Source organism: Benincasa hispida, chromosome 6 (assembly GCF_009727055.1).
Source record: "Benincasa hispida cultivar B227 chromosome 6, ASM972705v1, whole genome shotgun sequence".
NCBI lineage: Eukaryota > Viridiplantae > Streptophyta > Magnoliopsida > Cucurbitales > Cucurbitaceae > Benincasa > Benincasa hispida.
This window is the reverse complement of record NC_052354.1, coordinates 4,175,605-4,292,961: the sequence shown is the minus strand read 5'-3', so window position 1 is coordinate 4,292,961 and position 117,357 is coordinate 4,175,605. Positions and strand designations below refer to the sequence as shown.

At 35.0% G+C, this 117,357-nt stretch overlaps 2 protein-coding genes and 1 pseudogene across 2 annotated transcripts in view; 2 read left to right on the top strand and 1 right to left on the bottom strand.

Moving 5' to 3' along the window:
* Nucleotides 1–51,131: 51,131 nt before the first annotated feature.
* On the top strand, nt 51,132–92,032 carry LOC120079314 (TMV resistance protein N-like). The gene is given in 8 exon segments (XM_039033466.1): nt 51,132–51,844; nt 66,246–67,335; nt 67,887–68,162; nt 68,934–70,043; nt 87,835–88,445; nt 88,997–89,159; nt 89,679–90,403; nt 91,313–92,032. Coding segments are annotated over 7 exon segments (4,245 nt in total). The 5' UTR covers nt 51,132–51,299; the 3' UTR covers nt 90,129–90,403; nt 91,313–92,032.
* On the top strand, nt 53,825–59,025 carry LOC120079315 (annotated as a pseudogene).
* A 24,912-nt stretch (nt 92,033–116,944) lies between the features above and the next one.
* The window catches only part of LOC120079350 (TMV resistance protein N-like), a 14,486-nt gene continuing 14,073 nt past the window's right edge, over nt 116,945–117,357 (bottom strand). Inside the window, exon 8 of the mRNA XM_039033511.1 lies at nt 116,945–117,357. This exon is cut by the window's right edge and continues 390 nt beyond it. Within this exon, the coding sequence (XP_038889439.1) occupies nt 117,253–117,357 (105 nt within the window). The 3' untranslated portion in view covers nt 116,945–117,252.

Sequence of the window (117,357 nt, the reverse complement as noted above, 5' to 3'; positions counted from 1 at the left end):
ATCAATTCTTTACTTGAGTAATGATTTGTTAGTTGATTCTCATCAACTTTGGATAATTTTCGAGCCACGAGCTGTTTATCCATATAGATTAAATCAATGGAGGAATCTTCGTTTTTCGATCCTATGCAATAACTCGGACTTTAAGCCTGTTCTTTGTGGTGCACGTCTTGTTTATTATAAGCAAGATCTTGAAGGATTTGTGAATACAATTGTAAGTAATGTGTTGAGTTCTCCAGCTGAATTGTATGAATTTTATGACCAAATTTATGTTCGTGGAATGTTAAAGAATGTACATTCTCATAAATATGATCCAAAACAAAAGGAAGAGAAAAGAAGACAAGATTTGCGTATACAAGAGTGGGTAGAGGAACAAAGTTCAAATGATAATTCTCAAGCAGATTCATCAACTTCTAGTTCAGATATTGAAAGGAACCACATTTTGCAACTCAAAGAAAGCATTCCTTCTTTCCTTCAAAAGGATTTAAAGGTCCATCTCTCTCTCTCTCTCTCCTTCTTGTAACTCATTAGTTAATTCCTATTTTCTTATACATTAGTTCATTATTAGTTACTATTCTTTCTCCATCTTCTCAACTTTCAACTTTTTATACCTAAAAATTGAGAGTTTTATATCCTCTATATATATATTTTGTCCAGAAATAACATTTTGGAAGGTTACGGATTTATATTATCTACACACTTTTTAAAGCTTGGGTATTTACTGGTTAGACATAAATTTGAAAGTTTTTCGAATCCTATTTAGATATTTTTTAAAACATTATATTCCTATTTGATAATTTTTTTAGGGTGGATGTTCAAATTCATGACCTTTCACTTAAGATAGTTGTTGAACTATGCTCGTGTGGACATTATGATAGGATTGGTATGAGAGGAATATTAGGGATATATTATTCATTAGTTAAGTAGTTGGTTATAAATAGAGGGAGTAAAGAATGGAGAAGACAAGCAATATTTGGTATATGAATTAGGGCTTGAGAGTTATTTTAAGATTGGGAGGGTCCAAGTATCTCGAACACTTGATTTATTTTGTATTTTTCGTTATCGTTTTTCAATATATTTAGGTTCTATGACATTACTACTTGCTCTCTCATTCTTATACATTCAATCATTAAGATCTCATTTGCTAACGTTTCAATTAGTTTTTAGATTTAAAAAATTAAGTCTATAAACACCTTTTCCCACATCTATTTTTCTATCGATGTTTTCAAATATAGTCAAGCAAACTTTGAAAAGTAAAGAGAAAATAGTTTTAAAATTTTGTATTTTTTAGCTTCTACTTATGATAGATGAAATCCATGGTACGATTGAAATCGAGAGAAAATGTACAAGTCAACAAATGTTGATGATGTTATTATGGTGGATAATTTTATATTGTTGTTGTTCTTATGCATTATGTAATAGCAAATTAGTTATTAACATTTTCTTTACAACAGGATCGATTTGAAACTGAATTTGACTTCGTTATTCCAAGTAGAAACATTTGGCCCCAGCTGAATAATCAACTATCTCCAAAGAGTCATATAGGCATCGAATTGCCTCCAAATTTGTATATTAATAATGATTGGATGGGATTTGCAGTTTGGACACTTTTCCACATCAACAAACATCCAACAGCAATTCTCAACAATGTTGGCTCAGTTTCAAGGCATGAACTCATTTGTCAATTTGGAGTTCAGAATGGACTAATTAAACCATTCCACATTCATACTATCATTGAGGACACAGTGATTTGGCTACATGAACGCCAGTTTGTTTGGCTCTATTACAGCCCAAGAAAGAAATATGGTCAAATTTTTCGCCACAGGTCTCATGTTTGGGCTGTTATTGAAGCTGATTCCCCAGACTTGGTGGCAAAATATTGTGGACTTCAATTAGTATACAAGCAAAATGTGCAAATGATTGACAAGATATTGATGGAAGCCATTCAATCATCCTCCTCTTAAACAAACAACTGGCACCAACAAAATTAAGGACTAATTACTTTAGTTTTTCAGCTGTTAATTATTACTTTCCATTCATGGACGGTATAACTTCATGAATGTAGATCATGTTTTATATTTGTAGGAGATTTGACGATTGTCTCTATATTTTTCTAAAACAGTTTCTAGTGGATTTGCAGTTGTCACAAACGAAATTTTAACATCTGCCTTAGATGTGACTAATTCCTGCAAGATATTTTATTTTACTAATTTGGAATTTATATGGAGAATATTTTTATTTCCGAAACTAAAGTGGAAGGTGGAGGAATGAGGTCATTGGTCTCAGTGGTGGGTGGAGGAATGGGGTCCTGGAATTAGGTGGAAGGTGGAGGAATGGGGTCATGGGACTCAGTGGCTGATGGAGGGGTTGGGTCATGAGACTCGGTGAAATATGGAGGAATGAGATCAATAGTCTCAGTGGACTCCACGCTTAAACCCTATATTATTTATGAAGTATCTTAGGCCAAACACATCATGATATAGATTTACATTGGAATAAGTTTAAGATGATATTACCTACCCGACACAATGACCGTAGTAGGCTGGTGATTGTTTGTACACTAAGATGAAGGATACACAAGTCAAACTTCATATCTTTCAAGTCTGATTGTACATCGTCCAATTTATGCTCCATCATAAACACTTTTTGGTCTATGTCACGGAGTGATGTGGGAATGCCCACATCCCTCATGGGCTTAGAATGGGTTGTATCTGGCCATGGCCAACCTCGCGCCTGAGTTGGGAGCATATGCTCGTCAATAGGGAGCTCGTGAGACTCATTATGAGGTGCGTGAATCTCGCACTTATTGGTAGGGAGCTCGTAAGACTAATGCTCTTGGACTTCTGGCTCGTGAAACTGATGTTCGTGATTCTAGTATTCATTGGAGTTACTATGAGCATCCACATCACGGTGTGATCTATTTGTCTTTGAGGAGGTTGTCTCAGCATTAATGCACTCGTATATGGGTCGTTCATCAACCCTAGTGTCCCTATACAGCCTCTCCCTATCGGACATGATCAATGGTGTAGGTGTGATCCTTATTTGTACAAAACAACGAACAATTTGTTAGTTATATGTGACATTCATCTTATTGTGCTTGAACATTTTTTTGTAGTTCTCTGCCTGACCACTTAATCCTTTTTGTAGTCCAAGTAACGTCCTCTCCCATAACACATTTCCTCAATCCATTGAATTGAAGTAATCTAAATCCTCTACATCAATTAATAAGGTCTTATTGACATTGGTCCTCGTCTTCTCCCTTCCCATCATACCCAATTCAATGTAATGGACCAATTCATCTTCACAACATCCATGTTGTTCTCAAACTTCATCTCTTTGTACACTGTCTCTAAGGTATCAATATGAATGTCCCCTGCGAAATCATTCTTGAAGTACGTATGACGTAGTGATCCAGTTATTTTAACCCTCCTCACAACTAGTGGATTAGGTGACGGCCACGATCCCATCATCAATAGGAAATCTTGGTGAATGTTACAACTGAACCATTCAAACCGAATGTCATTGCATCCTTCCTAAAATATTCAACCTCCATCAATAGAATGTAATGGATCAATGGACTATTGAAGATAATGTCCATGTCCACGAATCGCCCAAATACCGTCTTTCTGAAGAGGGTGAGCTGAGTGGGAGTAAACTTATTTTTCACTATCTTGTTAGTTGTCCCAATGTAAGAGGATAGGCTGGTCGCTTGGGCTGGGAAACGATCCTAGGGAGGAATCTTGAAGTGTCTAACCATACTGCACAGAATAACAATAAATAGGGGTAAATAAGATTTTTTTTTCAATATTTGATACACGATGCACGATATTTGATGCACGATACAAGATACTCGTTCCTCACTACTTGATTGCTCAATACCAGATACATGTTACATGGTGTCCCTTCCTCGCTACATTAAAAGTGACTAGATGGTTGATTATCGAGCATTTGGTTTGATTTTCCACCTTCATGCATTATCCAACTCAAACCCTAAACTCTATACAGTCCGAAATAATAAAAATATGAAAAAAAAATGAAACAAACTCGAAATCCAGCCAAACATGCAAGATATGGAAACAGAAATGAAAACTGTGTCAGTTGAGTATCGAGTAACATGCATGTTACGAAATCGACAATTAAAGAACACAAAAAAAAAACGTAGGTTCGTTAGCTACGTCCACTAACGGTGTGTTAGCTATGTCCACAGGCAGAGAGAGAACAGTATTATTAAGGAGAATATTTTCAAAAAATTACATCAAACGGTGCCTCTATGGTCAGAGAGTTTATATAGCGCACTACTCTAAACCCTAAGGTCATAATCGTAAATAATTACAAATAAATAAATAAGCCAAATACGAATTCTGAATAGGTTTCGGGGGTGTTGCCTCTGAACCCCCACTAGGGCGCTCCGCCTCTGGACCTCGGTTCGCTGACCCCTGTACTTGGTTATTCAAATCGCCAACAAATAAATTCAAGGCATTCCAACAAATCTCTACCTTGACTTGAATTCTCTCCCAGATAATAGATGTACCAAATGCAACATAAATCAATATTGTCAGACGTACCCAAACTTCTCCTTCATGCCTCAAAGTTTCCCATAAAGGAGATCACTAACAATTCAAAATATTCAACAAGTCCAAACAATGTTGGAACTTGTCTTGTGGGACCGGTTTGGTGAACATATCAGCAGGGTTATCAGTAGTACCAATTTTCATCACTTTAACTCTCTGCTCACCTTTTCAGAAGTGATATCTTACATCTATGTGCTTAATTCTCTCATGTTGAACTTGATCCTTGGCTAGACATATTGCACTCAAACTATCACAATATACAATAGCTTGGTCATGATGCAAACCAAGATCACCAACTAACACTCTCAGCCATATTCCCTCTTTAGCAGCTTATGTCAAGACCATGCACTCTGCTTCAATTGTAGACAAAGTAACTGTAGGCTGTAAGGTTGCCTTTCAACTAACAACAGAACCACCCAGAGTGAACACATAGCCAATCATAGACCTCCTACTGTCAACATCTCTAGCATAGTTAGAATTAGAATAACCGGTCACCAAACACTCTGTGTAATTTCCATCAACGAGACCAACATCAGACGTACCTCTAAGGTAACGAAAAATCCTTTTAACAGCTTGCCAATGCTCCTTCCCAGGTTGACCCATGAACCTGCTGACAACACTAACAGCATGGGTAAGATCAAGCCTAGTACAAACCATAGCATATATCAAACTTCCTACTGCACTAGCATAAGGAACTCGAGACATGTACTCCTTCTCAGCTTCAGACTATGGTGAAAGCACAGATGACAAACGAGTATTCACAGCCTAGAAGTATCTATAGGCTTAGCTGATGACATACCAAACCTAGACAATATTTTCTAAATATATCCTTTCTACGACAAGAATAGCTTATTCTTATCTTTGTCCCTATAAATCTCCATACCAAGAATTTTCTGAGCAGCACCCAAATCCTTCATATCAAAATCAGCACTGAGAAGATTTTTCAATTTCAAAATGTCAGACTTGGACTTTGCAGCTATGAGCATATCATCTACATATAAAAGTAGATAAATCATCAAACCATCATCAGCACACAACAATCATACGGACTCCTGTTATAGCCAAGTCCAATCATATAACTGTCAAATCGTTTGTACCACTTCCTTGGAGACTGCTTTAACCCATACAAAGATTTCTTCAATTTGCAAACATAATCTTCTTTATCTGGACACTGGAACCCATCTGGTTGGGTCATATAAATCTCTTCCTCCAACACTCCATGTAAGAAAGCTGTCTTCACATCTAGTTGTTCAAGTTCCAAATTCTAATGTGCTACTATAGATAGTAATACTCTGACAGAAGTATGTCTGACTACTGGTGAGAAGATCTCATTATAATCAACTCCTTCCCTTTGTGTGAACCCTCTAGCAATAACTCGAGCATTTATATTTAATGCCCTTTGAAGGTGATATTCCCTCCTTTTTCTTGAAGACCCATTTACAAGTGACAATTTTTCTCTCCTTAGGTCGTTTAACTAATTCCCAAGTCTGATCTTTATCAAGAGATTCCATCTCATCCCCCATAGCAGTAAGCCACTGAGCAGACTCACCACATGACACAACTTCTCTATAAGTGGATGGCTCATGAGGATCCACCTCTTCAGCAACCTGTAATGCAAATGTAACCATATCTTCAAAACCAAACCTCATAGGAGGTCCAACACCAACTCTTTGAGCTCTATCACAAGCTATACTCGATTGATCTACTCGTGGTCTAGAATTCTCAAGCAAGGAAACTTCTAACGTTTTAGGCACATTAATTTCTGGTTGCACATCAGTTCCTATAGTAACGTATTTATCTTCTCCACCTTGATGTTGTAATTCATTCACAGTTGAATGAATTGCATCTCCACCTGTTTATCAGTACTACTACTTTCTTCCACATCAGTAGATGTCACAAAAGGCTTTACAATTGAGTTAAGCATGGAATTTTCATCAAATATCACAGTCCTACTAAGTATGACTCTATTTTCAAAAGGTGACCAGACTCTATATCCCTTAACTCCATCCCCAAAAACCACAAATATACCCTTTTTAGCTCTCGGTTCTAATTTACCCTTATTAACATGATAGTAGACAATACAACCAAACACTTTTAATAAAGAATAATATTTAGGCTTATCAGACCACACCTCGTAAAGTGTTATACAATCAATAGCTGTGTGAGGTCCACGATTGATCAGATAACATGATGTATTTACTGCTTCTGCCCAAAACATTCTAGTCAACCCTGCATTAGAGAGCATGCATCTTGCTCTCTCCAACAAGGTCTGATTCATACGTTCTGCAACCCCATTTTGTTGTGGAGTATCCCTAACAATGTGATGGCGAACAATCCCCTCAGCTTCACAGAACTCACTAAATTCAAATCCACAGAATTCAGGACCATTATCAATTCGCAGCCTTTTGATCTTTTTCCCAGTTTGATTTTCAATCAATATCTTCCACTGCTTGAAATTTTTGAAGGTTTCACTTTTATGTTTTATCATAGAAACCCAATTCATTCTTGAGTAATCATCAATTATAGACAAAAAATACCTACAGCCTCCAATAGATTCAACTTCGGAAGATTCCCAATAGTCTGATTGAATATAATAAGTGACTCTTTTGTATGATGAACACCTTTTGGAAACTTGCTACGATGAAGCTTCCAAAATACACAATGTTCACAGAATTTAAAATCCTACACCTTGTGCCCACAAAGAAGATCCCTTTTTGATAGAATTTGCATCCCTTTTTTACCCATATGACCAAGTCTCATATGCCATAACTTAGTCATATCATCCTTGTGAACGATCAACAATGCAACAACAACATAACCTGTTATCGTGGAACCTAATAGAAAATACAATGTTTCATGCTTTATACCTTTTAGAACTACGTCAGAACCTTTATAGACATACATTGCTCTACCTTTACCTTTAAAACTGTAACCCTTGCTATTGAGTACACTAAAGGATATCAAACTCTTCTTCATTAATGGAATATGTCTGACCTCTTTTAAAGTGTAGAAGGTACCATTGTGTGTTCGTATCTTGACTGAGTTGATTCTAATTATCTTGCACACAACACCATTAGCCATCTAACATTTCCTCCATCTATTTGCTAATAGGTTGAGACCCACTCTCTATATGGGCACATATGATAAGATGCCTCAGAATCAATAACCCACACATCATCAGAATGTGAATGTTCATTCACAACTAAAGCTAGATCTCCTTCAGAATCGATCTCTACTTCTTCATGATCAATCTCAACTTGTGCAACAGAGGCGGATGCTTCCCTTTTGTCACACTTTTCCTTCTTTTCCTTATTCCTTTTTATCTTAGGACATTCGGTTTTCCAATGCCCCTTTTCTTTACAGTACTTACAAATATCATCTGATCTAGAATCCTTTGACTTTGAAGACTTTTTATTCTGGTTCGACTTCTGCGTACCAGAATTCCTATGTCCCTTGCTCCCTGTAGCAGCTAACCCAGATGCCTGACTTTCTGTAACTGAACTTCCTGCATTCTAACGGACCTCTCTCATAAGCAACGTCGACTTTGTATCTTCTAAGGTTAGAGTTTCTTTCCCTCCGATACACGAGCCAACGAGAGTCTCATATGACGATATCCTCTACGTTACACAGTTCTAATAAAATTAGGGTAGCATCCTCATTATCAACATTAACCTTTACATTACACAAATCTAATAAAATTTTATTTAATTGATCAAGATATCTCTAGAGACGTACCTTCCTGCATACGTAGATGATATAGACGTTTCTTCATAAACAACTTCTTAGTTAAAGATTTCGTCATGTAAAGACTTTCCAACTTCAACCAAAGACCAGCGGCAGTTTCTTCATTTGCGATCTCGATGATGACGTTATCAGCCAAACATAGCATGATCGTCGAATGAGCCTTCTCCTTAATAGTCTGCCACTCTTCATCATCCACGGCATCCTTCATTGACTTACTCGTTAGTGGCGCCCACAACCCCCCCTGCTTTAGCAGGGATCGCATCTTGATCTGCCATAAATCAAAACTGTTCCTCCCAGTAAATTTGTCGATCTTTACGTTCATGCAGACATCTTCAATTGTCAAACAAATGCGAAATTTCGAAGAAACCCTAACAAGGCTCTGATACCACTTTGTTACAAAATTGACAATTAAAGAATACAAAAAGGAAAGCAGAGATAGAGAAGATCGACACACAAATATACGTGGTTCACTAATGATGTGTTAGCTACGTCCACGAGCAGAGAGAGAACAGTATTATTAGGGAGAATATTTTTAGAAAATTACATCAAACGACGCCTCTAGGGTTAGAGAGTTTATATAGCGCACTACACTAAACCCTAGGGTCATAATCGTAAATAACTACAAAGAGACCCCCGTACTTGGTTGTTCGAAGCGCCAACAAACAAATTCAAGGCATTTGAACAGATTGCAAGCGCATATCGAGGAACATGATTCAGAGATAGTTGAGTTTCAAGTGAATGATGCCAAAATACAAACAAGAAGAAGAATGTTACCTGATGAAGACATAGTCTAGTTTCGAATGTAGAGGTATCATCGTCAAAGGATATACTATCGGATGAATAGAGAGAATAGTCTGAGCTTGATAGAAGTGGTGAAATAATTGACTTCAAACACCTTCAAATGGGTTAAGAATTCAAAAAAATCGAGTATAAAGTATGGCATAGATATGATCAAGTATACATGTGTTGATTGCAGCCGTATTGAGTGACCATGAAACTGGGTATCGAGTGACCGTGCATCAAGGAATGAGTGACAAGCCATCGGATAATGAGTCATGAGCCATCGAGGATCGAGTAAATTCGTATTGGCAGGCGTGAAAAGTGCATCGTCTTAAGGGCGAATCGATAAAATCACATACTTATAACGTAAACAGAAAGCCACTTTCCATTACTTTCTCTACAGGTGGTCATTTTGCATTTATGCCTCCCAAATGAGGCCATCTTTACATTAAAAAAAATAAAATAAAATAAAAAAATAAAAAAATAAAATCCAACAAAAATTCCAAGTACATCAAATAAAAAGACTAAACCGGACCACTTCTGATCACTAGCCCCTCTTGCTTAAATCAAAATCGTTAAGATGGGGCCCTTATCCATTTATATTGGGCAATTGTTGGCTGTACCACAAACTATTTAAGTAGAATATTGAATCCAAATGGAACATAACATATAGCAGTGATAACCCTGGCTTTGTTCTTACGAGAGGACTTGACAATTAACTACTCACATAAAATCCTGGAATATAAATATCTTCAAAAAATAAGAAAAAGTTGCTAATGATATTGTAAAAGATATTGAAGAAATTGATGCTAGAGATAAACAAAACCTGACAACTGAAAGTGACATTCATCGTCGGACAACTTTAAAGATCGATCCACAAAATATTCAGCTCTTGGAAGCTAGGAAATGTAGCCATCTATGTAAATTAAAGTGTTTAACTGAAGGTGAAGAAAATACAGCTTATTTTCACAAGATTTTTATGTCATGTAGACGACTCAACTTTATTGTTGAGATATAAACTCTCAAGGGGAAAGTCAATTTACTGATGGAATCATAGTAAAGGTTTTTTAGATAACTTTACTGAGGTCTACAAAGGGGATAACAACTGCGCCTGGTTGATTGATGGTTTAAAGTGGAGAGCCATATCAAATACGCAAGCTGCTAGTCTTATTTCTCCTTTCTCTAAGGCTCAAGTATATAGTAGCATCAAGCTTATGGGTTGTGACAAAACTCTTGGCCCCAACGGTTTCACCATAGAGTTCTATAAAAAATACTAGAACATCTTCAAAGTTGATGTCATGAACTTGTTCCAAGATTTTTTCTCCAATAAAATTGTGAATAAGTCAGTGAATGCTACCCACATTGCCCTAATTCCAAAGAAGGCTCAATGCCAAAGAGTTGGTGATTATAGACCTATTAGCCTCACCACCAGTATATACAAAATCTTGGCCATCAAGGTTTTGGCTGGGCAGCTCAAACAGGTTTTACCTTCTATGATTGTAATTCAACTAGCAACTTTTGTAAAAAGCAGACAGATGATTGATTATATTCTTATTGCAGATGAAATCATTGACTATTGAAGATATAGTAAATAGAAAGGCTTTATTATCAAATTTGACATTGAAAAAGCATTTCATAAGATGAACCGGAATTTTCTTCTTTCCATGCTTAAACTAAAGGGCTTTCATAATAGATGGATTGAATGGATGACATCCTCTATTGCATATTATCTTTTCAATGGCAAACCCAAAGGCTATATACAATCAACCAGGGGATCATACAGGGGTACCCATTGTCTTCTTTCTTATTTTTTATTGATGTGGATTATCTCACCAGTCTCCTTAAAGAAGCCCAACAAAGAAAACTGATCAAAGGCTTTTGCATCAGAGGTAAACCTGTTGAAATCACACACTTGTTTTTTTGCGGATGACATTCTATTGTTTTTCATGTCAGATTTATCTTCCTTGGATAATCTCAACTACATTATCAAAGTCTTGAACAAGGTTCAGGTCTAATGTTAACCTTCATAATGAAAAAGAAAACAAAATTATTTGAGTGGTGGAGAGAATGAATAAAGTATGGACACTAATACTCAATCTTCTATTGGTTTCTTTCTCAACCTTGTCTTGACAAAGATTATAATACCACTATATATAGTCTCACAAAGTGTTTTCTAAATTCCTTCGATAAATCACTAATAAAAGTAAATGAAAGAGATTACAATAATTAAGATAGAATTTCAAAAGTTGCAGTAATTCTTGACTCTTGATTATTCAAACCACTATAACATTCAATAGAAAACACCAAACAACTTGCGACTTGAACCATCAGAAAATACACATCCAGAGCATTAAAATCCATAGGTCACACATTTAATTTGTATATTGTTTGACCTTCTAAATACTTGATAAAAACCGCCCAAAAACCTGACAATTTAAGTTTAATGCTCAACAAATTCCTCTCTTAAACTCAAATCTTTCAAGTCCTTCATTCCGATGATCTTTTTCAAAATTTCAAACAAAGCTGTTGGAAGATTGAATTCACATAGTAAGTTTCTTAGCCAAATTTTGTGACACACACACCAAGATGTTGCCACATATTCTGCCTCACATGTTAACAAAGTTATGATTGGTTGCTTTTTTGAGAGCCATATGAATGCTATATTCCCCATGTAGAACACATATCCTCCAGTGCTTTTTCTATCATCTATACTTCACACCAATCACTATTAGAGTATCCTATCAATTTGAATTTGCTCATCCTTATTTAGAGAAGCTCGAATGATTCCGTCTCTCGAATGTATCAAAGAATTTGTTTAATGGCCTTGAGGTTCGAGAGCCTTGGATCCTCCATGTATCGACTCACTACACCAACACTGTATGCAATATCCGGTCTTGTGCATGAGAGATATCGTAGGCTCCCTACCAAACTACGATGTTCATGTGCATTTACTTGATCTCCTCCCTTAAATCTAGAGAGTTTTGTGCCAAGATCCATTGGTGTTGCTATAGGCTTGCATTCTTCCATCTTATTTCTCTTCAACACGGCCTTCGTATATGCTTCCTGTGAAATAAAAATTCCAAAGTTTTCTTGTCTAATTTCAAGACCAAGAAAGTATTTCATCAATCCTAAGTCCGTCATTTGAAACTCCCGCATCATAGCATCTTTAAAATCTACGACCAAGTTCTCATTGCTCCGCATGAAAATAAGATCAACATAAAGGGCAACGATAAGTAGAATACCTTATTTTTTCATTACGCATAATGTATACTCATATGGGCGTTGTATGAACTTCTTCTTTTTGAAGTAAGTATGAATTATAGTGTTTCATGGTCGTGGTGTTTGCTTTAACCCATAGAGCGCCTTCTTTAGTTTCAATGCTTCATTTTCCTTTCCAGATTTCATGTATCCAAGGGGTTGCTCCGTATAGACTTCTTCAAGAAATCCATTTAAAAATGCTGATTTTACATCCACTTGATAGATAGCCCACTTGAATTGTGCAGCTAGAGATAAAAGGAGTCGAATTGTCTTCATTCTTGCAACTGGAGCAAAAACTTCGTCATAATTGATTCCTACTTTTTGTCTGTAACCTTTTGTAACTAGACGTGCCTTGTACCTTTCGATCTCACCTTAGGCATTCATTTTGTACTATACACTCATTTTACACCAATGGGTCTATATCCATCAGGCAATTCCACCAAATTTCAAGTTTTGTTTCTTTTGATTGCTTCTATCTCTTAATCTATTGCGGCTTTCCACTTATTATCTCTTATGGCCTCTTCAAAAGCAATGTTCTCTGAGTCTGCTAATAAGAAAACTAGGTGTACTTCATTGGTTGAGCTGTATAGATCTTGTAGACTCCTTATCCTAGGTTGACTCGACTCTTCCACTTCATCAGATATTTGAGAAGTCATTGGAGTGTTTATTGGCGCAATTCTCAATGACTCTCCTTGTAATGCCTCATTTTGATTCTTCCAGTCTCATGTGCTTTCTTTATTCACTTGAACGTTGCAACTTACAATCGCCTTCTTTTTAATTGGATCGAATAATTTATAAGCCTTCGTCTTCTCGTCATACTGAATAAACACATATTCCTTACTCTTATCAGCGAGTTTGGTTCTTCTTTGGTCTGATACTTGCGCATAGGCCACACTACCAAACACTTTAATGTGTGAGACGGTTGGTTTATGACCACTCCAAGCCTCTTATGGTGTTTGATTCGTCAATTTTCTATGTGGATATCAGTTTTGCACATACACAATGCATTGTATTGCTTTCGCCCAGAATTCTTTTGACACTTCTTTACTCTTCAACATTTATCGAACCATACAAAGGATCGTTCAATTTTTTCTTTCTACGGCGCGATTTTGCTTAAATGAATATGGTGCAGTAAAAAATTTTTTGATACCTTATTCCTTACAATAATTTGTGAAAGCGGTTGATATGTATTCCCCACCTCTATCTGACCGTAAAGTCTTGATGTAAAGATTGGTTGTCTTCTCTACCATCACCTTGAACTTTTTGAATACTTCAAATGCTTATGAATTTTCCTTCAAATAATAAACCGAAGTCTTTCTTGTATAGTCATCAATACATGTAATAAAATACCTTTTCTCACAGAAAAATTTTGGAGTGATTGAGCCACATATATCTGTGTGTATCAACTCAAGAGGTCCATTTGAATAGTATTCTGCTTTCTTTTGGAAAGTTGTCCTTGCTAGTTTACCAAGTACACAACCTTCATAAAACTTCTTGGTGTAGTCCATTTTTGGTAGCCCATGGACCATGTTCTTCTTTAATAACTCTTTTAGTTCGCTATAGTGTAAGTGTCCAAACCGTAAGTGCCATTAGAATGCTTTGTCCTCCATGTTGACTTGTAAACACATCTCTTCTACACTCTTCAGGTTCAGTTTGAACATCCAATTCTTTCCCATCTCAACGTGTGCGAGCACCCGATCATTTATGTCCTTCAAGTGCAACATTCATTGAAGACCGAATATTCTTTCTCCAATAACTGCCCCATTCTTAGAATATTACTCTTCAAGTCAGGTACATAGTAGACATCTTCCATAGTACCTTCTTTTCCATTCCTTTGGAAAAAACGTATTTTTCTTCGACCTTTGACTTGAACCTTTGATGCATCTCCAAAAGACACATGTCCATCTTCTATCTCTTGCATATCAAAAAAAGATGTTTCTGCCCACACATATGGTTGCTTGCACCGGTGTCAAGATACAACTCCATATTGCTGTCCAAAGTGATGCCTTCATGGGCCATCATGAGAACACAGTCATCTTTGGTCTCATCTTCTATGACTAAGTTCACATTTTTTCCACCTTCTTCTCGGCGTAGCAATCTTTTGTGTAGCGTCCATATTTTTTACAATTGTAACACTCGACATTTGGACAATTTGAGCGATCAACTCTTCCACGACCTCGGCCGGTCCATGCCAATTTAGTTGGCTTGTTTTTTCTTTCTCTTCATTGTTGTTTCCACGACCACGACCTCTGCTGCGACCAAAACTGCAACCACCACGACCATGTCCTCTTCCTCAGTTTTGTTGCACATACATTGCCTTGTCTTCTTTGATGGTCATCTTTGTTTGTCAAGCCTCCTCCAAGACCTCTTGTTTCTTTTTCTTCTTTCTTTGTTCATATGCTTCAAGGGAACCTGCAAGATCATCAATAGTCATTTCTTCCAAATTCTTTGATTCCTCGATAGTACATACCACATTCTAAAAATCATTTGTCAATGATCGAAGTATTTTCTCCACAACCCTGGCATCTTCAAGAGTTTCTCCATTGTGTTTAAGTTGGTTCACAACCGTTTGAACTCGGGTGATGTAGTTAGATACTCCTTCTGACTTCTTCATTGTCATGGTTTCCAATTTTCCTCGAAGAGTTCGGAGCCACACTTGTTTGTCTTTATCAACACCCTTGAAAACCTTCTCCAGTGTGTCCCACGCTTCCTTCGATGTCTTTACACCTGCAATTTTCTCGAAACCTGACTCATCAACAACTTGGAACATGAGATAGAGAGCAGTTTTGTCTTTCATTTGCTTCTCTTTTTGTGCCCTCAGTTGGTTTGTTGTCGGATTTCCAATTCAAGTCTCCTCATCAAGACCTTCTTGGACTACTTCCCATGTGTCTTGAGCACCGAGCAAGGCACGCATTTGAATACTCCAGTTGTCATAGTTTATCTTAGTGAGTCATGCTAACTACATCTATCCCAACATTGTGCTCCCATGGTTCGACATTGCTCTAATACCAAATTGAAGAAAAAAAAAATTGTTTGAGTGGTGGAGCTTTTATTGAAGAGAGAAAGAATAAAGTATGAACATCAATACAATAAAGTATGAACACTAATACTCAATCTTCTATTGATGTCTTTCTCAATCTTGTCTTGACAAAGATTACAATACCATTATACATAGTCTCACAAAGTGTCTCCCTAAATTTCTTCAATAAATCACTAATAAAAGCAAATGAAATATATTACAATAATTAAGACTAAATTTCAAAAGTTGCAGTAATTCTTGACCTTTCTTTACTCAAACTGCGTAACTTTCCATAGAAAACACTAAACGACTTGAGACGTGAACCATCAGAAAGTACACATCCCGGGCATCAAAATCAATAGGTCAAACATTTAATTTGAACAATTTTTGACGTTCTAAATTCCTGCTAAAAACCGCGCAAAAACTTGACAATTTAAGTTCAATGCTCAACACAGACTTCTATCTCGAGTGTTAATGTGGAGACACTTTCATGGCTTAAGCTACTGTTATATGGACTTGCCCGATTGCTCATCTGCCCATTACCTATCTTCGCATGCCCCTAGGAGGTAAACCCAAAATAATTCTTTTGCTCTCAACCTATTGAAACCATTGATAATAAGTTTGATTCATGGAAGCTTTCATATATAGTCAAGGGGGGTCAGCTGACTCTTGACCAGGTGGTTCTTAGCAACCTTCCCACGTACTATCTTTCTATTTTCAAGGCTCTTGTTGCTATTTGTAAATCATTGAGAAGATGATGCAAAATTTTCTTTTGGGAAGGTTAAAAAAGAAAGAGCTACTCACCTGGTCAGATGGGACTTGGTCACTCTTCCAAAAGGAAGGGTTGACATCGATAAGATTAGAATATCCAATGAAGCTCTCCTAAGCAAGTGGATTTGGAGATACTATGTTGAACTGGGCAGCCTATGGAAGAAACTTATAGATTCCAAATATGATGCGGACTATCCTGGCTCCATTCCCATACATTGCAAATACAAGACCTCTAATTCCCATTAGTTCTATATTGCCAAACTTCAGAGAAAGGTTCTGGAACACATTAACTGGAGGGTTCATAGTGGCAATAACACTCTGTTCTGGCATCACAAATGGACTCAAAATGGAGTTCTTTGCAATCAGTTTCCAAGATTTTTTGCACCGACTACCAACTTTTTGCTGACAGTGAAAGATGCATGACAAGTAGATACACAGAGCTGGTCTTCTTTTCCCAGACAGTCTCCTCCAATGTGAAATTAGCCAATGGACTAGTTGCTCAAATGAATGGTTCCATCCTGATGATAGTAGAGCCGTTGATGAGATACAATGGCAGCTTGATGCAACAGGTTTGTTCAGTGTGAAGTCTCTCAAAAGACACCTTATTGAAGCTACTCATGTCCAGCATGCGGTCAATGTTGGATGTTTGTGGGCCTCCTTATCACCGAAAAAGTGTAAATTCTTCATATGGTTCATCCTCTACAAAGGGTGAAACACTGTGGAAAAGTGTCAATCTCAGTTTCCCTCCCAAGCACCCAATCCTAACTGGTGTGTTTTATGCAGGGATCGCTCGGAGGAGACTGGACATATATTTATACAATATTGTTTTTCTGGCCTTATATCGAATCATCTCAAAGATGTGGAAAATGGGTTCTTTCCCTCTATTGTTAGATCTTCTTGTCAGCTCATCCACTTGAAAACCAGTACAAAATTTGGGGTTTTTGAAGTAACCTTATTGCAACCTCTCTTTGGTGTATATGGCTCGAAATGGAAAGGCATATATTCCAAAATATTGGAAAGCATCCCTCTCACCTATGGGAAGACATTCAATCGTTGGCGGCTTTTTGGTTTACTACATCGAACTTATTTTGTAATTACGATGTATCTTCTATCGCTTTAAATTGGAAAGTCTTCTTATAGTCTCATCATTTTTTGTATTGAGCTTATCTCTAGCTCTTTATTCTTTGTTGGCCTTCCTTGCCCTCATTCTACAAACTATCTTTTGTTTGAATATATACTTTTTTCGAGGTATGATGAGGGTGTTACAATTATATCAACCTAGTTGAGATGACAATGTACCAACCTACTGATCCCTCCCAAATTAGTACTTTGTCCAAAAAAAAAAAAGAAAAGAAATTAAAGAGGTTAACATTGGTAAATTCAAATTCTTGTGCAATTTATATAATTCTACAGACATATTTGTATAACTTGGATGATTCTCTCAACTTTTCTCCCTAACCTAATGTTCATAGTTTCAGTTTTGTCTATGGAGTTTCTGTTGGGGATGATGCCCTAAACTCTCATGTCTTGTAGTTTGTAAACACAGTTTTGAACAACTGTTTGTGATGTATAATATATGATATTTTCTTCACTTCTGTCTATGAACATTGGATGTTTTATTTGCTTTACCACAAACCAATAATTAAGATCCTTGGTTGTCGTTTGTAACTTAAGTATGTATGTGGAGACATACAGATGGATCATGTCTTAAGTGATAACCAAAAGGGTCTATAGTATATGGGTATAGGAGGGATACCTTATCTTGGTAACGCTACGGATGCGGCCCGCTTTATAGAATAGTTACAAGTGTTATGACTTGCTACAAATGGTTGATCCTGACCATTTGTGTGGAGATATGCGAACGGGGGTGTCCAATACAAAGTGTTTGTATAAGACCGGACTACGAGATGATTCGTCTCTTTATATAATGTCGTTGATACTTGAGACTTACATCTCACCTAAATGACCATAGGTGACATGATCTTAGTCCTGAGTATTTTGGGAACTCCTGCATTTAGGGGCGATCCTTTGATTAGTATGAGTGAGAGTGGCCAAATTACCAACTCAACAAACCTACCTTTTTGGGGATTTGTCATATTGGGGAGTTAGGAACTCAGTTACACAAATAAAATTCACTCCTTCCCAAAAGTAAGGGTAAGTAGATGTTGCTCTCTTAAGGGCTAATTCCGAATCTTGAACATAGTGGTCACAACCTCTCTTTGGAAGAGAGAACTCAGTCATAGTAGGACTATGATTTATGTTCATTAGAGGGATCAGTGGTACTTAAGGGGTTAGATGTAACTACAGAGGCAAAACAGTAAATTGGACCAACTGCATTTATGAGCAATCTATGAAGGTTTATTGCACTGTTGATTGGTTGATATGGACAAAAAATATATCTTTAGTAAGGAGAATGCAGTTGTCGGTCTTTAGTGAAGTGCCCGACAATTAACGGATGGTAGATCCCGTGACTAAAGAGTTTAGTCAGTTATTCACGTACCGTTGGAGCTTCAAGCTATAAGTCCATAAGGTCAATTGATTCAAGTTGAGAATCAGTTCTTGGGGTTGATTTGAAGTGTTCAAATTGACAAGAAGAAATTCAATTATATATGATGTAATTGGTGCGATGTATGAGATACATCAAGTGGAGGATTAATGTAAATATGATTTACATTAAGTACCATAAAATAGAAAAAGAACTATGGTTTATATGTTTCATGATATGAAATATTAAAACTATAGATTATAAATATAATATGGTAAGTTGGTTATCATATTTATTTATAATAATATTAATTATTTGATAATTATATATTTTTCTCTAATAACCAATTGAGTGGGAGGTTATTGGTAGTTTTATGATAACCGTAAGATAAAAGAAAAAATGTTTTCCTAAAATTGAGAGTTACTACTTTCGGAAATAACTCACGGAGAAATTATCAAGTGAAATTGTTTCACTAAGCGATAGTTAGTAGAGAGACTAAATGATCATGGACATTATCTATACGATAGTTTATCAGCTGGTCATAGCTATACGATCATGTGGCATTGTCTATATGACAGGCTGCCATCTTTTACACAATTGAGCACATCATCTATATGATAGACGCTTCGAATCTCCCACTTGCTCAATCATCTACACGATTGTTATTCCTCTAGTCTCTTCCTCTAACCAAGTCCATAAAGAGCCCACAACTCCTGGATTCACACTGAGAATACCAAGGTAACCATTGTGGTGGTGTTCTCACTCAACTCGATTGATTTCAAGGTTCTGGAGGTCGTTCGTTGGGTTCGTGATCATTAATCATTCGTTGAGTTCGTGTTGTTGTACCGGTCGTTGTGTTCGAGTGTTCGTGTATTGCTGTCTTGGATGCTTGGAGTGATTGAGGGAGTTTGAAGAATGGTTCTTCAAAGGTATGCATATCTATCCCTTGATTTCCTCCTAAAACATGCTGTAATTTCTTGTTGTGCATGATCAGTTAGTTTCCGTTTCTTGACTGTAATTGTTAGTGTTCAATTTTGAATGGAATTTGGAACATTCCTTTCGCTGCTCATGAAAATCCTCATGTCTGATTTCCTTCGAAAGAACCATGAGGGAATCCAAATGTAGCCTAGCGGACCTGTGACATAGCCTAGATGGTGCTCAAATGGCTCATAAGGGAACCTAGAAATAGACTAATGGGTCTGTACTAGCATAAAGGGAGCTTATAGGACTCCATGGGGGAGCATAGTGATAGCTCAGAGGAGGTATGGAGAAGCCTAGAGCTAGCTCAAAAGACACATGGGGAGATTAGAGGTAGCTCAAAAGACCTAATAAGGAGCCAAGTAGTAGCTTAGAGGACCCATAAGGCGAGCCTCGTAATAACTTAGAGGACCCATGAAAGAACTTGAAAACCCATGAGGGACCTTATGGAGGCTCAAAGGAGCCATGGTGGAGCTTAGCAGTATCCATGAAGGACTAAGGAGTCCCATGGAGAGCCTATGGAAGAACTCTAAATTACTCATGAAGGACTTAGGAGTCACACGGAGGACCTTGGAAGATCCATGGAAGATCTCTATATGACTCATGGATGACTTAGTAGTCACATGGGGAACTTTAGAGGACCCATGGAAGCCTTCTACATGACCTATAGAGGACCTTAGAATACCCATAGAAAATATTTGAGTGATTGGGTTTGAAACCATTCAAATTTGCTACAAACAATCCAAAAAAGAATTGTTAGGGAATTGAGTGGATGATGAATTTAAGCATCGATTATAACCTTATAAGTGGTGGTAGTGTAACCGCCCATTGATTATTAACTCAAAGGTTCAGAAAATTAAAGACTGATGAGCTCAAACATCTGTTACACCATTAATATTCTATATAAGTGACCAAAGAAATTTGGTTGAAAGTATACCTAAATTTGGTTGAAAGTATACCTAATATTTTCTCCTTATTTCTACTATTAAGTTACTCACAAACCCTGGACTAACTTGAGCATCAAAATGTGTGTGGCTTGACACCGCACTAGTGCTAAATTTCTCTTGTCTTGCTGGCACTTGGATTACTTTCTTCTGCAATACAAATTTATGGTTGATCCATTTTTTAGAACCAACAACAATTTTTATTGATCATATACGTAAGAAGTTTTATTTAATTTGAACAATATTTCACATAATAGAGATAAAATTATTATAAATTTTAAAATGAATACAATAAATTGACTGTTGGGCCTGCTTCTATGAATTAACAAGATTTAGCCTAAATGAGGAAAGTATTTGTGAGGCCTTTTTGCTTATCCAAACTGAGAGCCTAGTTCTTTTGCCCCTAAAGTTTTGGTTAGTAGAAAACTTGGCTATTATGTGCCCACAATTTTCCAGTTGATGCCTTACAATGGTCTGTACCACTGCTCTTTATCTGATGAAAAATGAAAGAATTACTTTCTTGTTGATGGATGATTAATGCAAAATTAATTTTTCTCTCTCTCTGCTCTCTGATTCTCTCGTTCTTTGCCTTCTGTGTTCTTTTACTTTCTTCTAACCCTAATGCCATATTGTTTGATCTGTGCGACTGCTTTGAGTGTACGATGGAAGAGTCATGCAATCATGTAGACGATGGTAGAAGGAAATGGTGAACGAACATGCAATCGTGTAGACGATGGAAGAAGGAGAAGTAATGCTCAGTGATATACGTGGTTCGACTATTAAAGCCTACGTCCACGGGAAGGAGAGAGTTTTATTGAAGCTAAGTCACAAATTCTTTTTTCTTTTACAAATCTTTCAAGTTCTTCTTGAAGCTATATATGTTATTGTATCTAAAACTTTGTAAATGATCAGTATTTATACTAATTTCTGATACAAGTAGTTACAATAACTAACTGTAAAAGTTAAAGAAGTGTGAAATAGTTCTTGAATGTTGAATGTATGAGCTTATAATCTTCACTGATAATGAAAACTACAAGATCCAAACCATTACAACCTAAAGTTTAATAAAATTGTTACTTCGACGAAAGTTTAGAGTTAAAAATTAGTTTCAAGTCTAGCTCAACAGTATTTGACATATGTTCTCCCTCCCATGAGGTAGGCAGTTCAATTCCCTATATTTTTAACTATTTTTGTATGCTAATTTTTTTATTTTAAATCACGCCCACTATACTTTTAGAGCAATAATTATGAGATAAGAGATCAAACCTCTAATATTAAAGAAAAAAGTGGATACTAATTACTATAAGTAAGTTCTTTTAATTGGCCACTATTCTTCAAGCAATAGTAAATGGTCTTCTTAATACACAAATGTATATCTCACCAGGAATTTCAATTGCATTTATATTCATCACTGTAGGAATTGGGTTCAAGTATTCCCCAACCCTTTCTCATAAATGGACTCCTGATGTATACGAAGAAGTGCCACTCATTCGATATATTCCTACCTCTCTATCTATCTCTGAGATGTTTGGATTTTTCAAAACTTCATGGACATGCAGAAGAGAAATACTATCCCCACAGGAACCAAGACATAACTTTTACTTATTCACATAACAATTAAGGTGAATTAGGGTCAGGAACAACGAATCTTTTTATGATAAATAGATTCTTTTTTCAAGTTCATTATTACGGGTAGTTCTTACAAAGGATCGGACTGATGACGTATACAAAACTTGAATTTTTTATGCAAATGCTTCAAAGTTGGTTCTCATCCTTCAGAGACTACAAGTGCAATAGGAGCATATGTCGACAATAAGATCACCCTAAGATGACCATCACATGGATATTGAGAGTGAATCAAATCAGATGGTTCTATTTCTTAATCTTTCTGACATGCTCCTACGAAACTAAGGTAAAAAAGATTGAGAAATATCAATCATTCACAACCACCGATGAAGGATTCCTTGAAAAGTTAAGGATTGGTAATCCTTTTTATAAATCAAATGGATTTGGTTTTATACATACACGAGGAAGGTAATCAAAAAAGGAAAGAAGATGAGTTCTTCTTTCTTTTATCACTTAGCTTAGGAGTCGTGCGAGATGAAAATCTCATGCACAGGTTTCTACATATCTCTTGTTATTTGGGACTCTATTCATCTCTTTGAGCTTCTATTAAATCGAGAAATAGGTTTGGCTGTCCATATTTTTTATATAATAGTAAGGCATCCTTCGAATAATTCACATCGAAGCAATTGGATGTCTGACTCGACCTATATGACATGATCGAGCAATAGAAATATTCTAACACTCCACCTTAGTCATATATTCCACACATCACACTAGATAGATATCATAATCATGGAATATGATTCACTTTCAAGATGTCTTGGTGGTGAAATGGTAGACACACGTGACTCAAAATCTCGTGCTAAAGAGCGTGGAGGTTTGAGTCCTTTTCAACGCATTTTTTTTTATTAAAGTCATTTTTTGGATTGAGAAGGCCATTTACTATTTCTTTCAACTCGATCTCTCCCCCAAACGAACCATATAAGCCAAGAGAAACCATAAACCAGAATAGAAGAACTTGCCCTACCTATGAGTAAATATTTTGTACTAGCCTTATTAGACCGTATATCTTTCTTGGTATATCCAGATAATAGGTAGGAGCAGAAAATGAAACAATCTAGAGCTAAACAATCCTACTAAAGCATCTGTTAATACGAATAAAAAAAACTCTGTTATAGCCATTTCTGTACATTCAATCTACTCTACAGATAGAAGAATACATAGAGTTGAACATAGTAAAATAAGAAATTTAAAGATTTCATTGAAATTGTTTGTTTGAGAAATTTCCAAAAAGCTAATCATAGGTTTTTCTCTCCATTTGAACAATAGGGTCATTATGCTCATTACTTTACTTGTTCAAGAGATAAAATATAACCAAGGTATATCTTTTTTATCAAAGGTTAAATCGATCAATGGAAGAAGAATTAAGCAAAAAATTAGGATAATCTATGGGAAAATAAAACTTCCATCGAAGAGAAGTAAATGAAGAAATTTCATAAAAATTCTTGTAGAATCGAGAATGAAGTTTTCATTTTGTACATGTTAGATCATGAATTAGTGACCGCATCCAATCTCTAAAAAAATCCCACTTGTTTCGAACTTTCTCTTTTTGTAATGGAATATTTACAGAATCCCCATGAATAGGATCAAACATTATTCCATGGTATTTTCATGAAATTCCTCTTTCTTATTCGTAAGCAAGCCTTCGAGAGGGCTTGGCTTAGTTGATCCATGATTTATGTTTTGTCTTTCATTTCGTTTCCTTTTCGTTTGTTTCTAGAAATATATCGATCAATTACGATTCTTTCTTTTTCTATTGATTCTTTTCAGATCGAGATGTATGGATCCATTAGCCTATGTGTCTATATAGATCCCGTTCATGGATTAACAAAAATGTGCAAAAGCTCTATTTCTCTCTGCCATTCAATAAGTCTCTTCATTTTTACGAATGGAATTGCCACTCCCTTTGGCAGCAACCACTAATTCGAAACATAATTTGAAAGCAATATTTCAATCCAGACGTTTTCAGAATGCCCTTAATAACCAATGAATGGCAAGTGCTTTTCCTTATATGGATCCTATTTCAATGGGAACTTGATGAGTTGATTTGCTACATGTCTTACCTTTACTGCTATATCGGGAGTTACTCCACGTATTGCTCTATGTAAAATAGATAGTGGATTTTTTTTCTGTCTTTCATTGAATCTTTTTCATGGCTCGATAGATAATTTGATAAGCCAATGATCTTTTTCCGTGTTTCATAATATGGTTAACCAACATGTTAACTAATTGATTACGACAAATTGGATTGGATTTTGCAATTTTTTCTTCTGCAGTACCTCGACGTGACATGAGCGTGAAAGGGGTTCAAGAATAAATTTTCTTTTTATAACGGCTAAAATAATTTATTTTGGCTCTTTGACCCCATATTATAGGGTGGATCTCGAACGATATGAAAGATGTCCCTCCAAGCCATACATACAACTTTCATTGAATACAACTTTCCACAGAATTCTATATGTATCTATGAGATCGAGTATGGAATTTTGTTTACTCACTTTAAATTGAGTATCCATCTCCCTCCCTTTCTTGCAGGATTAGAAATCTTCTAATTTACATATCCATACAATTGAGTCCTTGGGTTTCCGAAATAGTGTAAAAAGTGGTGCTTTGAATCATTAATATTTGACTCGGGCTTGTTCTAGAAAATTCGAGGCATTTCGAATTGTTTTGTTGAAAAAAACAAAGTCAAAGGTGAAATTATTTCAATATTGGACCTTGGACATATAATAGTTCCTAATCAAATCTCTTTAGAAAGAAGATCTTTTGTTTGTCTCATAGTAACCTGTTCCAATTCCCTTATGAAACTATCAATATTTGTTAGCCATACATTTCACATGTTTCTAGCAATTCACATGGCATAATCAAATGATACAAGACTTGGATAAGAATTTACAATGCACTAGAACATCGTTGTTGACGATCCTTCACTCTGACAGCATCAGGGTTCCTCGAACAATGTGATATCTCACACCGGGTAAATCCTTAACCCTTCCCCCTCTTACTAAGACTACATAATATTCTTGTAAATTATGGTCAATATTAGGTATCTAAGTAATGATTTCAAATCCTGACGTTAAGCGTACTCTCGGAACTTTATGTAAGGCAGAGTTTCATTTTTTGGGGGTGATAGTGGAAAAGTTGATAGATAAGTCACCCTTACTGCCACTCGACAAAACCGTGCATAAGATTTTCACCTCATATGGCTCATCGTTCAATTCTTTCGAATTCATTGAATCCTTTTCGTAATGACCTGACTTTCAAGGATATATACTAGGCCATTACTACAAGCATGCATAAATCTTAGAATGACTCTCTAGAATTTTTAACTAAATCCAATGAATTTATTAAATAAACAACTTTTGTAAAATCTAAATATTTGAAAATCTTTGATTGGGATCCCCCTCAAATATAAGTTCAAAAATACATTTCTTGATGTTTTATAAATAAAAATTTCAAAAATGGAACTTTAAGTTCAAACATCAAGACTAGAATTTTAAACACTAAAATATGAAAACATGAGCAGAAGCATCTCTCTTGTCCCAATGGTGTGATCATGGATTCCTTCTGCCAATCACCAGTACATCCTTCCGCTTATCTGAAAAACATAACATAAAAAAAAGGATGAATGTAAAATACTCAGTAAGTAACCTCACTATCAGGGTCAGGCTAAAAATTTATGTCCACTAGATGTCACTCTCTAGTGGGACATACATAAACCTATACTTTCCATGGGATTGCCATCTAGTGGATAATTGAACTCATCCTACTGTAGAAGATCACTAACCTCTAGTAAAGTCCCAAAGGAGATCATTAACTTCTGGTGAGTTTTGAAGGAAACACAAACCTCTAGTGAATCCTAAAAGAAACAAAAACCTCTGGTGAATTCCTGAAAGAGATCACCACCTCTGGTGAATCCCAAAGGAAACATAAACCTCTAGTGGGTATCTAATTACGGGTAGGGGTAACTATCACTATCATAAATAACTTACATCATAAACTTGTTAGGATTAGTGTCTTAATTCTCTCGGATTCTCATTGTTTATAATTATGCACATTGTTTTATAAATAAAATAAATGTTATTTCATTCTGGAATTTACTCATATCGAATAAACAAAGCTCCATGGTTATCTTAGGTAAACTTAAGGATATATATGTGATATACAAGTAGATCATGCCTTAAGTGATAATTTAAATAGTTCAGTAGTATAAGGATTAGGGTAGGATACCTGATCCTGGTGACAATACGAATTCGGCTCGATTTGTAGAGGTTTGCAAGTATTGTAAACTACTACAGATAGTAGATCCTAACCATTCATGTGGAGACATGCGAGCGGGAGTGTCCTATACAAAGAATTTGTATAAGACCAGACGACGAGATGACTAGACTTTGTATATAATACCGTTGATACTAGAGAGTTACATCTCACCTAAACGACCATAGGTGACACGACCTCAATCCTGAGTGTTTTGGGAACTCCTGCCTTTGAGGGCGGTCATTTGATTAGTATGGGTGAGAGTGGCCAGATTGCTAACTCAACATGCCTACCTTTTTGGGGACTTGTCTGGTTTGGGAGCTGGTAACTTAATACACAAGATGGGATTCACTTCTTTCTCGAAGCAAGGATAAGTAGATAGATTGCTCCCTTAAGGGCTGATTCCGGGGCTTGAACATAGTGCCCACAGCTTCTCTTTAGAAGAGAAGACTCAGTCATAGTAGGACTATGACTTATGTTCATTAGAGGGATTAGTGGTACTTAAGAAATTAGATGTAACTACAAGGGTATAACGGTTATTGGCTGAGCTATACTTATGAGCAATTCGTGAAGAGTTGTCGCATTATTGATTGGTTAAGATGGACAGATAATATATCTGTGTAAGAAGAGTTTAGTTATTGGTCTTTATTGGAGTGCCTGGCAGTTAACGGATGGTGAATCCCATGGCTAAAGAGTTTAGCCAGTTATTAACATACCATTGGAGCTTTGAGCTACAGGTCCATAAGGTCCCCTTGGTAGCTCAATGGATTTAGTTGAGGATCAATTTTTAGTGTTGATTTGAAATGTTCAAATTGACAAGAGGTAATTCGATTATATTTGATATGATTGGTGTGATGTATGAGATATATCAAGTAGAGGATTAATGTAAATGAGATTTACATTAAGTACCATGGAATAGAAAAAGAGCTATGGTTTGTATATTTCATGAGATGAAATATTAAAACTATAGGTTATATATATAGTATGATAAGTGGGTTATCATTTATATTTATGATAATATTAATTATTGGATAATTATCTCTTTTTCTCTAATAACCAATTGAGTGTGAGGTTATTGGTGGTTTCATGGTAATAGTGAGATAAAAGGAAAATTGTTTTCCTAATTTTAGTAATCAAGAATTTTGTTGAATTTGAGATTTCCAATCTCAGAAATATTCTCACAGGAAGTTGTCAAGTAAAATGGATTTACTAAGTGACATCTTGGAGTGAGCTAAATGATCGTGGAGTGTTAGTAGGCGACAGACACTCAGCTAAGCTATAAACTAAACAATCGTATAACTTTTGCTAGACGATCGCATAGCTTTTCCTAAATGATTGGGCATCGACCTATACGATAGGTTCTTCCATTTCCCACTTACTCTATCATTTACACGATTTTGTTTCCTCCTGCTTTCTGCCTCAAACCAAGTCCACACAGAGTCCACCCTCTGAATTCTCACACTAAAAATACCAAGGTAGCCTTTTTGGTGGTGTCATATTCAACTCGACACTATCGAGGTTCTGTGGAGGTCGTTCGTGTTGTTCGGGGTGTTTGTGACCAAGACGATCACTTAGTTCAAGTGTGTGGTGTTGTGCTATGTAACGATCATGTTGGACGAGCGTCCGTGTGTTGCTGTGTTGCTGTGATCGAGCATTTGTGATCAAGGAGCTTGCAAATGAGTCAAAAAATGTGTGTTACTCTTGTCCTTGATCATTTGTATAGCATGCTGTATTTTATGTATTTTGCATAACCATATGTTTCTGTTTGCGATTGTAATTGTAAAGTTCATATACGATTGTAATTTGGAATGATCCTTTCGCTGCTCATGGAAATCCTCGTGTTTGATTTCCTTCAAATGGTATTAGTGCCAGATTGTTCTGATATTCCAAATTTTGATTATGTTTTGAACTTCTTTTACAGTCTTGGTGGGTTTTCTGCAATTGTATTTAATTGTTAAGTGCATTTGTGGATGGAGTTGATGAATTTTACAAGTTTAATTGCCTCTGTTTAAAACTTTCTCTAATTACAAAGTGTTAATTTGTAAGGGCCCCTGTGTTTTTGGGAGTAATTAACATGTTATCGAGTCTGTAATTCAAAGAGTTTAAGTTAGTCAAGTCGTTCGTGATGAAGTTTCAAAGCATGGTGATGCAATTCTCAACAAAGAAAAAGACCAATAGTTGGTCGGATCGTGTAGCCTAAGGTAATCGATCGTTGGGATTTATCTAAGCGATCATGTAGATTTTTCTATACGATTGTGTAGTATTTACTAAACGATCGTTTAGCTAATGCTAAATGATGGGATAAATCGTTTACTCTATCGCGTAGCGTTGGTTGCCCGATCGTGTAGGCGTTGGAGGTAGATAATCGAAGTGAGAGCATTTGATGCTCATCATTTAGTAAAAGGCGCGTGCTAGATGATCGTGTAAATAGCAAGCCTCATCGTTTAGTTACTACCTACACAGTCGCGCGGCATACGAGACTAAGGCATTCACTAAGCGATTGTTTAGGCGATGGTGCTTTGCCGCATCATAATCGTTTAGACAATCATGTAAGGCGTGCGTTATGTGGAACGCGCTAGGCGATCACGTAACTTAAGCTTCATCGATTAGTAAAAGGTATATGATCGTTGCTAAAAAATCGTTTAGCTCTGGGAGCGTTGTTAAGCGATAGAGTAAAGTATTTGTTTTATCTTGTAGACGATCGCAGGGAATTTGGTACATGATGGTTGGAGACATGTTTCTTTGGCTTGGATAGTTCAAGACCCGGTTCGCCTGTTTGAACTAGAAACTCCTTGTTTGTAATAGTTAGCTTGTTTTTTTGTGGTTTTAAGGCTATTCTTCTCGGTTCATCAATTTTTTGTTTATTATACATGTGATGTATTGTGCTTATATGGCATAGTGTTTGACATATAGATTTATAACCCACCTTAGGTTGTGAAATTTTCATGCATCATGTATTATAAATGTTATGATATTGCATGACGAAATTACACGAAAACATGCACATGCATCATGACATATAAGAGTTATATTTTGCATGTAGTGAGTATTATCATGCATCATCCTTTTATAATAAGTGTAATAATCTAAGGGTGAATGGAAACATGTTGTGCTTGTTTCATTGTTGTTTTGTATAAGCATTATATAAAAGGTAGCAATGTATGAACAATGTATTGAGCATGACACTTAGGCTATTTATAATCGTTATGAATGCCTTGCATGTCTTAACTTTGCATTGTCATTTTGGTTGTTTCCGTTTATAAGTGTTATAAAGGAAACTAGAACTAAAATCGATAAGAAAGAGTTGCATGTGGACTTAGGGTGAACCCAAGTTTTTTTAAAAGAGTTTTAAAATTGGATTGAGATAGACCTAAGTTCACTAGTACTAAAGTATTTAGTAACCTAGATTAATCTTTTAAAATCGATTTAATAGGATTAAATTGATTAGCATAAAAGATTAAATTTGTTTTAGATCTATCTATAAGGGACCTTTTATCTTAGGCGGGTTTTGTCTAGGCTAGGGTTCTTAAGTTGACGGAAATGAAACACTCCTACCTTAGAACCTACCTAGAAAGGTGAATTAGATAGATTTTCGATAAGCAAGCGAAAATTTGGTCAAAGACTCTATTAAAGAGTTTAATGGATGATGATAAAAAAGTTGAGTTACTCTTGGGAAAACCTAAAAATCATTTAGTTAAAATCCTTAGTCATGTTTTTTCTGAGTAAACTAAACCCTATGTTATAAAATACTCAGTGGGAGGAGGAGATGTATCTGATATGTCTATGATTCCACTCACATTTCTCCCTGAATGTTCACACCATGAGATTCATGCTTGGCCTCGTGGTACCCTGGGAGCATCCGCCTTCGGATGGTGTTTGCATGAGTCAATATCAAGGTGAACAAAGAGAGTGTTTATAGTAAGTGGGTGAAGGGTGTGTATCAACACATCCTATGGTCTCTATCATTTGTTCACATTGTGAGATCATTTTGTACTCCCTCGTGGCGCCTTAGGAGCGTCCCCCTTCTGATGTGCAGTTAGTCAAGATCAAGGTGAACTCCATAAATGGATAGGGTCGCTTTAGGTTTTGCTCCAATCGCATTTTTTCCATTCGAATTGGCTGCTTGGGGCAGATTTTTAGGGCCTAAAATGGTGGGTCACACTTACGGGAGATTGTTAAATGAGTTAATGATCTTTTGGCCAAATCAGTGATGACTAGTCATTATAAGAGCAAACGTTGTTGAATGATGGATGTTGTTTGTTTTACAACGAATATTTTCTTAAAACATAACATAAGTCAATGTGTTTTTCTTTTCAGCAACTCCTTAGTATTTCTGTTTAGTGCTTTTAATATGATCGATTACATACAGTGAAAAGAATTGTATAAGACGTATTTCGTGGCAAACGACCTCGAATTTGTCATGGTCGAGGAGTGTCCTCAAGTACCGACCCTTGGTGCACCACGAAGTGTTCGCAATGCATATGAGTTGTGGATGAAGGCTAATTCGTTGGCCCGATTTCAAATTTTGGCTAATATACCTAATGTCTTGGCCAAAAGGGTTGATCACATGATCATTGCATGCGAGATCATGGACTCATTGCAAGATTTGTTTGAACGTCTGTTCTTACTTTTCGAGCAAAAATGGATGGATGACAAAGCAAGTAGTGTCAGTTTTTCTGACACTGATCCCACTACTCTCTAAAAAAAGGAGGAAAGACAGTAAATCTGATTCATTGGTCTTGGAAACGTGTTTGATAAAGAATGATGATTCTGCCTGGATACTTGATTCGGTGCTGTCAATCATGTCAATTCCTCTTACCAAGGATTTAGTTCCTTGCAAACGTTGCCATAGAGAGAGATGACACTTAAGTCGGCACTGACGAGGTTGTTTCAGTTGTTACTGTACAGGCTGAAGTTATTTGTTGACAAGAAACGTTATCTATTACTGAATAATGTTTTCGTAGTTCCTCATATGAAGAGGAACTCAATCTCGATTTCTTGTCTCCTTTTCTGAGAATAAAGTGTTTGTTTCCAAGAATGGAACGGAAATTGATTATGGTTCAATGGAAAGTAACTTATATGTACTAAGGCCGTTAGTCATAAAACCCTTGTTTAATACTGAAATGTTCAGTACGTCCACAACAGCTAAAAGACCAAAGGTTTCTCCTAAGGAAAACGCCCATCTTTGGCATCTAAGATTAGGTCACTCAACCTCAATATGATTGAGAAGTTGGTGAAAAAGTTGACTTCTAAAGAGTTTCGAAGATCTCTTTTCCGGTATGTGAATCATACCTCGAAGGCAAGATGACCAAACAACCTTTTACTGGAAAAGGTTATATAGCCAAGGAAGCTTTGGAGCTTATACATTCAGACCTCTATGGTCCGATGAATTTTAGAGCTCGGGGTGGGTATGAATATTTCATCTCTTTCATAGATGATTATTCAAGGTACGAGTATCTTTACCTAATGCAACATAAGTTTGACGCCCTTGACAAGTTCAAAGAGTATAAGGCTGAAGTTGAAAACTTGTTAGGTAAGAAGATAAAAAAACTACGATCTGATTGTGTAGAGAGTATATAGACCTCTAATTCCATAACTATATGATAGAACATGAGATTGCATCCCTTACTCTTGGTCCCTAGTACAACTCAGCAGAATAGTGTATCGGAAAGAAGGAACAGAACCTTGTTGAACATGGTTCGGTCTATGCTGAGTTATGCTCATCTTCTAGACTTGTTTTAGGGTTTTGCAGTAGACTGCATGCTATATCTTGAAAAATGTTTGCTCGAAAAGTGTTATGGAAACACCTTTTAAGCTATGAAGAGGCTGTAAAGGTAGTTTACGCCACTTCAGGATTTGAGGTTGTCCGACACATGTGCTAGTGACTAACCTAAAGAAGTTGGAACCGCGTTCGAAGGTTTGTCTCTTTGTCGGCTACCTCAAGGAAACGAGAGGTGGGTATTCCTATGATTCGAGTGAGAACAAAGTGTTTGTTTTTACAAATGCTATCTTCTTGGAAGAAGACCAAATCCGGGATCATTAGCCATGAAGAAGCTCGTTTTCCGTGAGATTTTTAGAGACTGAGGCTACTGAGGGTTCAACAAGAGTTATTGAATAGGCTGACAGATCAACAAGAGTTGTTGAGGTTGATGTATCTAGTCAATCAGCTAAAGAGTTGAGATTGCCTTGACGTAGTGGGAGGGTTATGAACCCATCCGATCGCTACATGGATTTAAGTGAAGCCCAAAACATCATTTCGAATGATGGGGTCGAGGATCCATTGTCTTTTAAGAAAGCAATGGAGGATGTTAAGAAAGATGAATGGGTTAAAGCCATGAACCATAAAATTGAGTCTATGTACTTCAATAATGTCTGGGAGCTTATTGATCCACCTAATGGGGTAAGATCTATTTGGTGTAAGTGGATATATAAGCGAAAGAGAGGTGTAGATGGAAAGGTACAAACCTTTAAGGTTCGACTCATGGCAAAGAGTTATACCTAGGTTGAGGGTGTTGACTATGAGGAAACTTTCTCACCTGTTGTCATGCTCAAGTCTATTAGGACTCTCCTGTCCATAGCCACATTTTATGATTATGAAATATGACAAATGGACGTCAAGACTGCCTTTCTTAATGGTAATCTTGAGAAGACCATCTATATAACTCAACCAGAGGGATTCATAGTTCCAGATCAAGAGCAAAAAATTTGCAAGCTTGATAGATCCATTTATAGGCTAAAACAAGCATCTTGATCTTGGAACATAAGATTTGACACTGAGGTCAAGTCGTTTGGCTTTGATCAAAACATTGATCAGCCTTATGTTTACAAAAAGATCATTAACAACTTAATAGCTTTCCTGGTACTGTATGTGGATGATGTCCTACTCATTGGGAATGATGTAGGGTATCTGACTGACATTAAGAAATAACTAGCTGCCCAGTTCCAAATGAAAGATTTGGTTGAGGCACAGTTGTTCTAGGGATCTAGATCTTTCGGGATTGTAAGAACAAATGGTTAGTCCTATCTCAGGCATCGTACGTTGATCAAATGTTGATCAAGTACAGGACGCAGGATTCCAAGAGAGGTTTGTTACCTTCAGGCATGGAATCGTTTTGTCTAAGGATCAATGTCTTAAGACACCTTAAGATGTCGAGAAGATGAGACGGATTCCCTCTGCTTTAGCTGTAGAAAGCTTAATGTATGTAATGTTGTGTACCAAACTTGACATTTGCTATGCAGTATGGGTTGTTAGTCGGTATCAGTCTAATCTAGGATTTGATCACTGGATGGCGGTCAAGACGATCCTCAAGTATATTCGGAGAACGAGGGACTACATGCTCGTATATGTAGATAAGGATCTAACCCTTATAGGATACACAGACTCTGACTTTTAGACCGATAGAGATTCCCACAAATCGACATCGGGGTCAGTGTTCACTCTTAATGGAGAGGTTGTAGTATTGTGAAGCATCAAGCAAGGATGTATTGCGGACTCCACTATCAAAGCCGAATACATAGCAGCTTGTGAAGCAGCTAAAGAGGTTGTTTGGCTGAGGAAATTCCTTTCAGATCTGAAAATTGTTCCAAACATGGATGTGCCTATCACTCTTTATTGTGATAACAGCGGGGCTGTGGAAAATTCGAAGGAACCTCAAAGTCATCGTCGAGGTAAGCATATAGAGGGAAAATACCACTTAATTAGAGAGATTGTGAATCACGGTGATGTGATAGTCACGAAGATCGCGTCAGAGCACAACGTTGCTGATCCCTTTACAAAAGCTCTACCGGCTAAAGTGTTCGAGGATCCTAGAGAGTCTGGGTCTGCGAGACATGCAGCACCTTGTCTAGGACAAGTGGGAGATGATACTGGGGTATGCCCTAGTTTATTGTATATTATACATGTTTGATATTGTATTGTACATTAGTCTCTTGAGGCATTAGGACAAGTCGGAGATTGTTGAGATTGGTGTCCTAATTCTCCCTTAGTCTCGTTGTTTGTAATTATGTACATTTTATTATGAATAAAATAAATGTTATTTCATTTTAGCATTTACTCATATCCAATAAACAAAGTTCAATGGTAGATCCTGTCCATTCATGTGGAGACATGCGAGCGGGGGTGTCCTATACAAAGACTTTGTATAAGACTGGACCACGAAGAACTAGACTTTATATATAACATCGTTGATACTAGAGACTTACATCTCACCTAAACGATCATAGGTGACACGACCTCAATCCTGAGTGTTATGGGAACTCCTGCCTTTGAGGGTAGTCTTTTGATTAGTATGGGTGAGAATGGCTAGATTGCCAACTCAATATGCCTACCTTTTTAGGGACTTGTCTAATTTGGGAGCTGAGAACTCAATACATATGATGGAATTCACTTCTTTCCCGAAGCAGGGATAAGTAGATAGATTACTCCCTTAAGGGCTAATTTCGGGACTTGAACATAGTGGTCACAGCTTCTGTTTGGAAGAGAGGACTCAGTCATAGTAGGATTATGACTTATGTACGTTAGAGGGATCAGTGGTACTTAATGAATTAGATGTAACTACATGGGCATAATGGTTATTGGCTAATCTATACTTATGAGCGATTTACGAAGGGTTGTCATACTGTTGATTGGTTAAGATGGACATATAATATATCTTTAGTAAGGAGAGTTCAACAGTCGGTCTTTAGTGGAGTGCCTAGCAGTTAACAGATGGTGGGTTCCATGACTAAAGAGTTTAGTCAATAATTCACGTATCTTGGAGCTTCGAGCTACAAGTCCACAAGGTCCCCTTAATAGCTCAATGGATTTAGTTGAGAATCAATTTTTTGTCTTTATTTGAAATATTTAAATTGACAAGAGGTAATTCGATTATATTTGAAATGATCATTGTGGTGTATAAAATACATCAAGTGGAGGATTAATGTAAATGAGATTTACATTAAGTACCATGGAATAGAAAAAGAGCTATGGTTTGTTTGTTTGATGAGATGAAATATTAAAACTATAGGTTATAAATATAGTATGATAAGTTGGTTATCATTTATATTTTTAATAATATTAATTATTGGATAATTATCTCTTTTTATCTAATAACCAATTGAGTGGGAGGTTATTTGTGGTTTCATGATAATCGTGAGATAAAAGGAAAAATGTTTTCCTAATTTTAGTAATCAAGAATTTTGTTGAATTTAAGATTTTCAATCTCAGAAATATTCTCAGGAAAGTTGTCAAGTAAATTGGATTTACTAAGCGACAACTTGGAGTGAGCTAAACGATCATGGATGTTAGTAGGCGACAGACACTCAGCTAAGCGATCGCATAGCTTTTGCTAGACAATCGCATAGCTTTTTCTAGACGATCGCATAGCTTTTCCTAAACGATTGGACATCTACCTATATGATAGGTTCTTCCATCTCCTACTTGCTCAATCGTTTACACAATTGTGTTTCCTCATGCTTTCTACCTCAAACCAATTCCACACAGAGCTCACCCTCTGGATTCTCACACCGAGAATACCAAGGTAGCCTTCTTGGTGGCGAAATCCTCAATTCGACACTATCAAGGTTCTATGGAGGTTATTCGTGACCAAGGCGATCGCTTAGTTCAAGTGTGCGATATTTGTGCTGTGTAACGATCATGTTGGACGAGCGTTCGTGTGTTGCTATATTGCTGTGATCGACCATTCGTGATCAAGGAGCTTGCAGATGAGTCGAAAAATGTGTGTTACTCTTATCCTTAATCATTTGTATAGCATGTTGTATTTTACATAACCGTATGTTTCTGTTTGCGATTGTAATTGTAAAGTTCATATACGATTGTAATTTGGAATGATCTTTCCGCTGCTCATGGAAATCCTCGTATTTGGTTTCCTTCAAAATTAAAGTCCCACAATCATGAAAATACATATCATCATGCTCAATATTCTTCAAGCAAATCATATAAAAAATTTAATCCATGCTTGCACTCCTAACATGTTTCAAAACATAATTAAGATAAGTTTATTTTTTCATATGCATCTCGATGCAAACAGTCTTAGAATCCTCAAAATTATTCTTAAATTTATCGCCTGGCACAAAGGCGATTCCAGTAGTACCTCGAATTGAAATTCCAAAATTAATCTAAGAAACCAATCTCCAACAAAAACTTGATGAATGTCTCAAACACTTTGTTTACTCCAAATTTATTCCAAACTTTGCTCAAAGATTCAAATATATACATCAACCATAATTGAGGATTTAAAATCCAATTTTCAACATTTATAACTAATCCAGAAAGATCCATATTCTTAATACTCACCAATTATGTGCTCCAAAGCTTCGAAACTTGTTGAATAGTACACTAATGACATTAAAAAAACTTGAATCGATGCTCCAAATCAAATAAAAATCTGACGAACGGCAGTGACTGGCAGACGCACAATGGCAAACGACTAAAAAAAATATGAAAGTTACAAAGATTTTTCTCTCTAATTGACCTCCCTTTGGAATGAATTGAATGGTTTGGAATGGAGTGAATGGTTGTATTTATACAGAAAAAATACTCTTAATCCTAAATTATTTGGGATTCCATTGAAATAGTAGATAGATTAAAATTCCTTTTTGTATAAGACATTTCTCTAATTAAGAAATTTATATATATTAATTAATTAGAAAATCCATAATCTAATTAATTTGGGAATCTATATTGTAATTGAATTAGAAATTTCATAATCTAACTATATTAGAAATTCCATAAACTAATTAATTGAAATGGAATCCAAATTTCTCTTATCAACTCAATTTAAATTAATTATCTTCGTTCATTTGGATCCAAACTTCAAAGTTAGAGAGGATAAAATTTAAGACTACAATTTTCCCTTTTGCTTCTTAAACTTCAAATTCCATTTAATTTCCAAAATCCTAATTCTTTTCCTTTTCTTTATTTTCAAATCTTTATGCAAAATAATCCAAAAATTTCAAATCTCTTATCAAACTAATCTCAAACCAATTAACTTCTCAAATTAACTTAATTTGTGCTCCAAAACCAAAATTAAAGGGAAGGAACATACAATCCAATAGTTGAGATAAATTACATCATTCCAAATATTTAATCAATTTAAGAACACACTTTACCCCAAGTAAATTAATCCATTTTTCTCTTAAACTGAATAAAATTTCAAATCTTTACAAATATCATTTAAATTAATTATCTTGTCTCCCAAATAAATTTTTAGTCCCAATTTATCAAAATAACGCCCAAATATTTCAAGATAATTTAATGAAAATTACCTAAAAAATTTGGGATGTTACACTTTTCCTCGTTCGAGACTCTCCTTCATTCTTCCATTATGTCCCGAAGAGTGACCGGGACCAATTCAGTGATGTTATCATTCATTTGGAATTTGGGCTCTTCTATGTTATTTTTATTTACTGTCTCTCTTTTTTTTTTTCTTTTTTTATTCCCTTCGATTATTCCTTAAGTCCCATAGAGTTGATTCGGTAGAATTTGACCCATTTTTTAATTGAGCAAAACAGACAAAATAAATCAAATTGATAATCAAAAGTACTAATAAAATCTTCATTTTTTATTCTTTTTCTATATTCCTTTCCCATGGGTACAACGTTTGGATCAATAGAGAACATTTCATTCTATATTTGTATGAATCAATATTATTACATTCGAATTCCTTGTTGAAACCTCCCAAGGAAAATTCCGAATTGGATCCAAAACTGACAGATTAGTGTGAGCGTATCCATGTGGTTATGCACTATTCCAATAGGAATCCATTTTCTGAAAGATTTTGGCTTCCGTGCTTTGGTAGGTCTCCAGATCTAATGTATTATAAGGGATTCGCCTTTTCTATTGAATCCTCTGTCCATTCGACTATGCGGTATTATTATGTCACTAGTGCCAGATTCAAATGTCATTGAATGTATCTATTTTTTCTAATAGATTAAAAATGGATTAGATATTAAAAATAATATAAGTAAATAGAGAATAGAAAAAAAATGAGGAGAATAAAGGATTCTATAAGGAATAATTCATCTTCCTAGTATTCGATAGCAGATAAACTCCTTTTCTTCTTCTTGTGCCGAAATAATAAATAAATTAATTATTCTTAATCCCGTTCGTCAAAGTTCTCTATTCTTAGTTGCAATTTTTTTAGGTTTATCGTAACCTTCTTTTCGATTTATTACATAAGTAGTGAACAAATTCAATGAATTTAAAATTTCTATTTAATTTTTCCCGGTTATGTGTGGAAAGATAGAAATAAAAAGACTACCGTTGTAGATATTCACTTAATTTTGTTAGGTATAAATGATTTTCATCTAGTATTCAAAGCTCTTTATTTTGGCGGAGAAGGGTGGATTGTTAGTGTGGACGATTTTAGAAGATATAATTAGGATACATATATGGTTTGGATCCATTTGTATACTTGGTGGTATTTGGCATATCTTAACTAAACCCTTTGCATGGGCTCGCCACGCACTTGTATGGTCTAGAGAAGCTTACTTGTCTTATAGTTTATGTGCTTTATCTATTTTTTGTTTTATTGCTTGTTATTTTGTGTGGTTCAATAACATTTTCTTATCCAAGTGAGTTTTACGGCCGACTGGACTAGAAGCTTCTCAAGCTCAAGCATTTACTTTTCTAGTTATAGACCAACGTCTTGGAGCTAACGTTGGATCCACTCAAGGACCTATTGGCTTAGGCAAATATCTAATGCGTTCTCCGATTGGAGAAGTCATTTTGGGGGGAGAGACTATGCGTTTTTGGGATCTACGGGCTCCTTGCCAAGAATGACTAATGGTTTGGACTTAGTAGACAAAAATAAGACATCAAACCTTAGCAAGAATGACGTTCCATGGAATATATGGCCCATGCTCCTTTAGGTTCCTTAAATTTCGTGGGGGGCATACCTACCAAAATTAATGCAGTAAATTATGTCTCTCTATAAGTTGGTTAGCTACCTCTCATTTTTTTCTAGGATTCTCTCTATTCGTAGGTCATTTATGGCTGTAGAAAGGGCTCGTGCAGCTGTCGCAAGATTTGAAAAAAGAATTGATCGTGATTTTGAACATGTTCTGTTCATGTCTCCTCTTAACTAAGACAAACGATCTAATGCTTGAAGTCAAAATCAAATTGATTCCACCATACATATCAAGCTGGACGGATCGAATTATATTTTAAAAGTCTTCCTTTGTCCTTTCTTCATTTTTATCAATTTTTTTTTCTATTTTGGCTCAGTTATCACACCTAGCCAAGACATTCCCTTTTATGATACTGAGCCGGGTAAAACCAATAAATAAGGAAACAAATTTATTCGCCAGGTAAAAGGAGAGAGAAAGGGATTTGAACCCTCGATAGTTCTTTGTTTCGAACTATATTAGTTTTAAGATTGGAGTTATCAACCACTTGACTATCTCTCTTAAAAATAATTTTTGTGTGATTTATATTTCATCTCATTGAATAGAACATTCACATATAAGTTGCTACCATTACTGTCTATACTATAGACAAATATTTGGCGTGAATCTATAAGTTTATGTGAATGTATATAGATATATTTATATAATTCAGTGTACCCCTTACTATGAAGTAAAAAAAAGACTACCCTCAATCCCATGCATGCTAAAGTATTAAAAATGTAAGAAGTAATATAGAATTAATGAATTTATGGTAAAATCCCTCCCTGATACATTTTATCAAAATTTTGGTTCGCTGGTAAAGGGATCAAATGGTATATTTTGTTAGTAGATTGGAGGATCAGAAACATGATATTTTTACATTAATTGTTACTTCACTCAATTTTAGTGATTAGTGTGCCTGTTATATTTGCTTCTCCTTATGGTTGTTCAGGTAACAAAAATGTTGTATTTGCCGGTACATCATTATCGATGGCATTAGTCTTATTTTGGGGTATCCTTAATTCTATTATCTCTTAAACATCTTCATTCTCGATACAAAAATTAAGCGACCCTCCCCTAATTCTTTCGAATCGTGAGACACATTAAAATGCAATATAAGTCCTAAAAATGAAAAATTCAAATAAAGAAAAAGATTAAAAGGAGGGGTCTCTTGCTTGTATTGTCAAAATTTAATATATCTCACATAATTCACATAAAAACAATATATCTTAAAGTATATAATAATACTTAGATATTGATAATAGAGAAACTATATATTATATATGATTATATAAAAAAAATAGATAATTATCTTAACTTAGCTATAAAGATTAATTCTAAATATTAGAAAAACAAATAGGATAGTATAATCAAATAGGATAGTATAATATATCCTTTATATAAATAAATATTATATAATATATAATTGGTTAAATCTATATATAAAGTATATAAAATAGCCTAGTATACTCTAGCCTAGTATTAATAGCCTAGTATAATAAGCTAGCTTTGCATTGATATATACTATACGTTGCAGATAATAAAAATGTGGATATAGTTGAATGGTAAAATTTCTCCTTGCTAAGGAGAAGATGCAGGTTTAATTCCGGCTATCCATCAAACATGAGGATAATAGGTTAATGTTTTTCATTTAATAGGATAAATTATATAGTTGACCGTGATAGTATAGTGGTTCTATCCTCCCCCCTTCTTTTCCTCCCATCTGGAAAGAAAAAAAGCTAATATTAATAGTAATTAATTAATTAATAGTTATCAAGATCAAACATCAATTTTTTAAACATAAAAGTTTTGTGAAGACAGGATTTGAACCCATGACTTCAAGGTTATGAGCCTTGCGAGCTACCCAGCTGCTCTACCTCGTAATAAACAGAAAAACAATGAACTAATAGAAAAACAAAGATTGAATGCTCCCATATACCACATCTGTATAAATATAATTATCCATTTATACATAATAATAAAGAGGTCCCTCTATAATCATAGAAATTAATAGAAAGGGACATTTGAATCCTTACCAACTTGATCTTCTTGTCCTAGGCAACAAGCATGCATGAACAATTTCACGAAGCATGTGTCAAAGAACCCAAAGTCTCGATAGTTGGCTTTCGATCTTCTGGTTAAAAAACAACGTTGATGAAGATGTGTAGATGCACTATTACACGGTAGGGATTGTAACTTTCCATGAATTTTTCATTTCTCACTCAATGATGGAACTTTGCTTATTTATTTTTTAAAGATCGACAAATCAAATGATATTTTTGTTCCAATTTTTACCTCTTCTTCTCTATCTGAATTAAACTTTTTCCTTGCCATAATGGCTCAGTTCCTAGTAGTATCAATGATACAAGCCGGATCCTAGATGTTGAAATATAAGAAGGAAGATCCCCTTCTCCATCGAAAGAAATGATATTTTCGTGGATACAACACATGCAAAATTAACTAAATTTTCCTTATGTAGAGGCAATCAAGAAAGTCGCATAAGTAAATGTGGGCTAAATCGAACTAATCTTGCTTGCACAGTGGAAAAAGCAACTTATTTATCTCTCAATCGAATCAAATTAGCCAAAGGTGTGTGTTCATGAGCCCATGCTAAAGTTTCAATCAATTCTTGCCAATATCCGCACCAGGAAATTAAGAACATAAATCTAGTAGCCCAAACAAGATGTTCAAATAAAAACATCCACGCCCAGACTGATAAACTATTTATACAAAAAGAATTATATCCATTGATAAGTTCTGAAGAGTTTAATCATAGATAATCGCTTAACCATCCCATCAAATAAGTGAAAGATTTATTAAACTGTGAAATGTTACCCTATCATAATGTGATGTGCTTCTAGTGCCAATAAAAAGTTACTCATCCAATCGCATTTAACATCAAGAAAACTACCAAATAAAAGGCGTTCCAAGCCGAAATATCATAAATATCACCTCATCCCGGACCATCGCAAGGAAAACTATAACCAAAATCTTTTTTATCTGGCATTAATTTAGAACCACACGCATCTAAAGTAGCTTTTACTAAGATCAATGTAGTTGTATGTAAACCTAAAGCAATAGCATGATCAACCAAGAAGTCTCCAAGTCCTATTGTTAAGAATACTGAATTACTATTCTCATTAACAACATTTAACCAACCTGACAACCATATGCTTCAACTCGCATTGAATGTCAGGCTACTTGTTGAAGATAAAAGTACATCAAAGCCATATGAAGTTTTATCATGAGCGTATTGAATTCATTGGGCAAACATGGATTCAATTAAGATTTGTTTTTCCAAAGTACGAAAAGTAAACATGATATCATTATGAACATAAAGCCCCAAAGTATGGAACCTTATAAAAAGGTTGGCCCAACTTATATGGGATATGATAGCTTCTTTATGGTCTAACATTCTTGCCAATACATTATCCTCATTCTGTTCTGGATTGTAATCTCGAATATAAAATATAGTTCCATGAGCAAAAGCTCCTGTCATAATGTATCATGCTATGTATTGGTGATGGGTATATAACAAAGCTTGAGTGGTAAGGTCTTGTTCTATGAACGCATAAGTAGGTAAAACGTACATATGCTGAGCTACTAAGAAAGTAATAACTCCTAAAAAGACTAAAACAAGACCTAATTTAAAATGAATTGACTTATTGATTGTGTCATAAAGACCTTTATGTCCACGCCCCAATCGTTCCCCCGGCGGAGTATGTGCTTCTAAAAGAACTTTTATAATGTGTCCAATCCCAACGTTAGTTCTATACATATGACCAACAAAAAAAAAAAATGCAATAGCTAAATTGTGCTAGCTATATCAGTTAGCCATTTACAGATGGAATCCCCTTGAGAAGGGTTAGAATGGCACTTCCTTCTCATTCAGAAGCACCAAATAAATGATTATTTGAATCGGGGTTTTGAACATAAAGATTTCACCGACCTATAAAAAGTAGTCCTAATCCTTGGGATATGGCAATACATCTAAGAAAGTATTCCATCGAACATATTCTCCATTGGACAATGTATTAGAGATTATATTATTTTATACTTTTGGTACATTTACAACTAGGACACACCTAATGAAACCATAAAGATTAATTTAGATGCTAGTATTTAGTTTCAATTACAATTCTTTTGCTATTTAGATACATGTTTAGGAGTTATTTTGAATTATTGTTTACAATATTTTTTTTCTTATTTAAAACACATCTTTAATTACTTGAAATTAATTGAATGTTTAATTTTTTTACACTTTTAAAAATAATTTTTATAGTATAACTAAAATTGATTTGGCATGATTAAAAATATATTTTTAGTAAATATAAAAATAACAAAATAATTTTAGTCATTTGAAAATAAGTTGTCACATGAAAAAAAATGGGAATTTTTATCACAAACTAGGATGAAATTGTATCAAAGGAAACAAATAAAGCTTTTTTCACCTTTTCTTTTATATATATATATATATATAGGCTTGGCAAGAAATAATTAAATAAAGAGTGTACATTAATTTTTCGAAACCATAAAGATAAGATGTCAGAGTTTTGAGATTTATAGAACAAGGACCAAGTATAAAAGTAAAACATTAAAAAAAAAAAGCCTTAAACTTTGTAGGGTTGTCGCTATCATGACAATTTGAAATAATAAAATAAGACAAACATGATAACTTGTTTACAGTATTTTCCTTCTCCTTTTCGAAAAATAAAAAAAAAAATATTTTCCTTGTACCTACCTCATCATCATCTTTAGAGAGGAAAAAAAGGCGAGCCAAAAGAGGAGGCATTGCCCACCGACAATACCTACAAATATTAATTAAAACCCATATGCTCCTAAACCTATGTTAATTCTCAATAATATATCTAATTAAGATTTTACATTCTCTTTTATTTTCTTTAGACATTTTTAATTTTAAAATTCAAAAAATTGTAACTAATACACATATATGTAAGATTAACTGTCTATGGTCAAATCCATGAAAATTGTCTATGGTCAAATCCATGAACATTTGAGGTCCTGTTTCATAATTATTTGATTTTTTCGTTTTTATTTTTTAAAAACTATGTCTATTTCATCCAAATTTTTATAATGATTTGCATGTTTTTAAGTATAATGGTTGAATTCTTAGCCAAATTCTAAAAACAAAAACAACTTTTTGAATGCTACTTTTTTTAGTTCTCAAAATTTTACTTGATTTCTTAAACAAATGGTGTAGATTAGATAACAAGAAATTTGGAGATGGAAGTAATGTCCATAAGACTTAATTTTCAAAAAAAAAAAAAAAAAAAAAAATAGTTATCAAATGACGTTTGAATATTTCGTTTTTAATTTTTTCAAAACTAAATTCATAAACATTCCTTCTACCTTTAACATCTTGTTTTGTCATCTACCTTTTACCAATATATTTTAAAAATCAAGCTAAATAATGAAAACTAAAAAAAAATAGTTTTTAAAACTTATTATTGTTTTTGAATTTTGGTTAAAAATTCAATTTTCGTACTTAAGAAAGTTGCAAACTCTTATAAGAAAATGTGATAAAATGTGATTAATTTTTAAAAATAAAAACGAAAAGTAAAAGTCTCGTTTAGTAACCATTTCATTATTTATTTTTTATTTTTGAAAATTAAGCCTATTTCTTACAAATGATTTGTATCTTTCTTAAGTACAATGATTCAATTCTTAGACAATTTCCAAAAACAAAAGAAAATTTTTAAAAGCTACTTTTTTAGTTTTTAAAAGTTGGTGAGGTTTTTTAAACCTCTGGTAGAAAGTAGATAAAAAATGAAGAAATTTGGATGTAGAAGTAATATCTATAGGTTTAATTTTCAAAAACAAAAGTAAAAAACCAATTGATTACCAAACGGGACGAAAATAATTATCAAAGAGAACCTTAATAATTATGATACGTATGTTTATTCTTATTCAAATAGTAATTTAACAACCTACATTACAAGAAATTCGACTTTTTCCGATAGATGAAACCGTCGGAAAAAGTCAAAAAATCATCAGGGAAAACCTTTTCCGACAGAATTTTGACCATTGGCATTATTGCCAGGAAAACCTTTCCCGTCCCAAAAAGCCTTATCGCCAGGAAAAAAAGATTTCACGACGAAAAAAAGATGGAGGATTTATGTCAACGCTAAAAAGAACCGTCAGCAGAAGGTAATGTTAAAAATCAAAAGATAAAGGATGGTTGTAACCAAATTTAGAACAATCTTGCTTCTAATCAGAGTTAGACGTTCAATGCAATTCTAAGCAAGATTAGATGTTCAATGCAATTCCTATCATTGAATTCTACAAATTTAATTCACAATCGGATTAAGCTCGTAACTACTTACTTAAATATATTAAATTAGTCTCTACAAAGGCGAGAAACTAGCATAACCAAGTCAAGAAAGCGTCCTAATCAACAATTAAGGTAGGATAGCCCTAAGCATAATCAATCTATATAGTTCTACACCTATTGGGTTCGATAGCGGCCATATAGAAGAGAAAACACATGCATTAAGTTCTAGGATTCAATTGCGTCGATTAATTGTTAAGATAGCTTACTCAATTAACTGAATTTTCTTCAAATCTAGTAATTAATGCATCCTAGGATAGCGATTCAACATATAATTACTATTGCCTCTTGAAGATCTTGGCTAGACATTCTATCGAATACATTAAAATGAACGTATTTAATCATGAGTGAATGTGACAAAATCAAGCATCTAGGCTAATCATGTTCAAGATATAGATAATTCAACATAGTTCAAGAATTAAAACGGATTAAAAAAAGCTCAAATCGTATTGCTAATGATAATAACAAGTAAAAAACTCAAAAGAATTTGCAAGAACTTTTGAATTAGAAATAAGATTCAATTACTTCACAAATCCATAGACAAATTTATGAAGAATTACAAGTTATTGATTACAATCCAAAAAGAAATCAAAATCTACACTAAGTAGGAAACAAAATTACCATAGGAGACTAATTGATATAGAGATAAATTCCAGCCTCCATTGAAATCGTGCTCCCTCTTTCAGCAAAAATGAAAGAAAAATTATTTATACTTGCAGTGTAGTGTCGTGATGCTAAGGCTAGCGTTGGAACGATAAATTACAAAAAGGCCAAGAAGCATTGTGCTTGAGACGTAACGTTGGTGATTGACGCTGCATTGCGTGAAGCACGCGTGTAGGATGAATCGCATCAAAATTCGGAGCGTTGCAATGCTGTGGGGAACGTTGCAATGCTATGAGGAGCATTGCAACACGGCTCTGTTTTGCAGTAGAAGTGAGCATTTTATCTTCAAGCGTTGGTCGATGCTTTTCCTAAGGTCATGATGCTGAAATTCGATGGCATTACTCGTTACTCGATGGAATTTGGTAACTTTTCTGATTCTCTTCTATTTAGTTGATTTTCTTGGTCATTTTTTTATCCTTTAGGCCCAATTTTCTCTTAATAATTCCTAATCATCTCGGGGACCGTTTTACCTACAAAATTAGCATTAAAAGAAAACAATCAACACGATTTTGAGGGAGTTAACATACAAAATATATATCCTTTAAAAACCTTACAACATGCCCTCACAAATTCTATGAGCCAAGACTCTAATTTCTACTTCAACACTACTTCTGGCCACCAAATTTTGTTTTTTACTTCTCCAAGGAACCAAATTTCCTCCAATGAATGAAAAGTAACTAGAGATAGATCTTCTATCTATTGTACTTCCTACCTAATCTGCATCAGTGCAAACTTCTATTTGGAAGTGATTATTCCTTTTGAATCAAATACCTTTTTCAAGAGATCCTTTCAAAGAAACTGACTAAACATGCTCACAACATATGCAATATCAGCACGTGTATGAGACAAATAAATTAATCTAAGAAAAAGTCTCTAATATCGTTCCTTGTCCTTTACTTCTTATACTTTTGCTAATAGACGCTTTAGGTTAAGTTCAATAGGAATTTTTGCAACCTTGTAATCAAGTAAGCCTGTTTCTTTAAGTAAGTCAAGAACATACTTTCTTTGGTTAACAAAGATCCTCTTCATTGATCTTACAAGGAAATATTTCAACGTTTCTAAGTCCTTAATTTGAAATTTACATGCAGTTTTTTCTTGAGATCAACTAAGCCTTCTTGATCATCACCTATGAGAATAATATCATCTACATAATCAATCAAAATTGAGATCTTATTATTCTCTGAGTGTTTATAAAATAATGTATGATCTGTTTGACTCGAAAGAAATCCATAACTGGACACAACTTTTTCAAAATGCTTGGAGACCGTTTAAGGCCATAGAGAGTTTTTTTTTTCTAAAAAAAAAATTGTAAATTTTACTACAGCCAAGCTCCTTCTCAAAACCTAATGGTAAGCTCATAAAGACCTCTTCCTCCAGATTACCATTCAGAAAAGCATTTTTTACTTCAATTTGGTAAAGGGACCAATCTAAATTAACTGCAAGAGACAAAAGAACTCTAATAAAGTTAATTTTTACAACAGAGGAAAATGTTTCGTGATAATCGATTCCATATGTCTGGTGAATCATTAGCTACTAGTCTGGCTTTGTATCTTTCAACACTACCATCAGCATGACACTTTATGGCAAATAGCCATTTACACCCCACTGATTTCTTATTCTTAGGTAATTCTACTATTTCCCAAGTGTCATTTGGTTTTAGAGCATTCATCTACTCCATAAGTGCTAATTTTCAATTTGGATCATCTAAAGTCTCATGTATAATCTTTGGAACAAACAAGTCATTAATCTTGGATGTGAAAGATCTATGACTATTTGATAATTTTTTATATGACATAAAGTTTGCAATAGGATATTTGGTACAACTTTGAATACCTTTTTTAAGAGCAATGAAAACATCGAGATCAGATAGTACTAGAAAAGTACTTTGAATAGTTGAAGGAGTAGGAATAGAAGAAGAATTACTAGTTTCAATCGTCGGAGTCTCTGATTGGTTTTCTGAAGGACCAACTATCTTGTCTTGGTTCCCTTGAATGATCTTCTACTATAAAACTTAAACTCAGGCACTTGATCAACATGATCATTTCGTAGTATTTCTTGCCCTGATTGAGAAGTTTTTATACTTGATATTATAGAACTAGTAACATCTGAACAATAGGAATGAGAAAAGGAATACAAACATCCCAAAAATTTTCTTTCAGATTTGATTTCTCCCTCTGAAGAATATTTTGGGGGAAAATAGAGTTTATTTTCTAAAAAAGACACATCCATACTCACAAACAGTTTTTTCGTCAGAAGATCAAAATATTTATTACCTTTTCTATTTGAAGAGTAACCCACAAAAATGCATTTATCAGCCATATGATCAAGTTTGGACAAGAATTGATCGAGTATGTGAACACAAGTAGCACACACAAAAACTTTGAGGGGTAATTCAGAATATATGCGGGATGTTAATAAATCTTTTTTAAGGCAGTCGATGAAAGTTTTAAAATTCAAGATCTTACTAGGCATTCTATTTATTAGGTAGGTAGCTGTGTGAATTGCTTCCCCCATAGATATTTTGAAACATGTATAGAAAACACTATAGCACGTGTCACTTCAAGTAAAGGCCTATTTTTTCCTTTTAACAATCTCGTTTTATTGAGGAGTATTGACATATAGATTGATGAATTCCTTTGTCTTTAAAAAATTCACCAAAAAGCTCATTGAAGTACTCAGTTCCATTATCCTAGTGCAAAATGCAAATTTTGGTTTGAAATTGGGTTTTAATCATATTGTAAAAATGTTTTAAAATGTCTTTCACCACAAATCTTTTTTTGCATTAAATAAACACAAGATAAACAAGTATGATCATCAATAAAACTAAAAAACAATATTTTTCCACTATGAGTCGTAATCTTAGAAGGATCCCAAACATCGACATGAATTAAATAAAGAGGTTTTGAAGCCTTATAAGGTTTTGGAAAATATGTGCCTGATGAATTTGTTTGCAAGAAAATGTAACTTTCACCATCAAAAGATGAACAATCAACTCCCTTAAATAAAATTAGAAGTAAATATTTGAGATAAGAAAAAAATGGGATGTCCTTGTATATGATATCAAAGTATAATTCGTTCTTAAACAGAAAGAGAACTGATACTACTAAGACTATGAGTTATTTTATTGCTTAAAGAATCTTCATCAAAGTAGTAGAGACCGTCAAGCATCCTAGCACTCCCAATCATACTCCCCGAATCCTGATCCTAGAAAATGCAATGAGATTCAAAGAATGTAACACGACAATTAGAATCTTTGGAAAGTTTAGAAATAGATAAAATATTATGGGCTAATTTTAGAAAATGTAAGACAGATTCGAGAGAAATATTTTCAGTCAATTTAATAGTTTCTTTTCTTGCAATAGAAGAAAAACAACCATCAACGACTCTAATTTTCTCATTGCAATATGATGGAGAGCACGAATTAAGAAAGAGGAAGAAATAGTCATGTGATATGAAGCTTCGAAGTAAATAACTGACGGAGATGAATTACTATATGAGAATGTCTTCGGACCTGTATGAGTCAAAGATACACATGAATTATTAGATGGAATATTGGTGGGTGGCAGTTCTAGGATTTAATGAATTTTCTCTCGTAAGATTGTAGAAAATTTAACAAATAGTAGAATTCAACCAAAAAAAGAAAGAGTTTTTATACCAGATCCAATAGAAGCAACCCAAACCAGTTTTAAACCAACCAAAATAAAAAATTGAACCATACCACACGTGAACCAAACCAAATGAACTAGATTTTAAATAAAAAACCAATAGACCAAGCAAAACTAAATGTTGGACCAAATCAGATGTCGAACCCAATTTTTTGATTGGACCGATTCAAATAAAGAGTGAACCAAACTGGAAAGGTGAACTGGACCATAACAAAAGAAAAAAAAAACTAAAGACACGATCATGAGCAGCTAATTTGACGGAAGACAACAACGAGCAACGATGGACAACATGAGCATGAACTCGACAATATAGAGAAAGGCACCGACAATGATGGCATAAGACACGGACGACGACGTCAATGATGGAGGATCACACGAGCACAAAACTCACATCAAACACTTCTTCTTCCACTAGCAGTGACGCTTCAACACAATTAAGGATGGTGGCTATTTTAAGGCAAATCGGCAGCGACGACGGTTGTTGTAAGATTGACCAGCAATGGTAGTGGTACCCAAGGACTACAATGACAAGACCCTAGTAAAGTTAACCCGAGATTGTTGGAAGTTGAGTGTGCCATTTCATTTGGCAGCTAGGGTTCTAGCAATGGTGATAATTAGGTGACGACTAGGATTTTTTAGGGGCCACTAGGATTTTATTACAGAGGAAGAAAAGGTGCGGCGGGTTTTGTGGTGGTTGTGGTCGTCGTTTGACATCGGCGACTCGAATTCCGGAGCAGCAACTAGGGTTTTTTTGTGGTGGTGGTAGCGGCTAGGGTTTTGTTTAAAAGCCAAAATTATATACAAAATTGGAGGAATAGGAATATTAATCTCGTTTTCATATTGAATATGTGCACATTAGATCTCGATATATAGAAGAAAGACCTTTTGCAAATATGGAATGAATAAAGATAATAAAAGGTAAAATAAATATTCATATAGAAATATAGATATATGAACACCAACAATAAAAAATATATGTTGAAAAACCATTTGAACTCCATGGACCTTGATGTCATATTAGTCAAACATGGATTCCATAAATTTCCAAAGAAAAAATGGGGCCATCAAAACTGTTTATTTAAAAAAGTATAAAGCCTCAAAAGATGAAACGAATATAAAATTTAAACATAATAATAGATTTGAAAACCATTGAGGCCACCTAATGAAATTCCAAATGAGAGAAAGAGAGAGAATCATTTGGCCACCCACTTGGAGAGTTGATTATTAGAAGAAAAATCACTTTAGTTTTCTTCTCTAAACCATTAGTATCCATTTTTTTGTATCACAGAAGCTCTAACCAGTTTTCAATGGCGTCTCCAGCAATAATGGAGAGAAGAGCTTCAATAACATCCTTATCTTCTCCTTCTCCTCCTTATTCTATATCTCTTCCTCTTCCTCCCTTACGAAACTACGACGTTTTCCTCAGGCACAGGGCGAAGGACACCGGACGTAGTTTTGCAGCCGATCTCCATGAAGCTCTGACAACTCAAGGAATTGTAGTTTTCAGAGACGACGAGGACGAAGAAGACGGAGGGAAACCGTTAGTGGAGAAGATGAAAGCGGTGGAAGAATCGAGGTCATCGATCGTGGTTTTTTCAGAGAACTATGGGAATTTGGTTTGCATGAAGGAAATAGAAAAGATTGTAATGTGTAAGGAGTTGAGGGATCAATTGGTTCTTCCAATATTTTACCAAATAGATCCAGCGAATGCGAGGAAGCAAAAGGGGAACTTTGAGAAGCACTTTAATGAACATGAAGCAAATCCTGAAATTGATATTGAAGAAGTTGAAAGCTGGAGATATTCAATGAACCAAGTTGGGCATCTCTCTGGATGGCATATCCAAGATTTCCAGTTAAGTAATTATTCACTCTCTTCAACTTTTTCTTTTCTTCTGTTCTTTGGTGTGAATTTGTAGTTCAATAATGTTTATATAATATTATGTTTTGTAGAGTTCATAATTATAAGATCTATGAAGGATATCAAAAATATTTACTAAAAGTGGTCACAAATCTTATAGTTTTTCTTTTAGAATAAAAAAAAACATATTTGGTAACCATTTGTATGTTTTCTATTCTTTTAAGTTGATTATATATATTTTGTAAAATAGATAGAAAAGGGAATGATGGGCAAAGAGGTAGTGAATTCAATTTATGATAGTCACCTACCTAGGATTTAATATCTTACGAGTTTTCTTGATATCCAAATTTTATAGGATCTAGCAGTCGATTATCCTGTGAATTTAGTCGAGGTGTACGTAAGCGGATATGATGGAGAATTTTTCATTGTAATCTCTTTTGGAGGGAAAGGGAGAAATTTTTTCTTTTTTCTTTTTTCTTTTTTTCCTGAAAAGCATGGGAGAAGAGTTTGAGACCAAAAGATCTATTAAAACAAAGGTTGAAGGAAGGAAGAGATGTTTGAGTGAGAGGTGATTAAAAAAAAAAAAAGAAGTTTAGAGAGAGAAGCTAAAAGATGGAGTAAATTAATTAAGAGGGCTAGTGATATTTTAAGTTAGACAAAGAATAATAAATTAGAAAAAGGGAAAGGGAGGTAGGAGAGAGAAAATAAGAGGAATCTTCTCAGTTCTCACCTATAAAAATCCAAATGAAAATAAATAATAAAAGAATAGAAAGCAAAACTATAATAATTTTTGCTTGTAAGCAATTTTTTATTTTATTTTTTTACTTGCAAAATATGTGTAATCAATATTTTAAAAATAACTAATCTTTTTCCAAAAACATTTTTTTATTATTTCTTTTGAAAAAAGAGTTATTTTGATTGAGGATTCATATGGTTCGTGAAGTCAAAATAAAAATTAATATGAAAACAACAGTTCAATGTAAAAGAAGTTTTGGTAGTATATTTCAAATTTGAATCTCAATTTAAATAATAGTTCAAAATGAGCTTAATAATATATTTAAAAGCCATAAAATAGATATGGTTATCGACTAAATATTCAGAACATGTTTTATGTTATAAATTTATTACCATCAATATTTTACAAGATCATATATTTTATTATATATTATAATATCCAAATTTACTCTGAACAAAAAATCAATGAAATGCATTTACTTGAAATGTTATATTTATATAAAAATATATATTTTAAGCATGATTTTGCATTTTGAAATTTCAAATACTAGATATATTAAAAATAATTTTGTAACAATTGAATCTATGAACATTAATAAGTAATAATTTAAGTATTTAGATATGTCAATTTAGTTTAGATATGAGGGTACACTCACTGATCATTCTATCTCTTTGTACTTTATAAATAGTAACAATTTAGTTTTCATAATTCAAAAAAGTATCAAAGTTTAATGAAATTTATTACATGTGTAAATTAATAAATTCATTCCAGATCAAATTTGCTATATGATAAAAGGTGACACTTAATTTTAGTGTGATGATATATGCAGGAATGTAAGAGACTTAAAGTTATTACAAGTTTGAAAGTATAAGAACTAAAATTGTTCCATGCTAAATTTCAATGGCTAAATTGTTATAATTTTAAAAGTTTAGAGATTAAAAATCTTTACCATCCTTTAATTATCTAAATTTCAATGGCTAAATTGCTATTTGTAATAAAAGTTTATGGACTAGAAGTATTTTCCATCCTTTAATTATCTAAATTTTTTCATATAAATACGTTGAAAACATATGAGCAAAAGTCTGAGAACTAAAAAGAAATAGTCTGACCCTCTGTTTGGACTTTTTGCCAAGATTCAAATTAGATGAATCTTTTACAAAAAGTAAAATAGTTGTAAAGAAACAGTTAGAAAATAAGTACAATATTAAAAAAATATAATAAAAAACTAAAAACTAAAAATTAAGATTGTATTTGATAACCATTTACTTTTCTTTCCCTAAAAATGGGGCTGTTTTCTAATAATTTATTTATTGTGATTTTCATTTTTTTCTTTTTAGAGATTTAGAACAAGTAGTTTACTTTTTCTTTTGAAATTGAGATCCATTAAAACCAACAAACAAACCAACAACCAAACATCAATCCATCTTGAAGATGATGATAAAACAGAGGAAGAAAAAAGCTCTCTCCAAAAAGATGTAGGCCTAGAAGAAGAAGCTAAAATTGTTAGATTATGAGCAACTTTGTTCGTCTCTCTAAGAATTTTACAAAAATGAGAAATATTTACATAAGAAGCTAGAAAGAGAGTCTCATCATTAAAAAAAAAACTCAGGTAAGTTGGAAATCAGATGATTCAAAAGTTTTATGACTTTGATTGAATCCGACTCTACTTCTATCAGGAGGTTCTGCCCATTCCTAGAAACTAGGAGGACCTTAAACTATTGACAATGACTTTAGCTTCTAAGACTTTAGTCGACCAACTGGTAGATATTGTGATGCAACCACCCCCAATAGGTCAGCCATTTCAATCACGAATAATCAAACTAGTCTCTGACAGAATTAATCTAGACTTATATTTGAGGTACATGAATTACATGTAATTAGTTACATGAATAGTTGAGATTTAAGGAATAGTTGAATACATGAATTACAAGATGCATTGATGAATGTTTATATATTGGAGTAAAGTCACATGTATTTGCATTTATCATTGATGTGTTTTGATGTATTTTCCTACTAGTATAAATATGTGTAAGGTTTTTCATTTGTAAGCAAGCCATGAAAATAAAGTAATATTCAAGTTCGAATTTCTCCAATCTTGTGTGAGTAAGAGAACAATCTCCTTCTCTTATCTATTGAATTGTATTGTGAGGGCCTACTTTGTTTCCAACAAGTGATATTAGAGCTAAGATCAGAAATGACTTCAAGTGGTAACATGTTGCAACCCCAACTTCTAAGATTCAGTGGAAAGAATTTTAATCAGTGGATTATTCAAATGAAAGTGCTTTATGGCTCACAAGAACTGTGGGATATTGTTGAAAGAGATACACTGATGTTGAGAATCAGAACCAGCTCACTAATCAACAACTTGCTTAGTTGAGAAAAACTCGTAAGAAAGGCAAGAAGGCTGTGTTCTTCATTTATCAAGTTGTTGATGAATATTTCTTTGAAAGAATTTCAACAGTTACTTCTGCAAAGGCCGCTTGGGATATTTTATAATCCACCTATCAAGGAGAAAATAAGGTAAGGATGGTAAGATTACAAGCTCTCGGATTTGAATTTGATTGCATTAAGATGAAAGAGACCAAAACTGTTAAAGAGCTTTTCAATCGTGTTCTTGCGATTGTCAACAGTTTGAGAACAAATGGAGAAGAATTGGGTGATGAAAGAATTGTTGAAAAGATTCGAAGTATGCCAAGAAAGTTTGAGCATATTGTTGCTGCAATTGAAGAATCAAAAGATTTATGTACACTATCAGTAAATAGCTTGGTGGGTTCTCTTCAATCTCATGAGCTTAGATTGAAACAATTTGATATTAATCCCGAGAAAGAATTTCAGATGCAAATTTCATTCAGAGGCGATTCTCGTGGATGACGTGGTGGCCGTGGAAAACGAGGAGGTGGAAGAAACTATGATAATAGAAATGATATGAATTCTGAAAATCAACAAGAAAGCTCTTTTTCATCTTGAAAAGTAGGAGGTGGAATAGGAAAAGGATTTGGCAGGAATCAAGGAAGTGGTCGTGGTAATTTTTCTCACATTCAATGTTTTAATTGCAAAAAGTATGGTCATTTTCAAGTAGCTTGTTGGGCATCCAAAAATCGAGATGGAAATTCCACCATGATGCATAAAGAGGAGAAAAATGATGAAGGTGTTCTATTTCTTGCATGTAGTGCTCAAGATGATGTTATAGAATCTACATGGTATCTTGATAGTAGTTGTAGTAACCACATGACAGGAAATAGAAGTATATTTGTTACATTGGATGAATTTTTCCAAAGTGAAGTGAGAACCGGCGATAATAACATATTGCAAGTCAAAGGCCGAGGTGATATTCTTATTAAGATGAAGAAAGGCACAAAACGAGTTCTAGATATATTCTATGTTCCAGGTCTAAAGCATAATCTTTTGAGTGTTGGCCAATTGCTTCAACGAGGTCTAAAAGTTTTATTTGAAGGTGGTGCGTGTGCCATCAAAGATCAGACTGGTGTTCTTATTGCCAAGGTAAAGATGACTGCTAATAAGATGTTTCCTCTTAAATTTACATATGGTCAAATCTCTTGTTTTAGCAGCATATTGAAGGATCCATCCTGGTTTTGGCATTTTTGATATGGTCACTTGAACTTTGGATCACTATTATATTTATGCAAAAATCATATGGTGAGAGGCATTCAAAATATCAACCATGAGACAAATATTTGTGAAGTGTGTATACTTTCAAAACATGATCGAGATCCATTTCCAACTAGTAAAGCTTGGAGAAACTCCAAACCTCTTGAGTTGATTCATACAGATTTGTGTGGTCCCATGCGTACAATATCAAATGGAGGTAATCGATATTTCATAACCTTCACTTATGATTTCAGTAGAAAGTTATGGATTTATCTTTTGAAAGAAAAAAGTGAAGCATTTGAATGTTTTAAATCTTTAAAGCTTTAGCTGAGAATCAAAATGGCCATAAGATAAAAACTTTGGGATCTGACCGTGGTGGAAAATATATCGTTTTTGATAAATTTTTCGAGGAACAACGTATTCATCATCAACAGACAACTCGAATGACTCCACAAGAGTTGCAGAGAGAAAGAACGGAACAATCATAGAGATAGCAACAAGTATGGTAAAAGCAAAAAAGATGCCAATGAGTTTTGGGGAGATGTTGCATGTACTGCTTATGTTTTGAATCGAGCTCCTTCAAAAAGTGTTCCAGGTATGACTCCTTATGAAGCATGATGTGGTGAGAAACCATGTGTTCGTCACTTGAGAGTTTTTGGGAGTATAGCTTATTCTCATATACCAGATAAGCTAAGGGGCAAATTATATGATAAATCAGAAAAATGTATTATGGTAGGCGATAGTGAAAATTCTAAAGCTTATCAGTTGTATAATCCTTTGTCGAAAAAGATTATTGTCAGTCGGGATGTGATTTTCAATGAAGATGAACCTTTGAATTAGGATGTCGTTAGAGAAGCAGATAGTCCATATCATGTTAGCATGGATGGGAATGGAGATGCTCAAGACTCAGAGCAAGTAGAGATTCAGGCAGTGGTGTCATCTTCATCTGCATCGCCATCTTCCATAAGTGTGATATGTCACCAAAGAGAATGAGAAATATTCAAGAAATTTATAATGCTACCAGTAGAATTGATGATGATGTTGCTAATTTTGGATTATTTTCCGGTGTTGATCCTATAAATTTTGATGAGGCAATCCAAGATGAAAAATGGAAGATTGCAATGGATCAAGAAATTAATGCAATAAAAAGAAATGAAAACATGAGAGTTGATGGATCTTCAAGTAAACAAATAAGTTCTTTGAGTAAAATGGGTGTATAGAACAAAATTGAAGTCAATTGTCAAAGTTGAAAAATACAAAGTAAGATTTATTGTAAAAGACTACAAGTAGGAATATGGTGTGAATTATGAAGAGATCTTTCCTCCTGTGGTAAGAATTGAGACAGTTCGATTGATTTTGTCTTTAGTTGCTCAAAATGAGTGCAAAGTTTATCAAATGGATGTAAAAACCACTTTTTTTAAATGGACACTTGAAGGAAGAGATATTTGTTGAACAACCTTTGGGTTATGTAAAAAAGGGAGAAGAAGACAAAGTGTACAAGTTGAAAAAGGCCTTGTATGGATTGAAGCAAGCTCTGCGAGCTTGGTATAGTCGCATTGACAATTTCTTTATAAAGACAGGTTTTCAAATATGTCTATATGAGCATGCACTCTATGTCAAATAAGATAAGTATGGAAAATTTCTTATTGTTTCATTATATGTCGATGATTTGTTTTTTACTGGAAATGATGAACTGTTGTGTGATGATTTTAAGAATTCCATGAAAAAAGATTTGAGATGAGTGATATGGGTTTCATCCATTATTTTTTGGGGATTGAAGTCAATAAAAAATATGGAGAGATTGTCATCTCACAACAAAAGTATACTTGTGATTTGCTGAAAAAATTCATAATGCAAAATGCTTTTCCTTGTAACACGCCTATGGATGCAAATTTGAAATTGAGCAAGAATGATATTGGAGAAGATGCTGATACAAGCTTATATCGAAGCTTAGTTGGAAGCTTGATATACTTGATTGCAACAAGACCTGAGATTCGATTTGCTATAAGTATGTTAAGCAGATTCATTTCAAGCCTGAAAAAGTAGTCATTGGGAAGCAGGTAAGCGAGTGCTTCATTACATTCTTGGCACTATTAATTTTGGAATTTATCACAAGAAATTTCCAAAATAAGTGTTAGTTTGTTTTTGTTATAGTGATTGGGGTGGTAATGTTGATGATCATAAAAGCACATCTAGTTGTGTTTTTAGCATTGCTTCGAGTGTTTTTTCATGGACTTAAAAAAAAAAACCTGTTGTTGCTTTTCCTACCACTGAAGCAGAATACATCTCTTTATCTGCAGCTGGATATCTAGCTTTATGGCTTAGATGGATGTTGAAAGAATTGAAGTGTACACAAAGAAGTCAGACTACTTTATATTGTGATAATGGTTCTGCCATTGCATTATCAAAAAATCTAGTCTTCCATCGAAGAAGCAAGCATATTAGAATCAAGTATCATTTTATTAGAGACTTGGTTAAAGATGGAGAAGTGATAGTGAAGCATTGCAAGTCTCAAGATCAGGTGGCGGATATTTTTACGAAGGCATGAAGTTTAACTTATTTGTTAAGTTCAAAAAGATTGGAGTTGCTCAAGTCTAGATTAAGGGAGAATGATAGAATTAATCTAGACTTATATTCAAGGTGCATGCATTAAATTCATTTAGGTACATAAATAGTTGAGATTCAAGGAATAGTTGAATACATGAATTACAAGATACATTGGCCAATGTTCATGTATTGGTGAAAAGTCACATGTATTTGCATTTATCATTGATGTATTTTGATATATTTTCTTACTAGTATAAATATGTGTAAGATTTGTCATTTGTAAGCAAGCCAAGAAAATAAAATAATATTTAAGTTCTAGTTTCTCCAATCTTGTGTGAGTAAGAGAACAATCTTCTTCTCTTATCTATTGAGTTGTATTGTGAGGGCCTAGTGTTTCCAACAGTTTCACTGCTCTGAGTGTTCTTTGACTAGGCGGCATCAACATTCATTTTCCAACAACCCTCTCTTGGAAGCTTCCAACGACTAACAAGTGGATTGATGCTTAAACTGATTCTAGACAAGGTTGCTTCTCTTTAATGAAAGAATCTCTAAAGTCTTTTCCACAGCAAGAATGATAGCTTGAGGATCAGGAGGGGCGTTTCTAAAACGCATGGCATTGCAATAATTCCAAATACCTCAGTTTTATTTGTTGTTGGTTTTACAAAGACAGACCCAGTACTCAATCGGCTTCCAGCAACCCCTGCCCAAAGCCAACACATCAACATTAGAGGGAAAGAAAAGCATAAGCTTCTAGCCATTTTATGATCCCAAATCAAATGGTTGGTGGTTTCCAAGTGAGTCCTACAGAAAGAACAACTCAAATTAGTTGAAATTCCTTTTTTTCATTAAATTAGAAGCATTAGGAATAAAACCCTCAATAATTTTCCATTTCATGAATTTGGAATTTGGGTGGCCCTCTAAACCTTATAGAGCGTCCCACATGTTCGTGTAGTCAGCCTCATTAGACTAGCAGCCTTTGAGAGTCTTGCTTATGTGTCTCCCTAATTGTTAAGCATTCCTCATCTAAAACTTTCCTTTAGAATCCAATCTCATATAATTTCATCAGAAAACCACTACCCACTTAATAATATTTTGAGAATGTCAACCACACTGTGAGAAATAAATGCTTATTTGAAAACTCCTCATTCCAATTGCCTTCCACATAATAAAGTTTGAGACCCTTTTCAACTTAAATGAGTCGTGAATCAAACAAGGTCTAATATGTCTGCCATTAGGAATCGAAGGGTCCTCAGACACATAGATTTGTATACTCAATCCCATTCTCTACCTATATCCTTTCTTAAACAAACTCCTCCCCCACAAAATACTTCTCCTAGTGAAGGGAGGGGTTTGATCCCAAATCAACATCTAGAAACAATCCTAGCTGAGAGACCTTCTACACAAAAGTGAAAAAATTAAGGGGAGAGGAGGTCCATTGCCTTACACCTCTCGAAGGTGTAAACATCTCTCTTGAAATTTCGTTAAACAACACTTCAAAACAATTTGAATCCTAACAGCTCATAATTAGAGATATCCAATCTTATCTGAAACCTAGCTTATTCAAAACATCGCAAATGAAGGGTCATTCAACTCGATCATATGCTTTACTGATATCTATTTTCATAGCTACCTAGCCTTCCCAATCTTTTCTTCTAAAATTAATTGCATGGTAGAGTTCAAATTAGATAAGGACATTGTTGGTAATGTGACGACCTAGGACAAATGTAGATTGAAGGGGAGATATGATTTCGTCTAGAACTTGTTTAAGCCTGTTAGCCAGCGCTTTTGAAATAATCTTGTAGAATGTTAGAAAAAAAACGTGGAGGACAAATATGAAAAATGAGAGATGTATTTTCCATTCAACTAAGCATGCCTTTATATAAGCTTACAAACATAACCATAGGAATGCCAATGGTTACAAAAATCTCATAACTCACATAACTCCTATAACTTAAAAATACCATCAAATGCTCACAACTCACATAACTCCTATAACTTAAAAATAATTATTGGTTACAAAAAAATAAAAGTTACAAAACCCATAAGTCACACTAAATGCCATAAATAACGCTTAATAATAACAAACGTTTCAACACCCCCCCTTAAACTTGATTTGTTACACCAAGTAAACTCCTCATTTTGATAAAAGTCTCCAACTTGAGGGGCTTTATGAAAATGTCCGCTGTTTGGTCTTGTGACTTGATATATTTGAGTTCCACTTCTTTCTTTGTAATGCAATCCTGAATGTAGTGAAATCAGGTATCAATGTGCTTGCTCCTCTCATGAAATACCATATTTTTTTCTAAGGCAATGGCCGATTTGTTGTCCACAAAAATCTTCACTAGACCTTCCATTTGAAACATCAACTCCTTCACTAAGTTTCTTAGCCAAATTTCATGACATACACATGAAGTTGCTGCGGCATACTCTGCCTCGTATGTTGATAGTGTGACTATGAGTTTCTTTTTTGACATCCATGTGAACACCGTTTCACCAATAAAAAACACAAACCCCATAGTACTCTATCGATCATCCAAATCACTACACCAATCACTATCACAATAACCAAAAATATCAAAATTGCTAGAAGAGACATAGGAAAGACCATACCCAATCGTCCCTTTGATGTAGCGAAGAATCCTTTTTGCCATTTTACAATGTGTTGTTGTCGGTTCCTCCATAAATCGACTAATAATTCCAACCGAATAAATAATATCTAGTCTTGTACATGTCAAATATCTCAAACTTCTAACAAAGCTTTTGAAATATGTAGAATTTACTTTCTCTCCTCCATCTTGCTTGGTGATTTCGACTCCACATTCAATTGGTGTTCCAACTGAATTAGCATCATTCATATTGAACTTCTTGAGCACTTATTTAACATAACCCTCTTGGGATATAAAAATCCCATATTCACCTTGTTTGACCTCGATCCCAAGATAGTAACTCATAAGACTAATGCCCGTCATTTCAAACTCCTTTGCAATCTCTCTTTTGAACTCATCAAACATGCTAGGATTGTTTCCGGTAAATACTAAAGCATCAACATATAAACAAATGATTAGTATGTTTTCACCTTGCATTTTGATGTAGAGGATATGCTCATAAGGATACTTCATATACTTCTTCTCTTGAAAGTATTTTTCAATCTTCGATTTCCATGCTCTTGGTGCTTGCTTTAAACCATAAAGTGCCTTCTTCAATCGAAGCACTTTATCTTCTTCACCCTTGACTTCATAACCTAATGGTTGTTCTACATAGACCTCTTCCTCAAGAATTCCATTCAAGAATGCCAATTTGACATCCATTTGATGTATCTTTCAATGATTATGGGTTGCAAAAGCAATAATCAAACGAATAGTTTCAAGGCGAATAACAGGGGCAAATACCTCATCATAGTCGATGCCATGTCGTTGGCTATAACCTTTCACCACTAATCTCGCCTTGTGCCTCTCAACATCGCCATTGACTTTTCTCTTTGTCTTGTATACCCACTTCACTCTGATCGGTTTGTGCCCTTTTGAAAGCTTGGTTAACTCCCATGTGTCATTTTCTCTATCGCTCGAATTTCTTCATCCATTGCTTCATTCCATTTCTTGCTTGCAATGGCTTCTTGGAAACTAATAGGCTTACAATCACCAAAAAGACAATAGAGAATTATGTCATTTTGATTTTCATTTACCTCATTAAGTTCCTGTAGACTTCGAGTTCCTCTTGGGCCAATTTTGTTCTCCGAATCACTGGATGAATCTTCAGATGATGATCGATCGGTCGAATGAGGTGGCACTGGAATGGGCAAACCTTCACCCATTTCAACCCTGGTCGGCTCATTTTCATCGTCTTTTTCAAAATATGTAAGGAAATCATATTCCTCCTCTTGTATATTCCAATCCCAAGAGGCTTCCTCATAAAAAACAACATCACGACTAATCATTACCTTCCCACTCAAAGGATTTTAAAGACGATAACCCTTTGAACTGGCATCATAGCCGATGAATATGAGTTTCTCGCTTCGGTCATCGAGCTTGGTTCTTTTTTCTTCCGACACATGAGCATATGCAATACTCCCAAACACTTTAAAGTGACCAATCCCAGGCTTTCTTCCGTTCCATGCTTCTTGAGGCGTCTTTTCAAGTATACTTTTGTTTGGTGCTCAATTTGTCAAATAAACCGCAAAAGCTACAGCCTCCGCCCAAATTTCCCTCAACATCTTCTTTGTCTTTAGCATGCTTCTTGCCATGTTCAAGATTGTCCAATTCTTCCTCTCCACCACGCCATTTTGTTGCGGTGTCCTTGGGGCTGTTAACAGATGTCAGATGCCTTTTTCATCACAAAATTGTTTGAACTCATTTGATGTGAATTTACCACCTCGATCGGTTCTCATGGCCTTGATTGTAAGGTTGCTTTCATTCTCCACACGTGCCTTAAATCTGTTGAAGATTTCAAACACTTCTGATTTTTCCTTCAAAAAGTATACCCATGTTTTTCTAGAAAAATCATCAATAAAGAGAAGGAAATATTTACTTTACCATGAGACTCTGGTTTGATCATTCCACGTACATCGGCATGGATGAGTTCTAGAGGCTTCTTTGCTCTTGTCATAGACTCCTTCGGAAAACTACTTCGATGATGTTTGCCAAGCAAACACCCTTCACACACTTGGTTTGGCTTGTAAATGTGTGATAAACCTCGCACGATCTTCTTCTTTGACAAATCTTCTAGACTTCCAAAATTGAGGTGCCCGAACTGTAGATGCCATAGCCAAGAGAGATCTTCATAACACGTCTTCAAGCATTTTGGAATATCATTACATATATTCAAAAGAAACATTCGGTTTTTGGTTATTGAGACTTTAGCAATAAGTCTCTCATGATTATCCCTTAAATACAAACAATTATTTTTCATTTAAACTTTAAAACATTTATCTAACAATTGTCCTTCATTTAATATATTATTTTTTACATTGGGAATGTAATAAACATTTGTGATATATTGATTTTTTCCATTTTTTAATCAAATGAGAATTTTACCTATTCCTTTGATGGGGACCAAAGAATTGTCTCCAAAGGCAATATTACCTTTCTCCATCTCGTTCAACTCCACAAACATTTCGCATTTTCCACACATGTGATTCGAGGCTCCTGTGTCAAGATACCAAATACTATCTTGACTATCTTATTCTCCCTTTGAAACCATAAATAAGGTTCCATTCTCCTCTGCATAATTGGATTGCCCTTAATGGGCTTCTGATGTGCTAGCAGTTGATCGGTCCTGATGCTTTCGATCAATCGACTCTGTTTGAGATGAGTAACACTCATTCGCATAATGTCCATATTTGTTACAATTATAACATTTTACATGAGATTTGTCTCTCCCGGACCTTCCACCACGTCTTCCACGACCACGACCTCCTCTTCCTCTTGAGGATTCAGACGAGTTTTGAGAAACATCGGTGTTGGCTTCACCTCTTCCACCATGTCCTCGACCACCACGACCTCTTCTACGTCCACGACTATTCTCCTCCTTGATTTTGAGTTGGAGAAATTGTTCAGCGGTCTTTGTTTGCTCCATCCTCCTTTTCTTTTTCTCCTCATAGGATTGTAACGAGCCTATCAATTGTTCAATTGTCATGTTCTCGAGATTCTGTGTCTCCTCGATCGTCGTGGCGATAATCTCGAACTTTGTATTTAGGCTTCATAGAACCTTTTCCATGACACGAACATCGGTGATTTCTTCACCATTCCGTCTCAATTTGTTGACGACAACCATTACTTCTGTGTGATATTCCGCTATCACCTCTGTCTCCTTCATTTATAAAGATTCAAACTCACCACGTAAGGTTGCAACTGTACCTTTTTCACACGATCGGCTCCTCTATGAGTCGATTGGAGCTTTTCCCATGCCGCTTTTGACATCTCCGCATTGGTGATGGTCTCAAACATATCTTCGTCCACCAATTGATACAAAATATAAAGGGCCTTCTTGTCCTTCTTTCTTATCTTCTTTAACGCATCTCTTTGCGCTTGATTGGCTCCAGCTTCAGCCTCTTGGAAACCGTTCTCCATGATCTCTCACAAGTCTTGTGCTCCTAGTAACGCTTTTATTTTGATGCTCCAATTGTCATAGTTGTGCTTGGTAAGTATTGGTAGTTGAAGTGAACCTATCCCACCGTTGGCCATTTTTCTCAATATTTTCTATTACTCTGATACCACTATGTTAGAAAAAAAACATGGAGTTCAAATATGAAAAATGAGAGATGTATTTTCCATTCAACTAAGTATGCCTTTATATAGGTTTACAAACATAACCATAGGAATGGCAATGGTTACAAAAATCTCATAACTCACATAACTCCTATAACTTAAAAATGTCATCAAATGCTCATAACTCACATAACTCCTATAACTTAAAAATCACTATTGGTTACAAAAAACTAAAAGTTACAAAACCCAAAAGTCACACTAAATGCCACAAATAAAACTTAATAATGACAAACGTTTCAACATAGAGCACATTACGAAGGCTGATTGGACGAAAATCACTCAAACTATTTATCCCATGCCTTTAAATTTTTTAGACAACTCAAAATCTTCCATTGGAACCCTTCAATCTCTTTATTAGAATCTCTAACGCTCCATGTCTCTTCTCAATAATTCCTTGCAAGCGTTAAATCTACTCCATCTATGGTCAAACAGAATTAATTTCTGGCCAAGATCCCATCGAGCCACAATTGGTTGATGGTCTGACCTCCGAGAATTGGCATGATCCACGTTGATAGACGGGATAAGCTCAACCAATTCCTGATTAGCTAGAATTTTGTCCAACCTTTTCCAAATCAGGTGCCCATTGCTATCCTTGTTAGTCCAAGTGAAATGATCCCTTCTAAAGCCAATGCCTTTAAAGTACAATGGTTCAAAACCTCCCTAAGCTTCTCCATTTGCTTCTTCCTTAGAATAAGATCACCTTCCTCTAGAACAAATAGTTAAACTTAGTCTTTTTAGTTTTCAAAATATCGCTTTAATTTTGATAACATATCTAAAGTGTAGACTAAAAACAAAAAAGAAGAATATAAAGTTAAAAGGGAAAATTGCATTATATGAAAAATACATTTTAAAAAACAGATATGGCAATCACATAACAATCACATAGAAATCATATAGCAATCAAATTTCAGACGGATGTGCAAAAAAGTAAAACCTAGGGTCATATGCCCAATTTTCAATTTCTTTTTACTAAAGTTGCAATTGCCCCTAAAATTAATAAACTTAATTTTCAAAAATAAAAAATCCAAAAAGTTAAAAGACTTGGTTCATAATCATTGGATTTTTAATTTCTTTTTGTGAAAATTATGTTTTTTCTTCTCACAGTTCTTTCCGATCATTTTCTATCTTTCCTATTGTTACATTTAAATTTTTTGCCAAGTTCCAAAAAAAAAAAATGACGGTTTTAAAACTTTCCACCCCCATGATTTTGAGAACATTACTAAAAATGAAAATTATGTAGGTCTGAAGTGGGAGCCATCAATGAAATTGTGAAACATATATTCAACAAATTGCGTCCTGATTTGTTTCGGTATGATGATAAATTGGTTGGAATTAGCCCAAGATTACACCAAATTAATATGCTTATGGGAATAGGTTTAGATGACGTACGCTTTGTTGGAATATGGGGAATGGGTGGAAGTGGCAAAACTACCCTCGCTAGAATCATTTACAAAAGTGTTTCCTATTTATTTGAAGGATGTTACTTTTTGGACAATGTCAAAGAAGCTTTGAAGAAAGAAGGCTTAGCTTCATTACAAGAAAAACTTCTAACAGGAGCTTTAATGAAACGAAACATTGACATCCCAAATGCTGATGGAGCTACGTTGATCAAGAGAAGAATAAGTAATCTTAAGGCTCTTATAATTCTTGACGACGTCAACCATCTAATCCAACTTCAAAAATTAGCTGGAGGTTTGGATTGGTTTGGTTCGGAAAGTTGAGTCATCGTTACGACGAGAGACGAACATCTCCTTATTTCTCACGGAATCGAAAGAAGATACAATGTCGAAGGGCTAAAAATTGAAGAAGCTCTTCAGCTTTTTTCACAGAAGGCATTTGGAGAAGACCATCCAAAGAAAGGCTATTATGATCTTTCTAGCCAAGTAGTAAGCTATGCTGGTGGCCTTCCATTAGCAATTGAGGTTCTTGGATCCTCTTTACGTAACAAACCAATGAAGGATTGGACAAATGCAGTGGAAAAGTTGTGGGAAGTTCGTGATAAGGAAATTCTTGAAAAGTTGAAAATTAGTTATTATATGTTAGAGGAATCTGAACAGAAAATTTTTCTTGACATTGCATGTTTTTTCAAGAAGAAGAGTAAGAAACAAGCAATAGAAATTCTTCAAAGCTTTCAATTTCCTGCTGTTCTTGGACTTGAAATATTGGAGGAGAAATCTCTTATTACTACACCACATGATAAGCTACAGATGCATGATTTAATACAAGAAATGGGTCAAGAAATTGTTCGCCAAAACTTCCCGAATGAACCTGAAAAACGAAGCAGGTTGTGGCTTCGAGAAGATATAAATGTTGCTCTAAGTCGTGATGAGGTACGTTTCTAAATTGATACTTTTAAGCTATCTATAGTATATGTAAAGTTTGAAAGTTTGGTCAAACTTTTCAAACTGTGTTTCATAGCTTCATATAGTTTTTTTTTTTTTTTTTTTAAGAAAAAAAAAAAAAAACTATTTCCGTACCCTATAGCCTTTGAGTCTAGTTTCTATGTGGTCCCTTTGTATCAAAATAGAAATTAAAATCAAATTTCATAGGTAAAAGTGTAGCATTTTGAAACCCAAAATTTAATAGAAAAGTTTGTCCCAAAAAGTAGAGATAAAAAAAATATATATATATCAACGAATATCTAATAGGTCTATATTCACTTACAAAGGTGTCTAATACATTCCGTCTTCTTTGGAATGCATCGACTGTGGGTCTAGGGCATGAACGATCGTGTCAACCTAGTTTAGATATTCTGTTGTACCTACATGTTCCTCTTTCCTTCCTACTCCTCCATGATATTATTAATCTTGTGTCTCTCATTGAGAAACTTGACATTGGTATATGATATATATGTGTATCATGAACTAAGTATATTTGTCAGGGAACAGAAGCAATTGAAGGGATAATGATGGATATGGATGAGGAGGGAGAGTCACATTTGAATGCCAAATCTTTTTCGACAATGACAAATCTAAGAGTATTGAAAGTAAACAATGTTTATCTTTCTGAAGAACTTCAATATCTCTCTGATCAGCTAAGGTTTCTCAATTGGCATGGTTACCCTTTAAAGTGTTTACCATCAAATTTCAATCCCACTAACCTATTGGAGCTTGAGTTGCCTCGTAGCTCTATTCAACATCTCTGGACTGCTTCAAAGGTATATCAACAATAATATTAAATTCCTCATGCTTTCAATATATTTTTCAATTTTGCCTCTTTAAACACTTTAGTCCTCGTGCTTTCAATAAATTATAATATCGATCTCCATTGTTCTTTTATAGTCTTTTTAAAAATAAATTTAATCTTCATTAGCTTTCTCCCTATAAACTTTGAAAAGATATTGAGAAAATTATTAATAGAACTTTAAGAATTTTAATAAAATTCAACTTCAAATTAACAATAAGATCTAATTTTTAAGATTTATTGAAATTAGATAGAGAACTAAAATTTAGAAATTTAAAATTATAGAGATGGGAGTGCAAAACAATTATGAAAGTTTAGAATCCAAAATGAAACTTTAACCATAGGCACATAGCTAGCCATTTATGGGATGATATTGTTTCGTTGGCAGCTCTCCGAAGCACAAAAATTCGATCTTTTTTATAATTATGATGCCTCTGCATTAGCTCTTCACAAGATCTTTCTCTAGCCTTGTTTCTATCATCTTTTTGTGTTGAGATTTTCTCTAGCCCTTTGTGTACATGTTGAATTTTATACCATTTTGAATGAATGCCTCTCTATATGATCTAAGGTGCAATGAAGGTATTAATGATATATCCACCTAGTTGAGATATTTTGCTGTACCTTCTAATCCTACTTTCTTCTAGTATTTTGTCTTAAAAAGAAATGATATTTTGACGGATTTTAAATCATTGTCGAAACTAATATCCTAACAACTGCTTTTTTTTTTACTATTATTTTTTTGCAGAGCTTGAAAACATTGAAAGTGATAAACCTAAGTGATTCTCAATGCTTATCCAAGACCCCTGATTTTTCAGGTGTTCCAAATCTTGAAAGATTGGTTTTGAGTGGTTGTGTAGAATTACACGAACTTCACCACTCTTTGGGAAATCTAAAGCATCTAATTCAATTGGACCTCAAAAATTGTAAGAAATTAACAACCATTCCTTTCAATATTTGCTTAGAATCTCTCAACATTTTGGTTCTTTCAGGCTGTTCAAATCTCACCCATTTCCCAAAAATCTCAGGAAATATGAGCCATTTATTAGAGCTTCATTTAGATGAAACTTCCATAAAAATTTTGCATTCATCAATAGGACATTTAACAGCACTTGTTTTATTAAATCTCAAAAATTGCACAAATCTTCTAAAACTTCCTTCCACTATTGGCTGTTTAAGATCTTTAAAAACCCTCAATTTAAATGGCTGCTCAAAATTTGATAGCCTTCCAGAGAGTTTAGGAAATATTTCTTCCTTGGAGAAGCTTGATATTACTGGCACTTATGTAAATCAAGCTCCAATGTCACTTCAACTTTTGACCAAACTTGAAATACTAAATTGTCAAAGACTATCTCGTAAATTTCTTCATTCATTATTCCCCACTTGGAATTTCACTAGAAAATTCGCCCATTCTCAAGGGTTGAAAGTGACCAATTGGTTTAATTTTGGTTCTTCTTTGAGGGTTTTGAATTTGAGTGACTGCAATTTGTGGGATGGGGATTTACCCAATGACCTTCATAGCTTAGCTTCAATACAAATTCTTCATCTAAGCAAAAATCATTTTACCAAATTGCCTGAAAGCATTTGTCATCTTGTTAATTTGAGGGATCTATTTCTGGTGGAATGTTTTCATCTTTTAAGTTTACCAAAGCTTCCACTAAGTGTTAGAGAAGTGGAAGCAAGAGATTGTGTTTCACTAAAAGAATATTACAATCAAGAGAAACAAATTCCTTCAAGTGAGATGGGAATGACTTTTATTCGTTGTCCTATATCCACTGAACCAGCTCAAAGCTACAAAATTGATCAGCTTAGCCTTTCTGCCATTCACCGAAGGACAACGACTCAACGATACATTGAGGTAATTTCTCTAATTTTTTTTTCTCATTATAATAATAATGATAATAATAATAATAATTTTTTTACTTTTCAGGGCAAACACATAAATATATTCTAGCATCTTTTGCCTTGTGATTAATTGTTTCTCTTGTGAAAGTTCTTTCATTCAATTAAAGATGCAGCTGCAAATATAGTATCCATGCTGTAAATATTAGATCTCAATACAAAAGAATTTTCAGATATAGCATAATTTAGATCAAGTTCTTGAAGTCTACTAATGATAGACCATAGCACTGGTATGAATCTATTGACGATAGAGTCTACGGCTCATAGAAGTTTATGAGCGATATAGTCTATCACTAATACATTTTACTATATTTGTAATTTTTTTTAAGACTTAATTATTATCCCAACTAGGTTTGTAATGACCCGACTTTCTACCTGCTACCAAGACGCTATTACATGCATGCATAAGCTTGGCAATACATATTTTAAAAAAAGATAAATTTTAAATAAATGAATGAGATTTTTATTTAAAATTTAATAAAATCATAAAACACTGTTTGGGGCACTCCTGACTCTGATTTAGAACAAATTAATTTATTTTCTTTAATTTCTTTAATTTCACTTCAACTCAAAAATTTAAAATTTCAATAGAATTTTAAATCTCCACCATCTCCAATTAAAATCCAATCCAAAACCAAAATTAAATTCTATTTTCAATAATTGAATTAATTCCATATCATGACCAAGATTAATTTAAATTGATTAAAAATAAATATCTCTAAATTTCGACATCCAAAACTAAATAGTCAAGATAAATACATGCAATCTCCTTGAATTTGGCTTGTCACAATCTACCCTCCTTAAGAAAGTTTTGTCCTCGAAAGTTCTAGTCTTGAAAAAGTTATAGATACTGGACTCTCATTTTGTCTTCTCTTTCCCATGTTGCTTCCTCGAGTTGATGGTTCCGCTACAAAACCTTCATCAGTGTTACCTCCCTGTTGCGTTAAACTTTCACTTCCCTTGCAATAATATTTATAGGCTTCTCCTCATAACTTAGGTTCTCATTCAACTGCAAGGACTCACATGAGATTGATCCGTCATGTACTTCCTCAACATTGAGAGATGGAAAACATTATGTACTATAAAGAGGGACAGTGGAATTACTGATCGATAGGCCCCAGGGCCAATTCACTCCAAAACCTCAAATAGCCCCACAAAATGTGAACTGATCTTCTCCTTCCTTCTAAATCTTAGTACACCTTTCATAGGTGCTACCTTCAGAAATACTTTATCCCTCACTTCGAACTCAAGATCACTATGTCTAACATTAGTGTAACTCTTTTGTCTGCTATATTCTTAGCATTAGGGCCCTAATCTTCTGCATGGCTTCATTTGTCATCTACACCAACTCAATTCTCACCAACTTCCACTCATAAACCTCACCCCAACAAGTGGGAGACCTACAACCCTTACCATACAGGACCTCAAATGGTGACATGCCAATAGTAGCCTGATAACTGTTATTATATGCAAACTCTATCGAATGAAGGTGAGTATCCCAACTCCCTGAAAACATCAATGCAAAGGCGCGCAACATGTCTTCCAAGATCTGGTTCAAGCACTCCGTTTGCCCATTAGTCTGAGAGTGGAAGGCTGTACTAAAATTTAGCCGAGTCACCAATGCTGCCTGGATGCTCTTTGAAATGCTAGAGATAAATAGAGAGTTTCTCTCGGACACAATCGACACTGACACCCCATGCAACCTCAACACCTCTTTCATATATAGTTGCACCCACTTACTCACAAGATACGTGGGCTTCCCTGGAATGAAATGTGCCACTTTAGTGAGCCTGTCTACTAATATCCAACTTACTGTATAACTCTTCTTTGTTCTTCGTAAATACACAATGAAATCCATGGACACACTCTCCCACTTCCATTCCAGTATAATCAAAAGTTGTAACAAACCTTCTAGCTACTACCTCGCGACCTTTACCTGGTGATATACTAAACATTTACTGACATAATCAGCTATCTTTATTTTCATATCCAACCATTAATAGTCCTATTACAAGTCTTGATACATCTTGGTATTACCAAGACTTATCAAGAAGGGGCATCTATAAGCTTCTACCAACAATCCATTTTTAAGACTATTATCTGCCAGTACGCATAATCATCCCTGATAAAAAGGACCATGATCTGGGGAAACCGAAAATTCATTTTCCTGTCCTAACTCCACCTGAAAAAAATTCTATACAAGGAACAAATATCCCTACTTTGCATCTATAATTCTTTACCTCAAAGTCGCTTGTACTGTCAACTGTGTTCGTTGCAAGGTGACTTCTCTTACAGCTACTATGATATCAGCTCGTTCAAAATCCTTACATAGTTGAACCTGAGTCGTGACTAAGGTCGTTGATTGAGCCGTCTTCCTACTGAGAGTAATGACCACTACATTTTCCTTGCTAGGGTTGTACAAAATCAGACAACCATAATCCTTTACCAACTCGAGCCACCAGTGTTGCCTTATATTCAACTCCTTCTGAATGAAGAAATATTTTAAACTCTTATGATCGAAGAAAATTTATATCTATTCCTCGTACAAATAGTGTCTTCAAATCTTCAACCCAAAAACCACCACCACTAGCTCTAAGTCATGCTTAGGATAGTTCCGCTCATGGTTCTTGAACTGGTAGGAGGCATAGGCCACCATTTTATTGTGTTTCAGAAGCACACAACCTAGCCCCTTCTTAAAAGCATCATTGTATATCACAAAACTTCCGGAATCATTTAGTACTGTAAGAATCGGTGCAAAGACTAGTTTCTGCTTAAGGTTCTGGAAACTGTTCTCACAAGCCTTGTTCCAAAAAAATGATGCTCCAACTGAGTCAAGTGGGTGGCTATGTGAGAGAAATTCTCTACAAACCGATGGTAGTAACCTACCAACCAAAGATGCAGACCTCTCCAACTGTCGTGGGGAGGCGTCAAGTCATATCCACCTCAATCTTAGTTGGGTCCACAGTTACACAATCCTTCGACACCACCATGCTAAAGAAAGGACACTTTATGAAGCAAGAATTCACACATGGAGAATTTGACATACAACTTATTTTCCCTCAGCGTTCTAAACATCTTCCTAAGATGTTTCTGATGCTCTGCCTCTATCTTGGAATAGACTAAAATATAATCAATAGAAACTATCACAAAAGCGTCAAGAAAATCCTTGAATACTCTGTTCATCAGGTCCATAAACACAGCATGAGCGTTGGTCAAACCAAATGAAATTACAATGAACTCGTAATGTCCATATTTAGAACGGAACACGGTCTTAGGGATGCCACTATTCTTTATCCTCAGTTGGTGATTACCTGACAGGAGTTCAATTTTGGAGAATATTGTAGCTCTCTATAGTTGATCAAACAAATCATCAATTCTTGGGAGTAGGTACTTGGTTTTTATGGTCACCTTATTTAATACCGTGTAGTCTATGCATAGGCGTAACGAACCATCCTTTTTCTTCATGAACAACACTGGTGCACCCCAAGGTGACACAGTTGGATATATGAAACTATTGTCAAGCAGCTCTTATGACTGTGCCTTAAGCTCGTTCAGTTCTGCTGGAGCCATTCTATAAGGGGCCTTAGAGATCGGGGTAGTGCCTTGTTCCAATTGAATGGTGAAATCCTGAGAGATCCTTCGAAAAAACGTCTGGACAATCCTCACAACTAGCTCGGACAACAAGGTGACTCCAGGGTCTTTGGTATCAACTACACTGGCCAAGAGGTCTCAAGCACCCTTGCTAACGATCCTCCTAGCTCTTACAGTTGAGGCTATCCTAAGTAAGACTTCAATCTTAGCCCCTCTAAACTTGAAGCTAGCTCCCGTACACGTGCTAAAGACAACCTTTTAACAAAAACACTCTATGATACCATGGTTGATAGCTAAAAAATCCATGCCTAAAATCGCATCAAAATCTGTCATACCCATGACTAAGAAAGTCACATATAATGTATGTTCTTCTATCACAAGCTGACATGTTTTTACCCTCTATGTGACATGAATAACATCTCCAAATGGAGTATAAATTGACGATACATAACACAATGACTCTACTTCTATACTAGTATGCTTCACAAACACAGACGATATGAATGAATGCGTTGAACCAGAGTCAAATAATACAAGGGCATAATGTCCTAGAATATGGAGTATACCTGTCACCATTGAGACTGACTTTTCTGTCTCACGTTGAGTCATGTCGTAAACTCGACCCTACTAATGCTATCAGTTTGAACTCCCTTGTTGTGAATTCGGGGACTGACCCTGTCACACCCCGCCCCAGACCACCCTCCGCACCTAGGAAAAGGCGTGACTGACAGCAGTTATTAACCTTTTGGTTGACACTTACTGCCTAATAACTCTTGCGGAAATAACTCTGATACCAATGAATAAATTCAACAACCAACTGATTGAGTAGGCCTATCTTATATTACAACAATGTAACGTTTATACAACTCAAAGACTTAACAATAAAGTTTACAACAACAACTGTAAAACCCTCTGAAAGTATAATTGTGGCGTGTGGTAGACCTTGACCTTAGCAGCCTGAAACTTCTCACTTTCCGCTACCTAGGGGGGGGGGGGGGGTGTAAAACATAAAACATAGAAAACATGAGCTATAAAGCCCAGTGAGTGGTGCCTTTAGATAAACAAATAACTTTATCAACATAAATATATTTTTGGGAAAGCAATGCATAGTCAATAAGAACATTACCATAAGTTCATTATTATTTTCCAGCCCAACCGCTGGACAATCCCCAGCTCGACCGTTGGTTAAAACAACCAACCCCAGCTTGATCGCTGGTTATCACATAATATAAACATCCCCAGTACTTTCACACGTATACTAAGACAACAACAATTCTTGTGGACTTTCCATGTACCCTATTATCCCGCCAATGTGCACATCGACTATTTTGCCGCTAGCTATGCTTAGGTAACTTGACTATATTTCCCACCGGTCGTCATCGACTATAATTTTTCGTCGACCGAAGTCGACTATATTTTTCCACCAAGTACCTTTTCAAGCATGCTAACTATATATCCCAGGTACAATTCCAGTTTCCAATACAAATATACAAGCAATATCTTAACAAGCATAGTAATCAGATAAACACATATCCCTGATCATGCCAATTTAAAATTATCCCTTATATATATTTACCTATATATATAATTCATATCAACAATACAACACACAATAATCACTCACCTTGGTTGGTTAGGAACTTTCATTTCTGAAGTTCCTTATGTTTCCTTGGTTTCCCTCTTGAATCCTAAATTCCAGATTCAAATATCAGCTTAGATTACACATAGTTTCAGATCTTATTTTAAGCTACTTCCTTCTGCAAACATGTTCTAAAATGTCTCAGAAAGTTTACCATAAAACATTAGCTCATAACTCTTCGTGGTTGGTTCGGAATCATCAAAACATTAAGGCTGGCCCAGCTTACCTGACAGCTCGACCCTTCTGTCTTTTCCTCTTTCTCCAGCCCGATTCCTTGGAGATTCTTCTCTGGCAGCCCCACCATGAAAACTAGACTATTTTAGCTTTCATATGGCTCTAGAATCACATCAAACGCACGAGTATTTTCGAAGAACTCCTCATTTTAAGTTGATGCTACTTTCCAGACTTCACTGTCCAATGCGTCCTCTTTGAACTTCTATGTCCAGTGCATGGATTTTGCTCTAACGCAAGGTTTCCTCAACTTTCCCACTCTTCTTAAATGTATTTTGAGTTGTGATCTGAAGAATGAAGTCTTTGGTCCTATTTATAGGCGTCCAAGATTGCTCCATGGTCGACACCTCCTACTTGGCCGCATGACCAAGTGTCTCTTCCTTACACCATCAACGCAATCTTGCATCAGCACAACCCAATGTGTCTTCTTATCCTTTCACCAACGCATGGCCCTTAACTTTGTATGTTTTCTTATGCTGCCATCTCTTTTACTTGAGGCTTAAGAATTCTTCCTAATAAGCCACATGTCCGGATGACATCCTTCATGAGTTCATCCTTCATATGCGGTCACAAACTCTTGGATGTTCAACGCATATTAAGCTATCAATACATAGTAGGCCATCAACACAACTTCTTCCAATGCATTGGTCCCTTCCAACGCATCAACAAAACTTTTTCCAACGCATTGGTCCCTTTTAACGCATCAACACAACTTATTCCAATGCGTTGGTCCCTTCCAACGCATCAACACAACTTCTTCCAATGCATTGGTCCTTTCCAACGCATCAACACAACTTCTTCCGACGCATTGGTCCCTTTCAACGCATCAACACAACTTCTATACTTAGCCAAATTTCCAAATTTTCCCTTTGCCCAAATACTCTTTCCAAGATCTTGTGGCCAATGCATAACAATGCCTAGTCCAACACTTAGTAAATTTTCAGGGATTTAAGCTTAACTTAAAGCTACTCACATAGCAATGCCTAGTCCAACACTTAGTAAATTTNAGTAAATTTTCAGGGATTTAAGCTTAACTTAAAGCTACTCACATAGCAATGCCTAGTCCAACACTTAGTAAATTTTCAGGGATTTAAGCTTAACTCAAAGCTACTCATATAGCAATGCCTAGTCCAACACTTAGTCAATTTTCAAGGATTTAAGCTTAACTCAAAGCTACTCATATAGCAATGCCTAGTCCAACACTTAGTCAATTTTCAAGGATTTAAGCTTAACTCAAAGCTACTCACATAGCAATGCCTAATCCCACACTTAGTCAATTTTCAGGGATTTTAAGCTTAACTCAAAGCTACTCAAGGAAAATCTATTCAACACTTAGAAATTTCCTTTTCTTCAACATAGGATTTAACTTTCTCCTAGTTAATCCCTTAATCACCTGCTTAAGTAGGAAAAATGGAAATCTGGGTTTCACAGACCCCTATCTCTTCTAGAACCACTACTACGACATTGATCGGCTATATGTCCTATCTGCTACACTTGAAGCAAGTCTTTGTACCAATTAAACAACGTCCCCAATGACGCTTCCCACACGATTTGCACACAGGCCTGTCCCTCCAGACTCCTCTTGAATTAGAAGCATGTTGCTTATTGTGCCCTAGCGTTCTGTCCATGTTCTAAACCTTCTTCGTAGGCTCTGGAGCTCTTTGATCAGCTTTTCTCTTTTGACTCAAGGTGGGTTCTACTGCCAAGGACTTCAAAAACTCTAGCCCTGATGGATAGCCTACTCGCACTGCCACACAAAATGTTGCTGCATAAGTGGTAGGCTCAAATGCTTGCATAATGCCCCACAACGCATCTCGAAGCCCTTGAACAAATATTTAAGATCTTTTTGCTTTGATAGACACCAAGTCGAGGTTGAAACAAGATAACCTATCAAACTCCTCCTCGTAGTCTTCCATGTAATAGTCCTATGCTTTAGGCTCATAAACTCGGCCTGTTTATTGTACCTCACGTGGGTAGAGAAGTACTTTTCATAGAATCGTTTTTTGAATTGGTCCCACATTGCCTAGCCACCACAGGCATCTATCATCTCCGTTGAGAGCCACCATGTTTCGCATTATGAACGAGCATAAATACGACACATTGAAATTTCTAATCTTTCAGGCACCTCATGTACCAAAAGATAACTTCTATGGAAGATATCCGCAACTACGCATTAGTAGGGTCCTTTAGTGATCCATCGAATGTCAGGGGGTCATACTTCTTAAAGTCTCGCATGTGCCTAACTTCCTCTGAAATGCCTGCCATAACTTGGTTCGAAGCCTAGTCTTAATTCTACACTTACGGCAACAGAATCTGCAGGGGAGTACCACGACCTTCGTAACAACTTCTCCAATTGTCACAGCCATGGCAGTATACTCGACCAGGATCTCTACGGTTGTCTACCCTTGTAGGGGTATAGTAAGATTTTGGGGCCCGATTATTCTTCTAACCCTTTACTAGATTGACCTATAAGGGTCAAGAGGTGGCGGGTCCTATGCTTCTGGGTTTCGCACCTGAGGGTCTTGTACTTCAGGGTCCTACTTCTTACTAACATTCTTACCTTGACCGCCCATTCCTCTTGTCCATGGTGCCATCTTCTGATAACCACACATAATCAACTTTAACAAAAACCTTTATAAGAAATCTCGTCAATTACGACTATTGTTTAGGTAAAGTTTCATGCATATGATCCTAAAGGACTTTCCTTTCAGAGACATACCTAGCGATGGCGAAGAATCTGTTTATGGTTGATGGGACAAGTTAGACTCACCTAGTAAATTAGTCTACAAAACCTAATATTTAGGCTTTAATACCAACTGTAACGATCCAACTTTCTACCATACTACTATTTGAGATTCGGGATCGATGTCGTTACTCAACTCCAAAATAGAACAAAAGTAATTTGTTTTCACCGGTCTAAAACTTATACCATAAAGGTAGTAAAGTGGTAAGATCGGGGTCAAATCCACAGGGAGACTGTTGAATCAATCTAGGATAATTTATGAATTCCAAGTAAAAGGGGTTTTAATGGTTTTAGTTTTGATAAGGAAAATTAAATAAATAGAGAAAAGAAACAAGAGCAAGTGCATAAAAACAAGAGCAAGTGTATAAAAAGGGTTTGAATCAAATTAAGGAAAAATCTTGGGATTAGTTTGTATGCTTTTTATTTTCTATCTTTAGGTACTGGTTAATTTTTTTTCCAATTATGTAAACCTCTCAACCTATTAGAAATTCTAATAACCTAGTTAGCCAATTTTTGATAAAAATCTAAATAAATCCCCTAAAGGGTTCACAACAAATGAATAAAATAAACTAGTTGACCTTCAATAATCAAGACATACAAACTATCCCAAGAAAATAATTTAGCCTAAAAAAGACATATTTAGAATACAATGATCGAAAAGGGAATCGAGGCTGGCGATACCAATAATTGCTCAGCAACATGACTCAAAACATAAAAAACTGGACAGAACTCTCAAATTTCTCTATATTCGAGCTTGTTCTTGAATGAGTAGTGGTTATTCTTTAAGGCTACGACGTTCTCTAGGAAGCGTCAGGCAAGCGTTGTGACTGTGGGTGTGACGCTCGGTTGCGCCGCACACACCTCTGATTCTCCGTTAAAGTTCGTAGCGTTGCGATGCTCTGGAGGAGTGTTGTGACACTGCGCTTTTGTCTTCCAATGTCAGGGGGCGTTGCGACGATGGCGGTGTCTTAACTCTAGAGCATTGTGACGCTGAGGCAGCGTTGCGATGCTGTGCTATTCCTAATGCTACTGCCTTACAACGTCGAATGAGTGTTGGACTTAGGCTTAATATGAGCGTTGCAACACTCGCGCAGGGAAAAATTGTTCTTTTTCATCTCAACTCGATTTTGTATGTTTAGACTCAAGTTTTTCCACTCTTTTGGGTCGATTCTTTGTTTTTTCCACGTGTTTTCTCTATAGGGTTAATTCTCCTACAAAATAAGACAATAAAATCCAAGAATTACCCAAATATAGGAAGTTAAGGCCATAAATTTAGCTCTTTTTGAGAACTAACAAACACGCAGAACTTAAGACTTGATCGTCTCGAGCAAGATAAAATTCAATCATGTATTTTAATAAGAAGATGTTCACTCTATTTAATGAACCCTTTCTCCAATCTCAACAGTCTATAGAGTCGGATAATAAATCAAACCAAATAATCACTCAATTGAGACTTTTTATAAAAGGTCATTTTTCAATCAAAGCTATGTACAAATGAAACAATAAGACACAATTTTTTTTCCGTAAATTTTAAAGTGCCTAGAAAAGTTTTATCCATCTCCAATTCATCTTCCCTCTACTTTGATACGATCATCAGTTGGAGACATACTGATATTGCTAATAAAAAAGTAACATTATCAAGGAAAGCCCAAAAACTCATGCACACAAAATAAAAGGCATTTATTTTTCCTTGAAGGTTAGCTTTCACACTCAACCATCGGGAACATATCGCTCTTTTCTCGTGGGCCCTAAGTAGACACGGTAGAGGTAGCTCTTTTCACCTCTATTCATGCATATACATACACAATTGCTTTGCACGCATGTCGACTAATGCCTCAGTTTTTTTTTTTTTTTTTTTTTTTTTTTTTTTTATAGCAGAGAAAAGCAACTGGTATATTTCTCATTTATTTTTAAGATACACTAGCCTTTTTTTTTTTTCATACTATCTTGTTTTACTCTCCGACACTAAAATTTACTCCTAAGCCAATAGGGGGCATTTCGAGGTGACAAAATCTGAGATAGATAATCCGTTTTTAAGACTTTAAGGGATTTAAAACAGATTTTTTTTTTTAACTTAGGTTCATTTTACATGGATCTCATGAAAAATAATTGTTTATAAAAAGCTCAAGATTGTGAAAATTACCCTTTTTAAGAACAAGCAACCCGTTGAGTGCATCATCAATATGTCATTGAAAGGAGACAGCAAATAGAACAAACAAAAATAGGCATCCACCATGACAGAATCAATTTAATTTTCAATCACACGAAGCATGCTTTGCCCACCCCCAACTTAAAATCTATGCATTGTCCTCAATGTATATTTCATGCTAAGTACAAAAAGAAAAATGGGAAAGAGGGAATAGAAAAACTCCCCTGGACTTTTGGGTATAGGAATGATCATCTTATACCTTAAGAGTAAAAATTGCACATCTTCTATAAAGAAGGGTAAATGTAGTCAATCTACATATCTGGCAAAGACAAAGGGCCAAGAGAAGTGCCATGATACGACCGAGGAGGACGGTGCATCATCCAACACACCAAAATAAGTGGGCAAGCATGCCATGTTGAACATTAAGCAGAAAAACAAACAACTATGTCATCGGTGGTGTTAAGGATAAACTCCGTGGGGGCTAGATGGGGCCTTGGGCCGTGACCTCGGAAGATGAGGTTCCATCGTAAGTTTGGACGAGCAGCTCTAGAGTTATATGCATATTGATATGATATGCAAGCACGTCAAATTTCATGTCAACTAAAGTTCAGACGGGTGCTATACGTTGGTGAGAGACAATTTGCCACATTTAATATACATGGGTGGCAAAGACGAAAATCTTCAAAATGCACTATAGGGGGAGATATGGTGTCAACTCTCTACCACCCTTGGGCCCTGTGGCCTAAGTGAGCTACCCATGGCACATACTTGTGTCATGGCGTGGGCGAGCGTTACAAGATAAGTGTCTTGTGTGTCTTCCATCGAGAATGGGATCTCATGGACAGTGTCGGATGGCACGAGTGTACCGGTATTGCGGCCCTTCCCATGAGACAGAGGTTCGATGTAGCACTTGATATGTCATTTTGATTTGACCAGGCTCGGAAGGGCCTAAGTCTCGATTATGACGGATGGATGGATGTCCGGGAAGTCTCGAGTTGGACCTTTGCCCATGGGTCAATTGATGATGGTTCTCGATAAGTGTGCCCAAACAGAAGAGAAAGTTGATGACATTCTACATTCGGGATGGCATCCTAAAGCATTAGTGGGAGTCGATAGTTTCTGATTGGCTCGATACTTGCCCGAGTTGTCTCGATAAACATTTTAATCGCTGGGTAAAGCCCGATAGGCGATCATTAGGCCGGTAGAAGCCCATAGGCGCCCAAGTAGGCTGATAGAGCTCAGTAAGCATTGTTATGTCCCGAAAAGCCCCGCTAAATATCTGAATCACCTAGTAAGCCCCGACAAAGGTTTAACAGTTTATTTTGGCCTAAGGAAGGGTCAGAACTCATATGGTGAAGTTCAAAAGCGATGTAGAAGTATGAAGGACGTGTTGTTGGGAACCAAGATGACGAAGAGAGATGCAACATTGCATTGTGGTGACCTTAGCCTCGTATATAAGCAAGGTCGAGCCTCAGGACTTGGCCTAGAGTAAAGGCAAGTTGGCTAGATTCGCACATGAGGGAAAATACCATTTGTACTTGGTTGGCCATGTGTATGTTGCGAGTCTAAGAGGACAAGTCCTACAATGGGGCACGAGGAGGCCTGTATGTGGGATAGCTCATACGTAGTTGCACTTTCCGTACTTGGTCTGACGCACAACATTTTCGTCGAGTTCTTTATGTAGCCAACCTGAGTTTGGATCGTCATCGGGATAATGCTGAGATTAAGTGGGGGATAGTGTCGCAATCTAATGAGAATGAATGTGAATTGCACCCCCAAGTTTGTTATCGAGGACAATGATAGTTTAAGTGGGATAGGATATCAGAATATAACTTTGAGATAGTAGATTGTGGACCCACTTGTGCAGACAGTGCAATGGTAATATGTGAGTGTCGACATATCTGGCAAAGACAAAGGGCCAAGAGAAGTTCTATGATGTGATCGAGGAGGACGGTGCATCATCAAACACACCGACATAAGTGGGCCAGCATGCCATGTTGAATATTAAGTAGAAAGACAAGCAACCATGTCATCGGTGGTGTAAGTGACAAGCTTTGTGGGGGCCTGATGGGGCCTAGAGCTGTCTCTTATACACATCTAGATGTGTATAAGAGACAGGTTCTAAACCTTCTTCGTAGGCTCTGGAGCTCTTTGATCAGCTTTTCTCTTTTGACTNTGAATATTAAGTAGAAAGACAAGCAACCATGTCATCGGTGGTGTAAGTGACAAGCTTTGTGGGGGCCTGATGGGGCCCCGAGCCATGACCTAGGAAGGTGGGTTTCCGTCGCGAGTTTGGATGAGCGACTTTAAAGTTAAATGTATATTGATAAGATATGCAAGCACATTGAATTTCATATTAATCGGAGTTTAGATGGGCGCTCTACGTTTGTGAGTGACAACTTACCATATTTGATATGCATGGTGGCAAATAGGAAAATGTTCAGAATACATTATAGAGAGAGGTATGGTGTCAGCTCTCCACCATTCTTAAGCCTTTTGGCCTAAGTGAGCTACTCCATGACACATGTGTGTGTCATGGCATGGGCGAGCATTAGAAGACAAGTGTCTTGGGTGTTTTCCATCGAGAATGGGATATCATAGACAGTGTCAGACGGCACGGATGCCCGACATTGTGCCCCTTCCCATGGGCCAGAGGTTCGATGTAGCATCGATATGTCGTTTTTATTGGAAAAGTGCTTGTAAGGGCCTAAGTCTAGATTATGTCCGGATGGATAGATGTCCGAGATGTCCCGAGTTGGATTGTTGCCCATGGGTAAATTGTTGATGGTTCCCGATAAGCGTGCCCAAGTAGGTGAGAGACATCTGATGACATTCCGACAATCGGGATGGCATCCTAAAGCAACAGTGGGACTAGATAGTTCCCTGTTGGCTCGTTACTTGACTGAGTTACCCTAGTAAGCATTGTAATGGCCTGATAAAGCTCGTTAGGTGACCATTAGACTGGTAGAAGCCCAATAGGTGCCGAAGTAGGCCGGTAGAGCCCGATCAGCATTTTTATGTTTTGGAAAGCCCCGATAAGTGTCCGAAACACCTAATAAGCCTAGGTAAAGAGTTATAAGCCTGTTTTAGCCCAAGGAAGTGTTAGAACTCATATTGGTGAAGTTTCAAAGCGATGTAGAAGTATAAGGGACGTGTTGTTGGAAGCAAGATGACGAAGAGAGTTGTGATGTTGCATTGTGATGACCTTAGCCTCATATATAGGTAAGGTCGAGCCCAGAACTTGGCCTAGAGTGGAGGCAAGTTAGCTAGAGTCGCATATGAGGGAAATTACACGTACTGGCAACGTATATGGCCAAATGAAGTTCAATTCCGCATGAGTTCAGTTCGGTTAAGGATGGAATAACCTCGCCTAAAGTCTGGCGAAGCTCCAAAGAGTTTAGCAAAAGGTTAATTGGGACTTTAGCATCCTTTAAGGCTGACTATGATCACGGATGAATCATGGTGCCGCACGGTTGGAGAAGTATGTCCGTGACATACCGCAACATAGGCATAAGGTGTGAACCCGAAGGCTCACAACATACGATGTGCATAGCCCGATAAAAATGCTAATAACCACAATCAGTCTAACATAATCATAAGCGTACAAATATAGTCTTAAATGATGCTTTAGAGGTTTCAAAAAAGTCTCAAAATCCATCCATCAATCAAACATCGCCACAACACAATATAAAAATTTCCATGGTATCAACATAAGCTTCCATAATTCCACCAACAACCCAACAGACATGGCAAAACATTTTAATCTGACATTTAAAAATGCAATTTTATACTTAACTCCATCTTGGGCTCGAGGGCTAACCAGTAGTAAGTAGTTCACCTCAACAACATCTACCATAAATAATTTCATCTTCCCTCTCTGCTTTAAGAGACCTCGACACAAACACCACTACCTGGACCACAATCCATTTGAATTTTAAGGCTATATCCCATACAAAATAAATATCCAAAATTGTTCAATTCAACTACCCAATATGTAGTGACCCTTAAAAACTCTCAATTGTTCAACCATAAACTCAACCTTATGCGTGACACTTAATTCCAAGGGTTAAAATCCAAATTTTAGTTGTATCATATACAATTAATAGAAACCCTAATTGAATTTGAAAATTTCAAATTCTAAACCCTAATTTTAAATCTCAACAAGATTACTCAATTTACTAATCCAAATTATGAGCTAGTAGGGGGGCCTTATAGACGTACAGATCATGAGGTCCAAAGATTTGCAATTCATTGGTTAAACTCTTTAAATTGAATTAATCGCTTTCGTTAACTACCAAGACATTCCACTATTGCTCGATAGTTGCACTCTCCTCACTGTAGATATATTTCTGTCCATTTTAACCATAATCGATATGTCAATCCTTCACAAGTTGTTCGTATTTACATCAAGGACAAAAAATATCGTTTTATCCCACTGGTCCTTCATTGAACAATTGATTTATAGTCCAACTTATAAACCATCACCCTTTCTTTCATGAGAGGGTGGGCCCTCGTTGTTCAAGACAAGGCATCAATGCTTAAGAGAACAACCTATTTGCTAACCTTAAATTGGGTAGAAGTGAATTCCATATTGCACAACTATGTCTCCAGCTATCTATCCGGTCTTATTCCCAAAATGGGATGATTATTGAGCAGTGTTGTTGAACTACTCTCACCTATGCAGATTAAAGGATAATCCTAAATAAACAAAAGTTCATAGTTAGCTCAGGATTAAGATCGAGTTACCTTAGGTCATTAAGTTTGAGATAGTCAGTTTTAACAATAAACAGTTGTTAGAGAAAAATGACTATTTCGAGGTCCAGTCTTATGCAAACTCATTGCACAGGATGCCCCCACTCTCATGTCTTCACAAGAATGATTTTCGAATCACATCATTTGTATCAATATACAAAATGGGTCGCATCCAATAGTATCACCAGGATGAGGTACCCAATCTCATCCATATACTTATAGACCATTTTGGCTACATACTAAAACTTGATCCCCTTTTATGTTGCCAGATAAAATTAAAGTATTCATGTTATAGCCATGGATTTTCATAAAAGAATGGAATATCAATAATAATTTATTGAATAAAATAGTCATTAATTTTTATTGATAAATAGAATACGTTAACAACATTTACGAACTGCGAGTTTAGAACATTCATGATGATGAAGCCTTCAGAAATTTCTTTTGTCGTTAAACAATATTCGCTTCACTTTCTATCAATTTCATCATTGATTGATAAGTATGTAGTTCATTTAATAAAGTAGTCAAATTGTAATTAATTTTATTCATTACGACATTAGTACGGAAGGTTAGGTAGCTCTTAGGAAGAGACTCTAATATCATGCTAACTTGACTAGTTTCGTTCATGGTAGCCCTGTGAGCTTCTGCAACATTAAAATGAACCATCATTTCTAGGACATGTTCCTTGACATTGGTTCCATCTTTCATGTGCGAATTATAAACATACTTCATAGCCTCATGTCCTATAGAAGATGATTATTGCCTGAACATTTCCTGTAACGACACCATAATTCCAAGGGTAGTGGGAATGGTTTCATGTTTCTTGTTGAGCACACCAGATATGCTTGCTAAGATATAGGCCCTTGCCTTTTCATTTGCCCTTACCCACCTATCATAAGCATCCCTAACGCTTCAGTTTGCAGTCAAACTGGGAATAAGAGGACATTCCTCTATTAACACGAACCTCATATCATCAACTACTAATATTATATTTAAATTTGACTTCCAGCTGGACCAACCTTCTCCATTAATTTTGTCAGAAGCAAGAAGTTGTATTATTGAGTTTGACATTGCTGGAAAAATTTAAACAAATTCTATTATCAAATGCATCTTAATCAAGTTTTAGCAAAAACTAATAAAGTACCCATATATATTTATTTATTTGCAATGATACTAAAGTGAGTTAGAATAAGTACTACCTGAGGCAGTCAAATACTCCTTCACCAAAGCAAGACATTGTTGACTAAATACTATCTCTAGAATAACTCATATTTTGACAGTCATTCAGCTACCGTTTTTGGTCAAGAATCTATTAACACTTAGTAATTCTGTAAGTGTGATTTGCCATTTTCATATCTTATAAAATGGTATGAACATGCCCCCGAATTGGAAGACAATGTGCAAGATGGAACTATAAGGCCCTATTCATTTTTTAAGCTTGGGTTGTTCCGAATCCTATGTTACAACCCTCTGAAGGGATCGCCGCTGTTAACGACTAGCTATTTCCGCCTGAAAATGACAACAGGCTCAACATAGGAATCTCCTGATTCAAACTAATGGAGGAGACCGTAGGATACATTGACACATTTCCTTCATCTACTTACTATGAACTACTTCCCTCCTTCACCTTGTTATTGACTTATGCGAACACTATTCAAATGGAGAACTCGAGGTAAAATCGACATGAAGTTGAGCATGGATCTCACGGTGTGAACTCTTGAGGACATGAGAGCTAAAAAATGACATATCGTATATATTGTTAATCTTCAACTAAAGTGTTCTAAATGTTTTGGTACTCTTTAACTTGGGTTTATTATGGCTAATTGTAAACAATCTAAGTCTATGTGTTTATTATCCAAGTATCACGTTTATATTTGGATTTTAATCTACGATGTCTAAGTGTTAAAACTATTTTTAAACCTCACACCGCTTACGCAAACTCATAAAAATTGGTTAACAATGCTCGTTATTTCGATCATAATCCCCAGGTAGGAGGTGTTACGTAAACTGTCAACTTAAATAACTCTAGCCTTACACAGGATTGTGAACTGATTGAATTTGTAACCAAATTTTATAAGATAACGGTCTACTTTAACTAATAAAACAAGTTGTTAACCTATGTGAGCATGTTGTTTATCTTTGTTCTGTATTTTAATGTCTAGTTCAATTTTATAACAACTTACAAAAATAGACATGCAATGCATCCATAACATACATCAAAGACATTCAACATGTAACAGAACCTTTATATTAAAACATTTGAAAACCTATACATGCATACTATATATTATAACATTATAACATTTTACCATATTATTGGTAAGAGTCAATCAAAGATAGATGTCTATAGCTAATAGATTGTACTATATTTACAATTTTTTTTTAAATATTGTTATACACTGGGTTATTATCTTTAAAAATGCTACTGATTCAATTATCCTAGAAAAAATACCATACAATAGTGATCAAGATATGCATGTGGATGGTCATTGTCTATATAAGTTTAAATACAAGACCTCTAGTTCTTTGATATAAGGTTAAATTACCACAAAATCCAAAAGCACATGATAGTTAGGGATATAGTAAATATACTCTTATATTATTAGTTTAAACTCAAAAAGTAACCAGTTTTTATTTGGCAGGTACCGACATGGCAACAAGAAGAATACTTTTTTGTGATTCCCTATCCTAACTTCATAGCATGCTTTGATGAAAAAAGATATGGATTCTCAATCACAGCCCATTGTCCTCCAGATTACATAAGTGAAGAAAATCCAAGGATTGGAATTGCTTTAGGTGCTGCATTTGAAGTCCAAAAACATGAAATTAGCAATAATAAATCAAAAATTTGTTGTGAGTTCATTGTGAAAATGGAAACAGATGAATGCCCTCTAAAATCACCCCTTATAATTGATGACAACAAAGTGGAATTGGAAAGCCCAATCGGACTAACAGTTTTTTACATTCCAATGAAAAGGATATCAAGGTGGTTAAACCAATGTTGCTGCATTGATGTTTCAATAATGACTGATAACCCATTTGTGAAGGTCAAATGGTGTGGTGCTTCAATATTGTATGAACAAAATGCAGGGGGTTTTATTGGGAAGATTATCAAAGCCTTGTTTGGATCTCCTGGAAAATACCATACATCCATTGTCAATCATCTTTTGAATCGTCGGAATCGTGTAAATGTTTCTACTTTGATGGATGATGGAGCTCGTTACAAGACTTCTTGGTTTAATGCATTTCAAAGGTAATTCAATTAAACCTCTTTCTATATATTTTTTTTACGTTCTTGTCAACTTGAATATAACTCAACTAATTAAGTTATATATATTATCGACGAAAAGTCAAAAGTTTAATCTCTTTTTTTTTTGTATGTTGTTGAATCAAAGAAAAAAGAAAGAAACTTTGCTATCTCCCCTCCCTAATACTTTAGGTTACTTCATTTTTCTCAAATAAGTCAAATTGGACACAACTCTCAATTCTTTTTTTTTTAATTATAATTTGGTTTTGTTGGCTTGTTTTTCTAAATAAGGAAATGTGACATTTACAAATATAACAATTAGACCTAAAGAATTAGTAAATATAGAACAATTATCTTTATATTAATATGAAACCTTTAAAATGAAACCAAAAACAAAATGATGAGAAATTAATTCTTGAAGTGAACAATATCGTATCATTGTTGAGATGGTTAGACGTTTTGTTGTCTTTTATCATATTTTACATTGAGTAAAGGATTATTATTACTCTTTCTTCTTTTCGACTAAAAATATATACATTATTAATGCATTGTTTTAGGACAATTGGGTCATTTCCAAGACTTCGACCTAGTAAACCACCACGTGAGGTTATGGAGGATTGTTCCACCATGAATGCAACTTTTGAGGGTGAAGAAATTGAAAGTGGCTACTCAATCACGTTAAAACGAAACCTCAAGGCAACACTTATAAGGACTTTCGAGGTTTTCTTTCTTTGCTATACCTTTTATATAGTGTGTTTTGTTTAATTTTTCTAGTATTAAATTTTAAAATTAAATCATTTAGAAAAAGATTGAAGTGTTTAATAATTACTATAATTTTTTTAAAGTCTTAAAACTAAGCTTTTGAAACGATTTTAAAGTTTATTCTAAATCGTTTTTATCAAAAGAGTTTAAATAAAAATGATTTTTTTTTTATGATTGTGATTATTATTAGATAAATATAGGGATGTATATTTGTAATTCAAATATAAGATTATAATATTTGGGATTCCCCTCTGGGTTTATCATTCTTTCAATCAAACTCTTTTTTTTTTTTTAATGAATGATTGTTTTGGTTTTATGATCTCTGATATTATCTTCGATTAACACGTCTTCCATCTCAAAGCATTGTGAAGAATAATCCATGTGTCTCATAAAGATTGCTAATTAGTTGAGGGGAAAAAACCTATAAATTATTACACATATGTTCATTAAATTAACTTGCCATATAACTTCATGTAGGAACTGAAGCTGTATGGTGAGTACTACATTTTTCCTCAAAAAGAAATCTCAAGATGTTGGTTCAATTTCCAAGTAAACGAGCCTAAAATCACAATCAAGATACCTCCAAATTTGCATAAAGATAAGAAGTGGATGGGGTTGGCCTTTTTTGTAGTATTTTCAGTTGATGAAAATTCACCAAAATCTCATTCCTTCTCTTACAAAGTGGACAATGATGAATATACAATGCGAAGAGAATCAATTCTTTACTTGAATGCAGAGTTGTTGCATGATTCTCATCAACTTTGGTTGTTTTTCGAGCCTCGAGCTGTTTATCCATATAGATTAAATCAATGGAGGCATCTTCGTTTTTCGGTCATATGTAATAACTCATATTTTAAGGTTGTTGTTTGTGGTGCACGTCTTGTTTATATAAGCAAGATCTTGAAGGATTTGTGGATACAATTGTAAATAATGTATTGAGTTCTCCAGTTGAATTGTATGAATTTTATGACCAAATTTATGTTGGAGGCATGTTAAAGAATGTACATTCTCATAAGTATGATCCAAAGCAAAAGGAAGAGGAAAGAAGACAAGATTTGCGAATACAAGAGTGGGTAGAGGAACAAAGTTCAAATGCTAATTCTCAAGCAGATTCATCATCAACTTCTAGTTCAAATATTGAAAGGAACCACATTTTGCAACTCAAGGAAAGCATTTCTTCTTTCGTTCAAAAGGATTCAAAGGTCCATGTCTCTCTCTCTCCCTTCAGTAACTCACTAGTTAGTTAATATTTTCTTATGCATCAGTTCATTGTTAGTTACCATTCTCTCTCTTATGCTTAATGCATTCGATCATTGGTCAATATCTTGATGAAATATAATTTAAGTTTTTTAATTTTCATTTTGTGTTATCGAACTTTAAACCGTATTTAATGGTTAATTAGTTCGACCTTCTAAACTTTCAATTTTGCATAAGATAAAATTGAAAGTTTAAGATCCTACATATATTCTATTTTTTGTGGTCCATAAACAACATTTTGGAAGTTTACAGATTATATTATCTACACTTTTTTAAAGCTTAAAGACATAGTAGCTAGACATAAATTTAAAAGTTTCGAATCCTATTTAAATATTTTTTTCACACTTTATATTTTTATTTCATACCTTTTCGAGAGTGGATGTTCAAATTCATGACCCTCTTAAGTCAGTTGTTGAACTATGCTCGTGTGAACATTACTATTTTCTCTCTTACTTTTATACATTCAATCATTAAGGTCCGGTTTGATAACATCTCATTTGGTTTTTTATTTTTGGATTTTGAAAATTAAGCCTATAAATACCTCTTCCACCACTATATAAATTCTTGTTTTGTTATCTATTTTTCCACCAATGTTTTAAAAAATAATTAAGTCTTGAAAAGTTAAAAAAAAAAAATAGAATTTAAAACTTTGTTTTTTATTTTGGAATTTGGGTTAGGAATTCAACTCTTAGCTTTTAGTAAAAAAAAAAAAAAAATGAAAAATATTGTAGGATCGAAATGGAGATAAAATAGGCTTCGTAAAAATCAACAAATGATGATGATGTTATTATGGTGCATAATTATATATTGTTGTTATATACATTATGTAATCAAATTAGTTATCTTTACCACAGGATCGATTTGAAGCCCCATTTGACTTCGTTATTCCAAGGAGAAACGTTCGGCCTCAGCTGATTAATCAACTATCTCCAAAGAGTTATACAAGCATCCAATTGCCTCCAAATTTGTATACTAATACTGATTGGATGGGATTTGCAGTTTGGACACTTTTCCAAATCAACAAACATCCAACAGCAATTCTCAACAATGTTGGCTCAGTTTCAAGGCATGAACTCATTTGTCAATTTGGAATTGAAAATGGACTAATTAACCCATTACACATTCATACTATCATTGAGGACACAGTGATTTGGCTACACGAACGCCAGTTTGTTTGGCTCTATTACAGCCCAAGAAAGAAATATGGTGAAATTTTTCGCCACAGGTCTCATGTTTGGGCTATTATTGAAGCTGATTCCCCAGACTTGATGGCAAAATGTTGTGGACTTCAATTAGTATACAAGAAAAATGTGCAAATAATTGACAAGATATTGATGGAAGTCATTCAATCATCATCCTCTTAAACAAACAACTGACAGCAACAAAATTAAGTACTAATACTTTAGTTTGTCAGTTGAAACTTCCATTCATGGATTGTATAACTTCATGAATGTAGATTATGTTTGTATTTCTAGGAGATTTGTTGATTGTCTCTATATTTTTCTAAAGCAGTTTCTGGTGGTCTTGCAGTTGTCACAAAAGAAATCTTAACATCTACCTCAGAAATGACTAATTCCTGCAGTATATTTTATTTTACTAATCTGGAATTTATCTGCGAGAATATTTTTATTTCTGAATCTAGAAATTCTCAGCAGATGTATATTGTTCAATCTTTTCCTTATTTATGGTGCAACCTTGTTTTGACAAAAAGGGAAATATTTTCTGAAATTTTTTTCCTTAATTGGACACGGTCTTTAAAAGGAGAATAATGACTCTCATTTAGGGCTACCACGTTTGTTCATCATAGGAGAGTGTTTTTCTTCTTGTTGGTTAATTTCTACAACATGGTGTTTTGATCTTTGCTCATGTTATTCCACTGCATAACTTCTTTGGTTGAATCATTCAATAACTTCTATCATAGGGGGAGCCTAAGGCATTGTTGAATAGAATGGATTTCTAATCTTAGGGGGAGCTTAAGACTTCATACTCGATAAGGATTTCTCCATCTTAGAGAGGACCTAAGATTCTTCAGTGAAGGGAGTCCACTGAGTTACAAGGAAGAGAATCAAGTGGATAGGAGGCTCATACATTGTTAGATGCTGAAGTGTTGAACACTAGTATTATCACACTTAGGGGGAGCTTAAATACAATTGAGAGGGAGTATCACATTTAGGGGAGGCTAGATGACTTATGAATTGAGCTCTACCTGAATCATTGTAGTAGTCGGTGTATTACAGATAAATACTACGTTGTTATTATTTAACTCTTTATATTAGTGGATTATCTTTCCTGGGCACACTACCCCGCCGATGTAGGTGGTTTATCATTGAACTGAGTTATCAACTCCTGTGTACCTTTATTTGGTTTCTTGTTGTTAGTATTTTGTTCTAACAGTGTTTGTTAGTGCTTTCGATTTAACATCCATATTTCGAATGACGAGCCATCCTATCGCTTTTTCAATTTGTATTAGACCGAGTCACCTTTATCTCAAATGCTTCGATCATAGACGGAAGGTGACTCCACCACTCGTCCCCTAGTCTAGATGGAATAAACTATTCATACTGAAAAGGTTGAATGACTATCTTTCTGAAGTCAATTGATAGTAAAACATGGAAGGTTGTAGTAATTAGCTGGTCTCATCAAACCACCAAAATTGATGATGGAAAGGAAGTCTTGAAACCAGAATTATAGTGGTCTAAAGCTAAAGATGAAGCATCATTAGGGAATTCTTGAGCATTGAATGTCATATTTAATACAGTTGATTACAATATATTCAGTCCGTCTAATACGTGTGTCTCTACTAAGGTGGCATCCGTAGCTCATGAAGGAACTTCAAAGTTAAAATGTCAAGGCTACAGTTGTTAATTTCGAACTTCGAGAATCTGAAAATGCATGATGATGAATCAATTGTTGAATTCAATGTACGATTGTTGGATATTGCAAATGAATAATCTACTCTAGGAAAGAATATTTTAGAAGAATGACTTATCTGGAAGGTGCTTAGGTCTCTACCTAAGAAATTTGATGTGAAAGTTACTGCCATCGGGGAGGCTTAAGACATAATATCCTTAAAATTATATGAACTATTTGGCTCCTTGTGGATCGAAAGTTTGAGAAGAATGAGGGAATTGCTTTATAGTCCTTAGTTGATGATGAGCATGATGATCCTGACAGTGAGTCGTAGGATTCCATTGTGAATCTATTTCATTGCTCTCAAGATAATTCCATCGTTTTCTCAAACGATTTAAAATGAAGCCTTGAAATTTTAATTCTAAAAATAATAAGTTAGGTGGCTCTCATCCTCTCAAGCAAGTCAAAATTCAAAGTAGTAGGAAAGAAGCTGACAAGTTAGGGGCTTTAAATTTTCAAAAAGAAAAATCCTTCAAAAGTAGAGATTGTGAAGGCTATGGACACTTTCAATAAGAATGTCCTAATTTATTGAAGAATAAAGGTAAAAGTTATGTTTTAACTCTATCTGATGACGAGTCTGAAGACAATAGTGACATAGAAGAGGATGTCAAAGCACTTGTTAGTAACATCTCATCTGACACCTCGTCTTGTGAAATTTCTGGGTATGATGTGTATGTAGAAAATGTTCACAACACTACTAAACATGGTTCTATCGATCCCTCATATCAAGCACTTTTTATTAAATTTCAAGATGATCTGAAAGTCCTCGATGTGCAAAACGATTAAGACTTTGATGACTAACAATCACAGACTAATGTCTACTACTGCAGATCTGAAGTGAGAACTTAATCAAGTTAGAGCTGAAAAAGTCTCTGTATGAAAAAATGTCAGAATGTTGAATATTGGTACTGAGCCTCTAAATAAAATATTTACAAAGGGAAAGACAGCTAGTGAAAAATTTAGGTAGGTTTTTCAAAAGGTGAAAATCAGCATAATAAACAATCTAAACTCAAAAGGGAAGCAAAAGATTGAGTTTTTAGAGCTTAGAATCCAGTATCTTATAGTTTTCTAGGTACATCCTCCAACTATCCAACAAGGGAAGTCAACCGAATTTATAGACCAATATGGATTTTTCACTATTGTGGAAGAGTGGGCCATAAAAGACCATTTTGCTATTAATTGCTGAGTACTCTTTAGAAAGTCTTCTTGCTTCTCTCGAAAACAGCTTTCAAAGAGAATCAAAAGTAAAACGGTTTTGGAGAGTGAAGAATATTCAGAATAGGTGCAATGTTGTACTGTCGTCCCTCATATCTTTTGCCAAGAAAGATTAATACTTTGATAGTCAAAGCTCTTAACATATAACTGGTGAAAAGAACTATTTGTCAGACCTCAAGCTCGGGAAAGGTCACATTTGGAGATGGTACCTCTTGAAAGATCATTGGGAAATGCAAACTTAATTACTAGGCTCTCCATCTTTAAATGATGTTATGTTAGTTGAAGGGGTCACTGTCAACCTTATTAGAATCAGTCAATTATGTGATCAAGGTCTAAACGTGAGTTTTACCAAAAACAAGTGTATTATCACAGACGATGTTAAGGCTCTTATTATGACAGGTATGCACACATTTAATAATTGTTACCTATGAAATGTTGACAATGCTTTGCTATCTCTCTCATCAAAATGAAGCTAGCCTATGGCATAAACGCCTAAGCCATGTGAGCATGAAGACTAATCAAAAGGCATTAGCCAAAAATGCTATATCTGGACTTCCATATTTTTCTTCTTCGACTAAAATTATTTGTCGTGATTGTCAATAAAAAAAACAAACTCATATTCTACATAAATAGATATCCTAAAAGAAATCGGACTCAAGATTTTCATGAGCAGTGGAAACAAGATTATTCTAAATCACAATCATGAATGAACAACACATTTACAGTCGAACAAAAACAAGCGGTTATACAATTAATATAGAAATTACAGCATGAATAACTAAAAATGCACGAAGGGAAAACTCTACGAATATTTGAAGATGCGTCTCCATGCTCCTTCGCACATGGCCACTCAAACAACAACAACCTCGAACGCTCGATCTACACGACCACAACATAGCACGAACACTTCACGCTCGTCCTCAACGATCGCTTCGGTCACGAACTCCGCACAACACGAACGGCCTCCACAGAACCTCGACGGTGTCGAGTTGAGTTTGACACCACCAAGAAGGCTACCTTGGTATTTTCGGTGTGAGAATCCAGAGGGTGGGCTCTGTTCGGACTTGAAATGAGGCTGATGAAGGAGGAAACAAGGATCGTGTACACGACTGGGCAAGTAGGAGATGGCGGAGACCTATCATATAGGTCGATGCCCAATCATATTACTAAAGCTATATGATCGTCTAGCAAAAACTGAATGATCATTTAGCTAATTGTTTAGCTTGGTGTCTGTCGCCTACAAACCCTACACGATCGTCTTCTTTGGGCAAGCGATCGTCTAGCAAAAATTATACGATTGTTTAGGAAATACTGCACGATTGTTTAGCTCGCCACTGCACGATCGTTTAGCTCGCCCAAGCTGTCGTTTAGTAAATCTGTATTTACTTGAAAACTCGGTGAGATCATTTTTTTTCCAAGAGATAAATCTCAAAAAAAAATTTCAACAGTTACTAAAAATTAGGAAAACCATTTTTCTTTTATCTCACGATTACCATGAAAATCCAATAACCACCCACTCAATTGGCTATTAAAGAAAAAGAATTAGTTATCCAACAATCAATATTATTATAAATATAAATGATAACCAACTTATCTTATTATATTTTTAACCTATAGTTTTAATATTTCATCTTATGAAACATATAAACCATAGTTCTTTTTCTAATCCATGGTACTTAATGTAAATCTCATTTACATCAATCCTCCACTAGATGTATCTCATACATCATATCGTTATATCATATATAACCAAAATACCTCTTGTCTATTTGAACATTTCAAATCAACACAAATAACTGATCCTCAACTGAATCCGTTGAGCTACCAAGGGGACCTTATGGACCTGTATCTCGAAGCTCCAATGGTATGTGAATAACTGACTAAAATCTTTAATCACGGGATCTACCATTCGTTAACTGCCAGGAACTCCACTAAAGACTGTCAGCTGAACTCTCCTTACCACATATATATTATGTGTCCGTCTTAACTAATCAACAGTGCAACAACCCTTCACAGATTGCTCGTAAGTACAGTTGGGCCAATAACCGTTATGCCCTTGTAGTTACATCTGTTTCCTTAAGTACCACTGATCCCTCTAATGAACATAAATCATAGTCCTACTATGACTGAGTCCTCTCTTCCAAAGAGAAGTTGTTGCCACTATGTTCAAGTCCTAGAATCAGCCTTTAAGAGAGCAATCTCTCTACTTATCCCTGCTTTGGGAAATGAATAAATTTCATCTTGTGGATTCAGTTCCCAACTCCCAGATCAGACAAGTCCCTAAAAAGGTAGGCATGTTGAGTTGGCAATCTGGCCACTCTCACTCATACTAATCAAAGGACAACCCTCAAAGGCAGGAGTTCTCAAAACACTCAGGATTGAGATCGTGTCACCTATGGTCGTTTAGGTGAGATGCAAATCTCTATTAACAACAATGTTATATACAAAGTCTAGTCATCTCGTGGTCGAGGTCTTATAAAACTCTTTATATAGAACCCCCCCTCCCCGCTCGCACGTTTCAACGTGAATGGTTAAGATCTACCATCTGCAATAGTTTACAACACTTGCAAATCTCTACAAAGCGAGCCGTATCCGTAATGTCACAAGGATTAGGTATCCCACCTTAATCCTTATACTACATACCTATTTAAGTTATGATCCACTTGTATATCACATATACATGCTTAAGTTCACATAAGATAACCAAGGAGCTTTGTATATTGGATATGAGTAAATGCTAGAATTAAATAACACTTATTTTATTCATTAAACAATGTGTATCTTTACAAAACAATGAAACTCTGGGAGAATCAGGACACCAATCCCAACATATCTCACACTGCTTAACATGTATCCTCGAACTTTTGCACCTAGACCTTATGAGCCCTATGCAATCAAAGTCTGGGAGGTAAATGGTGTGTTTTAGTTATTGTTGATGACCTTTCCAAATACACCTGGGTTGGGTTTCTTCATGAAAAATTAGATGCATTTCCTACTTTTCAATCTCTTTGTCTCCAATTATAACGTGAGAAAGATCGAAATGTGATACAAATTACGAGCAATCATGGTAGGGAGTTTGAAAACTCTCAATTTATTGGTTTTTGTAATACAGGTGGGATTCATCATGAATTTTTAGCTTCTATCTCTCCCCAGCAAAACGGAGTTACATGCCAAACATTTATTCATTTTTGGGCAGAAGCTCTAAACACAACATGTCATATATACAACAGAGTTGTTCTACAACTAGGTTCCTCGAGCATTATTTATGAAATATGTAGAGGGAAAAAACCAAATGTTAAATACTTTCATATCTTCGACAACGCGTGTTACATCCTGACTGATAGAGAAGCTAGGCGAAAATGGGATTCAAAGACAGATGAAGGCATATATCTTGGATATTCATAAATAGTCGAGCATACCGTGTCTACAATAAACGAATTTATTGTGTCATGGAATTGAACAATGTTGTGATTGATGATGTTGTTGATCTATTAGTTTCTACCAATGAGGAAGAATAAGATACCAGTGTACTTCCATTTGTCAATACAGATGTCTTTGAGGTCTAATCTTACATCTCATCTGATATAATTTCTTAAATCTCTGTGGAAAGAAATCCCTGTGGAAGATAGCAAGTCAGCTTCTGAAGAGGCTGAAAGAAGTAACAAGCATCCATCTAATGGAATTCGTAAGAATCATCCCTTCGTGACATCGTTGGTAAGCTTGAAGAAGTGGTGACTACCAGAAAGAAAGATAAAGGTTGTTATCTAGAAATTATCAGTAATATTTGCTTCACCTCTCCTATTGAACCAAGAAATGTCAAAGAAGCTCTTGAGGATAAATGTTGAGTCAATGTTGTGCAAGAAGTGTTTGGCAATTTGTGAGAAATAATGTCTGGACTTTTATCCATTGGCCAGAGTCTGTTAAAGTGATTGGCATAAAATGGATATTCAAGAACAAATCTAAAGACAATGGCATTGACACTAAAAATAAAGCCAGATTAGTTGTTCAAGGGTATACCCAAACAAAAGTTGTGGATTTTAATTAAAGTTTTTCTCTAGTTGCAAGCCTAGAGTTTATCAAACTTCTTCTTTGAATATCTTGTCTTCTGAAATAAGAATTGTATCAAATTGTTGTAAAGAGTGCATTTTTGAACGGTGAATGACGAAGTGTATTTGAGCAGCCCGAAGGATTTTTGAATCCTTAACATCCTGATTATGTATACAGACTCAACAAGGCCTTTTATGGACTCAAATAGTGTTGGGTTTTATGTCCTAAAACTCGCAATTTGTAAAAAATTAAACATATTTTATTATCAATAAAGATGCTATTCAACATTTCTTCAATAAAGGTATTGGATCTATTAATTACATTCATAAAGTCTAAATTTAATAAACTAAGATCCATGGTTATTATTGAATACTTGAACTTTATGTAGAGACATAGAGATGGATCAAGTTCGAGTAAATAGCCAAAACAGTCTATAGTATATGATTAAAGTTGGGTACCTTATTCTAGTAACACTATTGGATGCGGCCTACTCTGTAACTGTTACAAGTTATTGTAAAGATAGTACAAACGAAGTGATCCAGATTCGCTCATGTATTGACATGAAGAGTAGGGGCATCCTGCAATGAGTTTACATAAGATCGGACCAAGAAATAAGTCACTCTTACTTTATAACGTTGTTTACTGTTTAAAACTGACTATTTCACTTAGATGACCTAGGTAACTCGATCTTAATCCTGAGCTAACTATTAACTCCTGTCTATTTGAGATATCCTTATATTTTCATGGGTGAGGGTTGACTTAATAGTGCCAGCTCAATAAGCCTCCCATTTCAGGGGTAAGACCGAATAGATAGCTGGAGACATATGGTGCAAGAAAGAATTCACGCCTACCCGATTTAGGGATAGGAGAAAGGTTGTTCTCTTAAGTACTGAATCCAAGTCTTGAACAAGGGGCTCTACCCTCTCTTTGGTCCGAGAGGGATCCAGTTTAGTAATTAGATCATAAGCCAATTTTTCATTAGAGGATTAGTAGAATCTTAAGGAACAAGATGTAATATCGAGGTAAAACAGCATGTTGACCCAGTCGTTATTACGAGCAACCTGTGAAGGGTCGACTTGCTAGTTGTGGTTAAATAATGTGGACACAAATATATCTATAGTAAAGAGAGTGCAACTATCGAGCTATAATGGTGTGACTTGATAGTTAACGAATATTGATTAATTTGGTCTAAAGAGTTTTAGCCAGTTAATCTTAATCGTTAAAGCTCATGATCTATAGTCCATAAGGTCCCTCTACTAGCTCATAAATCATGAACACCATTAATTAATAAATGGAGTGATTTTAGAATGATATCAATTTGAATTGTTCAAATTGAATTATGGTTTGAATTTGAATAAGTTCAAAATCAAATTATAGTTTGTTTAATTATATTTGATATAATTAACATTTAATTTATTGAAATTAAATGAAATTTGAGTGTTTATAATATTTAAATATTGATTTGAGTATTAATTGCATGAATATGATTCATATTTAAAATTAGATGTGTGATTAATTTGATATTTGATATTAAATTAATTATTAAAAATCAAATTAATTTCAATTTTAAATTTAAATTTCAGAAATCGAATATTGAAATGTTGAATTTGTTTAATTAGGAATTAATCAAATTAAATTTAATTAATTTAGAATTAATTAGATTTTTTGGAAATTAAATTTTAAATTTGAGAAAGTGGGTTTTTTCCATTTTTCTCAACCATGAGGTGCTTCTCATGCACAATCACACAATTCTCACTTGAATTGGAAAGTAGTTGTTGGCCATCAATTAGATTGAATGTGGTTGCATACTAAGATTCAATAAAAACTCTCAGATTTAAAGAAGAAAGTGTGGAACTTGAGCTGAAAATAGTTTTTTGCTACTTCATCTTCTTCCTCTTAAACTCTCTCAATTTCCTTCACCAAATTCACACAAATTTGAGTTTCACCAGTCAAATTCAAGGCTGAAAATAGTATAGAATATCTCTTGGTAGTTCACTGTCAATTTGGAGCTGATGTGGAGTGAATAGCAACTTGGATTTGGGAGATATCATCAAAGGTATGTTCATCTTGAAACCCTCTTCAATTTTCTGAAATATCATGCTTTAGAACTCAAATTAAATGTAATTAGAGTGCTTATTGATTTCGTTTGCTTCTGTTGCATGTTTATGTATTCCATCAATTAGTATCAGAGCGTGATTTAAACACTCAATTAATGTTAAATTGAGTTTTTGTGGGTGTATTTCTGATATTGCATGTTTTGGACTGATATTCATGGTTTTCTAGTTTTGGCATTAGATTCCTCTTTGATTTCCAAGTTAAATTTGTTATTGGCTCTTGTTTGATGAACTTGTATGTGTGTTCAATAATCTGTAATTTATTTCGAGTCATTAGAGTCGAAAATTAAGTTGTAATTGAAGAAAGAAGTGAAGAAGGTCAAGTCAAAGAAAATTGGATCGTGAGCTTTTGTCCAGTCAGCGTTGCAACGTTGCCCTTGAGACGCGTGAAGCTGTTCATAGTTGAGCGAGGATCAAGTATCGTCGAGGAAGTGAGGATCAAGTTTTCCTTCAACCCACTGTCGAGGAGCGAGTTTTCAAGTGGGCCAGCGAGATTTCAAGTTTCTAGCGAGATTTCGAGCGAGTTATCAAGCGAGTCAGCCAGATTTCGAGCGAGCCAGCGAGATTTCGAACAACGAGCGAGGTTTTGGTCGATTAGCAAGTTTGAATGGTTTGACTGAGCGAGGACAATCTAAGAGGGTCGATTCGACTGGTTTTCTTTAGTTCTTATCTAGTTCAGCCCCAATCTGGTTCGATTCAACCATCTTTGGACTAGTTCCACCAATTTTGATGTGTTGGAGGTCCGGTTCGAGCGGTTCAGTCATGTTTGGGTCGGTTCAAGCTATTCTACCCCATTTTGAAGTTGTTTCTGAACGAGTTATGTAATAATTTAGTTATTATGCTTGCCTAGGATGCCAAATGTTAACCATATCAGTATTATTTAAATAATTATGCATGTGATGTATGTTGTATTTAAATTTAAACATGTTTGTCCATATAGTATGCCATTTAGATTTTAAAACCCACCATAGGAAACATGTTACATGAATTATGTATATGCTATAATTTGTTATAATGTATAAAATGTATGTTTAGCGTTTTAGTTATTTAATATAACTGTTAAAATTCATGACTAAGATAAGTTGCATGCTCACGTAAATTAATCACCCATTTTAAATAGGTTAAAATAGGTCAACATCTTATAAAACGTGGTTCGAAACTCAACCAGTATATAATCCTGTCTAAGGCAGAAGGTACTTAAGTTGACGGTCTACGGAACACCTCCTACCTGGAGATTATGACCGAATAATTGAGCGTTGTTAACCGATTTTATAAGCATACGTGAGCTTTGTGAGGTAATAAAACGATTTATCACCTAGACATCGTAGGTTTAAATCCATTTATAAGTGTTTTACTTCGATAAACCACAGACTTAGGGTTGTTTAAATTAGCCGAAATAAATCTAAGTATAAATATACCCAAATTAATAGTAGAACACTTCAGTGGGAGGTCAATAACATATACCATACGTTATTCTTATCTCCCGTGTTCCTAAGAGTTCACAATCGAGATTCATGCGATATTTTGTGTTGATTATACCTCGAATATTCCATTCGAAAAGTATTTGCATAAATCAAGATTTAGGTGAATAAAGGGAAGTTGTTCAAATATAAAATCAAATATAAGATATATTGATTACAACCTTCACGTTCTTACAAAATTCACACTGTGAGAGTCATACAATGCTTCATGTCGATTCTACCTCGACTGCTCCATTCGGAAAGTGTTTATATGAGTCAATAACAAGGTGAACGAGGGAAGTAGTTCATAGTAAGTGGGTGAAGGATATATGTCAACATATCTTGCAATCTCTTCCATTAGTTTGGACCGTGAGATTCCTATGTTGAGCCTGCTGGTTTGTTTTAGGCGGCCCTCGTTAGTCGTTTAGCGATGACTATCCCCTTGGAGGGTTGTAACATAAGATCAAGACTCAAACTCCATAAATGGATAAGATTTCTTAAGTTCATTCCTAGCCTTGACTTTCCATTTTGGTAGCATAGTTGGGGCCGATCTCTGACGTCTGAAAATGAAGGGTTACACTTACAGAATTACTAAAGTGTTAGTAATTTTTTACCGAAAACGATAACTAGACGACTACAGGAATAAGAGTTATTATGGAGATAGTGTTTTGTCAAAATTGTTTTACTTTCGTGAAGGAGTATCTGAATGCCCCTCGGTAGCACATAATCTGACTCACTATAGTATCGTTGTAAATAAATAATGATTATAGGTACATTGCTACATGTTTTACTGAAACTTGACATTGGATTTAGTTGCAATTTTCTAATTAGAATTTGTTTAAATTTTTCAGTATGTTGAATTCTTCTAAAATACTTACTTTCAAATTAACTAACGGAAAAATCGAATCAACGTACAAATTACTAGCTGTTAATGGTTGTAAAAGAGTTTTAATAGTGGATTGTCCTCTATCTCACATCTCATCTAAAGTTTTGAACAATATAGATGAGAATGCAAAATTCGAACAATAAGATAAATATGATTTACTTGTTATCGAAGCATATTTAGTGGAAAATGATAAAACCTGGATAATTGATTCAGGTGCCGCTAATCATGTATGTACTTTCTCACATGAAACAAGTTCCTAGAGACAGTTGACAAAAGGCAAAACAATCTTTAAGGTAGGGATCCAGGTGGTTGTTTCAGCTAAAGTAGTGGGAGATATGAAGTTATTTATAGGAGATAAGTATATTTGTCTGAAAATTTTTTATTACATTCATTCTATGAAAATGAATCTAATATCTATCTCTTGTTTGCTAGAACAAAATTAAAAAAAAAAAAAAAATGAAAATGATGAAGTGCTCATCAAGACAAGAAGAAAACAAATTTGTTCTGCAAAATTAGAAAATAACTTGTATTTGTTAAAACCGATTGAGGTTAAGGCCGTTTGAACATAGATGTATTTAAAACAGTTTAAACTCATAATAAGAGAAGGAAAGTCTCTCTAGATGCGTATCTTTGGCTATTGAGACTGGGTCACATAATTCTCAAGAAGATTGAGAGATTGGTTAAGAAAGGTCATTTAAATGATTTAGAAGACAATTCATCTTGAGATTTATGTAACCCAGTCTCAAGAATAAGGCGAATCCTGTCTTAAGGGTAAAATGACTAAAAGATCTTTTTCTAGAAAAGTTCTTAGAGCCAAAGAACCCTTATAACTCATACATTCAGATCTTTGTGGTCCTATAAATATTAAAGCTAGAGGAGGGTATGAATATTTCATTAGCTTCGTTGATGACTATTCTAGGTATGGGCGTATTTACCTAATGCAAAAAAGTCTGAAACATTTGAAAAGTTCAAAGAATATAAGGTTGAGGTTGAAAACCAATTAGGTAAAAAGCTTAAAATACTCCTATCAGATCGAGGTTGTGAATATGTGGTCTTGGAATTCCAAAACTATTTGATAAAAATGGAATCCAGTCTCAACTCACATCCCCTGGCACACCTCAGCAAAACGGTGTGGAAGAAAGGAGAAACAGAACTTTGTTGGATATGGTTCGTTCCATGATAAGTTATACGCAATTCTTTTTGGGTTTATGTGATTCAGACAACATTGTATATTTTGAACATAGTACCATCGAAAAGTTTTTTTGGAACACCTTACGAGCTTTGGAGAGGACGTAAAGGAAGTTTACATCACTTCAGAATCTGGAGTTTTCTAGCACACGTGTTGGTGCAAAATCCTAAGATGTTGGAACGTCATTCAAAAGTATGCCTATTTGTAGGGTACCCTAAAGAAACGAAGGGTGGTTTCTTTTATGATCCTCGGGAAGACAAGGTAGTTATATCGATAAATGCAACCTTCCTGAAGGAAGACCACATCAATGATCATCAACCTCGCAGTGAGATAGCAATAGAAGAAATGTCTAGAGAAACGAAAAATGCATCAACAAGAGTTGTTGAATGTGCAGGTCCATCAATAAGAGTTGTTGATGAAACCGGTACTTCACATCCTTTTCAAGAGTTGAGAATGCCTCGTCATAGTGTGAGGGTTGTGCAACAACTTGATCAGTACATGGGTTTAATTGAAACTTAAGTCATCATACCAAATGATGGCTTAAAGGATCAATTCACTTTTAAACAAGCAATAAATGATGTGGATAAAGACCAATGGATTAAGTCATGAACCTTGAAATAGAATCTATATATTTAAATTTTTTATGGGATATTGTAGATCAACCTAGAGGGATAAGACCCATCTATTGCAAATAGATCTACAAGAGAAAACGAGACCAAGCTGGAAAGGTACAAAGCTATAAAGCTAGACTTGTGGTAAAAGGGTTTACCCAAAGAAACCTTCTCTCCGATTGCCATGATAAGGTCGATTAGAATACTCTTGTCCATATCTGCATTTTATGATTATGAAATACGGTAAATGGTTGTCAAGACAGCCTTTCTGAATGGCTATTTTGAAGAGATTATCTATATGTCTCAACCAGAAGAGTTTATTGAATAGGGTCAAGAGAAAAAGGTTTGCAAGCTTAATCGTTCCATTTATGGGTTGAAACAAGCATCTAGATCCTAGAATATGAGATTTGACACTGCGATCAAATCTTATAACTTCAAAAAAAATGTTGATGAACCTTGTGTTTACAATAAAATCGTTAACAAAACTGTCGCCTTTCTGGTGTTTTGTGTTGATGATATTCTACACATTGGAAATGAAGTAGAATTTCTAGCTAATGTTAAGAGATGACTAGCTACACAATTTAAAATGAAAGATTTAGGAGAAGCACAGTATGTTCTCGGGATCCAAATAGTTCGGAACCACAAAAAAAAAAAACTTTAGCACTATCTCAAGCATCTTATATAGAAAAAATGTTGTCTAGATATAAAATGCAAAATTCAAAGAAAGGAATGTTTTCTTTCAGACATTGAATTCTTCTGTCTAAGGAACAAAGTCTTAAGACACCTCAAGAGGTTGAGGATATGAAACATATTCCATATGCATCAGAAGTAGGGAGTTTAATGTATACAATGTTATGTACTAGTCCCGATATATGCTATGCAGTTAGAATAGTCAGTAGGTTTTAGTCCAATCCTGGATATAATCATTGGACTACCGTTAAGAATATTCTCAAACATCTTTAGAGAACAAGAGATTATATGCTCGTGTATAGTGCTGAGGATTTGTTCCTTACTAGATACATTGATTCTTACTTTCAAACCGATATTGATTCTAGGAAATCAACTTCGGGGTCAGTATTCACTCTGAATGGAGGAGCAGTTGTATGAAGAAGCATCAAGCAAAGCTGTATTGCTGACTCCACAATGGAAGCTAAGTATGTAGCTGTAAGTGAAGCAGCAAAATAAGCTATATGGCTCACAAAGTTTTTGATTGACCTAGAAGTAGTTCCTAATATGCACTTACCTATCACCCTCTATTGTGACAACAGACTATTTTGCCAAATATGTAGCCCTCTCCGCTAAAGTATTAGGAACTACTTCCAAAGGCCCATTTGTTGTTTACTGTTTTAAACAGTAAACAGTATCAAGCCGAGAGGGCCTAATATGTACTTCCGCTCGATGGGCCTTTGTAAATGGATCAGCAAAGATCGGACCAAGAAATAAGTCACTCTTACTTTATAATGTTGTTTACTGTTTAAGACTGACTATTTTGCTTAGATGACCTAGGTAACTCGATCTTAATCCTGAGCTAACTACGAACTCCTGTCTATTCAGGATTATCCTTAGATTTTCAAGGGTAAGGGTTGGCTCAACGGGGTCGGCTCAATAAGCTTCCCATTTCAGGGGTAAGACTGGGTAGATAGTTGAGGATATAGGATGCAAGACGAAATTCATGCCTACCCAATTGAAGAATAGGTGAAAGGTTGTTTTCTTAAGTACTGAATCCAGGTTTTGAACAAGGGGTCCCATCCTCTCTCTGGCCCAAGAGGGATCCGATTTAGTGATTAGATCATAAACCAAATGTTCATTAGAGAATCAATAGGAATTTAAAGAACAAGACGTAATATTGGGGGTAAAACAACATATTGACCTAGCCGTTATTACGAATAACATATGAATGGTCGATTTACTGGTTATGGTTAAATCATATGGACACAATTATATCTACAGTGAGGAGAGTGCAACTATCAAGCTATTGTAGTGTGACTTAATATTTAACGAATACTGATTAATTGGCTAAAAATCTTTAGACCAATTTGAATTGTTGGAGTTCATGATTTGTAGGTCTAAAGATTTTTACCAATTAATCTTAATCGTTGGAGTTCATGATTTGTAGGTCCATAAGGTCACTTTACTAGCTCGTAAAACATGTACACCTTGAATTAATAAATTGAGTGGTTTTAGAATGATATCAATTTGAATTGTTCAAATTGAATTAAGGTTTGAATTTGAATAAGTTCAAAATCAAATTAGGGTTTGTTTAATTATATTCGATACAATTAACGTATAATTTATTGAAATTAAACAAAATTTGAGAGTTTATAATATTTAAATATTGGTTTAAATATTAATTGTATGAATAGGATTCATGTTGAAAATTAGATGTGTGATTAATTTGATATTTGATATTAAATTATTAATTAATTAAATATAATTAAATATGTTTAATTAATTAAAAATAAAATTAATTTAAATTTTAATATTCAATTTGAGAAATAAAATATTGACATGTTGAATTTTTTCAATTAGGTATAAATCAAATTAAATTTAATTAATTTAGAATTAATTAGATTTTTTGGAAATTAAATTTTAAATTTGAGAAAGTGAGTTTTTCCCATATTTCTCAAGCATGAGGTGCTTGTGCACACAATTCCCACTTGAATTGGGAAGTAGTTGCTGGCCATCAATTAGATTGAATGTGGTTGCATGCTGAGATTCAATAAAAACTCTCAAATTTAAAGAAGAAAATGTGTAACTTGTGCTGAAAGTAGTTTTCTACTACTTCAATTTCTTCCTCACTAACTCTTTCAGTTTCCTTCACCAAATTCACCCAAACTTGAGTTTTGCCACTCAAATTCGAGGCTGGGAATAGTAGAGAAGATCTCTTAGTGTTCATTGTCAATTTGGAGCTGATTTGTAGTAAAGAGTAGCTTGGATTTGAGAGATATCATCAAATGTATGTTCATCCTGAAACCTTCTTTAATTTTCTAAAATAGCATGTTTTTGAACTCAAATTAAATGTAATTAGAGTGCTTATTGATTCTGTTTGCTTCCATTCATGCTTATGTATTCCATCAAATAGGCACATATAACCTAATATGAACATTTAACTAATTTCCTTGTGAACAATGGTTATAGTAGATGAGGCGTTGATAAGACCTTGTTTGTAAAATAAATAAATAAATAAATAAATAAAAATCCCAAGATAAGTTTGTCATTGTCCAGGTTTATGTTGATGACATTTTGGTTGGAGGAATGTCAAAAGAGATAGCAGAACTCTTTGTGAAACAAATGCAGACGAAATTCAAAATGAGCATGGTAGGAGAATTGTCCTATTTTCTAGGGGTTTCAGATTAAACAATTGAATTAAGGTAGTTTTATCCCCCAGAGTAAATATGCCAAGAATATTGTCAAGAAGTTTGGGCTCGGAACAGCTAGTATGAAACAAACTCCTGCCCCCACACATGCTAAAATCTTCAAAGACTCAGGTGAAACTAAAGTTGACAAGAATATGTATAGAAGTATCATTAGAAGTTTGCTTTATCTAACACCCAGTAGACCTGACATTGCATTATATGTTGGTGTTTGTGCCAAATATCAATCCTTCCCCAAGACCAGTCACATGCTTAGTGCTAAAAGAATAATCAAATATACCAATGGTACGAGAGATTATGGTTTATTATACAATTTTGATACAAGTGTGGATGGATACTGAGATGCATATTGGGTTGGAAGCTCTGAAGACATGAAATGTACATTTGAAGGTTGCTTCTTTCTAGGCAACAATTTTATTTCATGGTGAGTAGCTTCACTGAGAATATATGGATGAACCAGATGTTACAAAAGTATGATGTCCCACTCAGTTGTTCAGCACAGCCGCACTACAAACACTGACATAAGACATTACTTTATTTGTGACCTAGTGGGGGAATAAATAGACTATTTTGGAACATATCAGTACAAAAAAATCAAATTAAAGACATTTTTACAAAGACATTAGATGTTTTATGTCTGTGTGTTATGAAAGTATAGTAGTTATTTTTCTTTCAGGCGTTTTAAGGCCTGAGAGCTGCTTTAGGTCTGTGTGTTCTGAAAACATAACAATTAATTTTGTGGGCAAAATTGATCATGGCCCATCTCTTTTCACAGCCTGAAGGAATAATCATATTTAAAACAACCTTAATTCTTGTTATTGCGGTTTTAAGGATGTTTTATTACAATTTTATATCAAAATTCCTTTTAAATTTGAATTGTTTTCAGTTAGTGTGTGACATATTCCCTTGAAAAATCATGGGTACCCTACATTTCCAACCGTTCCAAAGTATTTTCTTGCTTGTTATTCTTGTGATCTTTCTGAAAATGGTAAGCAGTAGACAAGGAACAAACACTTCAAATAGTAAGATAGTGAACTACAAAGAGAAGGCTAAAAGAAAGTTAAATATTACAAAGGATGTTCCTCTAACCACAATCAACAAACATGGAGTTCTTGTACGAGAACATCCCATTGTGAAGAATGAAATTGGGTTCCTCCATCTATTGAAAAAGGAAAATCATCTTGTGTTGGGTTGTTTATTGAGAAGGAATGGAAAAGAAAAGGTTAATACTTCGTCCATCACAATGTCTGATTTTATGGGATCCGAAGTTGAAATTCATTCGGATAAAGTGAAATTCACTTCTAGTGATTCATCTACCTGCATGAATGAGTTTATTGCTTTGTCTAGAAACCCTAGAGATACTATTGAATCTTATGCTGATGTTCAAGGAAAAGTTAGGGTTTTTAAGGGTAGAATAGTTGTTTATGATAATCCTACTTCTGTTTTTGGTAATGTTGAGTCTAACTTACCTACACTCTTTTTGCTTATGGAAGAAAATGTTGTTGTTCCTAGTTCTACTGAGATGGAAAAAGAAAATTTGTTAGTGTCTGGTGAGGATGTTTTACATAAATTTGTTGATAAAGTTTTTTTTTAAAACAATTGCTTCCATATCCATGCTCCCTATAATTAGTACTTATGAAAATCTTGAAAGAAATGTTTCTCCTAAAACCATACAACCTAGGTTACCAACTCTTGTGTGCCTTTACTTGTTTTCTTGTTGTTGATATTTTGTTATTACAGTGTTTGTTAATACTTTCCGTTTAACATCCATATTTCGAGTGATAAATCATCTTATCGCTTTTTCAGTAATTTTGATTGTTGAGCTTCTTGATTCTTCCAACAAATTGAAGGTATTCCATTATCTTGTAGTGATGAATTTACTCCACACGTATTTGTATCCCAAACAACAAGCGTTATAGTCCAAGGACTATAGTCGATCTTCTAATACCATGGTAAGTTAAGCTAGCTTGGCTCTAATACTACTTGTGAAAGAAATTGGCACAAAAGAAAAGAGAGAGAATCACTTGGAAGAAAGATTTTTTTTTAATTAAGAATAATATAAAGATAGACATTTTTTAGAGAATACATTTTCATTCTTTCAATACACACCGATCACTCACTATATGAGACCACGCCTTCTATGAATAGATATGAAATTCTTGGAGCCCAAGTAAAAAAGATATCTCTATATTCTTTTTGGATTCAACACATATTCTATATATTTTTATCAGTCTTTTCTTTTGAAATATTTATGTGCATACTTCAATGTAGTTCAAGAAAAAACTATTTGATAATTTAATGTCATATTATAGATGCTTCAATGGACTTTCTAAATTAGATAGTGTTGTATTCTATTTTAACAAAATCCTCCAAGAATCAAAACTAGAATGAGAATGTGAATGCTTATGCTTCCTCTCTTCTTGATGAATCCACCATTAAAGCATAGTTAAATCTCTACCTTCTTCAGCATTCAACGAATCCAACGATGTTGCTCTCATTACAAGATTGTTGTTTGGAGCAATAACTATATGTTTTAGAGCAAAGATACATTCGTTAATATATACTGTTGAATAATCAACATAATCAAAATACAACCAAATAGAAAATAAATAGACACCAAGAATACAATAAATAAAAATAGCAGAAAGTGAAAAATACTTAAAAGGGAAATAAAAATTAGGAAAAATCATAAACCATAAATTTCTTTAACACCTTCCCTCAAACTTAAGGTTGTAGAGTAACAACCAACTTGAATTTGTGAAGTGACCAACTAAACCTGAATAAGAAAACCCCAAATCAAATCAGGGCATATTTGGGTTATAGACAAAATCTACGAAGAACTAAAACACAAAAAACTTTTTGGTTAGAGACAGAACCCATGAAGAACTAAAACATAGACAACTTGTAGGTTGAAGAAAGAATCCACAAATAACTAAAACATAGAGAACTTATGGACTGAAAATAAAACTCACGAAGAACTAGAATACAGAGATTCTCATAGAGAGATTTAAAACAGAACCAACAAATTGTTGATTTGAAAAAGACCCTGAAAGACATGAAAACAAAAATGGAGACAACAAGTGCAAATACATATGAATTGGATGATCTCACATATTTTAAAAGATACGACAGATCATTGAAATTAAAGCTGAGAGGAGCAAGACCATTGGACGATGTAGAAGTGGCAATAGAGGAGGAACCAGCTTGAAAAAAACTCTTCAATTTTGTAGAGTGTTCAAGTAGCCAAGGTGGTTGAGAAGGACAATTCTCCATGATATGCCCACGATTATAATAGTACCTACACTCAATTTTAAGGAAATTAGTAAACTTATGACCATGAAGCTTATAGAACATGCAAAAGAGAGATCTAGAAGCATTGTGCATATGAATGTTTGTGAGAACAACTTCATGTTGCAGAGAGCGGACTATGCCAAATCGCTTTGTTTCAAAAAAAAATTCTTCAATTGCTACATCCAATGAAGGTAAAGGATTGCGACTGAAGCAATGTTTCAAACAAAGTTCTCTGCAAGCACCGATGACATCTATTATTTGTTGAGGCCCACTGATCATCATCCAGCTCTCCCAATTGATGTCGACAGCTACCTAGTCGTCATTGATAGCACCATAAAAGTGTTTTTTTTTCTTAGCTTAATTTAGGTTCGTTTGTGAATTTTACATGTTTATTATCCTATTTTGTAGGTATTAAGAAATTAAGGGACTTTTACGAGAAGGTTTTATTGAAAACGTAAGGAAACATCGGGAAAGCAACAAGGATTTTTGGGTTTTAACCCTACGACATAGAAGAAATAGGAAAGGACCATATAAAACGATTTTAAAATTAAAACGGATCAGTCGACTTGGTCTCCGAATATATTCTAACTATCAACAAATTCCTAGAATTTTAGGCGGAATGGGCATTGTAATTCTTTCTACTTCTCGGGGTTACCTATTACTGGTATCCTTTCAACCACCAACTCTTATTTGCAGGTTCGAATAGGTACCTGACAATGAACTTGGACCCCAACAAGTAGTGCCTCCAAGTTCGTAGGCAATGCACCACCGCGGTCATCTCCTTCTCTTGAACTGTATAGCGGCGCTCGGTATCATTTAGCTTGCGGCTCTCAGGATGTCCTTCTTGCATCAACACTCCACCAAGAGAAAAAATGGGATAAAAAAGAGTTAAAAACAAGCTTTAGTTGCATTAACAAGTTGAAGATAAAAAATGACCAAAATGCTCCTAACCGAGCATAGCAACCCCTTGCAGAGCGTATGTTGCAACACCAACCTTAAGCTGAAGCCTTACGCTAGAAGGTAGTAGCCTACATTCAATTTAGGTTCGCGATGCCACAGGGTGGCGTTGCAACGGTATAGACATTGACAAAAGTGGATGGAATGAGCGCACTCCTGGTGAGTTGAGCATCCTAGTAGACAAGGCTGCTACACTATACCCTTATATTGCGATATGAAAAAGCCAATGTGACTACGTAGCATTGCATAGATTTCTTTTCGAATTAGGTAAAGGGAAGAAGAGTTTTAGGCCAATTGTGAGAGCTATTACCTCGGTTTTAGCTATCATAGGCCAAAACTCATGAGATTACTTTATATTTTGAGATTTAATTGTAAACTTTGTAATTGTGATACAGATTCGATGAATGTTTGAAGGTCAATCGTTAGTTTTGATGGTTGTTAGGCGTTTTCTTTGAATTTTATGAGATTCTGGTACATTTTCGTGAATGACTGAATAAAACAATGAACACCGCAAAGTCTAATGGACCTGCGTGTTTGATGAATTAAAAAGAAAAATAAAAATCGGTGTGCAGTGCTATGATGGGTGCATCTTGCACTAACAAGATACACTTTGCGTTCATCTTATCCAAATGCATTGCGCTAATAGGTGTGTTGCACTCGTATGTGTTTTTTGCCCATCCTTAGCAAAAACGCAGTGTTGAGGTAGTGTTGCGCCAGTAGAAATACTGTGCACCCGTCCTCCAGAAATGCGTTGAGTTGAGGGGTGTGTTACGTTGATACATGTGTTGTTGCCCGTCCTCTGCAAATATGCATTTGCGGTAACAGATGCATTACATTAATCTTTAACTTTGCACCCATCTAAGTAAAATACAAAGGATAATTTCATTCATTATTTATATGTATAGAAGCTATTACTTTATTCTTTGTACATGCTCGAATTTTGTATTGCGTTATTTGTAATTCTTTGTATACTTGGTTAATTTTTAATAAAACTAAGTAACAATTCTTTCCGTATACGTTAGCCTCTTATTTATTATCCTTTGTCAATAATTGCGATGTTCTTTACCTTTTCTTTTGCGTTATTCAATGCGCTGCCATGATGAGTTATATGCATACCCTTCGCAACATTTCTCACACTTTGTATTTTCTGACTAACACTTAGATAATTCATAGCAATAGCACTGCTTTACCTTTTATCCTTTAAAAATCTACTCAAACCTTCTTTTCAAAATTTTGACTAAGTATTTTGTCTATTCTATCCAAAACAATACAATGAGGACCTTGCGCATCTCTAAATTTGGGAGTGGGGAAGGTCTGAGTAGATGTGATCAAGTGGATGTGGTCATTAGAAAAAATGCGTTCATTGTCAAAAAAAAAATTAAAAAAATTCATACAAACTCCAATGTCAGCGCAAGGGAAAATCAAAATCCCAACCTGATAAGAGTTAAGTCGTGAAAGGAACCTGCTCGTAGTTGGATGTTCGCATGACACCCGTGGGAGCAAGTCAAAACAAATGTGGATTTCCAAGAACGACACAATATGAAAAGAGAAAAAATGAGAGAAAATAAGAATATAAGGGACAACTTCTCTGACTAGTAAAAGTTAAACTTAGCTTAAAATCAAGAGTTGAAGTTGAGATTGGCACACAACCGTAGATTCGCATGAAACCCGTGGAAACAAGCCAAAACGAAGGGTGTAACTATGATCAATAGTCTCTAATAAATGACGCAAACTAGATCACCACATACAGACGCAACAAGTTGTTTTTACATGAAGAGGTAAACATTCTTTTCAAAATAAGAAATGGATTTTTGATAGAGATTTATTGTATAAAAGAATAAATTAGGGCATGTTTATGAATTATCAAGGATAGAAAGAAATTGTGTTGTTAAGTAATGTTGCCTAGGTGGAGCACTCGGAGCAACCAATCGACGCAAAATAAGAATAGGAATTGAGCAATATTTCCTTAGTGTAAGATATGCTTGAGGACAAGTATATATCTAAATTTGGGGGTGTGATAACTTGTAGAAATACAAGTTATTTATACTATTTTAATTAGATATCGCAGCGAAAAGAAAGAAAAGTTGCGTCGATAGTATAGAAATTGGCTAAGAAATGCGAAAATTATAAAATATCATCAATACACCCACTAACACCATTGCGATGGTAGAACAGAATGTTTCAGTTTCAATTTTGTAGGAAATCAGTCACCGCATACGTTCATGGCTCAAAGACGAAATAAACAACGCATCTACGTCGCATTACGCCCATCAATCAAGAACGAAGAGATGATCAACACAATGACGGTGCATGTGACAATCGATCAAGAGCTCTAGCGATCAACGCAATTTCAAGACTATCAGTGGGGACCACAAATTCATAGAGCCAAGGCCTTTCCTATAAATAGTTTATTCAAATTCGCTGAAAAGATATACACGTACAGATACAGATACTAATATACATGAATACATAGAGACGTGCATATACTGATTCTATGAGAGAGGCTGGTCTGCAGAGATTTACAGAGTAGATCCGGGCGAACCACGAGACAAGGCCGAGAGGTGAGTCTCCGAGCAGAGAATCCTTCCAATTCCCGTAGTTAAAGCTCTGTGTGAAGGTCAATTCTACTGGGAAAGCAAGCCTGAGAGGGAAGCTTTCCTCTCCATTACTTCCACACGCTGGCAAGCACAATCTTCGTTCAGAATCTGTGTCAAGACGTTGACACTTCTTCTATATTTGTTTCTAATCCCTATTTCATCATCTGTATTCACATTTCTAATATTTCGTTCACACCATGTATCAGGCGCTTAATCTTAGTATTAAATGTTATAATAATTTTGATTGTCATCTCTCTGTCTCTTTCCATACATCCATAATCCATTTTCTTCATGATGTGTTCTTAATCCCATGGGTAAATAGCAAGAATTAAGCGAGTGAGTTAATTTGTGTTAAGGAAACAATTAAGTTTAGCTAAAGCATGCTCGACAGCATCTTCACCTGTGAGAGCAGAAGTGAAGATGTCATTCCACCTATCGAGAGAAGGTTGGAAGAATGTGTTATCTAAAGCAAGAAGTATTTCAAGAGATGGAAATAACCTTGCGTTCATCACGTTCATCCATGTTTCACCATAGAGATATGAGAACACGGTCGATCACCGATAGGTGTACGCCAAGGGAAAGCGGAACCTTAGTTGCATCTTTAAAGCAATTGACAAATTTGCGATGTTTCTACTATTTGCTCTCTCTTTCTTATTCATTCATAAAGACTTGTCATCGCATACATCGAATCTTTATACAACTTCACAGTCAGTTCTCGACCTCAGTATCATGTATCATGTATCTTGTATCGTGTATCATATTAGTTTAGGATTTATTTTATTAATGCATTTTTACTTTCACTGCAATTTATATTTCTGTATAAACCCAAATTCTTTATTCATTGTTAAAAACCGGTTGCATGTATCACAATAGTAGCGCATTAATGAAAAAAATCCCTGTGTTCGACCTCAGATAATTCAGAGAAACTTGCGTTGAAATTATACTTTTTTTCAGCGCAAGGAAACTTGTGACAAGCACTATTACATCGCATACTACGAACATATCATTAACAACGCATATACTTAGACGTAGTATCACATAGAAATTCTCTTTATCACAAGCACATGAGCTTGGGGCACATTATCTATCATCACGGTGCATGCATAATAAAAAAGAATTTAATTCTTAGCGTTACAAGTTTATGGCGCCGTTGCCGGGGACATGAGCTTGTATGCTTCATTCTTTCATCAGTAATGTACATAAACGATAACACGGGATAACATTCCATTTTTAGCGTTACAAGTTTATGGCGTCGTTGCTGGGGACATGAGCTTGTATGCTTCATTCTTTCATCAGTAATGTGCATAAACGATAACACAGCATAACATTCCATTTTTAGCGTTACAAGTTTATGGCGCCGTTGCTGGGGACATGAGCTTGTATGCTTCATTCTTTCATCAGTAATGTTTATAAATGATAACACACAACATAACATTCCATTTTTAGCGTTACATGACATTCATCTTAAACTTTGTATTTAGGCTCTGTAGAACCTTTTTTCTGTCGCAATTTGTTGACAACAGTCATTACTTGGGTGTGATATTCCACAATTACCTCCGTCTTCTTCATTTGCAATATATAATTCAAACTCACCACTTAGAGTTTGTAATCGCACCTTTTTCACACAATCAAATGCTCTACAAGTCGATTACAGCTTTTCCCATGGTGCCTTTGACGTATTGGCATCACAGATGGTCTCAAACATTTCTTCATCTACTGATTGGTACAAGATATAGAGAGCCTTCTTGTCCTTTTTTTATGAGAGAAAAAGACATGAAGGACTCAAATGAAGAGAAAGTGTTCTTTTCATTTAACCAAACATGTCTTCATTTATATAGGCTTACAAAAGATAGCTATAGAATATCAATAGTTACAGAAACCATAAATGTTACTAAATGCTCATAACTACTATTATACATAAAACTCCTAAATAACTCAAAAGCCACTATGATTATAAAAGCCAAAAGTCACAAATACAGTTTAATATTAAAACCTGTTATATTCTCATTAATAATGAAACCTTTCCTATACTCATCAGTCTCAACTAAAAATTTAGTAGAATAGTCTAGGATGGGGTGTGACAATAACGGTTAAAATTAAACTAATTAGTACTTAATTTTATTCCGCTGCTTGTTTAAGATGATCATTGAATGGCTTTCATCAATATCTTGTCAATCACTTCCATATCTTGCTTGTATACTAATTGAAGTCCACAACATCTTACCATCAAATCTGGGGTATCAGCTTC